General features: G+C 42.3%; 4 protein-coding genes across 9 annotated transcripts in view; 2 read left to right on the top strand and 2 right to left on the bottom strand.

Moving 5' to 3' along the window:
• Positions 1-13303, top strand: part of gphnb (gephyrin b) — a 412308-nt gene extending 399005 nt beyond the window's left edge. For both annotated transcript variants that reach the window (XM_060916134.1, XM_060916133.1), the window contains 6 exons: positions 2284-2371; positions 4672-4745; positions 4829-4893; positions 6635-6738; positions 7479-7575; positions 12997-13303. In XM_060916134.1, the coding sequence (XP_060772117.1) occupies positions 2284-2371; positions 4672-4745; positions 4829-4893; positions 6635-6738; positions 7479-7575; positions 12997-13130 (562 nt within the window). In that variant the 3' untranslated portion in view covers positions 13131-13303. The remainder of the gene's footprint in view (positions 1-2283; positions 2372-4671; positions 4746-4828; positions 4894-6634; positions 6739-7478; positions 7576-12996) is intronic.
• An 8336-nt stretch (positions 13304-21639) lies between these two features.
• Positions 21640-40240, bottom strand: atp6v1d (ATPase H+ transporting V1 subunit D). 2 transcript variants are annotated; one of them, XM_060917861.1, is made up of 9 exons: positions 40017-40240; positions 36306-36423; positions 36015-36094; positions 35864-35931; positions 34265-34309; positions 34059-34162; positions 29460-29526; positions 29163-29241; positions 21640-22443 (listed from the first exon to the last, which is right to left on the bottom strand). In XM_060917861.1, exons 2-9 carry the CDS (start codon positions 36408-36410, stop codon positions 22299-22301), a joined length of 693 nt encoding a protein of 230 aa, XP_060773844.1. In that variant the 5' UTR covers positions 36411-36423; positions 40017-40240; the 3' UTR covers positions 21640-22298. The 2 variants fall into 2 exon arrangements, with proteins under 2 accessions (XP_060773844.1, XP_060773843.1); XM_060917860.1 differs by having other exon boundaries at positions 40034-40240.
• Positions 40241-49729: 9489 nt separating this feature from the next.
• eif2s1b (eukaryotic translation initiation factor 2, subunit 1 alpha b) lies at positions 49730-88038 on the top strand. The gene is made up of 8 exons (XM_060917859.1): positions 49730-49848; positions 57475-57717; positions 65079-65158; positions 75106-75257; positions 81245-81351; positions 81549-81646; positions 87499-87642; positions 87745-88038. The coding sequence occupies exons 2-8, from the start codon at positions 57477-57479 to the stop codon at positions 87868-87870; spliced, it is 948 nt and encodes a 315-aa protein (XP_060773842.1). The 5' UTR covers positions 49730-49848; positions 57475-57476; the 3' UTR covers positions 87871-88038.
• Positions 88039-88175: 137 nt separating this feature from the next.
• On the bottom strand, positions 88176-124942 carry rbm25b (RNA binding motif protein 25b). 4 transcript variants are annotated; one of them, XR_009654399.1, is made up of 20 exons: positions 124839-124942; positions 123983-124106; positions 121716-121765; positions 121340-121510; positions 118610-118667; positions 118322-118482; positions 115375-115560; positions 112220-112303; positions 105813-106075; positions 105316-105342; positions 103035-103161; positions 102849-102938; positions 102633-102706; positions 101519-101669; positions 100590-100983; positions 93011-93312; positions 92604-92702; positions 91561-91614; positions 88958-89005; positions 88847-88872 (listed from the first exon to the last, which is right to left on the bottom strand). XR_009654399.1 is itself a non-coding variant. In XM_060917856.1 (19 exons), exons 2-19 carry the CDS (start codon positions 124086-124088, stop codon positions 88780-88782), a joined length of 2484 nt encoding a protein of 827 aa, XP_060773839.1. In that variant the 5' UTR covers positions 124089-124106; positions 124839-124942; the 3' UTR covers positions 88176-88779. The 4 variants fall into 4 exon arrangements, 3 of the variants coding, with proteins under 3 accessions (XP_060773839.1, XP_060773840.1, XP_060773841.1); XM_060917856.1 differs by lacking the exon at positions 91561-91614 and having other exon boundaries at positions 88176-88872; XM_060917857.1 differs by lacking the exon at positions 91561-91614 and having other exon boundaries at positions 88176-88872; positions 93011-93303.
• Between the last annotated feature and the right edge of the window lie 19237 nt (positions 124943-144179).

Below are 144179 nucleotides of genomic sequence, written 5' to 3'. Positions count from 1 at the left end.
CCATGAATGACACACACCTGCACAGGATTAAGGCACAATCATGATGATGATGATGCCCTTTATTGCCACTAGTCACATGTACCAGCGAAATTAGCCGTCAACCTGTCCGTACATATACAACATACAATTGACATGGGTAGACAGGACAGGAAGACAGGGATAAAGATAAAAAGGAAACACAACATGAGGAGAGATAAGGGAACCCCCCCCCACTATGCTCCTGTCAGGAGTACAGTGTGGGAACATTTAAAAACCTTTTGCACATAAGCACACAACAACACAAGTACACTTTAAACACGGGACTTGAGGGGGGAATCGGGGTAAGGGGGGGAGGGGAGGAGGTAATCCAGCGCAAGCAAGCAGCCGTCCGCTTCTGCAGCCATGACGGCGCTGGTCACGCACCCGCTTGTCACACTGGGGGTAAAAATGGCGACCGCGGAGAGTTAGAGAAGGAATGCGAGGGCGAGAGCGTCTCCCGGCAATGACCTTCAGGGGGAAATGTTGCCTCAGCAACGGCCTAAACCAAGGTCGGTGCTGTCTCAGGGCGCCGAATGTCGATAAGATATGAATTGTTTGGTCTTTCCAGACGCAGTCTTTGCACGTCCACACTGCTCGTCCATATCTGTCCATTCCGTCCATTCTATTCAAATTGATCTCCGAAAAACGTATTCCTTGCAAAGCTGAAAGCTGCTCCGAGATAACGACCATTTTGTGGTTAAAGTTCTGAATGTCCACAGTCTGAGTGCCAACAGCTTTGCCCACCACTCCAATCATATCAGGCAGCTTTGTGGGGCTTTGAACAGCTGTCACCGTTGTCTGATTTCCTCGATATACCAGGGCAATGCCTAATCCAATCAGCAAAAGTCCTGTAATCATGGTTCCGAATAGGTAGATATCTTCAATGTCCTCCACAGAAAGAATTGCCAGGCACACAACCCGCCACCGCTCCCACGCGTCCATCATGTAACCAGCCGCAAACGTTCCGGCAGGACAGCACACCTATATAAGGACTCAGAATGCAGACTTACTTTGCGAAGTATTGCATTGTTGTGACACCGAGCCTTGCTTCCTGACTAATTTCCTGGTTTCTGATTCCTGTCTCCATGTTCTTTGTTTTTGACCCTGCTTCTGTCTACGATATTCTGCTTGCACCTCGCTTGACCTTTTGCCTGTTTTACCATTGACGATATATTCTTGCTGATTTGGACTGTTTGCCTGTTTACACTTTTTTAGGACTGCAGTTGACTTGCTGACTTTGGGACTGCGGTTGTCGTGAACGGTTTTGCACTCGGGTTTCCGTTGGTGGGGGGGTTTATATCATCAACGAAACTGACTTTGTTAGGACTGTTCATGTTATAGTCATGTTGTCTGTTGTTGCCCGGATGGGAATGGGTTCCCTTTTGAGTCTGGTTCCTCTCGAGGTTTCTTCCTCGTGTCGTCTGAGGGAGTTTTTCCTTGCCACCGTCGCCACAGGCGTGCTCATTGGGGATAGATTGGGGATAAAATTAGCTCATATTTTAAGTCGTTCAAATTCTGTAAAGCTGCTTTGCGACAATGTTTATTGTTAAAAGCGCTATACAAATAAACTTGAAACTTGACTTTTCTTGATAATAAAGATCTTCTGCACTTACATCCGTCTCCAATCATCCCTGACGGAATACTCCACCCCGCTAACACTAGTATAGCATGCACTTGTACATCTCCGCTGTGCTCATGGAAAATGACATCACGCATGATGGAGTTATGGTGGCCTCCCTGATAAAAAATAGTCCCGTCAATTTTCATCACTTTAGTGGTTATATCGTGAAGAACAAATTCAACATGCAGCTTTTTTTATAAAGGCCAGACATCAAGACCGACTTTTAGCTCAATTTGTTTATTTGCGAGATATTTTCTTTCAAGTTCTATGTCTATCCTATGATCAAAATGTGATGCAATTTCAAGAATTATTTTATTTGGCATGACCCACATCAGCTGTTGATTTCATTTTGGCTTTTACTCATACAAATTTTACACATGCCATGCCATCACCTAAAAGTTTTACATGGTTCCTGACCTATTTTTTGACCACTTAGAGACCCTTAACAATGATTTTTCAACACAGATTACTGTATATTAGTAGCATATTAATGCAGATTTTGGACTTTCTTTTAACAGCAGCCTACGCTGAGCTCGGCAGAAACTTCACACATATCTGAGAACACACTGTGATTTACTGTGTAGTTGGTTTGGTGTTTTACTCTCATGGTAACAGTTGCTGTGGTTTCTTGTCTCTTCCCACAGCCCAGATGATCTCTTGAATGCCCTGAACGAGGGCATCAGCCGTGCCGATGTCATCATCACCTCAGGGGGCGTGTCCATGGGCGAGAAGGTGAGGACTTGCTTTAGGACGTTTTAAATTGATTTATATTGATTAATAAACTATGTTTCTTCCTGCGGTAAAATGATGTCGGGTGCACACTTTAGCAGGGTCAACCCTGGGTTGTGTTCTAATAGTGACATGGTCTCTGGTCTGGTTGTAGTGCGCCCTTACCAATACGAGCAATAAAGAGCAATATGGTTGGTAGTGGTTCTCAATCCTAATCCTGGGGAGTTCAAATGTTTTTGATCTTCCTTTCTTAAACACACCTTACTCAGCTCAAGAAGGGATTAATATTTGGCTGACAAGGTGAAGCAGGTGTGCTGGAGCTGGGAAAAACAAAAATGCACAAAGAGCATGGTATGAATGGAGGAAAGGAAGAACAACCATATATAAAAGGGACACCTTGAAGCAAGTAGGGTTTAGATTTAATGCTCCAGTCAGGAAGTTGCCAAACAGACCTATATCTGAGCCACTATTTCTTCACTATTTCTCTTTGCCTAAATCCCCATCCCAATCTTAACACTTTATCAGCTCATAGGAAGATTATTAGATGAACCTGTTGAGGCATGATGAGAGAGGAAACAAATGGGAGCACGACATGATAATTATTTGAAAACTCTAGAATTTGAATTGAGGCGGCATGGTGGTGTAGTGGTTAGCGCTGTCGCCTCACAGCAAGAAGGTCCGGGTTCGAGCCCCGTGGCCAGCGAGGGCCTTTCTGTGCGGAGTTTGTATGTTCTCCCCGTGTCCGCGTGGGTTGTGTTCCGGTTTCCCCCACAATCCAAAGACATGCAGGTTAGGTTAACTGGTGACTCTAAATTGAGTGTGAATGGTTGTGTGTCTATGGCCAAGTTTACATTAGACCGTATCTGTCTCGTTTTCTTCGCGGATGCACTGTCCGTTTACATTAAACCGCCTGGAAACGCCGGGAAACGGGAATCCGCCAGGGTCCACGTATTCAATCCAGATCGTGTCAGCTCCGGTGCTGTGTAAACATTGAGATACGCAGATACGCTGTGCTGAGCTCTAGCTGGCGTCGTCATTGGACAACGTCACTGTGACATCCACCTTCCTGATTCACTGGCGTTGGTCATGTGACGCGACTGCTGAAAAACGGCGCGGACTTCCGCCTTGTATCACCTTTCATTAAAGAGTATAAAAGTATGAAAATACTGCAAATACTGATGCAAATACTGCCCATTGTGTAGTTATGATTGTCTTTAGGCTTGCCATCCTTCCACTTGCAAGTGGTAAGTGATATGCGCTGGGATCACACACACAGCGGCTCAGTCCCGAATCACTGGTTGTGCGCTTCACTCGCGCGCTCTGTGAGCTGCGCAGGGCCGGAGTGCGCACCCTCCAGAGGGCACTCGCTGTTCAGGGCGGAGTGATTTGGAGCGCAGGATGCCTGCGGAGCCGAGCGTATCCGTGTATTGGTGTTGCTGTGTGCATGCTAATCGTTTTAAAAACGTTAATCTGATGATCCGCTGATACGGTCTAATGTAAACATGGGCTATGTGTCAGCCCTGTGATGACCTGGCGACTTGTCCAGGGTGTACCCTGCCTTTCGCCCATAGTCAGCTGGGATAGGCTCCAGCTTGCCTACTCGTTTTAAAAACGTTAATCCCTGTAGAACAGGATAAAGCGGCTAGAGATAATGAGATGAGATGAGAATTTGAATTGCTTCTTCATATCAAGTGTTAATTTTTTTATTGTTTATCTCCGGACCAGATAGTCCACGTATACTTGACAACTTCTGGTTAGTTAGCAAGTTGGCTATTTAGACTATCAGCTAATCAGCATGCTAGCAATTGTAAGGAAATAGACCATATAAATTAAGGCCATATAAATTAAGAAAATCACTTCAGCTACTTTGTTCTCGAAAATTCTCTCAGCTCTTGTTTCTTTGTATGCTTCGTTTTATCTATATCCTTTTATTTTTGCATCTTTTATGCTTTTATCCATGTTACTAAAAGACACCTTTGCATATGTAGTGCGTATACAAAGAAACTTCTACTTCAATAAAGTCTTAATGCATTGTTATGTCATGAGGGGAAGTTGACAAGGGCGTGGTGAAAACGCTATTGGAACACAGGGCGGGGATAAATTACACTCTAAGTGTTGATACGGCTCCATGCTGACATCTCGTGGCACCTTTTAAACGCAGGCGGATCTTTCCACAGCAGTGAGAGATGGTGATAAATAATGTATGACTTTCCTCCCCTGCCATCTGGGGCTGTCTGGGGTTTTATGAGAATGTGTGTTTCGATCATCATGAATGTGGACCTTTAATTGGCCTGTTTCGACAGGACTACCTGAAGCAGGTGTTGGATATTGACCTTCACGCTCAGATTCACTTTGGGCGTGTCTTTATGAAACCCGGGTGAGTGGATGACTGAGTAGCCAATGTTTGGAAAAGCAGTTTTAAGCAGCAGTCTTATTATTTGTGTTTGTTCTTCTGTATAGTCTCCCTACAACATTTGCCACTTTGGACATGGACGGTACACGAAAGCTAATTTTTGCTCTACCAGGTAGGGATGGTGAGAGAGTTTGTTGGTATGTATTTATTAGCTTTAAAACAAATGTTTTAGTTTGTGTCCTGATTAATTTTCTGTTTTATTTTCTGTCTCATGTTTTGTCATTTTCTTGTTTCGCAAGCTGATTAATTTTTGCATGTTTTATTTTTTTTCTCTTTTGTCTGTGTGCTTAATCAGTTTTATTTATTTGATTGGCTGACTGGATAATTGCATGAAAAATTAGGTGTTTTATTTATATATATATATATATATATATATATATATATATATATATATATATATATATATATACACACACACACTGTCTGGCAAAAAAAAAGTCGCCATTTGGATTTAAGTAAGTAAATACTTAAGAGCATTTGATTAGATAATAAGCCTACTGCAGTGATTAATATTTCATCTGGCAACAAATCTTTTAACCCTAACTGATGCAGTGAGTAGCTTCTCGTTTCTTAAATAATCATGTCGGAAGACGTATCCCATGGTCGTGGAAAGGACGTTTCCATGTTTCAGAAGGGTCAAATTATTGGCCTACATCAAGCAAAGAAAACAACTAAGGAGATTTTTTAAACTGGAATTGGGTTAAGAACGTTCCAATGCATTATTAAAACCTGGAAGGATAGTGGTGAACCATCAACTTCACAGAAGAAATGTGGTCGGAAAAGAATCTTGACTGACTATGATCAGAGATCACTTAAACACTCGGTGAAGTCAAATCATAAAAAAGCAACAGTAAAACTCACAGTTATGTTTAATGGTTTTAATAGAAAAGTGACAATAAAATGAAGTCAGCTGATGACCTGAATGTACTGGATGACCAGGTTATCCCATCAATGATTTTTTTTTCTTTCCTGATGACGTGGGTATAGAATTAGGGCTCAAATTGTGGGAAGCATGAGGAATCATTTTCACATGTGAACTAGCCACCACAGAGTCCTGACCTTCACCCTATTGAAAGTCTTTGGGATGTGCTGGAGAAGACTTTACAGAGTGGTTGAACTCTCCAATCATCAATACAAGATCTCAAGAAAAAATGAATGCAGCTCTGGATGGAAATAGGCAGCACGGTGGTGTAGTGGTTAGCACTGTCACCTCACAGCAAGAAGGTTCTGGGTTTGAGCCCAGTGGCTGACGGGGGTCTTTCTGTGTGGAGTTTGCATGTTGTCTGCATGTCCAAAGACATGCAGGTTTGGTTAACTGGTGGCTCTAAATTGACCGTAGGTGTGAATGTGAGTGTGAATGGTTGTTTGTCTCTATGTGTCAGTTCTGTGATGACCTGGTGACTTGTCCAGGGTGTACCCTGCCTCTCGCCCATAGTCAGCTGGGATAGACTCCAGTTTGCCTGCGACCCTGTACAGGATAAGCGGTTACGGATAAGGGATGGATGGAAATAAATGTTGTGATGTTGCATAAGGTTGTTGAAACAATGGCATGGTGACTGCAAAGCTAATATTAGAGTAGTCAATGTAGTATTAGGGTATGCGACTCTTTTTGCCAGATAGCGTATATTTTATATATATAATATGTCAGTAATTCACACCGTTGAATAGGTAAACACTTCTATTTCAATAAAACCAAATCAAAGAAGCTTTTAAGAAGGCAATGTCTTCTTGATTTTTCACTGACGGTGCAGTTTGCTTTTTCTTTTTTCTTTTCTTTTTTTTTTTGTGAATATGGCCCTGATTAGCTGTCTCAGCTCTGAACAGATGAATAAGATAATATTTTGTTTTTGCAGGGAATCCCGTGTCAGCTGTGGTCACGTGTAATCTCTTCGTCATACCCGCCTTGAGGAAGATGCAGGGAATCCTGGACCCACGACCCACCATCATCAAAGCTAGAGTAAGAGTCACAGTTATGTTCTGGTGTACAATCCTGATGTTTAACAAGGTCTAAATTCTTCCTTTACTTTATTAATTTTGCAAAATCTAATCCGATTCTCTCAAACGAGACTCTTTCATGTCCCACTAATATGAGTCCAATACACTCTGAAGTTAAAATATCTTGAATAGAGTCGGATTGATGTGTGTTTCCTATTATAAGATTACATGAAATCAAATATAAGATTTTTAAAAACCTATTTCTCGACAATGTTCTGAGTACATTCAAGCTTGAAATAGTCTTGCTCTGTTGGCAGAACAATGTTAAGCATTGAGTTCGAGAAAAAGCAAAGTTATCCACCAATAGACTAAGAAAATTTGAAGCTAGGGTTAGCTGGGGGGGAAAAAAGTCCAGAAATGGATTTAATAATCTAATATTTTATTTTTTTATAATCTTGTAATAGGATAAATGTGAATATATTCAAGATATTTTTAGTTGCTAGGATATCGTTTTTTGCAGTAAGACCAGTAGGGACTTACATGCTAGAATTTGTGACTATTTCCATTTTACATAATGTGTTCTTGATGAGTTTTAAATGCTCTAATTATTGTTTAAGGTTTGGTAACGATATAAAAACTGTACTTTGTTGTCGACTCCAATATTTAAACTTGACTGAAAACTGGGTTAGTGTTTAAGTGTAATTTATTACAAATTTCCAGGTTAAGCTAGTGGATGAAATGTCTCTTGCTGTGTGTCTGCAGTTGTCCTGTGATGTAAAGTTGGACCCACGTCCTGAGTATCACCGCTGTATTTTAACATGGCACCATCAGGAGCCGCTGCCATGGGCTCAGAGCACAGGTGAGCACACATAGTATGATTGTTTTCTGCAAATGTTAATGCAGTTACTTTATATTTGATTAAAATGTAAAAAAAATAAATAAAAATAAAAAAATTAGTGTGGCATGTGCAAAAGTTTGGACACCCTTCCAGTTGTAAAAACTGAGAACTTGGCTAACTCGTTAGGTTTTAATTGACTCAGTAGGCAAGTTAAAGGATATGGGACATGGATTTTTTTCTGGTTATAATTATGTATAAAGGACATAAGAAATGCCATCTAAATCACTGCAGGGCGTCAAAAATGTGAAAATCATCACATTATTCAACTTTTTTATACATCAGCGTAAAACAACGATTCGTTAATTAGCTAAGCGGTCACGTGACCCGTGACGTCACAAAAACTTTTCAAGGAGCCAGCGCTTGGGTATCTAATGTAAACAGGTTACCGAAATGGACACCATCGACAGTGACATTCCCGATGTTTCACAGAGATGTGAAGTTAGACCCTATCAATTCGAACCGATAGCTGGAAATTCACATGAATGTAGATCTTGTCTTTATTCTGACGGGTCAGATGATTCTGAGAGTGAGGGTTCATTCAGTCCCCATGAAACTGAAAGCGGTCGGCTCAATAACACTTCCTGGTAAGTTAAAAACAATTCTGCTCAAAGGCTAATGATCTGTTGAAAGAAGTATTATTTTTGTATCATACATTGAAAGTTCATCATAGATCTAGCTAAAGTCCGTTGCAAGCTAGGTTTTTTTTGCTGATATTTTTCGAGATTGATTGAGATACAATGCTTCCAGAGTCCGAGATGAAAACATTCAAAATGACGAAACGAGTCAGAATTATGATAATCAATAATTGATGCACCCAAAATTATAATACTAATCCTTACCGCATGAGGCCCATGGTAAAACCACACATCCAGGAGGGGCTGCCGTCTTCCTCCCAAGCCGGCCGAGAGCGCTCCTCGTCGGGCACGGCCAGGCGGGCGAATGCCCTGGTCCGTCCGCCCTGTCTAAAAAATAATGGTACAACTCCGAGTGAAGGTATCAATGCGCTGTCGAAGCGCGCAGAAGGTGTTAGTACGCCTGTCATTATAGTGCGGACTTTCCATAGCATAGAAAATCACCACGTTTCAATTTGTGTAACTGAACTTTGTTTCATGTCACTGGTCATATAAACCTATGTAAACAGGAAAAACGTGGAAGAGTTTGGTCGCATCTAACTACAGCCCCAAAAAATACCGTTGGCCATGCTGAGCCTAGCTACATTGCTAACAGGAGTAACAGCGCGTCTGACTGACTGAGAGGTCGCAATACACCATGATGTTCAATGTACGTTAAACACTCTAAAGACGAAACAATTTTCTTGTCATCCAAGACACAAAAACTATTTTGTCGCATTCGTCATCATCATGATTCACACTTCTCCATATTCATCTACCCGCTTGTGCTGTACCCGAAAGTTTTTGTGACGTATGATCACGTGACAGCGGCTCTTCCGGTTGTAAAATATGCATATCGGAGCTCGAGCAGAAATGCCATATAATCATCACGAGTATAACGATTTTGCTGAATTTAATAGATAATTTTGTATTTGTTGATGCAATTATTTCATATTTTTAATGGAAAGAAACTGATATAGCGTGCATTTATGTTTCATGTCCCATGTCCTTTAAGAATTAGGCATAACAGTTTTGAGAGTGTAATAAATTCTATGATCCTCATATGACAGCATGGACTTACAAGAAAGTTTAGCTGACACAGAAATGGTGGTGCAACATTTTATTGTGCAGAGTTGCTTGCACAGATATGATCTGCATGGAAGAGTCATCAGAACAAAGAAAACAAAGGGGTGTTCCTAAGTATTAAGTAAGGTGTCCAAATCTTTGCACATGCCACAATGACTATTAATTTTTTTCTATCTTTTAAGTTAATCAAATATAAAGTAAGTCCATTAATGAATTAATTGTAGACAATAAGAACAACAACAACAATAGAATGATTACGTACAATAAATGTAAAAAGAGAGAGCAAAACCCCATCATCCCCCAGCAGTGTTGGTGCCAAAATAAAAAGATTTTGTTCTGTCTTTCTTGTTTTTCTTTTTTTGTCTTCCTTGTCAGCCTTGAGTTTTTACCTCCGCCAAGGAGGTTATGTTTTCGGTAGCATTGGTTTGTTTGTTTGTTTGTTGGTTTGTCTGTTAGCAACATTATGGAAAAAGTAATGAACAGATTGCTCTGAAATTTTTTCCAGAGGTGTGACTGGGCACAAGTAACAATCCATTAAATTTTGGCGGTGATCCGGATCACCGTCTGGACCCCGGAATTTTTTAAAGGATTCTTGGCGGAGGTCTGCGCTCTCCGAGTGCTTTTCTAGTTCTTTCTACTGTCTTTCTGTTGTCCTTCTGGGTTTTTTGGGTTTTTTTTATAGCTTGCATATTTTTATGTGTATTTTTGTCTTGTCTTTCTTTCTGTAACCTCAAAGCAATTAAAAAAAAGAATTAATTAATTGCAGAAAAGCATTTTTAATATGTTGCTGCAGAGGTTCTTTTCACTCCAAAAATCAACCAAATATGCAATTTGCCCAGGAGTACCCAAACATTTGCATACATCTGTATTCACCTTGTCCTCTCAACAAGTTAAAAGAATTGTGCTTTATCTGTCCTGCCCTTTCTGTGAGCTGAAGAGCACTAATTTAACTCCTCATTGTCATGACCGAAAATAACCCCATTTTATTTGCCTCAGTGATGGCTGCTCATGATATAAGATGGAAGTGAGACTCTAATATCTATCAACAGCTTGACTATAAAACATTTATGGTTGATGTACAGGGTCCTGCAAAAGTATTCATCCCCTTTGGTGTTTGTCCTGTTTTGTCGCATTACAAGCTGGAATTAAAATGGATTTTTTAGAGGGTTAGCACCATTTGATTTATACAACATGCCTACCACTTTAAAGGTGAAAATTGTTGTTTTATTGTGACACAAACAATAATTAAGATGAAAAAACAGAAATCTGGAGTGTGCATAGATATTCACCCCCCAAAGTCAATACTTTGTAGAGCCACCTTTTGCTGCAATTACAGCTGCGAGTCTCTTGGGGTATGTCTCTATTAACTTAGCACATCTAGCCACTGGGATTTTTGCCCATTCCTCAAGGCAAAACTGCTCCAACTCCTTCAAGCTAGATGAGTTGCGTTGGTGTACAGCAATCTTCAAGTTATGCCACAGATTCTCAATTGGATTGAGGTCTGGGCTTTGATTAGGCCATTCCAAGACATTTAAATGTTTTAAACCACTCCAGTGTAGCTTTAGCAGTATGTATAGGGTCATTGCCCTGCTGGAATGTGAACCTTAGTCCCAGTCTCAAATCTCTGGCCGACTTAAACAGGTTTTCCTCCAGAATTGCCCTGTATTTAGTGCCATCCAGCTCTCCTGTCCCTGCAGATGAAAAATATCCCCACAACATGATGCTGCCACCACCATGCTTCCCTGAAGGAATGGTGTTCTCAGGGTGTTAGGTTTGCACCACACATGGCGTTTCCCACAATGACCAAAAAGATCAATTTTAGTCTCATCTGACCAGAGAATCTTCTTCCATGTGTTTGGGGAGTCTGCCACATGCTGTTGGGCAAACTCTAAATGTGTTTCCTTAAGCAACGTTTTTTTTTTTCTGGCCACTCTTCCATAAAACCCCACAGCTTAAAGTGGTCCTATGGACAGATACTCCCATCTCCACTGTGGATCTTTGCAGCTCCTTCAGTGTTATCTTTGGTGTCTTTGTTGCATCTCTGCTTAATGCCCTCCTTGCCCGGTCTGTGAGTTTTGGTGGGCGGCCTTCTCTTGTCAGGTTTGTAGTGGTGCCATATTCTTTCCATTTTGCTATAATGGATTTAATGGTGCTCCCTGGGATATTCAAAGTTTGGGATATTTTTTATAACCCAACCCTGATCTATACTTCTCCACAACTCCGTCTCTGACCTGTTTCAAGGCTCCTTGGTTTTCATGTTGCTTGCTTAGTAGTGTTGCAGAGTCAGGGTCCTTCCAGAACAGGTTGATTTATACAGACATCATGTGACAGATCATGTGACACTTTGATTGCACACAGGTGGATCTTAATCAACTAATTATGTGACTTATGAAGTGAATTGGTTGGAGCAGCTCTTATTTAGGGGTTTCATACGAAAGGTGATGAATACTTATGCACACTCCAGATTTCTGTTTTTTCATCTTAATTATTGTTTGTGTCACAATAAAACAATCTGCACCTTTAAAGTTGTAGGCACGTGGTGTAAATCAAATGGTGCTCACCCTCCAAAAATCCATTTTAATTCCAGCTTGCAATGCGACAAAACAGGACAAACACCAAGGGGGATGAATACTTTTGCAAGACACTGTAGCACAAACATAATTGATGGCATAATCATGTGGGACACACACACTTTACATACACACTTCAAACAGATTTGCAACAGCATCCCATCTCATCTCATTATCTCTAGCCGCTTTATCCTGTTCTACAGGGTCGCAGGCAAGCTGGAGCCTATCCCAGCTGACTACGGGCGAAAGGCGGGGTACACCCTGGACAAGTCGCCAGGTCATCACAGGGCTGACACATAGACACAGACAACCATTCACACTCACATTCACACCTACGGTCAATTTAGAGTCACCAGTCAGCCTAACCTGCATGTCTTTGGACTGTGGGGGAAACCGGAGCACCCGGAGGAAACCCACGCGGACACGGGGAGAACATGCAAACTCCGCACAGAAAGGCCCTCGCCGACCCCGGGGCTCGAACCCAGGACCTTCTTGCTGTGAGGCGACAGCGCTAACCACTACACCACCATGCCGCCGCAACAGCATCCGTGATTTCTAATTTTCGTGCTTTTTATTGGTTTATGGTTTTCTTCAAATATCAAACATGGTCAACAGAAAAGCAGTAACCAGTTCATTCACACACAACCCCCCTCCCCCCCCACAAAACAACCCAGAGTAATTTTGGTGAAAGAAAAGAGTAAATCATTCACTTCATTCATGTTCTTCATGATGTCTATGACTGTATTTCCTGTGATCCTTATTGGTAACTGCTAATGACATGATGTTATGTGGATGTGTCAGCAAAGAGGGCTGGAAAGTATCTCCATGAATGGAGATCACATCTGATAGGCGACAAGAATCTACAATCTAGGCTAGAAAGAATCTTTTCTTTTCACTGCTGGTGGTGCTGTTACACTTATTTCCTCAAAAATCCAAACTAATACTCTTTCAGACATTTGTTAACAGCAAAAAAAAAAAAATCTTTGATACTATCCACCCTTGTTTATCCTTACTGTGAACTAAAAAACTGTTTTATTCTATTCATCCCTGCCCTCTCTTGTGCGCTTTAAGAGCCATGATTTAACTCTCTCATCCTCATTTCATTTCCTACACAGGGAACCAGGTGAACAGTCGGCTGATGAGCATGCGCAGCGCCAACGGCCTCCTCATGCTACCTCCCAAAACAGAGCAATACGTGGAGCTGCACAAAGGCGAGGTGGTGGACGTCATGGTCATAGGGCGGCTATGATGTCGTCAGTGAGGGACAGAGGGATGGAGGGAGCATAGAGCTGCGAGCGAGCGGTGGTTCACGGTGCATGCCCACATATCATCGACTATCTCTGTAATATGCAATGGCACAGCTAGTTTTTATTGATTTGGATAACGTTGAAGTATAGTCGACATCTTGATCACAAAAAACTACTAGATATGTATTTAAAAAAAAAAGATTTAAAAAATATCCTAGTATTTAAAACCTTAAAAAAATAACTTTTAAGTAAAAAAGAGATTTATTCTGTAATATATTATTATAATTATTACTCTTATTATTATTGATTATGATCATTATTCTTCTCATGATTATTATATTAAGACAGCTCTGTTCTTTTCATTGCGATTGCTTTGTGTGTTCGATGCTAGACCTTATCGATATAGCTGTAGCATTTTAATAGAAAGCAGTAGGTGCCTGCCAGGAAAAAAATATATATACATCATTTCCTCATCTTAAAGTGATAGTTTGGCTAAAAATTCATTTTTACACAACTTCCTCTCGACCCCAAAATCTAATTAATCAGCCAAGATATGTTTGGTGTCTGAAATGTGCTTCTTTATGTATTTACTGGAGCTACAGGGCAAATGTAGCTACCAAGTAATGGAGACTTACAGCCCTCAGTTTAGCATTGTGCAAAATGCATTGGGGTAAGTGGCGGGGCCTTGTGTAAATTTCATTTTTTGGCTAAACAACACACTGATCTGATAGTTCAAACACGAGTATCATGTGAGGAGAGTGGAGAGTGGCACTTCCTGCGACACTCTGTTTTTTTCCTCATCCGTACGCACCATTACGGCTTCACCGAGAGCTTTGCTTGTTGTTTCTCTTGTGAGTCTTGTTTATGTACGCAGTGGGGGTTTTGTGTGGGGGAACACGAAACCGCCCGCCCGATCCCTGAAGCTTCCTTATTAGTCACCTGACCTGGTGAAGCTCCTCCCCTAACCCCCAGGGGGTGGAGTCACTGGATAATCTTTTATTTGAAATACATACATATATATATATATATATATATATATATATATATATATATATATATATATATATAACATGCTGAGTAAAACAGCTTATTTAAGTGCTGAGAGCCTTTTTAACCTACTACACAAACCTGTACAGTAAAAAACACAAACCGTGTTGTACAGATCTACGTGACCAGCACTGCGGAGAAAACTTACCGAGCAAAGAGGAGACATTGCTGAACAAACTCTGTACAATAACATTTTCTGTAATGATATGAAACTGATGAGAGACACTATGATAATAAAATCCTTGATCATTATATAAAAAAATGATTTGTACAGAGGTTTTTTTCGACAAACGTTCTTCATGAAATGTGCCATTATAATATTTCGCATGAAAAATGTCTTGTATCGTGTGCCAAACCCAGAAAACTATGTTGTCGGAGTAATACTGACGCAAGCGATTTAAACAGGTAGGCCATAGCATCATTTATGTGATGGTTATATTATCTTTGTAAACACACATGGACAAATTTAAGGAAATATCACTGGTCACTAGAGGTGAAAGGAAAAAATAAATTCTGAGATTCATCTTGTTGATAAAAACAGTCATGAAAACAAAATTTTCTTTTTGGCTAAAATATATTTATTGCCACCGATTGTAAAGGTAAATATACATTTACAAATGTAAATATGAAAACTAGCAATTGCACTATGTGTACATTAGATACTAATGAAGCTTTCTAGCAGATTTGAAAATGGACAAACTCAGTCCTGAGCTATTTGTTGTGGATTTTATTAACTGGACAAAAGGTGTGATGTGTTAGCAAGTGACAACAAGGCAAAGTATTCCAGGAATACAACAAAAACATTCAATAAACAGTCCTTCAATAAATGTTTAAAATTTGCTCTCCAGTATCTGTCTGAGATAATAATGAGGAGGCGTGTAACGATATATTGTGCAACAATAAATCACGATACAAATTTACGATGAATTGATTCAATGAAATAAAAATAGGTACCCTATGGGTACGTGTGGCGACTGCTTATAAATAAAATTGTTTTCTGATCCCATGTTCATACAGTAAATATAGCATATATAGCACATGTTATCAATTACACTCGCCTCATTTCTTGCAAGCATCACCAAGCTGTGAGCAGCATCATGGCTTGTAATATTTTGTTGACTGTGTTTTGTTCAAAATACAGTGCTGTGAACTAGATCTATTTTCAAAATAGTAAGAAAATACGTGTTCATGAATTGTCTTAGAAGCATTATTTAGTACTAATGAGCACATTTTGTTTCACAAGTATAGTGTCAAGACTCTAAAATTAAAAATTAAATTCAAAAATTAAAGCGAATAGAAGTTTGATACTGGCTTCTCAATATATCTGCCAAAAAGCTCAAAAAAACTTACAAAACCTTTCATTTGACCTTTCAGAAGGACCGAACAAAAGCTGTGATAATCAAAAGGTAAATTTACTTCAAATAAACACCACTTACTTGATCTCGAATCAGTAGCCTTGGCGAACCACGAGGTGAATTTTGTTTATCTTTTTATCTGCCGATTATCTTCCGATACTACGAAGTTATAACGAGGTTTCTCTTATTTCGTTTCTGGTTCTGACTGGTTCTGAAGTTTATCAAGAAGTAGGATGGGCAATCAAACTTGATCAGGATAAGTGCTGATTGGTTACGAAGTTTCGCTATTGTTACACTCGTTCTTACATTCATATAACACGATGACATAGTAGCTACTGCCTCGCTTTGCCTCTATGAGGCAGTAGCCACAAAAAATTAATCACGATTATTATTATTATCAGGCTGCGTAATCTCTTCGTTTTTCCTAACTGTGCTTACATTGTTTAGAGATCAGAGGGCATGTGACTTCACCCTAGGTGGAAGTAACACAGCTCTAATGCCATGAAAATATACAAAAAATGCCGGAAAATGAGAAAGAGCTGTTGAGTTATTGACTCCACAAATAGATTTAACAAGAAATCACATGCTCTTTTTATAGACTGCCAAACGTGAAAGAAAAGAGAAGAAAAATGGGGGTAATGGTCATAAAGCTTTAGTATAAATATGCAGGTGATTATAGAAAATCGTACGCAGTGATTGGTCATGAGCTTCAGACTATTTCTCGATCATCACCTCGAGCAAGTTGGCAAAATGGCTGCCAATCGCTTTGTCACCATAAATGAGGAAGAATTACAAATTATGAAAGAAAATGCTGTTCCAAAAAGCAGTAAAGATGCTACGAAGTTTATTCTAAAACTATTCAAAGGTAAGGTGGAATTGTGATTTATTTTATCGATTTCAAAACAAAGTATTTTATGTGAGTCGGCGTAGATAAGTCTCACAAGTCTGCACATATTATATTTGCATGCTGATTTTGAAGATTGAAATTAATGATTTTTTTAATATGATTTTTTAAAATAATCACCTGTGTATTTATACTAAAACAATTATCTGCCTCAGGCTCAGTGAATATCGGTGAATAATAACGTTGACTTTGTCTCGGTCATTATTCACCGATATTCACCTCACCTTCGGCGAATAATTGTTTAGGCCCATCGCTATCCCAATTATTAAGAAAACACCTATTTGTTAACTTTTTTCATTTTTCATAAAATGAATATTTTAGTGAATATGCTATTATATTTTAATCCAACCTTTACAAATGTGGCTTAATAATTGTTGCTGCTTATTAAGAAAATTAAAGAAAAGGCTTTTTTATTTATCAAAGGAATAATTAATTTGATAAAGAATAGGAAAATAAATGTTGAATTTTTTTGGTAATAAAATTGTCTTCATTTAGTTTTTTTTTTTTTTAAATATAATGGGGAAATTGAATCATGAACCCAGTATTCTCAATGGAATTGTAAATTGGGTGAATCGTTACAGGCTTGGTAACAACAGAATTTATGAAAGAACTTTTTTGGGGAGAAAAGTAGAGCGGCAGCTACAATTATTGACAGTCCATAATTATCAACACCTTTTCAGATTTACCAATAAAAAACAATTTTACAAAGGTGAATTTCAGTTACAACAGTTATTATTGGTTAATTAATCAACCGGAAGACCCGCCTCACCCTTTGATCTTGTCGTCTGATGACAAAGTTCGTTACCTGAGATGGAATTTTTTTTAGCACCATCAGCAATTTGAGGAAAACCTGGGCGTTATCATCGCAGGTAAGCATGGTGGAAAGATCATGGACATGTTTTTACTGATCAAATTCACCCATATTTCATGATCTCCTTGTTGAAACCTACTTTGTTTCTTACTCTTTCATTTGACAGCCGCCATTTTGTATCTAAACGCGCGTTTGAGAAGTCACGTGTGTGAGGTGTCGATAATAGTGATCACTTTCACCAGTGTCCACCATTATCGACACCCTGTGGAATTAAGTGACATTTACAACTGTTATGGATCGATCTTTGTGTAACATTGTTGAAGTAGATGAAAGACTTTAAAAAAAATTCAAGTGCCATGATTTTTATAATATTTTTTTTTCTGATTCATAACAGAATGGAATGTTTATAGAGTATTTGGAATCCTACTGCAATAAATAGAATTAAACCAGAATTAAATTCCTAGCATGCTTGAAATATTCAGGTTTTTTTTTATTCCATTCAGATTTTTTTTCTTTTTTTTTTGCAGTTTGTTGTAAATATCTACCCCGTATTACAATATCAGTAGACATTTTATATTTTTAGATGTAAAAATATAAAGTTTTGGTTCGAGAAATGAAATGCGACCTTTGACCTGGATTTTCATGTGGTTACAGTGTCAATTCCCTGTTGACATTTATTGGTAAACAACAAAACTAGAAATTACTACAAAACATCAAATGATTAGCAAAATGTGATCTACGAATATACTTAGAAAGTGGGGAGAAAGTGGAACAAAACGATTTTCTGACGCAGGTTAAACATTATCAGTTCATCTGTTTATAAACATTAGAATTACTTCCTCGTTTACATAAACACCAACATCGATATATTTATATAAAATATATTTTGTACTAAATATAAGTCTGTGTAAAACATATTTTAAATAAAAACTATGTTTTGTTAGCTTAATACCACATACCGATTATTTCTTTTTTTTATAAATAATCATCTGGGTGGCGGCACGGTGGTGTAGTGGTTAGCGCTGTCGCCTCACAGCAAGAAGGTCCGGGTTCAAGCCCCGGGGCCGGCGAGGGCCTTTCTGTGTGGAGTTTGCATGCTCTCCCCGTGTCCGTGTGGGTTTCCTCCGGGTGCTCCGGTTTCCCCCACAGTCCAAAGACATGCAGGTTAGGTTAACTGGTGACTCTAAATTGACCGTAGGTGTGAATGTGAGTGTGAATGGTTGTCTGTGTCTATGTGTCAGCCCTGTGATGACCTGGCGACTTGTCCAGGGTGTACCCCGCCTTTCGCCCGTAGTCAGCTGGGATAGGCTCCAGCTTGCCTGCGACCCTGTAGAAGGATAAAGCGGCTAGAGATAATGAGATGAGATGAGATCATCTGGGTGTCGATAACTGTGGAACGGTGTCACGTGATCTGATACGCTAAGTAATGAGGAATCAACTCATTTTTTTCCAGTGGAAGTTTGAGTAATTATTCATGCACAATTTACGTATTGAAAGTCTTTCCTCCTTTTACAACAGTCATAAGATTGTTCAGGTGTCGATAATTGTAGCCGCCGCGCTGGTTCCATTCCTAAAAGGAGCAGATTTAGGAGCTCGTGTTTAATGTGTTTCACACAAATATTTGTTGACAAAATTCTGCAGCTGCGCTTATATTTTCATGATATGAAAGCTTGTCAATTAATTCTTGCTTGCTTGACCATTTTTCAGTTTTCAGTATATGTCAAAACAATTGTTCATGTTAATCACAAAACCTACAGGTGCAGTAGACAGAGATTAGATTGTAAAATGCCAGAATATTCCTTTAACATGCAATCACTGCTGGTCAAATAAAGTAAGCGCTATGAAGTTCCTGTAGAATTGATTAAATCAGTTTTGCCAAAACACTACAACATGTGGAAAAGTTAAACTTGGGTGGTGGGGAATCATCTTCTTCTTTTGGCTGCTCCCGATTGGGTCGCCACAGCAGATCTTTCGTCTCCATTGCTCCCTGTCTTCAGCATCCTTCTCTACCACACCTGCCACTTTCATGTCCTCTCTCACCACATCCATGTATCTCCTCTTTGGCCTTCCTCATTTTCGTTTGCCTGGCAGCTCCATCCTCAACATTCTCCTTCCAACATGCTCTGCATCTCTTCTCAGGATGTGCCCATACCATCCCAGTCTCATCTCGCTTAGCTTAATTCCCAAGCTCTCTACATGTGCTGTCCCTCTGATGTGCTCTGTCCTTATCCTGTCCAACCTCCCATCGCAAACCTTAACATCCTCAACTCCGCCACCTCCAACTTTGCCTCCTGTCTCTTTGTTAAGGGTACGGTCTCCAACCCATACATCACAGCTGGTCTCACTACTGTCTTATACATCTTACCTTTCACTTTTGCTGGGAATTTCCTATCACAAATGACTCCCGAAATCCTTCTCCACCTGCCTGCACTTTTTCTCACCTCACTACCCCAGCCCCCATTTTCCTGCACAGTTGACCCCAGGTACTTGAATTCACCAACTTTCTTTACGTCTACTCCTTGCATCTTCACTACACTCTCATCCCCATTCTCATTGATGCACATGTATTGTTTTGCTACTGCTCACCTTCATTCTTCTTTGTTCCAGTGCATATCTCCATCTCTCCAAACCCAACTCAACCTCCTTTCTACTTTCACCACATATCACTAACATTAATGCAAAATACTGTACCAATAGACGTTGCAGATTAATAGCTGGAGTGAAGTTTAGCGAAAATGAATGAACAGATGTACAGTGTTACAGTGGTGCTTGAAAGTTTGTGAACCCTTTAGAATTTTCTATATTTCTGCATAAATATGACCTAAAACTTCATCAGATTTTCACACAAGTCCTAAAAGTAGATAAGAACACAGTTAAACAAATGAGACAAAAATATTATTCTTGGTCATTTATTTATTGAGGAAAATGATCCAATGTTACATATCTGTAAGTGGCAAAAGTATGTGAACCTCTAGGATTAGCAGTTAATTTGAAGGTGAAATTTGAAAACACCTGACTCTATCAGTGGAATGGCAATCAGGTGTGAGTGGGCACCCTGTTTTATTTAAAGAACAGGGATCTATCAAAGTCTGATCTTCACGACACATGTTTGTGGAAGTGTATCATGGCATGAACAAAGGAGATTTCTGAGGACCTCAGAAAAAGCGTTGTTGATGCTCATCAGGCTGGAAAAGGTTACAAAACCATCTCTAAAGAGTTTGGACTCCACCAATCCACAGTCAGACAGATTGTGTACAAATGGAGGAAATTCAACACCATTATTACCCTCCCCAGGAGTGGTCGACCAACAAAGATCACTCCAAGAGCAAGATGTGTAATAGTCGGTGAGGTCACAAAGGACCCCAGGGTAACTTCTAAGCAACTGAACGCCTCTCTCACATTGGCTAATGTTAATGTTCATGAGTCCACCATCAGGAGAACACTGAGCAACAATGGTGTGCATGGCAGGGTTCCAAGGAGAAAGCCACTGCTCTCCAAAAAGAACATTGCTGCTCGTCTGCAGTTTGCTAAAGATCATGGGGACAAGCCGGAAGGCTATTGGAAAAATGTTTTGTGGACGGATGAAACCAAAATAGAACTTTTTGGTTTAAATGAGAAGCGTTATGTTTGGAGAAAGGAAAACACTGCATTCCAGCATAAGAACCTTATCCCATCTGTGAAACGTGGTGGTGGTAGTATCATGGTTTGGGCCTGTTTTGCTGCATCTGGGCCAGGACGGCTTGCCATCATTGATGGAACAATGAATTCTGAATTATACCAGCGAATTCTAAAGGAAAATATCAGGACATCTGTCCAGGAACTGACTCTCAAGAGAAAGTGGGTCATGCAGCAAGACAACGACCCTAAGCACACAAGTCGTTCTACCAAAGAATGGTTAAAGAAGAATAAAGTTAATGTTTTGGATTGGCCAAGTCAAAGTCCTGACCTTAGTCCAATCGAAATGTTGTGGAAGGACCTGAAGCGAGCAGTTCATGTGAGGAAACCCACCAACATCCCAGAGTTGAAGCTGTTCTGTACGGAGGAATGGGCTAAAATTCCTCCAGGCCGGTGTGCAGGACTGATCAACAGTTACCGGAAACGTTTAGTTGCAGTTATTGCTGCACAAGGGGGTCACACCAGATACTGAAAGTAAAGGTTTATATACTTTTGCCACTCACAGATATGTAATATTGGATCATTTTCATTCAATAAATAAATGACCAAGTATAATATTTTTGTCTCATTTGTTTAACTGGGTTCTCTTTATCTACTTTTAGGACTTGTGTGAAAATCTGATGTTGTTTTAGGTCATATTTATGCAGAAATATAGAAAATTCTAAAGGGTTCACAAACTTTCAAGCACCACTGTAAGTAGCCAAACTTACCACGAAAAGTTCAATCAGAAGAAGAACATCTACAATTTTTATTCCAAATGAATTTCACAGACAAGATTACTTGGGATTATACAAGTATTTCAGCACAACAGGGGTCACTGGAATTAGACTCGGATGTGTCTATCAGAGGATTAATAACGAGATGACACTGTGTTACAGTGAGCTGGACGAATAACTATACACAAAGATGGTACAGGTTTCCACCATGATCAGTGGTCTGGAACTTGACACTTTATTGTACCAACCATATCGGCTTTCTAAATTGCACGACAGTATTTATTACACATAAAACAAACATGATGAAATTATTATTATTATTATTATTATTATATCCGTCTAAGAACTTGGAATGGTATTTCAAATAATCCCATACAGTCATCGATGATAAATCACTCGCACAGACTCAGACAGTAAACCTTACACAGAACAGTCAATACTAACAGTGTAAACCAACAATGTACATATGTATATTTCATTTATAGCTACTATAATGCAAACATGCTTTGTTCCAAAAAGGCAAAACCGAAAACAAAATAAGCACCAACATATACACAAAACAATGGTGATTTCTTTCCTTTCACAAAATACATCGTGCTTGGCCTGATGGGCACGCAGAATAAATAGTGTGTGTGTGCTGGGAGCTGAAGCTTGAACTAGGCTCATTCGAAAAGCAGGTCCTCGTCTTTCTCCATGTCCACCATGTTGGATGGTTCGGCGATGGGGCCGAGCTCAGCCAGGCGCTGCGCCATCTCCCGCTCCGTCTTCTCCCGCAGCTGCTTCTTCTTTTCCTGGATCTTCTTCAACCTGGTAGATGTGAGGAGAGACAGATGCACATGGATCACTTCTGTAACTATCTTTGTGAAGCAGACATTATAAATTATATGTACTGTCTGGATGATAACTCGCATGACAAGAAGTGTTTTTATGAGCACATTAATAACCTGGTAGTAATTTAAGTCAGCAGTTAGCAGGTTATTATGTGTTATATCGAAACTGTTAAACACCATTGGGTGCAATTTATAACCACAAAAATATCTAGTCATAAATATTCACAGATTAAAAAAAAAAGTTGTGGTTGGAGAACAACTCTACAAGTTTGAAGTAATTTATCTAGAAATCTAAATATTGACTGATTTGCACTGGTAGATATTTTTCCCCCCCAATAATAACATTAAATGATAAATCATTACTCGAGGGCTATTTTTTTCTGTTCCATTATTATCTCATCTCATCTCATTATCTCTAGCCGCTTTATCCTTCTACAGGGTCGCAGGCAAGCTGGAGCCTATCCCAGCTGACTACGGGCGAAAGGCGGGGTACACCCTGGACAAGTCGCCAGGTCATCACAGGGCTGACACATAGACACAGACAACCATTCACACTCACATTCACACCTACGGTCAATTTAGAGTCACCAGTTAACCTAACCTGCATGTCTTTGGACTGTGGGGGAAACCGGAGCACCCGGAGGAAACCCACGCGGACACGGGGAGAAAATGCAAACTCCACACAGAAAGGCCCTCGCCGGCCACGGGGCTCGAACCCGGACCTTCTTGCTGTGAGGCGACAGCGCTAACCACTACACCACCGTGCCGCCCTGTTCCATTATTATTGTCCATATAAATGTACTCACTATGCAGACTTAAATCAGTCATATCTAACTCAAGGTCATTTTAATCACAATTGTACCAGGGTTAATGTAGTTAACAAAAACTAAGACTAAAACTAGCAGTTAAAAAAAAAAAAAAAAAAAAAAAGTGGTAACTGGAAGGGGACCCCCCACACAACAGCTTCAAAACCCCAAAAAATAAAAAACTACAAATGAACAACACAAACTAAAATGAAAGAGTTCCAGGTAAAAATCTGCTTCGTTTTCCCTCTCCAGTTTCAATTAGTTGAGCAAATGCACTTTTTTTTTCCTCCCATGTTTTCTATAAATAGATGAAAAACATGCTCGCTGCCACTCCTGTTTGACATGTTCAAGTGATCAGAAACCTTTAGTCACATGTTTTCATTATTGCTAAGCATCAGAGGTGGACAGTAACGAAGTTTATTTTTTTCGCGGTCCAAATCCTGTGCTCTGATTGGCTGGCGAGCAGGTCCGTATCCTACGGTACAGACCCCAGTTACGGACCCCGGTTACGGACCTCTGGCGACTCGCTCGTTCACAACAACAAACATAGTAGCATTTTTTGTCAACATTTATCTTTTTTTTTTAATATAAGATTTATTTATAAGATTATCAAAAATCTTACAATTTTTTGCCAGCATTTTTCAGGAGAATAGCATTAATTTTACAGCATGGATAGCAATAACGACAGTGTTCACAGCGAAAGCGAGTTTTACTACCCTGAGGAAGCAGAAATAAAATAAAACAAAACATTTCAGGAGAAACCTAAAAACCTCTAACTTGCTAACGCCGAGCAAAAACATGGCTGAATCCTGAATGACTCAATTTTGTATAAATAGGGGACTACATAGGCGGCAAAATGTAGTTTTTTTCCTGCCATAGAAGTGCACTTGAAGAAGGAGGAAGCAATCTGCATTACAGACGTGGATGAGGATTCAAAATGGCAGCTTGGCTCGGTTTTCCTTTTCGGGCGCTCTCGTTTTCTGTTAGAATTTGGTAAAGAAAAAAATTAATATATTACCGTATTTTTCGGACTATAAGTCGCACTTTTTTTCATGGTTCGGCTGGCCATGCGACTTATACTCCGGTGCGACGTATATATGTTTTTTGGGAGCAGTGGATGATTGATGGGGAACACAGCTTCACGGCAACTGGGAGGATGCGCCATGCAACTTTCCATGATGTCATCGGGTGGATTGACAAAGCATGGGCTTCAGTGACAACGGAAACCATCCTGTCGGGGTTTCGAAAGGCTGGAATAACTGGAGCTGATGCCGAGTCTGACGACAGCCACGCAGAAGAGGAAACGGCGATTCGTCTGCCGCTGGAGTTGGCAGAGTTGTTCAGAAGCGACACCGAGGATGAGGAATTCAATGGATTTGCTGATTTGAAGTGAAATCATCAGCTTGATAAACTTGATTGACCTGTGTTTTATTATTAATGATAGGCCTATAGTTATTTAAATAAGTTATGTAATGATTTTAGGCCTATAGGCTATTGAATAACTTGATGTTATGGTACATATTCAGCCAGTTTTTCTCTGGGCTATTATAAATGATTTTGTTTTGCATTTTTAAAAATAACTCTCCTTCCAAGATGAACTTTATTCTTCGTCTCTGATGTTATGGTGTTAATGGTCTGAATAACGTTTAATGTTTTTATCTGATATGACGTTAACTGGCAGGCACACTTTCTGCCTGTTTTTTTCTCTGAGCGGTTGTTGTTGTTTTTTTTTCACTAGACGGTTGTTTTTACTACCGTACCTGTCTTTGGAGATGATATACCTATAGCCTACTTGGCCTCTGATTTGATGAAATAAAATTTGACAAAAATAAAGAATGACACTCCTCGATGATGACTACAGCTTTAATAACAAAGATGAAAGAGCCATGGGGCGATAATAAGCCCTACCGGTAAAAATATTCTAAAAGCAAACTGATTAATGCATCAGTAATAGGCTACTAATATTAGTTATAATAATAATATAGGCTATTAGTAATAACGATAGTGATAGTATTAAAGATAGTAGTAGATATTTAAAATAATCAGACTAGGCTACTTACATGGCAAAGGGCGCGTTATCACTGCTCAGCTGTTCGTTTATTAAATAAACAATGCAGTCGCGCAGTAACCACGCGCCGCTTATCAGATAGAATCACAGATTCTATGGATAGAATAACCCTTCAAAAAAGTGCGACTTGTAGTCCGGTGCGACGTATATATGTTTTTTTCGTCTTCATAATGCATTTTTTGGCTGATGCGACTTAAACTCCAGAGCGACGTATAGTCCGGAAAATACGGTATTTACCAGCTTAAGGTCGGTCCGTATGGCGAAATACTGTGACCTCGGCCTTGAATTCTGACCTTGGCCCAGAGGGCCTCAGTCAGTACTTTCAAGACCTCGGTCACGGTATTTCACGATACGGACCTCCCAGCTGGTAAATAACATATATATTTTTACTGTACTTAAGTAAACTTTGAGTATCTGTACTTTACTTGAGCATATTTTTTTTGGAAACTTATGACTTTAACTTCTCTACATTTGAAAGACAAATATCATACATTTCACTCCACTACATTTCTATCAAGTTCCTCGTTACTATGAAGCAGCTTTGAAAGTGGATGGTTTGGGGTTTTTTCCCTTTTCTAAAACGTGATTGTTTTTTTCGCAGGTGACACTGAGACAGCCTGTCAGTAATCACTAGGCTCACGTCAGGTCCATAGACTGTATAAAATCAAGTTCAGTGATTTCTCCGCAGCGTTATTTGAACACGAGGAGTTGATGGCAGAATGGAAGGAGGCGGTTCTTCTGGGGAATGCACATGGCCCATGTTTCAGTTTTCTGAAAGGATTAAAGATTTGTTTCATTTTAAATGTTTGCTTTGTTTGCCAAAAACGAACCACATCACGGCCTACAAAAACTCGCCGTCCAACCTGCGGGAGCATACTGAAGTATGTAAACGTTTTATTCCAAAAGAAAACTTGCAATAAAGTTGTCTGTGCTTTTAGAGCTAGCGATAATGTTGAAATAGCTATGCAGTCTGGTTAGTCAAATGACTTTCTATGGATTTGCCCGTCAAGTTGCCATCGCCTTGTCCGCGGCTAACGTTAACACATAGCTAGTTAGTATGTAAAAATGGAGTTACGCTAACATGAATAACATTAACTTATCTGAAGTCCTGTCAGAAATATGTTTTAGCATAATCTTGCCAAATAAACAGAATGTAGAAATCTGTGTTTAAAATTGTTTATTCTACAGGTTCTACAAGTTAGTCAGTAAATCCCGTAGGTTGCTTCAGAGGCATTAGGTTTTCTAAGCGTTGTGGCAATAATACAACAATGCGTTGACAGAAAATGTACTTTTAATACTTAAGTATTTTTAAAAGCAAGTACTTCAGTACTTTAACTTAAGTAAAAATTTGACTGGAGAACTTTCACTTGTATCGCAGTAACATTTGACCAGCGGGATCTGTACTTTGACTTAAGTAGTGAAGGTACTTTGTCCACCTCTGCTAAGCATCATTTCGGTTTTAAGACATTTTCATTCATATATAGCAATCTACAAAAGAATCAGCAAACCAACAAGGCGTCTAACTGTGCCAGAAGTAAACAGCTTGTGTCCTCTGTAGTTATTAGCTCATCCGGCCGACAGGTGATGAGTTTATCCCATCATTGGGCGGCACGGTGGTGTCGTGGTTAGCACGGTCGCCTCACAGCAAGAAGGTTCCGGGTTCGAACCCAGCAGCTGGCGAGAGTCTTTCTGTGTGGAGTTTGCATGTTCTCCCCGTGTCTGCGTGGGTTTCCTCCGGGTGCTCCGGTTTCCCCCACAGTCCAAAGACATGCAGTTAGGTTGACATGGGGCGGCCTTGGGCTGAGGTGCCCTTGAGCAAGGTGCCGAACCCCTGACTGCTCCCCGGGCGCTTTGGTGTGGCTGCCCACTGCTCTGAGTGTGTGTGTTCACTGCTTCAGATGGGTTAAATGCAGAGGATGAATTTCACTGTGCTTGAAGTGTGCATGTGACAAATAAAGGTTTCTTCTTAAAAACAAATAAAAAGGTTTCTTCAGGTGTTGTCCACATTCCACGAAAATCGCTTCTTTGATCTCAATTCTTCACCGATTTTGATTCTTTTTGGCAGGAAGGTAGGTCAGCCTGGGGTGCATATGGCTTCTATCCAAATTTGCATAATTGCAATTAATAATGAAGATATGGACTAATTAAGCCCTAACGAGCAGTTTCCACACAAATCGCTTCTTCTCCTTCAATTCTTCACCGATTTTGATTCTTTCTGGCATTAAGGTAGGGTTACCTAGGGTGCATATAACTTCTACCCAGATTTGCTTAATTATAATTATTAAATGAAGTTATGGTCTAATTAAGCTTTAATGAGTTGTTCAACAAAAATCGCTTCTCGGTCAATTCCTCGCCGTTTTGGATTCTTTCTGCCAAATAGGTCGGTATTCCTAGGGTGTATATAGCTTCTATATAGTGTATATAGCTTGCTACATTTATTGTGCAAGGTGGCCCACTTTAGATCGTTCCTTCTGGACTAGATGGGGCCGGAGTGAGCTACGCTGTCATTGACAGTCTCGTTATGGGATATCTATGGCTGTGTTATACCTGAAAAACTAACACTAAAACTTAATACCTCAAAATATAAATAAATAAATGATTAGCTCAAAATATCTCTAGATTAGCTCAAAATATCTCTGATCCGGTAACAAATGATGATTGTATTGATAATATTATAAAGAGGAATTCTTGTTCTATGTTTCTTACACCAGTAGATGAGAGGGAAATTATTGATATAGTTAATAAATGTAGGAATAAAATGTCCACAGATTGTAATGATATTGATATGAAACTAGTTAAAACTATTATTGGGGGGGGGGATTTCTAAACATTAACATACATCTGCAACTTGTCATTTCAAACCGGTACATTTCCAAGCAATATGAAAATAGCAAAAGTAATTCCATTGTATAAATCTGGGGACAAACACAACTTCACAAATTACAGACCTGTTTCTTTACTTCCTCAATTCTTCAAAATTCTTGAAAAACTATTCAATAACAGATTAGATAAATTCATTCAAAAATACAAACTACTCAGTGATGGTCAGTATGGATTTAGAGCAAATAGATCAACAGAGCTGGCACTAATGGAATCAGTTGAAGAAATCAGTAACTCTATAGATGATAAAAAATGTCGCTGGGATATTTATTGATCTCCAAAAAGCTTTTGATACTATTAATCATGATATATTAATTAATAAGATGGAACAGTATGGGATCAGGGGAGCTGTATTAAATTGGATAAGAAGTTATTTGCAGGGGTGATAGCGTTTCCGGCGCGCCGTGGCTGGGGAAAAAAAATAAAATAAATCTAGTTCGCCCATTGTCCTGTGTCATTCTGAGATGCGCAGATAGACAGTAAAGGGAATTCGGAATTCCCTTTACTGTCTATCTGCGCATCTCAGAATGACACAGGACAATGGGCGAACTAGATTTTTTTTTTTTTTCCCAGGGTGTACCCCGCCTTTCGCCCGTAGTCAGCTGGGATAGGCTCCAGCTTGCCTGCGACCCTGTAGAACAGGATAAAGCGGCTACAGATAATGAGATGAGAATGAGATGAGAATAGTTATGAAGCCGGTACAGTGACGCTTTGTCCTATATATAATTAAAGTGCCACCCCTGAGTGTGCTCTTGCCCCCCTGATGCCCACCCAAACTGATTAAGCTTTAGACTCTAACGGTCAACTTTTCTAGTTCAACATAGTAAACGCACGATAAGGAATCAAACACAAAAACTAAACCTCGTCTAACATGACTAGTCTCTTATCATAACCAATGTAGTGTTTTTATTGCAAATGTGTATCAAAACTCTTGTGACTCACCTATAGAACTCTTCTCTTTCCCTTTCATCCAGTTCAGTGATGATGTACGTGAGGGTTCGTTCGATCCTCGGGATAATCACTGAGGAAAAGAGGGAGAACTCAAACAATAAAGCTTTTAACTCCTGTCGTGTTTACTATTTAGCAGTGTTTCATTCTGCATTAAGACAGAGACAGAGCGAGTGTTGTGCTGGACGAATCAGGTTTTTAAATCACTTTAAACTGGCTCGTTTTGTCCTGAGCTGATCAGAAAGCGTCAAAACACACACCGAGAACGGGACAGACTTGTCTCTGACTCACCGTGCTCGATAGCGTTCACACGACGGTTGGTGATCTTGATGGCTTCATCCAAGGTGACGAAGGAGGTCTGGAAATTTAGTGACCCAAAAACAAAAGTGAAATCATCAGAAACGTTTTTTGTTCTGCTTTTGGATTACTGTAATAGTTATCCTTTTAAGAATTACTCTGATCAATCACTACTTCACTCTCTCCTGTATCGATCGTTAGTTTTAAAATGGCTCCCTTCTCAATATCGGTATGCTGAAAAATCAGGAGTATTACACAGAACAACAAGAAAACATAACCTCAATGAGGCTGGAGCTCATACCGGTCCCTGTTGTTGTGTGCGAGTTTGAAACATGATCAATTCTGTAGGAGGAGTAGCGATTTTTGTGAAATTGCATATGACCCCTGTGTAGCTGCATCCATGCCATGAACAACTCTTGCTGGAATTTGTCTTTAGAGTCTTCTGGGTGAGTTTCAGTGAAAACATCCTAGCAGTTTATAAAGAGTAGCGTTTAATGTGACGAGTCAGCCAAAATTTTCAAACGCTCAAAAACGTTCAATATGACAAGTGGCACCACCGCCTTGACAACTTTTATACATACCAACCTAGGGAACATTCCGTACACGTTTGATCAAAATCTGATCACTTCTGTAGGAGGAGTAGCGATTTTTATGAAATTGCACATAACCCCCATTTAGCCTCATCCATGTTAGGTGGCGCCACCTGGTGAACAATTCTTGTTGGAATATGTCTTGAGAGTCTTCTGGGTGAGTTTCAGTGAAAAGGTCCCAGCAGTTTAGGAAGAGTAGCATTTAATGTGACGAGTCACCCAAAAATTTCAGATGCCCATAAAATCGTAAATATGACAGGTGGTGCCACCGTCTTGACAACTTTTATGCACACCAACCTGGGGAATATTGTATGCGAGTTTGATCGAAATCCAAATCAATCCTGTAGGAGAAGTAGCGATTTTTGTGACTACTGCCTCATAGAGGCGAAGCCACTATGTCATCGTGTTGTAAGAATGAGTGTAACAATAGTGCACTGCGCATGTGCGTATGCATTATAATCACCAGAACGGTGCATCGTGATCTCGCGATACGAACAGCTGATCTCGCGTTATCAAAGGTACACAAGAACGAGTATAAGAATGAGTGTAACAATAGCGAAACTTCATAACCAATCAGCACTTATCCTGATCAAGTTCGATTACCCGTTCTACTTCTTGATAAGCTTCGGAACCAATCAGAACCAGAAACGAAATCAGAGAAATCTCGTTATAACTTCATAGTATCGGAAGATAATCAGCGGATAAAAAGATAAACAAAATTCACCTCGTGGTCCGCCAAGGCTATGGATTCGAGATCAAGTAAGTGGTGTTTATTTGAAGAAAATTTACCTTTTGATTATCACAGCTTTTGTTTGGTCCTTCTGAAAGGTCAAATGAAAGGTTTAGTATGTTTTTTTGAGCTTTTTGGCAGATATTTACGCCAAGAATACCAGCCATTCAACAAAAACTCGAGAAGGCAGCGAAGACAACATTGGAATCTTTCGAGCGATCTGCTTGGTTTGCAATTATGTACAAAAGTCCCTGCGGCAGCGGGGGCGTGGCCGAGCATCAGTCTGTGAATGGAGGGTGGAGTCAGGGAAGGTGAGTGGTCATGTCACGAAACCTGTTGTCAATTAACGTGCGTTTGTGTGTCTCCTCCAGTGACCGCGCCCTATAAAAGGAGAGGGAGAAGGGGAGGTCGGCGCCGAGGGCTTGCTAGTAGCCTGTGTGTGTGAGAAAGAGTGTGAGTTGTGTGCTGAAAAGCAAGAATAAAGGAAGTGATTAAGACGCAAACAACCACCTGCTGTGCTTCTGTGCTCCACCCACATCAGGGTCTCGCTACAGTCCCATGTGGGAATAAATCAGCTCCTTCGGGTGATAATTGAGCCCTTTCGAGGGATTATTTATTTTAAAGTCTTGGCACTACACTTGCGAAACAAAATGTGCTCATTAGTACTAAATAATGCTTCGAAGACAATTCATGAACAAGTGCTTCCTTACTATTTTGAAAACAGACCTAGTTCACAGCACTGTATTTTGAACAAAGCCCTGATGCTGCTCACAGCTTGGTGATGCTTGCAAGAGATGAGGCGAGTATAATTGACAACATGTATATATGCTATATTTACTGTATCAGGGTCCTCCACTTTTCAAAAATAAAAGGTGGCAGAGGGGGCGGAGCCCCGTTGGGGGGTCAGCTGACGGACTTTGGGCTTTTTCTGACAGTGAAACTGGCCAATAAAATGGATAGGAAATGCTAAATCACTGTAAAGGTCATTTTACAAAAAATTAAAACACATTCTTACTGTACGTATCATCTTTACTGTCAATGTGAGACTCATTTGACATTTCAGTTGAGACTCGTGCGCCTGTTGTGCATCTCTGAATTAATTATATTTTTTTCTACGTGTGAAAAATAAATGAACTTCCATGCATAAACAAAATACCCAATTACAATAAATGCATAGATTTTTTTACAATACACATAATTGGGAGTTTGCATGTTCTTCCCGTGTCCGCGTGGGTTTCCTCCGGGTGCTCCGGTTTCCCCCACAGTCCAAAGACATGCAGGTTAGGTTAACTGGTGACTCTAAATTGACCGTAGGTGTGAATGTGAGTGTGAATGGTTGTCTGTGTCTGTGTCAGCCCTGTGATGACCTGGCGACTTGTCCAGGGTGTACCCCGCCTTTCACCCGTAGTCAGCTGGGATAGGCTCCAGCTCGCCTGCGACCCTGTAGAAGGATAAAGCGGCTAGAGATAATGAGATGAGATGAGATCATTTTAATTGGGTGAAACCATTTGAGCTGGTGCACGTGCCCGAAACTGGCACTACAAAGTCACCCCGGCCTCTGTAGTTCGGGTCCTTTGACCCAGGAACCCGGAAGTCCTGCAGTAAACAACCACAGTGAAGCAGCAGGAAAAATGCAGCTCACGCCTACACAATCACAGATACGTAAAATAAAAGACCTGAACTTAACGAGTGGGCGGCACGGTGGTGTAGTGGTTAGCGCTGTCGCCTCACAGCAAGAAGGTCCTGGGTTCGAGCCCCGGGGCCGGCGAGGGCCTTTCTGTGCGGAGTTTGCATGTTCTCCCCGTGTCCGTGTGGGTTTCCTCCGGGTGCTCCGGTTTCCCCCACAGTCCAAAGACATGCAGGTTAGGTTAACTGGTGACTCTAAATTGAGCGTCGGTGTGAATGTGAGTGTGAATGGTTGTCTGTGTCTATGTGTCAGCCCTGTGATGACCTGGCGACTTGTCCAGGGTGTACCCCGCCTTTCGCCCGTAGTCAGCTGGGATAGACTCCAGCTTGCCTGCGACCCTGTAGAAGGATAAAGCGGCTAGAGATAATGAGATGAGATGAGAACTTAACGAGTGTGTGTGCACTGTTATATGATTACTGTAACTGTTTGGTCAGAAAAGATGATAGATAAGCGTAACCGTTGCACAATAACGCTACAAACACCCGCAAAGTTATTTAGCTGCTGGCTAGTTATTTTGGCCACTTCAGGTAGCCCCGTGTGCATTCGTTTAATGGTCTTCTGCATGTTAAATAGTTACAAAATTATAATAAAGTGAATACTTTATGATTTATTTGGTGTATATTGATGAAGTTATGTATTTATTTATTTAGGCCAAGGAAAAGGTGGTGGGCCAGAATTATAACATGGCGGTGCACCACTTTAAAAGCTCCCGTGGAGAACACGGTGTATGGACATGGGATCAGAAAGCAATTTTATTTATAAACAGCAGCCACAGGTACCCATAGGGTACCTATTTTTGTAAATTGTGGACAAACGACGACGACGGACGGATGATCGCTTAAGCTCATCCGGCCTGGCCTGCAGCCAGATGAGTGAAAAACTCATCTCATTATCTGTAGCCGCTTTATCCTGTTCTACAGGGTCGCAGGCAAGCTGGAGCCTATCCCAGCTGACTACGGGCGAAAGGCGGGGTATACCCTGGACAAGTCGCCAGGTCATCACAGGGCTGACACATAGACACAGACAACCATTCACACTCACATTCACACCTACGGTCAATTTAGAGTCACCAGTTAACCTAACCTGCATGTCTTTGGACTGTGGGGGAAACCGGAGCACCCGGAGGAAACCCACGCGGACACGGGGAGAACATGCAAACTCCGCACAGAAAGGCCCTCGCCGGCCACAGGGCTCGAACCCAGGACCTTCTTGCTGTGAGGCGACAGCAGTAACCACTAGACCACCGTGCCACCCTGAGTGAAAAACTATTTTGTACAATTCATTACTAGGATTTGCTCATCATGCTGCTTAACCTGAGAGCGTTCACTATCGAGGACTTTGGTTCCAAATAAAGTTGAGGCATTTCTGTCCTTATTTTCAGAGAGTTCTGCCTGATCAATTGCCCCTTTATTAGACTTTCAGTAATGACACATATTCCTATATCATAGGGCACCATACACACACATTCTCGCACACTCCTACACACCCAGAGGCAATTTGGAGACGCCAATCCACCTACCAGCATGGTTTGCGCCTTGCCGATTTGCCCCATGACAGACATGAATGTATGTCTGAGTGCCCCCTACCTGCAGAGAGGCTAACTCCACCAGCAGCTCCACAGCTTTAGCATAGTTCCTCTTCAGCCTGGACAACTGCTCTCCACCTCTCGCTAAACCCGTCAGCTCATAGCCTTCACACACAAAACAATCATTCTGTTATTTACTGATATCTGGAAAGCATTCTCCAAATAAGTTTTAATGCCAACCGGCTTCTAGTCAAAAGCATGACTTACTGTCTCCTCCTTCCTGATAGTGCTCGAACACAGGCAGAGTCACACCTGCAGTCAAACGGTGCAAGCAAGGAAACGTTACAGACAATCAAACAATCAAATCTGCTGCACCGGTTTTAATGGGTACCTCGGTGTGTGTGTGTGGGGCCATTTTTAACATTTGCCGCTAAAGTGGGAATCACACTGACCAGAGGTAGTGTTCAGTAGCAGAACGGTTGACACAGCTAGCGTTACACTAGTGACGTAGGAGCACGGCGTTGGTTCAAGTCCAACTTGTTTCAAATTTCTGACCGTAAGGCAACGCTCATCAGTGTCAGGTTAGTGTATCCTAGGAACGTTTCAGGTGTTTTGACCAATCAAAGCGGTAACATTCTTAAAGGGGCGGGACCTCTGAAATGACGAGAGGAGTTTTTCCATGAAAGCAGTCCCTGTGTCCGAAATCACTCACTCACTCATTCATTCACTACTCCCTACTCACTATATAGGGAATTACTATACAGTGAGCATCAGCAAAATGAAAAAACACTTTTAGACACTACTCCGTCATGCCGTTATTTACTGTCACACAATTAAAACGTGCCAGATCAGTCGGCTGGTGGGTTTTCAAAAGAATAAACGCATGCATGTATTTTTGTGATACATATATTATACTGAGCGTATTTCCCACATTAATCAATACAAAAGTACTTTGTGTCTGCTGCATTTTTCAGTTCTTTTAAATCAAGGCTGAATACTTACTTTCTTCTTTGCTGCTGCCTTTTATTAAATCAAATTTGAAGCTTGTGATTAATTCCTCACTCTGCACTGTAACTTTTATTCTTGTATTTTATCTGTCTTAGTCTATTTTAGCTTATTTTCTATTCTTTTACAATTTTTAACTGTACTTGAATATCCATTTATAATGTTTCTTCCTCCGTCCATTCACCCCAACATTCCCCCCAGAGCGACTGCAATGCATGATGGTATAATATTGCTTTGGTTAGTGCCCATCGGTTGTACACTACTTTTCATGATGCATCGTAGGATACTTTGAGTCCACTATATAGGGTGCAATAATTCTCACTATACGTTCCGACAGCGCTACAAAATGGCGACCGCACTATATATAGTCCACTATATGGTGAGTAGTGAGTGATTTCTGACACAAGGAGTGTCTCATGGGTGTCCAAACTGAACGAACCCCTTCCTTCCTTCCTTTCTCTCGCTCTCTCTTATCCCAAAGCTCCTAACTCTATTACTGATATCGGTTTATCCAAGGCTTTTTTTTCATTGTTGTATGAAACATTCATTCATACTTCGCATCACTCAGGAAAGAGACAGAACTTGGTTTGAGTCATAGAATTATTACAGTCGGAGTCTCGTGTTATGTTCTGCTGCTGCCACTTTGTTCTTTTCAATGTGATCCCACCTTAAAGAGCCAAAAATGGTTACCGAGGTTAATATTAGGGTTAGATTTAAGTGTAGACATGTACTATGGTATCTATCAACTCCAGTAATCATTATGTTAATTCAACGGTCCTCACGAAGACAGGAAAGCGTGTCTGAGTTTTTTCTAATGCCATATTTAAAAAAAAAAAAAACTTTACACTATGTTAAGCAGACCTGCGACATTATCCTTCTTCGCCCTGACCTTCACCTGGGCCTTGTTCACATTCTGGATGACTGTAGTGCTAAACAAACAACACAGACACAGAGTGAGATCAAGAGACACAGTAACTCTCACGCAATTAACGTTCACGTTCGCTGTTCATACCTAAAGTCACCAGCAGCAAATTTGGCTTCGGCTAAGGAAAAAGCTGCTTCCCTCATCACCTCCCCCATCAGTGTCTTAGTCTGGGAATAAACAGAAAACCTTGGTTAACGCTGTAAATAACCAACCCACGGCTTTACAAGATCACTGCACAGAACGCCATGCTATCAGCTGCGCGAATAATACACATCTAAATAAATATGTAAGCAGATTTCAAAATCCATTATGTAGAAATGAGAAAAAAAAAAAAACATAATACGAGGACAAGATTGACAAAGCTGCTCGCTGTCCAACCTCAATGATTTTCCTCAGAATCTGCCGGAAGCGCATGGACAGAGCGTCTGCTTTCTTCTTCAGCAGGTTGCGTCCAGTCTGAGCTCCTTTCAGACGCGCCTTCATGATGGTTTGAGCCCTGAAAGGAAAATCCTGTTCAAACCTCAGTTCCTGTTATCATCACTTAAGTTATTGTTGCTATAAACCATCATTCCATCACTGGATTTGTTTTTTTCCCCCCTGAGATTTAAAAAAAATAAAAAAATTTTTTAAAAATGCAGCTTGTCATGTTACTGAGAAACAGCAAACAAGAAACCCCTCTGTTCTGAAGACTTTCCCACAGCAGAACACTTACTTACGCCAGAGACGCTTCCTTACAGAACACTTCCCCATATCAGTGATTAGAAGTCTCTTAAAGCTAGACGGCCTTTCGATTTCATAAAATCAGTGAAATTTAGTTCCCTCTAAAATTTGGTCATTGTGATATGTTTATTTCTGTAATATATCTCACTAATATCAGGTCATTCTGTGGCTGAGAATTTTTTTAATTTGAGGGGATTAAAGCAAATAATGTGCATGAAATCACTTGCTTCACGCAGTCAAGCAGACAGAGGAAGTCCGTGTGCGTATGCGCAGGTTTACCTTTGACCCTGCACTGACAGTTCCATCATTGTGTCGCTAAACGAACAGCTGATCACACCGAGGTGCTCGCTGACCGCTGATATTTATTAGTTTGGTCCTGCGTTTCCTTTCCGTCACATATAACATAACGTCTTTTCTTCTCGCTTTCCGTTACTGTAGTCGGTCTTTCACGTTTCATTCGCACACTCACGTCCTCAATTTTTCTCTCCTGTCTCAAATTTGTATCCCACAATGCCTTGTGCGAACGGAGAAAGCCCACCACGTCATGCATGACATAGTATCTTGAATTGGGTCACGGTGAAGCAGGAAAAAATAGCGGAGAGAAATTCATGAATTTTTTTTTTTTTTTATAATAAAATTGGAAGTCTGTGATTCGAATTCAGTAGCTTTTGGTCGACTAAACAAAAATAATTGAATGTCAGGGAAAATTCTTTTCATGATCTACACTTGAAAAATCTGAAAGGCCGTCTACCTTTGAATAAGTCATTTTTAAACTTGTTTTATTTCTTAATTAACGTGTTATTCAATTACATTTTCAGTTTTAGTAACCTTACATCGTGACTTGTATTGGCAACTAATTGCAATTAAACATTATACTTATCGGCCTGTTTGGTTTTTAGCCGTGTTGAATTTAGTTCATTTGTTCCATGGCAGGCGTCGCTTATCCGCACGATCTTCACGAGACTTGTGCGAGACTTCGAAACATGAAGTGTCAGCCAGGTGTCAGTGCCGCCATTTTGAAAACTGTTTTCCAAATGAAATATTGCACAAAAACGAGTTTAAATGACGATTACTGCCTACTTTTTTCAAACTTTCCTGGTTGCTATAAAAACAAACAAAACTTCCGGCTTGATTACATCAGCATTCGAAAGACGGCACGCGCGTCTTTTGACAATGTTGACAGACGTCGGTCGCTTTGATTTCCGCTGAACGTTTTACTTCCGTCCTACGATGTCTCGCACAGGTCTCAACGCATCTCATTTACAGCCATTGCTTTGATATACGGACTGATATATTACATAGCATATTTCAAACACTTGCTATAGCAGCGACAAAATAGCGATCAAAAATGCATTCCTATATTTAATAAAATGAGGTAAATAGGATTTTGATTAAAAAAAACTGCCTTCAGTTCTCCTTTAAGATAGAATTTATCAAAGACAAAAGTTGCTATATACATAGAATTTTGAGCTTTAGATGACTTGGAGCATCCATTTTATCAGTCCAACTATATTTGAGATTCCGTGTTGCACAGATCAGGCTAAACTGACTTATTTACATGCTACTCCTGAGAGTTCGGTGATCCTGACTGCTTCTGCTCTCCAGATCTGCTTGATCCATCCTGATGCCCTACTTCTGGTTGGAGTTCTCATTGCTTGGAAACCACTCACTCCTGCTGACAATGGCTCCATTCATCCCTTTCACATATCCCACAATCCACTGCGCGGTTGGGAACTTCCGGTGGCCGGACCCAGGCTGCTGATAACGGTACAAAAACCAATATTGGGCTATGTAATCAGTTTCAATGTTCAAATATTATTACAGGTTTACATGGTCTCACAGATTCCCCCCCTCCCCCAAGATTAATCCTGCTTGAAATGATTGCACATTTATAATTTGTCATCAGCGTAAATGTACTCTGTTAATGTTGTTGGCCAGAGTTATAGTGCTGAGGAGTTGGAACATGTATTTGGTGTAAACAACGCAGAGAGTGAAAGTGAAAAGACTGTATGGGTGATAATATACGGATGACCGATTAAAAGCTTCTGTGCTGATGAAAAATACCAACTAAAAGCAATCTAATAACATCAAATTTCAGCTTGCAGCCGATATTTGAACATCGAAACTGATGACAAATTGTAAACGTGCAATCATTTCAAGCAGGATTAATATTGGGAGTGAGGGGGGGGAATCTGTGAGACCATGTAAATCTGTAATAATATTTGAACATCGAAACTGATTATATAGTAGCCCAATACTGGTTTTTGTACCGTTATCAGCAGCCTGGGCCCGGCCACTGGAAGTTCCCAACTGCGCAGAGATTGTGGGATATGTGAAGAAACCAGGAAGATGGCTTTAGACTGCAGTTGCCACGCACAGTTTTACACTCAAGTCTCCATCAGTAAACAGTTGATAACTTCATCTTCAAATTAATGAATTTCCTGGTTACACAATTGCACTTTCTGATCACGTGGCACAGTTACAGAAGTGAATTATTTCTAATCACGCAATCCAGGGTCACCCAGATGACCATGGATTCTCTTTTGAGTCTGGTTCCTCTCAATATTTCCTCTTCACGTTGTCTCAGGGAGTTTTTTTTTTCTTGCCACCATCGCCTCGGGCTTCCTCATTAGGGATCAAATTAAATAATTTTAAAAAATGTACATCATGGAGTTTATACATTTCTGTAAAGCTGCTTTATGGCAACGCCCATGTCTAAAGGATGGATACTTCAGATTAGACTCCAGCAGCTGGTTAAGTTTTTCCTCTCAGACTGCTGCAGGAAACTCGGATCACGAGACTGAATCAGACTTCTGCTTTTAGTAGACTCACTGGGAAGATCAGTTTCAAATCTCCACATCTATCCAAAACTAAACTATCTACTATAAATGATATGCTCAAAATGCACAATACTGGGAATTGAGTGGAAATTTAAGACATTTTAAACTGAAAAGCTTCACACTTCACCCACAGTATGATTGTTTTAAACCACTGACTTATACACCACAGGATGAATATAAATCAGATATTAAACTGATCATCTTATCTAATAAATCTTGCAAAGCATGGTGTCTAAACTCTAAAATAAACAAAAATGTCTACAGCATTAAATAGCTGATTACAGTAATTTCAGTGAACTAAATTTCGTTGTACATCTGTGCAGTGACAATAAAGGTAGTCTAGTCTATTCTAATCCAAGTTCTAGCTTTGAAATAGACTAGATTACAGTTCAAATTTTCTTGCACTGAAAGCAGGTCAAACAGTCTGAAAAGCTTCCAAACTGTCGTAAAAAATTACCGTTATATTATACTGACGTGACATTTCATTTCTTTTTGTGCTAAGCTAGCTAACCTCCAGGTACACTCTCACCTAGCTTAGCTACTCACATTCTCGAAGGGAAAATGTCGATTCGATCTTTTCCAGACATCTTTGCCTTTTGTTGAGGACTTTTTTTAAACTATATATATATAAATTCCTCTAATATAAGGCGTTGCACAGTCGAATTTTTATGCTGTTATTGACATAAAGATTACTGAACTAACACTGACAGGCTTCACTGACGCTCCGTGTCCGGGAGCTCTAAATACGCCTCATGTAGATATACAGTGCACTACGAAGGGTGGACAAACACGGCTATTTCTCACCCTAGGAAGTGCACCTGTGTAGGGAGTCAGTAGCTATTTGGGATTCATTCCGTTAAAAAAATAGTAGCGCAGAGCAAAGGCAGCTGACTGGATATAGTCATGTGATTCCGTAACACGACAGGAAAATGCCGCCGCCTGGTGGCTTGGAGGATATCTGTGCTAAAAATGCTGTGCAAAATCTAGGCATTAAATTAAAATAAATTTATTTTAAACAATGGCGGTTTTATGTAAATGTTCGGAATTTTTATTCTATTTTATATAAAGTAATAAAACGTAATTAGAACTCCCGGATAGGCTTCACACTGATGCTCCGTGTCCGGGAGCTCTAAATACGCCTCATATAGATATACAGTGCACTACGAAGGGTGGACAAACACGGCTATTTCTCACCCTACGAAGTGCACCTGTGTAGGGAGTCAGTAGCTATTTGGGATTCATTCCGTTAAAAAAAAATAGTAGCGCAGAGCAAAGGCAGCTGACTGGGTATAACACGACAGGAAAATGCCGCCGCCTGGTGGCTTGGAGGATATCTGTGCTAAAAATGCTGTGCAAAATCTAGGCATTAAATTAAATTTATTTTTAATAATGGCGGTTTTATGTAAATGTTCGGAATTTTTATTCTATTTTATATAAAGTAATAAAACGTAATTAGAACTCCCGGATAGGCTTCATACTGATGCTCCGTGTCCGGGAGCTCTAAATACGCCTCATGTAGATATACAGTGCACTACGAAGGGTGGACAAACACGGCTATTTCTCACCCTACGAAGTGTACCTGTGTAGGGAGTCAGTAGCTATTTGGGATTCATTCCGTTAAAAAAAAATAGCGCAGAGCAAAGGCAGCTGACTGGGTATAACACGACAGGAAAATGCCGCCGCCTGGTGGCTTGGAGGATATCTGTGCTAAAAATGCTGTGCAAAATCTAGGCATTAAATTAAATTTATTTTTAATAATGGCGGTTTTATGTAAATGTTCGGAATTTTTATTCTATTTTATATAAAGTAATAAAACGTAATTAGAACTCCCGGACAGGCTTCACACTGATGCTCCGTGTCCGGGAGTTCTAAATACGCCTCATGTAGATATACAGTGCACTACGAAGGGTGGACAAACACGGCTATTTCTCACCCTACGAAGTGCACCTGTGTAGGGAGTCAGTAACTATTTGGGATTCATTCCATTTAAAAAAAATAGTAGCGCCGCCTGGTGGCTTGGAGGATATCTGTGCTAAAAATGCTGTGCAAAATCTAGGCATTAAATTAAATTAATTTTTAACAATGGCGGGTTTTTTTGTAAATGTTCGGAATTTTTTATTCTATTTTATATAAAACATTATTATTATCAGTAGTAGTAGTAATAGTATCCTTATTTACTTTTGCATTGGAAATGTCTTATAATACACACAGGATAGTCTCTTTTAAACGACTCAAACACTCATAGTACTAATAATGCCCATACGCCTTCCATTACATTAGTTATATTCGCGTTGTTGTTGCTCGCCTATAAAACTAATAAAGCCCAAAATATGACAATTAAACGTGTCCGAGCCACTGAGCTCTATATAAAATCTGAAGATCTGAGAGCCTAGTCTCCTGCTGTAGAGACAGTGAAGCCATCTGGCCGCCATCTTACCACTCACATCGCGTGGATTTGGCTTATGTGTTAAACCACTGTATCTGATCAAACTTGCCCCAAGAAAAGTATCTCATGACTCCCCACCACCATCACCTTCATTACCTCCTCTTATTTTCTCAACTTTACCCAGACTTGATAACATTCCAGCAAAATTTGTACAAGATTCTGCAGAAATGATTGCTGCTCATATGATAAATTCATCTATATTACAAGGTGTTGGGGCAGCATGGTGGTGTAGTGATTAACACTGTCGCCTCACAGCAAGAAGGTTCTGGGTTCGAACCCAGCGGCCGACGAGGGCCTTTCTGTGTGGAGTTTGCATGTCTTTGCAGTCTGCGTGGGTTTCCTCCCAGTCCAAAGATATGCAGGTTAGGTTAATTGGTGGTTGTTTGTGTCTCTATGTGTGTGTGTCAGCCCTGCAATGAGCTGGCTACTTGTCCAGGGTGTAGCCCATGTTCAGTTGGGATAGGCTCCAGCTCGCCCGCCGCGGCCCTGCACGGGATAAGTGGTTACAGATAAAACAAACATGGTGTTGTCCCAGATGATCTCAAATATGCTAGAGTTGTTCCATTGTATAAAAAGAATAGTAAAACCAGTGAAGGTAATTATCATCCTGTGTCTATTCTTAATGTGATATCTAAAATATTTGAAAGAGTGATACATAACCAACTGTATGTCTATTTGCATGAGTCAAATTTGTTATATGATTTTCAGTCTGGATTTCGAAAATCTTATTCTACTGATACATGTTTATTGCATTTAACTGATTATATTAGGCTAGAAATGGACAAAGGTAACTATGTAGGAATGGTGCTGCTTGATTTATAGAAAGCTTTCGACACGGTTAATCATGAGATTTTACTTGGTAAATTGAGGTGTATGGGTTTGTCTGACTCTGCTGTAAATTGGTTCAAGTCATATTTATTAAATCGTAAACAACTTGTTGATCTTTCAGGCGTTAAATCTCATCTCATCTCATCTCATTATCTCTAGCCGCTTTATCCTTCTACAGGGTCGCAGGCAAGCTGGAGCCTATCCCAGCTGACTATGGGCGAAAGGCGGGGTACACCCTGGACAAGTCGCCAGGTCATCACAGGGCTGACATATAGACACAGACAACCATTCACACTCACATTCACACCTACGGTCAATTTAGAGTCACCAGTTAACCTAACCTGCATGTCTTTGGACTGTGGGGGAAACCGGAGCACCCGGAGGAAACCCACGCGGACACGGGGAGAACATGCAAACTCCGCACAGAAAGGCCCTCGCCGGCCCCGGGGCTCGAACCCAGGACCTTCTTGCTGTGAGGCGACAGCGCTAACCACTACACCACCGTGCCGCCCCTGGCGTTAAATCTAATCTTGAAAATATCACATGTGGAGTACCGCAAGGATCAATCCTTGGGCCCTTTGTGTTTTTGATGTATGTTAACAATATGGAAATGGCTGTGAAATGTAAGTTATTGTTGTATGCCGATGATTCTGCATTGTTAATACCTGGTCAGAATTTAGTCACTTTACAAAATCAACTTAGTGAAGAATTATCATGTTAGTGATTGGCTAGTGGATAACAGGTTATCTTTACATCTTGGAAAAACTGAATCTATACTATTTGGCTCTAAAAGTAACTTGGAGAAAAATTTGAATTTGGACATTGTATTCAAAAGTATTGAAATCAAATATTACTCAAAAGTTAAATATTTAGGTACAGAGTTGGGCCAATCCTTAGATGGGGAGGCAATGGCCAAAAAGGTACTGAGTAAGGTATATGCCAGATTAAAATTTTTGTATCGAAAATCAAAACTTTTAGACTTAAGAACCAAGAAACTGTTAGCATCAGCACTGGGACAATGTCACTGCAATTATGCCTGCTCTTTTTAGTACTCAAGTTTGACTAAGGAAACAAAAACAAAATTGCAGATTTCTCAGAATAAATTGGTTCATTTTACTCTAAATTTACAGCCAAGAACATCATTATTTACTGAACACTTCAAAATCTTAGGGTGGCTCCCTATCCAATATAGAGTAGAGCAATTAAAACTAAATCATATGTACTGAGTGCTTGATGGGATGTCTCCTAAGTACCTTTCTGACTAATTCCTTTCCATCTCAAGAAAACATTATAATACTCATTCTAGTCAATATTCGCTTGTCATTCCTCATTTTGGTGCTTTTATTAAGTTTTCATTTTTTATCACTGGTGCTTGGTTATGGAATAATCTTCCTTCTACTTTAGTCAATTCTAGTCAATCTTTGTTAAATTTTAAGAAAAATGTTAAGTCTTATATGCATAATGTTATGACTTCAATTGAGAATAATTATTTTATTTTTTATTAATTTTTGTATATTTTTATTCGTGTTAGGTTTATATCTCTCTTTTAGGTCACATCTTGTATTATGGGGACCACAATGGAAATAAGCTTTTAACTTTTTTGTGTTATCCCCGGCAACATCTACAGTATTATGTATTTTACGTATTTTTTTATAATTATGTTTATTTTGGATCATCTTTTTGGATACATTTATCATTTTTATATACGGTATTATTGCCAAATAAATCAAATCAAATAAAAAATCTGCATTCCTTACATATCTTTATAGCACTCCCCTTCACTATTATTGTTTTTTTTCCTTTTCCAGTTCAGTCTCTGGTAATTTTTTTTTGAATGGCTCTTTTACTACTATAATTATTCCAACTGAGATTAGTTCAGTTTTTCTCTTATACAGTGTATTGTTCTCTTTCATATATTCTTCCTATCTATCTATCTATCTATCTATCTATCTATCTATCTATCTATTTAAATTATTACACCAACACAAAGGCTGTACAATACTTCCTTTCTGTTCAGGACAGTTGTTGAAACAGGATTATTTTCTTATGTTATTTGCCATTTTCACTTCATTCTCACAGTCATGTCTTAACAGTATTTACTGGTCATATTGCTCTCAAGCTGCATGAATATTGTGATGGTGAATTACGTGACCAATAAATACTGGTAAGACCTGACTGAGAATGAAGTGAAAATGGCAAATAACATGAGAAAATAATCCTGTCTCAACAACTGTCCTAAATAAGGAAGTATTGTACAGCCTTTGTGTTGATAAAAAAAAATCTCCTTCTCACCCCCGGCGGGGGGGTGGTATCCATGTCATCCTCAAGCTCGGGTCCTCTACCAGAGGCCTGGGAGTTTGAGGGTTCTGCGCAGTATCTTCGATGTTCCTAGTACTGCGCTCTTCTGGACTGAGGCTTCAGATGTTGTTCCTGGGATTTGCTGGAGCCACTCTCCCAGTTTGGGGGTTACTGCCCCAAGTGCCCCCACTACCACGGGGACCACGCAACCCTTGACCTTCCACATCCGTTCCAGCTGCTCTTTCAACCCTTGATACTTCTCAAGTTTCTCATGTTCCTTCTTCCTGATGTTGGCGTCAGCTGGGATCGCCACATCTATCACCACCACCCTCTTCTGCTCTTTGTCCACCACCACTATGTCCGGTTGGTTAGCCAGGATCTGTTTGTCAGTCTGAAAGCTGAAGTCCCACAGAACCTTGGCCCTGTTGTTCTCAGCCACCTTCTGTGGTATGGCCCATTGGGACTTGGGTACTTCTATTCCATACTGGTTGCAGATGTTCCTGTATACTATCCCAGCCACTTGGTTGTGCCTCTCCATGTACGCTGATCCAGCTAGCATCTTACACCCTGCTACTATGTGCTGGACTGTTTCAGGGGCTTCTTTGCACAGTCTGCATCTTGGGTCTGATCTACTCTGGTAGATCCTGGCCTCTATGGCTCTTGTGCTTATGGCCTGTTCTTGTGCTGCCATGATTAGTGCCTCTGTGCTGTCTGTCAGTCCTGCATTATCCAGCCACTGGTAGGATTTCTTGATATCAGCCACTTCCTCTATCTGACGGTGGTACATGCCATGTAGGGGTTTGTCCCTCCAGGTTGTCTGTTCCTCCTCCTCCTCTGCGCTCTCATCAGGGTTCTGCTGCCTGAGACATTCACTTAGCAGTTCATCCTTTGGGGCCATCTTTCTGATGTATTCCCGGATTTTCGATGTTTCATCCTGGACCGTGGTCTTGACGCTCACTAGCCCTCGGCCTCCCTCTTTCCGCTTAGTGTATAGTCTCTGGGTGCTGGACTTGGGGTGGAACCCTCCATGCATGGTGAGGAGCTTTCTAGTCTTGATATCTGTGGCTTCTATCTCCTCCTTTGGCCAGTTTATGATACCAGCGGGGTATCTGATGACTGGTAGTGCGTACATGTTGATGGCTCGGACCTTGTTCTTACCATTCAGCTGACTTTTCAGGACCTGCCTTACTCTCTGGAGGTATTTGGCTGTGGTTGACTTCCTTGTGGCCTCTTCATGGTTTCCATTAGCCTGTGGGATGCCAAGATACTTGTAGCTGTCTTGGATATCACCTATGTTGCCCTCTGGTAGGTCAATCCCCTCAGTCCGGATCATCTTGCCTCTCTTTGAGACCATCCGGCCACACTTGTCCAATCCGAATGACATCCCTATGTCATCGCTGTAGATCCGGGTGGTGTGGATCAGCGAGTCTATTTCTCGCTCGTTCCTGGCATACAGCTTGATGTCATCCATGTAGAGCAGGTGGCTGATTGTTGCCCCACTACGGAATCGGTACCCGTAGCCGCTCTTCGTGATGATCCGACTGAGGGGGTTCAGGCCTATGCAGAACAGCAGTGGTGATAGCGCATCTCCTTGGTATATGCCACACTTGATGTTGACTTGGGCAATGGGTTTTGAGTTGGCCTCTAGGGTTGTCTTCCACATTTCCATTGAGTTCTGGATGTAGGTCCTTAGGTTCCTGTTGATCTTATACAGTTCCAGACATTCCAGTATCCATGTGTGTGGCATTGAGTCGTAGGCTTTCTTGTAGTCAATCCAGGCAGTGCACAGGTTGGTCTGTCTCTTCTTACAGTCTCGGGCGACTGTTCTATCGACCAGTAGCTGGTGCTTGGCTCCTCTGGTGTTACTGCCAATCCCTTTCTGTGCCTTGCTCATGTATTGAGCCACATGCTTACTCATTTTTGCCGCAATGATGCCTGACAGGGCCTTCCATGTTGTGCAGAGACAGGTAATTGGCCGGTAGTTGGATGGGATGGGTCCCTTCTGGGGGTCCTTCATAATTAGGACTGTCCTGCCTTGGGTTAGCCATTCTGGGTGGGTCTCATCCCTCAGCAGCTGGTTCATCTGTGCTGCTAGGCGTTCATGGAGTGCAGTTAGCTTCTTCAGCCAGTACGTATGGATCATATCGGGGCCTGGTGCTGTCCAGCTCTTCATCTTTGACACTCTTTCTTGGACGTCTGCCATTGAGATGGTTACTGGTTCTTGTTCTGGGAGGTTGCTGTGGTCAGCTCTTAGGTCCACTAACCATTGGGCATCGGTGTTGTGTGATGCCTTTCTTTCCCATATGTCTTTCCAGTATTTTTCCACCTCAGCTCTTGGTGGGTCTGACCAGTTGTTTTTCCCCTGCCACTGAGAGTACACCTTGGCTGGTTCAGTGGAGAACAGCTTGTTTATTCTCCTGGCCTCTCCCTCCTTGGTGTATCTCTTCAACCGGGTGGCCAGAGCTGTTAGTCGCTGTTTGGCAGTTTTGAGTGCCTCTGGTATGGAGAGTGAGTTGTACTTCCTGGGTGCCCCTTTATTCACCATGTTCCCTTTCTGTAGTTCAGCTAGCTGGCTAACTTCTCTCCGTGCTGCCTTTATCTTGGCCTCTAATCGTCTCTTCCATGGTGGATACTGTTTGTTATGTCCCGAGCCCACCTTGTGTCCAAGCATCTCCATGATTACTGTTGCTGTACTGTGTATCAGCTTGTTGGTCTCAGTGATGGTTCTTGGGGAGATTGTCTTCAGAGCAGCATTCACATCTACTAGTAGATCTTCTGAAGGTACTTGGCAACTCAGCTTCGGTATTTGTCGGGGGCTCCAGGTTTCCAGTTGGGTCACGATCTTCCTTCTCAGGTCAGCAGCTCTTGTGTTGAGGCTGTTAGCTGTTAGGACTTGGTACCCAATCTCTGGTTGTGGGGATGATGATGACATCTCCCCGCTGACCTGTCTTCCTGGCTCCCCCTTGCCGTAGCATCGTTGTTGTATTTCATTAATCTCTAGTTGTGATAGTAGATTTCGATTACGGATGTTGGAACACTGGGCTAATAGCTGTTTCTTTGTTAGCCTTGATTGTGGGTTTCGAAGTATCCAATGGTCCCACATTCACTGCATGTATCCCCTCTCTCTGGGATTGCTTGTATAGTAGCATTCCAGCAAATCCGTATTTTCTGTCCTCGTCCATCGATGTCTTGTTCCAGTAGCCCATTTCTCATCAGTTTGCCCTGGTTCCCTAGCAACTGATGCAGACCTTGTTGACCCGGGCGACGTCTGAGCCGGTATGACTCTATCAGTTATGTCTTCACTCATTCCTGAGGTAGGCTGATATATCATGAGGGGTCTTGCCTAAGGACCCTTACTGGATGATGTTTTGCCCCGACCGGGACATGGGGATGATTTTATATATATATATATATATATATATATATATATATATATATATATATATATATAAAACAAATAACATGAGTAGTATAAATAAATATAAATAAGTATGTTAATAATATAAATATAAAAAGATAATACTGTACAAAAGTACTTAGTGCAAAATACGAGTAAACAAATACCTGTATCAAAATTAACAGGACAAAGACAATATAATAACAGAGGACTAGTATGATATAATAAAAGGGTTGAATTCTTATCGTGGGTAAAGTTGAGAAAATAAAAGGAGGGAAAAAATCAGGAGATACTTTTCTTGGAGCAAGTTTGATTGGATACGACAGTTTAACACACAAGCCAAATACACGCGATGTGAGTGGTAAGATGGCGGCCAGATGGCTTCACTCTAACGAGCCTATGCGTTCTCTAGATTTTATATAGCGTTCAAAATGGCGCCTCCTAGTGGCTCGGAAAATATCTGCGCTAAAAATGCTGTGCAAAATCTAGGTATTAAATGTCATTTAATTTAATTTAGTCAGTTATTTTTAACAATGGCCTTTTTATTTGTAAATGTTAGGAGTTATTTACATTTTATATAAAATAATAAAAAAGTACTAATTAAATTACCATTAGTCGTAGGAGTAGGAATAGTACACTGATTTGTATCCTTATTTAATCCCCATACGCTTTCAATTACATTTGTTATAATCGCGTTGTTGTTGCTCGCCTGTAAAACTAATAAAGTGCAAAATATGACAGTATATATATATACTGGACAATGTACAATATAATGTGCAATACCTCTCCTGCTGGGCTTTTTCATATTTTATTTTTTATATCTGTATATGTTATACTTAATTTATCTAGAAGTTTTCTCTATTTTCTATTCTCTGTTTATCCTGTAATGAGGCTGCTGGAATTTTAATTTCCCTGAAGGAAACCCCCCCAAAGGGATCAATAAAGTTCTATCTATCTATCTATCTATCTATCTATCTATCTATCTATCTATCTATCTATCTATCTCTTATTATCTATCTTTTAAGAAAAATGTTAAGTCTTATATGCATAATGTTATGACTTCAATTGAGAATAATTATTTTATTTTTTATTAATTTTTGTATATTTTTATTAGTATTAGGTTTATATCTCTCTTTTAGGTCACATCTTGTATTATGGGGACCACAATGGAAATAAGTTTTTAACTTTTTTTGTTTTATATATTATGCGCAAAAAAGAAGTCTTTTATTGTGAAGTGTCGCTTCGCTGTCGGCCATTTTGAAACACTTGTTGTTTCTGCTTTCCCGGCTTCCTTGCTAACTCATGACTGCGGAGCTACTCTTTATCAGAAGGGAGATTTTACAGAGTGATTCTTTATTTAAAGAATAATTTGTTTGTAACATCACCGTTCAGGTAATGATGCATTTTATTGTTATTCTGTTAAGCTGTGTTTTATTTGCCGTGTTCAGTGGAGCGGGTTATTCGGTATTAGGTGGCTAACTCGAGTCGAGGCGCTTTCTTTCTGCATGTGGCGGCGTGGAGCAGCTCAGTGGAGCAGCGGTTCAGGGCTCCTTTATTATCTACAAACTGCAGTGGCTCTGACTCAAACATATCTGATTCAGCTCCTCAGGTGGTTAATGCACCCTTTCCAGGGGCCATGTGGCTGTGTTGGAGTCTGGTAGCCCGGGTTAGTGTGAGCTCGGCTGTGTTAGAGCCTTTATGTAGAGTGTTCTAGAGATCACTGTTGGGTTCACTGTACTTTACAGGTCAGTGTATTTTATTTTTCTACTTTTTGGCGCATGAACACGTCTTACAGGGGTTTAATATAGTTGTTAGGGTGTGATACAGGAGGGAAACTATAAAAAATATCAACTGCAGACGCTCTAAAGGACCAGGGCTATGAAACTCTGAGCTAACTTTACTCTCACACCTAGTATAACTTCGTTCACTATCAGGGTGTAGGGATGTGTCGTTCGCAGTCGAGTCGATTCTTTTGATCCGGTTCTTTTTAGTTGAACATTAGGAGTCGACTCGGATATCTGAATCGTAGTTTTTGTTTCCTAAAAATAATTTGGAATGGGGGGGGGGGAACTATTGTAGTGTGTTTTTTTTTTTTTTTTTTTTTTTTAAATACAGTGAGACTAAAATCCATCCAGTGAATCTTGCCAACATCTGAGTTGCTTGGTCCCAAAGAATTTTATTGATTTTTTATTTATTATTATTATTATTATTATTATTATTTTAATCTCGACAGACCATGGTAAAATGTTATGTTGTTATTGAGAACTTTCAGACATTATTGAACTGTTCATGCGGCATATCAACGAAATGAAGCCGTTTGAGATCCGAAAGAGTCGGTTCTTCTTGGTGAGCCGAACCGAATGAACCGACTCACTGAAGAGCAATCATGAGAAGGCTGTTCATGAGCTGATCAGAATCAGATTCAAGTTTATTACCGAATCTTTTCTCACATACATACATACATACATACATACATACAAGGAGTTTGCTTTGGTGCTTGAACAGTTAAAATAGAATAATAATTAAAAAAAAGAATCTGAAATGTACAAAATTTGAAAAGTGGGCAAATTCAAGGGGTGCATGCATGAGTTGTTGAAGTCCAAGCTGTATTACAGTATGTCCTGGAATGTGCAAAAAAAAAAAATGGGTCACATGATGAAGTCATGTTATGACTGTGTGAGAGGAAGAGAATACATGCAATAGGTTCAATAAATAAATAGGCTGATTCGGCAGGAATTTGTGGGATACAAATTTGAAACAGGAGAGAAAAACGGAGCACGTGAGCGTGCGAATGAAATGTGAAAGACTGCCTGATCCATCCTGATGCCCTGTGTCTGGCTGGAGTCTCATCACTTTGCTCCTGGAGAGGACGGCCCTATTGCATGTATTCTCTTTCTCTCACACATTCATAACATGACTTCATCATGTGACCCTTTTTTTTTTGCACATTCCAGGACATACTGTACAGCTTGGACTCCAACAACTCATGCATGCAGGAAAAGAAAGAAAGCACAACTTTATTCATCACACACTTGTGAAATTTCCTTTCTGCATTTAACCCATCTGAAGCAGTGAACACACATGTGAGCAATGAGCGCACACACATACCCAGAGCAGTGGGCAGCCATGCTAACAGCGCCCGGGGAGCAATCAGGAGTTAGGTGCCTCGCTCAAGGGCACCTCAGCCCGAGGCTGTCCCGTATTAACCTAACCGCATGTCTTTGGACTGTGGGGGAAACCGGAGCACCCGGAGGAAACCCACGCAGACATGGTGAGAACATGCCCTTGCCGGCCACTGGGTTCAAACCTAGAACCTTCTTGCTGTGAGGCGACCAGGCTAACCACTACACCAACGTGCTGCCTGTGCACCCCTTGAATTTACCCACTTTTCAAATTTTGTGCATTTCAGATTCTTTTTTTTTTTATAATTATTATTCTATCTTAACTGTTCAAGCACCAAAGCTAACTCCTTGTATGTGAGAAAAGATTCGGTAATAAACTTGATTCTGATTCTCATCAGCTCATGAACAGCCTTCTCATGATGGCCCTTCAGTGAGTCAGTTCATTCGGTTCGGCTCACCAAGAAGAACTGACTCTTTCGGATCTCAAACGGCTTCATTTCTTTGATATGCCGCATGAACAGTTCAGTAATGTCTAACAGACTTAAATGGCTGATGACACGAACATGACTCTATGCAATTTCTTAAATAAACTATACAACATGGCAAACATGTTAGATTTCTGTTATAATTACGTGAAAAGAAGCTGTTGTTACGCGAATATCCAACTTTTAATTGCACAGCGCAAGAAAACTGGGTCCGTGGCTCGCGGCCATGTTGTGACGTCAGCGGGAGAACACGCTGCGGTTCACTGGCTGTTCTACTCTGGTTCTACTCAATGGAAATGGCGCATGAAAACGCCGGTGAACTCTCTAGTGCTAGCTCTTCCTCTTCTGGGAGTCTAGAATTGTGTTGATCTCTTCCAAATAGAATCTATGATAGCCTACCCTCTTTACCCTTTGCCTCTCGTTGCTAGGCGGCAGTTACATGAAAGCCGCAAGCTTTCACAAAAATACATGACTGATATCACGCCGACTTTATGATTACATTTATGATTATCATGTAGAATCTATAGCTCTACGTACCTTTATCTTATGTCGTTTCACAACACATGTTCTGACAGGAGGACTGTCTTTGGATCCGGCATAGCTACTAGTAGACCCCCTCCGGAATACTGGCAGTGTTGCCAGATTGGGAGGTTTCCCGCCCAGTTCGGCGGTTTCAAGTGCATTTTGGTGGGTTTTGAACATATTTTGGGCTGGAAAACTTCAACAGTATCTGGCAACAGATACTGCTGACGTTTTCCAGCCCAAAATATGTTCAAAACCCACCAAAATCCACTTGAAACCGCCCAACTGGGCGGGAAACCTCCCAATCTGGCAACACTGTGTAGGCACTGCTGATGGTAGTAACACACGTTTGTGCTGAACTGAACACCCAAGAGATTCTTTTAAGCTGGGAAGGGTGTCAAAACAATCCAAATCGAAGTGTTCAGAGCACAGGACGGATGTTGGTGAGGGCTCCCACTTGTCACGAGTGCGCCTGACTTGCTTCACCCACTTCGCATGCAGCTCGGGATCTCTGGGAAACTTGAATAAACTTACCCCATCCTTGTGGGTTTTGGAGCAAAAGCCGGCAACACAACGCGAAGGCATTATTTTTATATATATATATATATATATAGTGTGTGTGTGTGTGTGTGTGTATATATATATATATATATATATGTGTGTATGTATGTATAATAATGTATAATAAAAATACTAATAATGATAAACTGAACACCTGTCACATCAACAACAAACTGGTAAGTTAGGAGGAAGGTTCTTTCGCTGACGTCATATAGCTCCTCCTCCTCTTTCGTCTCCTGGGTGCTGCAGCCCCGTCAAATTTGCCAAAATAGCCGCGTTTATCATCATAACTTGTAAAATAGGCGCCTTCGTGAATTAATATATGGATCATCGGGAATTACTTATGTTATAAAACATCGCCAAAGATGTCAAAAACGTGTCATCAGCACTTTAAGAACTCCTTTGTCCCTCACGCCATCAGACTGTACAACTCCTCTCTGGGGGGGAGGAGGGGTAACAGGAGGACAGAGGACGGGAAGGAGCAGTAGCCTAGCCTGATGACAAACGCAATACTTGACAATGTGCAATAGCTGTCCTGCTGGACTTTTTTCATATCTTTTTAATATATTTGTATATGTAAATACTTAATTTATTTAACTAGAAGTTTTCTAAAGACTTAGTTTATCTAGAAGTTCTCTTTTTTCTATTCTATTCTCTGTTTATCCTATAATGATGCTACTGGAATCAGGGTATTAGGCAGAAAAAGAAAATTACCAGTCAAAAATAATATTTTACATAATCCTGATGCGCCGCAGGCGCGAAGACGAGCGCCGCAGGCGCGAAGTCCCTCTAGGGGGGTCTGGGGGCATGCCCCCCCCCGAAAATTTTTGAAATTTAGACTTCATTTCCTGCATTCTAGGACATTTTCAGGGTGAAATGGCGTGTAATTTTTGATCAGAAATATTGCATATTTTTACTTTGTATTTTTTTCAGTTTCACTCCTGAATGTATCAGATGTATGTATGGTGTTTGATTTGGTAACAAAAGTGAAAAGAAAATAAACAACAATGAATTGTATATAATCTTTTGATCTAGTTACAGTATTGAATAAAAAAAACCCAACAGTATTCTATTTTACGTGGCACAAATTAAATCGCAGAATGTCTGTCACTGACTGTCATCCATAATATTTTGACCAAACTACTCAAAAATTAAAATTAACTTTGAGAGAACGGGAACTGAGTTTCTTTGGTTTACACAAAGATTACAGACGTCTAGGGGCCTGCAAGAATCGGTCTGCTGCTGCATCAAAGTCAAATTCCTGACGATCTAACTTTTCGTAGCTCTGTCTGATAAGCTGCTCCAGCCTAACTATACTTAATTTTGTTCTCAACTTGGTTTTGATCCTGTTCTGAACAGAAAAGACTTGCTCAGCCTCTGCATTGCCAACAAGCACACATATTGCCATTGACATGAGGTGAAACATGCTTGGATAGAGCCGCTGATTTGGCATGTTTGGACCTCCAAATATCTTCATCATGAGCTGAGTTGGTCTTGCAAAATGACCCTCTTCCTGCCATTCATCATCACCATCTGTTGAGAACCTGTTATGGTATACTAGTCGCTTGAAGACAAGAAATTCTCCTCTTGCCTGTCTGAGGGTCACTATCCCAATCGATCGGACGGCGACCACCCCCCGGCTGGAGGCTCGCAGGCGCCCGCTAGGCGCCTCCGTCCTCCTAAACCCAGATGCGCCTCGCGCCTCTCAAGGCTCTCTCCCCCGACCTCCCGACACGCGCCTCCCGCGTCACGCCGTGCGAACACCTCGGCCCACCCCCCGCGGACGCGCGCGGCTGCCGGTGGATCCTTCCACTCTGGCTGCCCGCGCGCGCCCCAGACCGGGACGAGACGGGGTCGCGGCCACGGGCGCGAGAGGCTCAGGCTGAGGCCGGGGGTCGGAACGACGAGAGGCGAGGGGCCGCCTGAAGGGGAGGGCCCCCTCTCCCTTTTTCGAAAACCCCATCCGAACGCGACCTCAGATCAGACGAGACGACCCGCTGAATTTAAGCATATTACTAAGCGGAGGAAAAGAAACTAACCAGGATTCCCTCAGTAGCGGCGAGCGAAGAGGGAAGCGATGAAATATTCTGATTTTTCATTTCAAGTTTTCAGTATTTTTCGTATTAAACTGTGTTTCTTACGATTTGTAAATGATGGCGGAACATAACTGGATTTATCGGATGACGTGGGAGTATTCATGTGCGAAAATTTTCGGCATTATCGTCCGTTTCAGTATCCGTCTGTGTGTATACTTGCCCGTTGAAATCGGCAATCGCCCGTCAAATTTACGGGTGGACGGGTCTCTGCCTAATACCTTAACTGGAATTTTAATTTCCCTGAGGGAACCCTCCCAAAGGGATCAGTAAAGTTCTATCTAATCTAATCATATGGACAGTCGCACTCGGAAGACGCTCTGGACACTTGGAGTAATGCTTTTATGGCTGACAACTACAGTCGACTTGGTAACTTTTTAGGACTGCAGTTATCATGAATAGTTTTGCACTCAAGTTTCCACCAATGAAGAGTTATAACCTCAACAAAACTGACTTCATGTTAAAACTGTTAATGTTATAGTTGCTGTCTGTTGTTGCCCAAATGAGGATGGGTTCCCTTTTGAGTCTGGTTCCTCTCGAGGTTTCTTCCTCCTGTCGTCTGAGGGAGTTTTTCCTTGCCACCGTCGCCATAGGCTTGCTCATTGGGGATAGATTAGGGATAAAATTAGCTCATGTTTAAAGTCATTCAAATTCTGTAAAGCTGCTTTGCGACAATGTTTATTGTTAAAAGCGCTATACAAATAAACTTGACTACAGTAACGGAAAGCGAGAAGAAAAGACGTTATGTTATATGCAAAGGAAAGGAAACGCAGGACCAAACTAATAAATATCGGCGGTCAGCGAGCACCTCGGTGTGATCAGCTGTTTGTTTAGCGACAGAATGATGGAACGGTCAGTGCACGGCCAACGGTAAACCTGCGCACGCACACACACGGACTTCCTCTGTCTGCTTGGCTGCGCGAAGCGAGCGATTTCATGCACATTATTTGCTTTAATCCCCTCAAATTAAATAACTTCCCAGCCACAGACTGGCCTGATATTTTGTGAGATATCACAGAAATAAGTATCACAATGACCAAATTTCAGACACAAATTTCACCAATTTTATGAAATCGAAAAGCTGTCTAGCTTTAATAATAACCAGACAAATGATCTATTACAGAGATGTCAGTGTGCTTGACATGCGCAACTGTTTCATTTTGAATTCTGCGTATGGAAAAGTATTTTAACTGCAGTGCTTTTAAAAGAACTTTGTATTAACGGAAGGCATTTACTAGAAACATGGAAAAAATATGAAATGTGTGACTCCTGTTAATTGTTTGAGTTTGGAATTAAGCTCAATGATTTTTGATGCCGAAGACAAAATTAAATTCTTACAAAGGCTCCTTCCATTGATCAGTAGTTGGAGAGTTTGGGGTTGGTATTTAAAAAAAAATAAGATAAAATATTACTCTACAAGGGAAGAGGTCATCAAATTCTGTCCTTTTTCTGTCTGCAAAAGATTTGATGTGCGCGAGTGTTTCTAAAGCTGCTTTTACACAGGAACTTGTGCCGGAATAAGTTGCTCCGGCACAACTGCTTGTCTAAACATGATTTGTTCCAGAACAGTTTGACACCTGTGGGTGTAAGTTGTTCCCGTTTACCATCTAAATACAATCAGTGGTAAATAGGAGGGCTTACACGTGTGTAGTTGCGTTCATCGGGTTCGTTTATCATCCGGACAAGGCCGCTTTTAGTTCTTCTCGAATGCTTTTCCTTGTCAAACTTCTCCGCCTTTAAACAATGGAGTCAAGCGATTCCTCCCCCCAAGCCGATCAGTGATAACGAGACTAAAGAAAAAGTTCTCACCCTCATCCAGTCGTGTGGAGATACAGATACTCAGTTGGGTTTGGAGAAATCGGGCCGTAATGAGCCGATTTACCGCCGGATCGCTGATCGTTTAAACAGAAACGAACAGCGAGAAGACAGTAAAGCAAATTAAAAACAAGCTTCTGATCACTGATTTGCGCATATGCACACTGTTTACCTGTTGAACCTCCGGTTTGCCACCAGTAATGTGTGTGTGTGTGTGAATGCAAAGGAAAGTGGGTGCAACTTGTTCCTGCTGCCCATGTAAAAGCAGCTTAAGTGCTGTGGATGTCGCGAACGTGCTCTTCAGTGTAACACTTGTGGAGACTGGCATGTTCATAGCAGTACAGAGATGTGTGTATCTACAGTGAGTAAATCTAAACTTATCAGTATGTGAATCTAAATTTGGTGGCTGTGTCGTTGCAGTGATGCCGGGACTCAGTTGTAGGTTTTACCAGCACCGTTTCCCGGAGGTGGAGGATGTGGTGATGGTGAACGTGCGTTCCATCGCCGAGATGGGCGCTTACGTCAGCCTGCTGGAGTACAACAACATCGAGGGAATGATCCTGCTGAGTGAGCTCTCGCGCCGTCGCATCCGTTCCATCAACAAACTCATCCGAATCGGGCGCAACGAGTGTGTCGTGGTCATCCGAGTGGACAAAGAGAAAGGTGGGCTGTTTATCCTTATGGTTCTGGCAAGAGGAAAAGACTTTCCTACACAAACATCCATCTGTGCAATTATGCATGAACCGCTGCAGGAGCGAACAGCAGACCTGGTTGTCTTATTTGGTTGCTGTTTGATGGGTATTTCTGGTTTTGTGTAAATCCTTATGAACTCATTTGCCTCAAGACATGGCGCCTCCTCTGTCAATCTTTTAAAGTGTTTTTTTAGGCCAAAACAGAAGTAAAAATTTCCCTCCAGATTTACAGAAACTCCAGATTTTCTTCACACTCATGTGTACATATTGGTAAACGCCAGTCACCCAGAAATAACCAAACATGTTCCTGGCACAGCCGATATACATTTGCCAGGAAAAAAAAAGCCAAAGCTCAGAGTTGAACATGACTAAGCAATGAAAGAGGGGCCTCCTATGTGTGATGTGTTCTAAACTTTCTCGTAATGCAGTTCAGCCATCGCATCGCCTCGGCTATTATAAACGCACGCGCTCTTGTCTTTATTTTATAGGGGTGCCATTACTTTTGTCCGAATTGAATGCCTTGTCTTTCTTTTGGATTGCTTTCTTCCATGTAATTCATATGAAACAACGATATTTTTATTAAATTTGTATGTAATTAAAATGTTTGCTATTTAACTCTTTACCCCTTAATGATGACCCCGTGTATATCCCATAATGACCCATGAAGTCCTCTCAATAACTGCCAGCAACTGGCAATTTTGCCGCCAACAAACGCTCCATCGCCGGCTACTCACAGTGGTTTTTCAAAGAATTGAAATTCATAAGTTTTTAACTTCATAATTTATACTTCATAAAAATAAAATTTTGCATTCAGGATCACTCAGAATTCACCATTTAACATCTACATTTTCAAAATTTTCCGGGGGAGGACCCCCCTCTTTTTTTTTTTTTTTTTTATTATACATCGTGGCGGTGGCTAACGCAGCCTCCGCTCAGCTTACGCTTAACATGGATCCCAGACGTCCACTATTTAGCGGAATTCCGCTATTTTTCTAGCCAAAGTGGTTTTTTTTAATCTCTTGTATATCCGTTAAAAATATGTTTAAGTAAAATGACCAGCAAAATACATTCTGATTTGGTTTGCTTGTTTAGCGATGTTTTCGTCGGCTTCGTTTGTTCTCGTTGACATTCAGGAACACTCGGAAGTTAAATTGATGTAAATACCGTGAGACTGTATGCGATAGAATGAGAAAACAACGTGGCTGCGCCGATTTGCTAGAAAATGTTTTAACTCCGTTCATGCGTTTGTTTCTAATGCGTTGAATTTAATTCAATATGTCGTGGAAAGCGTAGTTGCGCTTAGCCAGAGAGGAAGTTGAATCCAAGAAGAGATTAATGAATGTGGTGAATACAGAACTTGAAACAAAAGCTCATGCGAACAGAGTAGCCAAGAAACTATCGGAAAGAGCACTGCAGGAGCATCAGAAAAAGCAGAAGCAGAGAAAACTGGAGGAAATATCACAGAATGCACCCCAGAAAAGAGCATTAAATTCCTCTGCAGTGAAACCTTTCCAAAACAGAGAGGTTTAAATCAAATATCTCCAATATTTGCTGTACATATGTATTTATCTAATATTACTGAATCATTGATTTCTGCTCATATTCATGAGTTTTGAAAAATGAATGTGGCTTATATTGGACTAGAATTGACATTAACTTGAAACAAAAAAATAAACAAATGAGATGAACTATCAATACTATTGTTATATTATAACAAAATCAGTGGAATATTTAGGCAAGTATATTCTTCAAAGCTACATTTTCGTCTAATTTTTATAAATAACAATTTTTTTGCCACTTATGTCATAGATTACAAAATATGGCATGAAATAGATACACATTATTGTTAAATTCTGTTGCTTTTCTATGTTACAGTAAATCTATGTAAAAAATGTGTTCTATAGCATCGTTTAAATGTTAAAATTTCAACCGCTTCAGGGAGCTCCCAGCAGGGGCACTGCCCCTGCACCCCGCAAAGGGCTTGCAGCCCCCCTTGACCCATGCTGATAGTTTCTTACATTCCTCTATTTTTTTCAGTTACTGCTGGGATCCCTGGTTTAACCTCTGCCTACTACTCTTTCTTACTTGCCCCTTTCTCAGAAATATATTGAGAGGGCTGCATATGACGCCTTGTCCAAAACCTTGTCTTTAGGCTTTTTTTCTTGTAAATATGTTCTAAGGGTGAACAGTATATACATATACAAGGGTGGCTGTAGCAACTGCTTTAAGGGGTAAAGAGTTAAACGTAACAGTACAACGTCAATAAAATTGCAGTAATGGCTATAAATCGAGTTTCGTATTAATCCTTCTTGTATTAGGAATATCAGGTGAAAATTCAATCCAAATCGCTTGAATCCGGTCTCCTTGAATTCAGAATTGAATGCAGAACAACGTACTTTTTACAGAATTAAAATACGTTTATCCGTTCTTGAGATGTTACAAATCCGAGATTGAAGAAACGGCTTAATTTTTAGAAAACTGCCGTAATGTTCTGTATTACCCCTTTTCCACCAAATCAGTTCCAGGGCTGGTTCGGGGCCGGTGCTGGTTCACAACTTGTTCAACTTGCGAGCCAGCTGAGAACCAGTTTGCTTTTCCATAGCTCGCGGTGCTAAAGGAAGCCACGTCAGTTACGTCGCTGTATACGTCATTACGTCGCTGTATGCGTCAGTTACGTCGCTACGTTTGCATAAACCTTGGCACGAATATCGAAGCAAAAACAACACTGAAGAAGCAGCAGCAACAACAACAACAATAATAATAATAATGGATGACTTCGCGTTTGTACAGCTGCTGCTTCTCGTCACTTAAAAATGGCGATCTTTCGCGGTCTTGTTATTGTTGTTGGTCTTAACAACTCCACCCCCCCCCGCTGACGTAAGCGGTTCTTTCCTCTGGCCCAGCAGAGAGTTGGTGCTAGCCTGGAACCGAATTTTCTGGCCCCAGAGCCAGTTCTTTGTCAGTGGAAACAGAAAACCCGGTTCCAAACTAAGCACTGGCCCCGAACCAGCCCTGGAACTGCTTTGGTGGAAAAGGGGCATTTGAGGATCAAATGGTCCAAAGTGGGCCTCATTACCCAATGAGATCAAATGTTGTTGTTTTTTTTTTTTTCTCAACTTTTTTTTCCAAGATATTTACATGTAAATTGGCAGGCATGTCTGTATCTATGTGTCAGCCCTGTGATGACCTGGCGACTTGTCCAGGGTGTACCCCGCCTTTCACCCGTAGTCAGCTGGGATAGGCTCCAGCTTGCCTGCGACCCTGTAGAAGGATAAAGCGGCTAGAGATAATGAGATGAGATGAGATTGGCAGGCATATAGATGGTTGTATACTGAATCTCATCTCATCTCATTATCTCTAGCCGCTTTATCCTTCTACAGGGTCGCAGGCAAGCTGGAGCCTATCCCAGCTGACTACGGGTGAAAGGCGGGGTACACCCTGGACAAGTCGCCAGGTCATCACAGGGCTGACATATAGACACAGACAACCATTCACACTCACATTCACACCTACGGTCAATTTATGGCCCTTTTCCACTACCCTTTTTCAGCTCGCTTCAGCTCACTTCAGCCCGACACGGCTCGCGTTTCGACTACCAAAAACCAGCACGACTCAGCTCGTTTCAGCCCTGCTTAGCCCCTAAAACTCGCACCGTTTTGGAGTGGGGCTGAAGCGAGCCAAGCCGTGCCGAGTGAGGTTGGGGGCGTGAGCAGACACTCCCCTGTGCACTGATTGGTGAGGAGGAGTGTCCTCACATGCCCACACACGCCCTGCGAGCGCGCTGGGATCTGTAAACACCGCAAACCTGGAAGGAGAAGAATTACGAATTACGAGAATTTCTGAAGCCTTATGCACCTCGCCTCATCTATATGCTCTTGCCAGTATCTGTTGGCGTTGTAGGTGACAACAAGCCACAGCACCAAGACCAGCAACACTAACGACTCCATGTCCTCCATGTTTATTGTTTACTATTCGGGTCGTGAGACTACCGCTTAAAAGCTCATTGAATCAGTGACATACAGAGCATCGTGGACGAGTTCGCGGAGCGCAAGGCTCGCCGTATGCCCTTCAAATAATGCGCGCAGTAGGCTATTGATGTTTTATTATGAGCCATGTACAGTATGTCGCCTAATGTTTTTTTGTTTCTGAGTTACATGTTCGTTTGAAGGACTTAATGTACAAAATAACATAGTTGCACCCCGTAGTGTTGAAATTGGTAAACACAGTGCATTCAGTGAGGTTTGCACCGCCCTCCTTTTATTTCTGACTCTTCCTGTCACCGTTGCAACCTCTGAGCGCTCACTCGTATGCCCTTCAAATAATGTGCGCAGTATAGGCTATTGATGTTTTATTATGAGCCATGTACAGTATCCTAATGTTTTTTGTTTCTGAGTTACATGTTCGTTTGAAGGACTTGATGTACTAAATAACATATAGTTGCACCCGGTAGTGTTGAAATTGGTAAACACCGCAGTTGCGGACATTTTGTAGCCTAAAATGATGTTATGATAAGCTTTAATAAAGGGCCCGGTCATTTGCCCCGCCCCCGGCCCGGCTCTGACTTGTTCCGCCACTGTCACTGATGTCACTGTTTGCGCTGCTTAACGACATCACCTGACGTCCACCCACTTTCGCTAACTCCACCCAATGTGTCCACCCACTTCCAGCCAGCACGGTTCAGCGCGGTTGTAGTCGAAATGCAACTCCAACAGCCCCGCTCAGCTCGACTCGGCACGGCACGGCTCAGCCGCGTTTGTAGTGGAAAAGCGGCATTAGAGTCACCGGTCAACCTAACCTGCATGTCTTTGGACTGTGGGGGAAACCAGAGCACCCGGAGGAAACCCACGCGGACACGGGGAGAACATGCAAACTCCACACAGAAAGGCCCTCGCCGGCCTCGGGGCTCGAACCCAGGACCTTCTTGCTGTGAGGCGACAGCGCTAACCACTACACCACCGTGCCGCCCTTGTATACTGAATACAAAGTTTAAAAAAATTTGTAAAAGCCAATTATGAGATGAGTATTTAATTAGTGTAGAATATGCTAATTATGTGAAAACCGTGAAGTCGGTACGCTCTCTTCTTCAAAGTTTCACCAAATGGCTTTATTTGTGCAACATAACTGATCTTAACTCTCATTTATACATCACAGAGAAGAAGAAATCAATGTTAATTATAAAAAATGGATACATCCCACTCAGGAATGTCATTCACATCTACCATTCTCAAAAAAAAAAAAAGATTTCCAATACCCTCTTTGTGTTCTGTAGGCCTTTGTATTTCTCAAAAGTATGATCTACTAGTGTTTATATTAAAGAATATAATTTCCAGTTAATATTCACAGCTTTCAAGGTGAACCTTGAAAAACTGTGAGATCCACATCCAATAAACAATTCACATTAACCGAATTGAAATTGACACTTTTGTGTTTCTGACTTCCCTTTTTTTTTTTTTATCATTCTGACCACTAAAATCTCTATTTTTCATCAAAACAACTGCAGTTATACTTTTAAAATAGTTATTTACATGAAGCAGTTTGATTTGGAATATTAAAAAAAATAAGTAGGTAAAGCTATGAAAACTCACTCCAAAGTCTCCCGTGAATCATAACATCAAAACTAGCTGACGGAAAATTTTGCTGAATACTTCATCAGAAGCAGTGAGAGTGAGAGGACATCCCTATAAAAGTTATCTGATTGATATTCACGAATAATCCAGTCAGAAACCGATCAGGAGAGAGAGAGAGAGAGCGCCTGACTGCTTTCCTGTGACTCAGAAATCACTGGCAGTTTCCCGACATCCCGTGAGCAGAGTGTACTTTGTTGTACCAACTTCAACCTGCCGTTACTCCCAAAGTACTGAACAAATCTTAATGAGGGAGAACTTTCTGCTTTCCAAAGAAATGTAAGCTTTTTATCCCCTGCTGGCTGAAAGGCCCGAAGGGGAATTATGTCGTAGCGATGTCCGTCCGTCCCGGGAAGCGTGCTCACCTTCTGAAATCAGCTCCTCTCACAATTTTTGGAGGAATTTCACGAAACTTGGCAGGAATCTTTGTTATATGTTGGTAATACACATATTTTAATTTCATTAAATTGGGTCGCATTTTACCAGAGTTACAGCCCTTGATTAACAAAATTATAATTTGACAATTTCATGAGTGTTCTTTCCTTCTGAAATCAACTCCTCTCACAATTTGTGGAGGAATTTCGCCAAACTTGCCAAAAGGCATTGTTGTATGCCGGTAGTACACATATTTATTTTGTTCAATTCGGTTGCATTTTACCAGAGTTGCAGCCCTTGATTAACAACCTTGTACTTTCACAATTTCCTGAAGGTGTGCTCGCCTTCTGACATCAACTCCTCTCACAATTTTTGGACAAATTTCTCGAATCTTGGCAAAAGGCCTTGTTATATGACGGTAATACTCATACTGCGATTTAATTTCATTTGTGAAAATTTTCCCAGTTTTGACTCTTGATTAAATCACTTGTACTTTGACAATTTCATGAGAGTGTACGTTCTTTTGAAATCAACTCCTCTCACAAGTTGTGGAGGAATTTTACCAAACTTGGCAAAAGGCTTTGTTATATGATAGTTGTACGCAAACTGAAATTTGGTTCAATTTGGGCAAATTTTTACCAGAGTTATGCCCTTGATTATTAACTAACTTGTACTTTGGCAATTTCATCAAGGTGTGCTTGCTGTCTGAAATCAATTTCCCTCGCAATTTTTATCCCCCGCTGGCCGAAAGGCTCGAAAGGGGATTATGTCGTGGCGACGTCCGTCCATCCGTCCTGGGACGGGTACTCACCTTCTGAAATTAACTCCTCTCACGATTTTTGGAGGAATTTCACAAAACTTGACTGGATTCTTTATGTCGGTAATATGCATACTGCAATTTCATTCAATTCAGTCACATTTTACCAGAGTTACATATGGCATAGTAGCCAGCGGGAGAGTGTGTGCTCTTGGAGCACTCTTGTTCACAAAAATATTCGAGAGTTAAGCAATGACCGATTTGGAAACTTGGATGAGCGTCTACGTGCACAATTTTCACACCACAGCCAGCGAGCATCTGATATGCTTACTAATATCCAAATAGAAGCTGTCATGATGCAAATGTGTTTGTTGTTTTTTTTTCACAAAATGGATTTTTATTAGTACTGTGTTTTCTTGTCTGCATTCTCCTGGAAATGATTTATAAAATCAATTTGTTTATCGATTGTAATAATCGTCTCTGCATTAAAGGAGCCAAACTGTGTATATTGAGCCGAGTGAGTTAGTGCCGTGTTGTTTTCCACTCTGATTGAAATGGTTTTGCTTCTCTCTACAGGATATATCGACTTGTCAAAGAGAAGAGTCTCTCCAGAGGAGGCCATTAAATGTGAAGACAAGTTTACCAAATCCAAAACTGTAAGTGCCAGACGGAGAGCAAATTCCCACCTGCCATTCAGCAGCATAGTGTCAAGTTTTATTACAGCTCTTTAAACCAGTTCCTATCAGTGTTGGACCATGATTCAGTTATAGTTGCAGTCAGAAGGTTATATACACAGACATGTATGTTATGGAGATACTGGGCTTTCATTGATTTCTTTAAAGGGGAACTGAAGTCATTTTTAAACTTGCTTTATTTCTTAATTCACGTGTTATTCAATTAAGTTTTTGGTTTTATTAACCTTCTGTCGTGACTAGTATTGGAAGGTTATATTACACTTGTCAGCCTTTTCGGTTTTTAGCCATGTTGAATGTACCGTATTTTCCGGACTATACGTCGCTCCGGAGTTTAAGTCGCATCAGCCAAAAAATGCATTATGAAGACGAAAAAACATATATACGTCGCACCGGACTATAAGTCGCACTTTTTTGAAGGGTTATTCTATCCATAGAATCTGTGATTCTATCTGATAAGCGGCGCGTGGTTACTGCGCGACTGCATCGTTTATTTAATAAACGAACAGCTGAGCAGTGATAACGCGCCCTTTGCCCTGTAAGTAGCCTAGTCTGATTATTTTAAATATCTACTACTATCTTTAATACTATCACTATCGTTATTACTAATAGCCTATATTATTATTATTATTATTATAACTAATATTAGTAGCCTATTACTGATGCACACACAATAAGCGCATGTGCGTAAAGTTATAGTAAACCATCCCCCGCCTTTTTTTTTTTTTTTTCTTTCATCAGTTTGCTTTTAGAATATTTTTACCGGTAGGGCTTATTATCGCCCCATGGCTCTTTCATCTGTGTTATTAAAGCTGTAGTCATCATCGAGGAGTGTCATTCTTCATTTTTGTCGAATTTTATTTCATCAAATCAGAGGTCAAGTAGGCTATAGGTATATCATCTCCAAAGACAGGTACGGTAGTAAAAACAACCGTCTAGTGAAAAAAAAAACAAACAACAACCGCTTTTAAATCCCCTACTTAAATCCTTAAAATGAGTCATTTAACTCATGTCTTGTGTGATCTGATCTCCAATGGTGAAATAAACCGGTTGTGATGAGTACAGTCTGTTATTTTAGAAGATAAATGTAATATATAATTTAATATATAGACTAATAAAAATTAATATTTTATAATATATCACGACATATTACTGTCTGTAACTGTTTGTCACTAAAGCGTTTTCTAAGATCATAATGTCTTATTATTATTATTATTATTATTATTTTACACACACAATAAGTGCATGTGCGTAAAGTTATAGTAAACCATCCCCCGCCTTTTTTTTTTTTTTTTTTTTTGAGTCGCCGGACCCACCCACCTCCTGCGTTCTGGGACCTCCCACTTCACAAATTAAGCACTGCCTAAAATCACTACATAACTTATTTAAATAACTATAGGCCTATCATTAATAATAAAACACAGGTCAATCAAGTTTATCAAGCTGATGATTTCACTCCAAATCAGCAAATCCATTGAATTCCTCATCCTCGGTGTCGCTTCTGAACAACTCTGCCTCCAGCGGCAGATGAAGCGCCGTTTCCTCTTCTTCTGCGTGGCTGTCGTCAGACTCGGCATCAGCTCCAGTTATTCCGCGGTGAAAAAAAAAACATATATACGTCGCACCGGAGTATAAGTCGCATGGCCAGCCAAACCATGAAAAAAAGTGCGACTTATAGTCTGAAAAATACGGTAGTTCGTTTGGTCCACGGCAGGCGTCGCTTATCCACGCGATCTTCACGAGACTTGTGCGAGACTTCAAATGTGAAGTGTCGGCGCCGCCATTTTGAAAACTTTACACAGCGGCCAGCTCGCCATATCATTCCAATTTAGATTAATTTCGAGATTTGCCAGCTTCATCAGTGATGGAGTGTCAGTCCTGCGCACTGTGGCGCGTGCACCTGAAGGCGCCGAGTGGACTCCAGCACGCGCGCCGTGAACAAGGCGCACCTGAGCTCAGTTAAGGAACTGTGTGTTTGCCTCTTTAAGAACTGCGCTGATGCATTTGCATCACAAAGTATTACGATACGCATGTACGCGTTACCGAGCCTTTCTGCCTGTTTTGATTTCCTGTTTCATGATCCTTGTGCCTGTTTCTCGTTCTTAACTGTATACTTCTGCACATACAGCCGCCTCCTTCGCGTACATGACATGGAGATTATTCCATACGACTTTGAACTAAAGCAGAGTAGAGTAGAGAAGAGTTGGAAAGACAACAAGATAAGGACTAGCCCATCGCGCTGGTATTTGCGTCATTTACTGTCACACAGTTAAAACGTGCCAGATCAGGCGGTTGGTGGGTTTTCAGAATAATAAATACATGCATGTATTTTTGTGATAAATATGTATTATACTGGGCGCATTTCCCATATAATCCTCACTAAGGTTTCGGACAGCACTATAAAATTGGCGTCCCCACTATATAGTGCCCTATATGGTGAGTAGGGAGTGATTTCGGACACGGGAAACTTCCGGCTTGATTACATCAGCATTTGAAAGAGGGCACACTTGTCTTTTGACAACATTGGCAGATATTGGTCACTTTGATTTTCCGCTGTACGTTTTACTTCCGTCCTACGATGTCTCGCACAGGTCTCAGCGAATCTTGTCTACGGCCGTTGCTTTGACATATGGACTGATATATTCCATAGCATATTTCAAACGCTTATAACTCGCTATAGCAGTGACAAAATAGCTGTCAGAAATGCATTTCTCATCTCATTATCTCTAGCCGCTTTATCCTGTTCTACAGGGTCACAGGCAAGCTGGAGCCTATCCCAGCTGACTACGGGCGAAAGGCGGGGTACGCCCTGGACAAGTCGCCAGGTCATCACAGGGCTGACACATAGAGACAAACAACCATTCACACTCACATTCACACCTACGGTCAATTTAGAGTCACCAGTTAACCTAACCTGCATGTCTTTGGACTGTGGGGGAAACCGGAGCACCCGGAGGAAACCCACGCGGACACGGGGAGAACATGCAAACTCCGCACAGAAAGGCCCTCGCCGGCCATGGGGTTCGAACCCGGACCTTCTTGCTGTGAGGCGACAGCGCGAACCACTACACCACCGTGCCGCCCGAAATGCATTCCTACATCTTATAAAATGAGAAATATAATTTTGATGATTAAAATTTGCCTTCAATTCCCCCTTAAAACTCAAGAATTTTGTGCACAATTTTTCAGTTATTTTCGGTTTTCTGAAATCAACACAGGATTAAAATTGTACATGCAGGGTCAAAAATGTACATATGCCTCCGTAGATTATTAATTCAGTGGTGCTGAAACCCCCAGAATGTCTTTTAACTTGCCAAGGATTTGTTTAACAGCATGCAGTACAAGTCCAAGGAGCTCAGTGCAGATCTAAGAATGCAGATCATAGATATGCACAAGTCAGGAATGTCTCTTGGAGACATTTCTAAACAACTGCAGATTCCAAGATAATCGGTTCAAATAATTGTACATACATACAAGTTACTGGAAGGTGTAGACACTTTGCCAAGGCAATTTGCTGTAAGAAGACCTAAACTGTCACCCTCAGCGGAGAGGAAGTTGGTTTGGATGGTCAGGAATCACCAAGACACGGCCCTGTCATGGACCGGAAGCTGCTGGAACACTGTCTCCAGTCAAGTGAGTTTTACATCATCATGGACTGAGAGGCCAATAAAGAAGCCCCTGCTCCAAAACGGACACCTTCAAGTTTGACTCAACTTTGCAGCTGACCACATGGACAAAGAAAAAGTCCGGTGGAGGAGAGTTTTATGGTCAAACGAGATAGTAGTGTGGCCACAGTGACCAGAGGAACACTGTACCAGCTGTGAAGCATGGTGGTGATGGAATCATATTCTGGAGCTGTTTTGCTGCCAGTGGAACTGGTTCATTGCACAAAGTGGATGGAATCATGAAGACAGAGGAGGAGTACCTCAGAATTCTTCAGCATAACCTCAAACCATCAGTTAGATGGTTATAGCCTGAACAACTGCGTGTTCCGGATGGCCAGTGACCCCCAAATACACATCAAAGTTTGTTGTGGAATGGATAAAGCAGGCTAACATTAAGCTTAAAACAAACCCTGGCCTCAGGACTATAGAAAATATTTGGACTGTGCTTAAAAGTCGGGTGCGTGTCAGTAAACACACGTTTTATTGAACTCTACTAATTCTGCCAAGAAGAGTGGTTAAATCTCCATCCAGAATTCTGCCAAAAACTTGAAGATTGCTACTAAAAGTGTCTGGTCAAGGTGAAACTTGCTATGGGACGTTTTATCCAAATATTAGGTGTACTGTATGTAAAGTTTCAACCCTGTGTATATCTAATTTTGACCCTCTGTTGATTTTTCAGAGAACTTGGGCACCAAATTCCTCCCCCTATGTTTGTTGTACAATTATTCTGGCACAGTCATTGAAAGGTCAATATTGCCATGACATTCATGTGTATGTAAACTTCTGACTGCAAATGTAGAGCAGCCTGGACAAGTCATTTTTATATTATTAAAAATGCAACGAATGCTTAGAACATCGTTTATCTTCTCGTGTTGAAAAAGTCGCATTTTTCATCTGAAATGCATTGTGGAGCTGAGTGGCATATTCAAATAATATTGGCTGGCATTGAGTGGTATATCGGATATATTCCATTCAGCTAGCATGATATTGAACGAGTCGAAGAAGAGTTCAATATCGTGCTAGCTAAATGGAATATATCTGATATACCACGAAAAAACAGCCATTATTATTATACATGCATACAGTGCCTTGAAAAAGTATTCATACCCCTTGAACTTTTTCACATTTTTCCACCTTACAACCACGAACTTAAGTTTTTTATTGAGATTTTATGTGATAGACCAACACAGAGTAGCACATAATTGTGAAGTGAAACGAAAATGATAAATGGTCTTCAAAATTTTAAACAAATAAAAATCTGAAAAATGTGGTGTGCATTAGTATTCAGCCCCCTGTACTCTGATACCTCTAAATACAATCCAGTGCAATCAATTGCCTTCAGAAGTCATCTAATGAGTTAAGAGTCCTACTGTGTGTGATTTACTCTCAGCATAAATACACCTGTTCTGTGAAGGCCTCTGTGGTTTGTTAGAGAACACTGAAGAACGAACATCATCATGAAGACCAAAGAACTCACCAGACAGGTCAGGGATAAAGTTCTGGAGAAGTTTAAAGCAGGGTTAGGTTATAAAAAAATTATCCCAAGCTCTGAACATCTCAAGAAGCACTGTTCAATCCATCATTCAAAAATGGAAAAAGTATGGCACAACTGCAAACCTACCAAGACATGGCCGTCCACCCAAACTGACAGAGCGAGCAAGGAGAACACTGGTCAGAGAAGCAGCCAAGAGGCCCATGATCACTCTGGAGGAGCTGCAGAAATCCACAGCTCAGGTGGGAGAATCTGTGCACAGGACAACTATAAGTCGTACACTCCACAAATCTGGCCTTTTTGGAAGAGTGGCAAGAAGAAAGCCATTGTTGAAAGACAGGCATAAGAAGCCATGTAGGGGACACAGCAAACATGTGGAAGAAGGTGCTTTGGTCAGATGAGACCAAAGTTGAACTTTTTGGCCTAAATGCAAAGCGCTATGTGTGGCGGAAAACTAACACTGCTCATCACCCTGCACACACCATCCCCACTGTGAAACATGGTGGTGGCAGCATCATGCTATGGGGATGCTTTTCTTCAGCAGGGACAGGGAAGCTGGTCAGAGTTGATGGGAAGATGGATGGAGCTAAATACAGGGCAATCCTGGAAGAAAACCTGTTGGAGGCTGCAAAAGACTTGAGACTGGGAAGGAGATTCACCTTCCAGCAAGACAATGACCCTAAACATACAGCCAGAGCTACAATCAGTGCGTTTACATGCACATAGAGAAAATCGAATTTCTGCCGTAGCTCGACTGAAATCGAAGTTCTAAATGCCATGGAAACACCTTAGCTCAGCTGAAATCGAACCGAACTGGATTTCTCGTAATCGAGCTATGCGACCTAGATTATGCGATTGTAGCCAAGCTACTTAGTGTATGTAAACCCTGTCGAGCTACTTACTTCAGCACTGCCCCTTCCGGAAGTGACGAGTGACGAGACCACAAGCGGGAAACACAACAGCCTCGGTCAGCATGACAACAGTAGTAGTAGCGAGCAGCAGAAGAGGTCGGGAGGTACAAGGAGAACGAACGAACGAAGAAGAGAAAATGGCGAGCAGAAATGTGCACTTCTGGAGCAATGAGGAGACAGAGTTCATGCTCATTCAGCTTAAGGAGTTGAATATATTAAAATGCATGAACATGGAACTGATCACTTTGTTTATACTCTTGAATAGCTCTTCATGACGACAACCGGAAGTGTACCAACACGATGGGGCGTGTAGCGCCACCTGTGGCTCGGGTGCACAATGTACCTCACACAATAGCTTGATTTCCTTGTGTGCATGTAGGATTGGATTTCTCTGGCACCCCTGCTGGGACCCTTAGCTTGATTACAGACAGTAGCTCGATTTGGATGTGCATGTAAACGCACTGAGTGGAATGGTTTAGATCAAAGAATATTCATGTGTTAGAACGGCCCAGTCAAAGTCCAGACCTAAATCCCATTGAGCATCTGTGGCAAGACTTGAAAATTGCTGTTCACAGACGCTCTCCATCCGATCTGGCTGAGCTTGAGCTATTTTGCAAAGAAGAATGGGCAAAAAATTCAGTGTCTAGATGTGCAAAGCTGGTAGAGACATACCACAAAAGACTTGCAGCTGTAATTGCAGCAAAAGGTGGCTCTACAAAGTATTGACGCGGGGGGGCTGAATACTAATGCACACCATATTTTTCAGATTTTTATTTGTTTAAAATTTTGAAGACCATTTATCATTTTCGTTTCACTTCACAATTATGTGCTACTCTGTGTTGGTCTATCACATAAAATCTCAATAAAAAACTTAAGTTCGTGGTTGTAAGGTGGAAAAATGTGAAAAAGTTCAAGGGGTATGAATACTTTTTCAAGGCACTGTACATACACACTTTTTTCATATCAGCATTCTCATGGGTTTCCCCAAAGTGTTTTAGCGTATCGGGCCTGATACGCTTGCTCTGCCTGCCGATACGCTTAGTCGCTCTAGTTAAAATCCGATACGCTTAGATTTATACCCATATGTTAAAATTTCCTACCCACAAGTAACTAGGGTTACTAGGGTTACATAGGAGAGCAAGTAACAGATCCATTTACATACTGATTGATATTTGTGTTAAACAAGCGGTCTTTTTTTCCAATGTTTGTGTTGATTCTGTCAAAGTAATATGTCTGCGTGGTATGATGTAAACAAACTGTAATGTTAGCTACGTCAAGATCACGTGTTCAAACCGTCCAATAAAAATATCGAAAGAAAACGTCAGACATCCCGGAAGTTTCCGATTCGTTATAAGCAATCTCATTGGCTGCCGATGTTGTCCCCAACCAGACGGACAAAGTGAGACTGACTTTTTAATAAGCTAGGAGAAGACTCGCTGGATAATTTGATCCACATCAGCATGGATGACAGCGAGATGGACTATGAGAGCGTTGCCCAACATTGGGCCAAGTAAAAGCCAAGGAGAATTAATCTGCTTTAAAGGAGTAGAAAACTTCATTCATTAGTTTGGGTTTGCAGAAAGATTATGTACTTAACACTCTCACGAAGTGAAGTTGTCCAAATGTGTCAAATATAGCATGATTTCAAATCATCATAAGCATTTTTGGCAGCGTGATGTCACTGGGATCCATTTAACAAAAGGCGGCTACGGATTATTCTTTCGTTAAAGGCTCGCAGTGACCTCACACTGCCAAATACACTTATCATTATTATTCGAAATTATGCTACATTTGACACTTATTAACACAATCTCTTCATGAATGTTTATAAGTACATAATCTTTCTGCAAACTTAAATGTATGAATTAAGTTTTCTTTTCCTTTAAATATGTTTTAATCTTAATCAAGTCCATTTAATAAAGTGCCAAAATTTAAACTTTATAATATGCAGTTGCCTTACTTTTCTTTTCAGTGCATCTTAGTTCTACATATATTACGGTAATTGCATCAGAAACATTCTAAACCATTACAGTTCTAGTAATACAGCAACTTATTTTAAGGTGGCAGGTCTTGGGTTCAGATCCCTTTGTGATCAACAGGAGGTCATGATGATCGATTCTCTTCATTGGATTGCGTAAGATGGAGCAAACCCACTGTTCATATTTTCATGCGCGTTTTTGTTACAATACTACTTGATAGATAATTAAGTGCAAGAGATCCCCATAGGTTTTCGAATCTATCGTATACCTCAGTAATCTATAACAAAACAGTTTAACTTGCATGTTGAACTTTAAGGTGAAATTTCAAATATGTACACATTTAATACTATTTAGGCCAGAAATCATTGAAGCACTGTTAAAATCTATCCTATAATCATGTATCTAAAACCTCTCGGAGACCCTGAAAATGCATCTGAGAGCATCTATTTTCAAAAAATTTTCCGAGGGGGCATGCCCCCGGACCCCCCTAGTTTCACTTCGCGCCGTTGGCGCTCAATTGTCTGTGTTTTATCATGCCAGAATTTAGGGCTTTAATTTTTTGGGGGGGAAAACACCGATTCTGGAAGGCCAACATTAGCTTTCCCGCAAGTTAGCATGGGAGTGAACTCACCTTCCAGCCGATGTAGGGTTCATCAACGCAGCACTGAAATGACCTACAGCCGCTGTAGCATTCATCAGTAGCACAGGCTAACGACCGAGAAACTAAGATTTCTGTCCCAAGACTTTTCTTCCACGAACTCGCCACTGTATTTTTCACTCAGACTTAAGTATTGTTTTCCTGATGTAATTTACTCAGTTACTTTTAAAATCAACGTTGATGACAGCACACAACGAAGCGACCTGGCAGCCAAAATTCTCTCAAAATCTTCCGCTTTTAACGAAACAAACCTGGTGGCCATGTTTGTAAACAAACTGTCACTCACTAGCGTGGAAGTTTTACATCTCTGACGTATCTCTCTTCCAGTTTTTTTTTTTTTTTTTTAATGCCCGTTGGTATGTTTTTCTCTTGTAAATATGTGTGAAGAATATATAATGAAGTTTTAGTCGCCTTTCAGGTGTTCAGCACGTCTTTAGTTTCAGTTTATTTATTTAGTGCTTAAACCTAGTACTGGATTAGCCTCGTCTTCTCTCTTTCCCAGCGGACAAAGAAACGATTGTACACATTTGCAGTAGAAAAGTTTTGCCATTGGATCTTCACGAGTGCAGATGTGTGACGCTGTGTTGTCTTGTCTTGACAGCGTGCAATATTATAACAATATTGCACGCTCATTCTCCTTTGGGGAGAGCAGCGTAATACATGGAGGATAAACGGTACGAGAACAATATTGCATGCCATCAGTGAACCTGCTAGAAGGGACTAGAATACAAGTTTTTATTCCGTGGAAAAAGTGGTCCGTATGGATAATTTCTGATATTTCGCTTCGATGACATCACTCCCGATGTTTTCCCACTGATGCAGATTGTCAAAATGGTGAACCGGATCAGAATTAAGATTCTTTTGATTAACTTGTGGATGTGTCCATATAATATAAATAACATTACACGTCGGTGTGAAGATATGAATATTATCTTCTCGTGTTGAAAATATTTTCACTCGTTAGCTTCGCTCACTTGTGAATATATTCACCACTCAAAGACAAACATATCTTCGTGCAACCGTGTAATGTCCTCTATGTATTTTCATAATAACAATGTATACTTATCGTAAGAATGGTAAGAGTATCGGAAATACTCACTCAAGTAAAAGACAGTTTCTACCATTTGAAAAGTGTCACTTTTTTTTTTTTTTTTTTTTTTTTTAAGAACGTGTTTCCCTAAAATGTGCTTTTGAACCCTGCTTTAGGTGTACAGTATTCTGAGGCATGTGGCGGAGGTGTTGGAGTACACCAAGGACGAGCAGTTGGAGAGTCTGTACCAGCGCACTGCCTGGGTCTTCGACGAGAAATACAAAAAACCGGGATATGGTGCTTATGATGTGTTTAAACAAGCTGTGTCGTAAGTACTGGAGCTTTATAACAAATGCATGCTTAAAGTGCTGATGACACGTTTTTGACATCTTTGGCGATGTTTTATAACATAAAAAGTAATTCCCGATGATCCATATATTAATTCACGAAGGCGCCTATTTTACAAGTTATGATAAACGCGGCTATTTGGGCAAATTTGACGGGGCTGCAGCACCCAGGAGACGAAAGAGGAGGAGGAGCTATATGACATCAGCGAAAGAACCTTCCTCCTAACTTACCAGTTTGTTGATGCGACAGGTGTTCAGTTTATCATTATTATACATTTTATATATATATATATATATATATATATATATATATATATAAATAAAGTTATTATGCCTTCGCATTGTGTTGCTGGCTTTTGCTCCAAAACCCACAAGGATGGGGTAAGTTTATTCAAGTTTCCCAGAGATCCCAAGCTGCATGCGAAGTGGGTGAAGCAAGTCAGGCGCACTCGTGACAAGTGGGAGCCCTCACCAACGTCCGTCCTGTGCTCTGAACACTTCGATTTGGATTGTTTTGACACCCTTCCCAGCTTTAAAGAATCTCTTGGGTGTTCAGTTCAGCACAAACGTGTGCTGCTACCATCAGCAGTGCCTACACAGTGTTGCCAGATTGGGAGGTTTCCTGCCCAGTTGGGCGGTTTCAAGTGCATTTTGGTGGGTTTTGAACATATTTCGGGCTGGAAAACGTCAGCAGTATCTGGCAACAGATACTGCTGACGTTTTCCAGCCCGAAATATGTTCAAAACCCACCAAAATGCACTTGAAACCGCCCAACTGGGAGGGAAATCTCCCAATCTGGCAACACTGCCAGTATTCCGGAGGGGGTCTACTAGTAGCTATGCCGGATCCAAAGACAGTCCTCCTGTCAGAACATGTGTTGTGAAATGACATAAGATAAAGGTACGTAGAGCTATAGATTCTACATGATAATCATAAATGTAATCATAAAGTCGGCGTGATATCAGTCATGTATTTGCTTGTGAAAGCTTGCAGCTTTCATGTAACTGCCGCCTAGCAACGAGAGGCAAAGGGTAAAGAGGGTAGGCTATCATAGATTCTATTCGGAAGAGATCAACACAATTCTAGACTCCCAGAAGAGGAAGAGCTAGCACTAGAGAGTTCACCGGCGTTTTCATGCGCCATTTCCATTGAGTAGAACCAGAGTAGAACAGCCAGTGAACCGCAGCGTGTTCTTCCGCTGACGTCACAACATGGCCGCGAGCCACGGACCCAGTTTTCTTGCGCTGTGCAATTAAAAGTTGGGTATTCGCGTAACAACAGCTTCTTTTCACGTAATTATAACAGAAATCTAACATGTTTGCCATGTTGTATAGTTTAAGAAATTGCATAGAGTCATGTTCGTGTCATCAGCCCTTTAAAGTGTATGTAATGTTGTATTGCAGTGCTTTAAAATGAAAATACATCATTAGTAACAACCAAAATTAATTAATAAAGCGGAGGGAAGATAATATAAATGATTTATCAAACACAAAACTATCGATAAATCGCGGCATCCGGATCCTGGAAAAAGGCAGCCTTGCCTTAGGGCTAATCTCACATGACGTCACGTATGGAACCCTGGCAATCTGGGTCATTTCAGTTTATCTGACTCTGTGCTTGCTTACTCGCTGAAATTGGATATTGTTGTGGAATCTTAGAAAAATAACGATGGTGCTGCGTTGTGTCTGGATGTAGGGGTCTGCGCGGGACAGAATTTGCAGTCCCGCTCCCGCAAAGAATTATGATTTTCAGTCCCGCCCGCGCCTGCCATATTTTGTCCCGCTCCCGCCCGCAAATCCCGCATGATGCAGATGTTCGCGTTATTTCTCACGAAAGTTCTTGTCATTGGCTTGGGGAATTAAACATGCTGAGCTTAGCTGAGCTCTCCACTGACCGATCCTTCACCTAGCGCACGTAGCGAGGGTGCACGTTGCCAGGCGGCATGCGCAGCTGAGGCTTTACAGAGATACCCAACACACCTAACAAAATCTACAGTGGATATTAAGAATATTGTACATTGCACATACTAGCTTATGTCACTCCTCACATTTACATTCTAGGAAATACAAGTAGGCCTATAAGAAATTAATATAATTTAAAGACACAGCGTGATGGTGCCCCGCCCCCTACTTTGAGTGGATTTGAGCATAAATATCTTCTCTATCTCCTGCTCTTCTGCCATGATCGGAGATCTCAAACACGGAAGAGCGGAAAGGAATCGGAAATGTACACGAGATTAGACCACATCCGCAAATTTAGGCATCTTAAAATGTTATTAATGCCAAATAAAATATCTAGCACAAATTATATATGATAGACATAAATTATTAATTTATAAATTTTATTTTAAACACGTTTTTAGTTAGCGGGACTGCAGCTTATCACCTCTCCCGCCCGCTCGTGCCCGCAATGAGCTTTCAAAATTTGTCCCGCGCCGCACTGCTTTGCGCGGGTCCTGCGGGAGTGCAGGGCTCTATTTGGATGTTCAAATCCATATACAGCAGGACATTTCAGTTCACGAATTTCCAAGAAATGACACTAATCTAAAGCGACAGCGAGTGAGGTTTGCGCAAACGAAGCAGGCCGATTTCGTGTCGCCGACTAATAATAAATCTGATTCTTCAAGTGTTTACCACCACCAGAACGACCGCATGGGAATTATTGGAGCAAAAAAACCCCATTTGATCTGATATTCGGACAGTTCGTCGAGTCCCCCATTATCTCTCTCTCTCTCTCTCTCTCTCTCTCACACAGACAGTACACCAGACGCAGGATTATGAGCAACATTTACACGCTCATGACATCCGATCTTATCATATCTGATGCGCTTTAACAGGAAGAAAAATGCACGTATGCAGTCATTATCATTAATTATTAACTGAAACGTGTTAAATGCTCTCAGATTGCAATATTGCAAAACTCGATTTGTTTTCAGTTTTGTTCAGGAAAACATGATGAAAGGTAACCACCACGTTCTGCACATCCATCCATCCATCCATCTTGTGCGTGCTACAGAGGAAGACTGTTGTGAACTGGTATCCGTTTCTCGTCTTGGGGGCTCGAAAAGAGAACCATTTATATCCTTGACAATCATCTGCCCCTTCATCTGACGTATAAGAATCCCAATCACTATCAGAATTCTCTCCAAAACGTGATTCCATATCAAGACTGGTCTAACCACTGCTGCGCACATGAACTAAATTGATACGTGGATTGTTACACGTGACGTCACGCACCCCTTCGGGATCTTCCGATGAGTCTCGGCAGATTCCGTGAAAATCGGCTGATCTTATTGATTTTTCCATCAATTTATAGCCTTTGGGATCAGCGGTGGTTCAAAAACACATGGCCAATCAACATGATTGTTGCTTTGTACAGGGGGAAAAAAAGTGTGGCTTAGGGGCATTACATTCGCTTTAATTCTAGGCAGAGTTTTAGTTTAGATTGGATGGTTTTGAATGCGAGTTGCTCACCTCGTACCTGGTTCACACATCGTGGCTCTTTACCAGTGATTACGAGCTGGTGCTTAATCTCAGACCATTCCACTGCGAAATCAGCTATGTTCCGACAGCATGCTGGTGTTTGTGATTTCATGATGCCAACAGCTTGAGCAGCAGTAATATAAATAACTAAACCCCCGTACGTACAGATAACACCATCCCTGTTTTCAAAAGGGAGGTGGTAATTCTGTTTCCAGAGCACATTTCTTACTCTAACTTTTGAAAGGCAAAAATAAAATCAAAACGCACAAAGACTTGAGGGTCATCCATAGTTTTCATCATTATCACAAGCGTACAAACCGTACGCGGGGGGGAGGGGGTTCATGACCAGGCGTACACTTTTTTTTTTTTTAAATGAAAAAATGATCCGTCAATGTGCGAACCGGCGGCCGTCATGTTAAAAATTTTGCGCCACATTGGTGTTGTCAGCTAGCTCTACACGCTTTCTTTCTTCAATACAACAACGATGGCTGACCCAGATTTTGACCGCATTTACAAATTTGTGAATAGCAGAAATACCGCTATTCACAAGACTCCTTCAAACGAGTACGAGCAGTTTTTAAACGTTTATTGTTTCCTGCATTCATCTGAGAAGCGGCAGGAGGCAGTTAGGGCAGGACAGGCTGCTTGGAAAGAATCAAAAACGAACGTTTCAAAGCAAGCTGAGCTGTGCCGGCAAGCGATCGTCCGGATGGGGAAAAAAATCAAGTCGACTTTTACAATTCGGGATTATTTCTGTCGTAAAACGGTACGTAGGATATCATATGGGTATTTTGTACTTGCGTCAGTTGAATTTTATACAGTCAGTCTTCTCATCTCATTATCTCTAGCCGCTTTATCCTGTTCTTCAGGGTCGCAGGCAAGCTGGAGCCTATCCCAGCTGACTACGGGCGAAAGGCGGGGTACACCCTGGACAAGTCGCCAGGTCATCACAGGGCTGACATATATGGCCCTTTTCCACTACCCTTTTTCAGCTCACTTCAGCTCACTTCAGCCCGACATGGCTCGCGTTTCGACTATCTAAGAACAGCACGACTCAGCTCGCTTCAGCCTTGCTTAGCACCCAAAACTCGCACGGTTTTGGAGTGGGGCTGAAGCGAGCCAAACCGAGCCGAGTGGGGCTAGGGGCGTGAGGAGACACTCCCCTGTGCACTGATTGGTGAGGAGGAGTGTCCTCACATGCCCACACGTGCCCTGCGAGCACGCTGTGATCTGTAAACACTGTAAACCCGGGAGAATTACGAGAATTTCTGAAGCCTTATGCGCCTCGCCTCATCTATACGCTCTTGCCAGTATCTGTTGGCGTTGTCGGTGACAAAAAGCCACAGCACCAAGACCAGCAACACTAACGACTCAATGTCCTCCATGTTTATTGTTTACTATCCGGGTCGTGAAACTACCGCTTAAAAGCTCACTGATGTCACTGTTTGTGCCGCCTAATGACATCACGTGACGTCCACCCACTTTCGCTAACTCCACCCAATGTGTCCACCCACTTCCAGCCAGCACGGTTCAGCGCGGTTGTAGTCGAAATGCAACTCCAACAGCCCCGCTCAGCTCGACTCCGCCCAACTCAGCACGGCACGGCTCAGCCCAACTCAGCCGTGTTGGTAGTGGAAAAGCGGCAATAGACAACCATTCACATTCACACCTACGGTCAATTTAGAGTCACCAGTTAACCTAACCTGCATGTCTTTGGACTGTGGGGGAAACCGGAGCACCCGGAGGAAACCCACGCGGACACGGGGAGAACATGCAAACTCCACACAGAAAGGCCCTCGCCGGCCCCGGGGCTCGAACCTGGACCTTCTTGCTGTGAGGCGACAGCGCTAACCACTACACCACCGTGCCGCCCCCCAGTCAGTCTTCTTTTCTTCCATTTCAGAATGCAAGTCCTGCACGATCAGCCCCAGCTCCAAAATGCGTTTTATTCTTTATTTTCAACATTTAATCTGGAGGCAAAAACAGTGACTCTCTTTTAAGGGAAGCTGTTTCCTTTGGGCTCCTCATGAACAATGGATTTCCTCTTGTTCATGAGGAGTCAAAAGGCAACAGCTCCCCTTAAAAAGACAGTCCCTAATTTTCAAAAATGAATCGCCTGCTTTCTATGAAAACTTCTGGACCCGTCTTGTGTCTTCTTTTCTTCTCTTGTGAATTTTTGTATTGTCCTGTCATTGTCCTGATTTTAATAAAAAGTAATACAAGACATGGTTTTATTTTGAATTCCTATTCCATCATTTTTTTTTTTTTTGTCTGCTAATGTACACTTTTGGGGGGGGTTTGCTCAAAAGTTTACTCTTTGTAGACTCATGATAATGATAAATTATGGATGACCCCTTATCAAGTTGGTGTTCAAATGTAAATTGGCTCATTTAACCGCATGTAGCCATCGGAGTTTGTTGTGTGTTTTGGAGATGCGTTTAACCACATGTACACATCTGCATTTTTTTTTTTTTGCTTCTCGTCAGTGATCCTTCCATCCTGGACGGGTTGGATCTGACGGAAGAGGAGAGGAACGTACTCATCGACAACATCAACAGGCGGCTCACGCCACAGGCCGTCAAAATCAGAGCAGGTACCGAAAGCATCTCTGTATGTAAACTTGCACTTAGCAGTGATCAGTTATAACCCTAACAGCATTTATTTTTGGAGAGTTTTTCATGATCATTTTGCTCATTCATTGAGCATTTCTTTTTAACCTTTCGCTGAACAGTTGTCGTCTAGTGTGACCACTCTGAATAAACCCCCGTTCTCACTTTGTGGCCTGATCAGATATCGAGGTGGCGTGTTACGGATACGAGGGCATTGACGCTGTTAAAGACGCGCTGAGGGCTGGACTGAACTGCTCCACAGACTCCATGCCAATCAAGGTAACGTGACTTGACTTTCCGGAGCCTTGACTAGCTGAATGGGATGAGTGAGTGAGTGTAAATCTGAAGTAGAGAGGTGTATTGGTTTACATTCGGAAACCTGTGTATTTCTCCTTAGTGCTACACATCTTGGCCAAATGTCAAACAAATATAGCGCAGGTCTGAATTACTTCACCTCATGCGATTAACTGTCCTGCAGCTTCTCTAATATAGAGATGTAGTCACTGCCTAAAAGCAGAGCTCCTGATGAGTGTATGAGCAAAATAGGGCACAAATCAAGGGCACAAAATCAACCTGAATAGAATGTATTCTTATAGCACATGAATCATCGAGTAGTGTTGTGTATTTCATGCTGCATTGTCCTGTGACCGTGACACCAATAACAAGATACGCATCGCAGTTACAGAAACACATCCTTTCTGTGACACCACGACATTTATTATGGTGCGACTCTGGTGGACAGCAGTGAACCAGCGCTTTCACTTTACATTTTTACTCTCTAGTTACCATCGAATATCAGATAGTTGTCTGGTTATGTCCACGTGCGTTGGCGCTCGCTCGTACAGTGTGGGAAATAAGGCCAGACATTTACCGGTAAATTTTTTTTTGCATTTGTCCATGTGTATTTTCAAAAGCATCAAACAGAATGGTCTACGAAAAAATTGTAAAGAGATATCAGGGTATCTGCACATTTCTGATAACCAAAAATAATACTTTTTAAGGACATTTTAAGACCTGTGAGAATTAAAAATAAGACCACTACTGCGGGGAAAAAATATTTTTAAAAAATCAGACTCTAGGCTATTATGGTCAAAGCATATTTATATTTTAATCAGTGCATCTCCAGTTTACGAACAGAATCTTGTCTTTCCCACAAGTAAACGATTTTGCATATTCAGAATCAGGGAACATTGCCCTGAAGATGGTGCCCATGTCTTCGTTCGAATTGTAGGAGTGTTGTCGGTCAATCGTTTGCAGAACCCACAGTATTTCAGCCTTAAGTGTAGCGGTCGAGGCAAAAGCACCGAAGGCACTTGTGCTGGGAGAAGTAGGCACCGAAGGGAAAGTGGGCTTTGCGCTAACGTTTGCAACCGGTGCTGCAAACATCTGCATGGGAACTGTTGTTACCTGACTGGCGGCAAAGCGTTTATGCTTTTCCCCTTTCATGTGAGCGTCAAGGGCAGTAGAGCCCATTGTTCCCAACTTTGTCTTTCTTGCAGAGTTTACACCGAGCTTCATTTTCGGACGTTGCTTTTGACAACCAACCGCTATATTTCTGGTCCTCAAGCCACTTGTCCCTAAACTTGCACTTCCCCATCCTACATGTCTGCCACGCTAAAGAAACCACTTCTTTGTCTCTTCCCACAACACTATAAGGAAAATACTGCCCCCTAAGTGTTGTGTGACGCCTGTACTTTTAGGTACAGAGCAGTCTTTTTGCCATCTTGTTACACATTGACGTGCGCTGTTTGAACAACGTTAGCACAGAAAAAAATGTACAAACATATATATTTTTGTGCCCCGATGAAATTTAATGCCACCCATATGAAAATTAATGCCACACTTTGAAATATTAGCAAAATATAAGGCTATTTAAGGCCTTAAACGCCATATACTGTATATCAGACTTTTTAAGGATCCGCGGACACCCTGGATATGGGTCTAATGTACTTCCAATTTTCACACTGGGTGAATACGTTGTAACACGGCCTGTGAACCAGGGGCCCTTGCGGGCACGACTTCAAAATTCATAGCTCAGCCACCAATGGTCCTAGCCCCACCAAAATTTACAGGCACAAATCGGGATCTGACCTCAGGAGCAAACACCGATCGCGGAAAGCTTTAGCATGAGCCCTAGCTCCAGCGCGCAGGGATTTAAAAATTTGTAACTTGGCCACCAAAGGTCCTAGCTCTGCCAAAATTTACAGGCACCTCCATCTCCCCAAGTGGCACAATAAATAAGGCAATAATACTACACTCAATAGTCCCTTTTTTTTTTCTTGCACAATGCAGTCAAACTAGTGTTTTAGGGTTGACCGTATCTGATTGAGTTCAATATTGTGTTAAGTGCCAATCAGTGGTTATGTGCAACTTTTTTTTTTTTCTCTCTCCAATTCATAAGTTAGAGATGAAAGTGGAGCAAAGAAAAAAACCCTGAACTTTTGAAAGTCAAACTAAGATGGGGGGGCAACGTCCCCCGAAAATATTTTAATACGACACGCAAAACCCGCATTCTAGTACTTATTTTCACTAAAACAAGTTGTAACTTTTAAGCCTTTTTCTTTCATGTACATTAATGATTAACATGTCAAAAATATCAAATTTAATTCCCCTAGTTAATGAGTAACTTTCAGGAGTGCATTTAGAAAACGCGGTGATTTTCCTGCCTACACAGTTCAGTACTTTGGAAAAAAAATCAGACAGTTGAAGGTAAACTCCGCAAAATCCCAAACCAGTCCTGTTAAAAAGTAAAGGTCTGTTAGAGTTTCTAAAGCTTTCAGGTTTCAATGTTGGGGACACTGAGCCTCATTTATCAATCTTTTAGTAGAGTTGTGCGTTTGCAGAAGCTAAAGTGAACTAAACATTTCCAATTCAGATTTATGCGAGTTGAAGCCAATTGTTTACATTAGTTCGTATTGTCTGTAAATTTAAACACACCAATGAATACCAAATTTCTCATATAAATCAGGGGCGTAGCTAGGATTTTTCAGGGTGTGTGTGTCTCACACTGACTGGCAGCCTGAGTGCATTATGTAACAAAAAATAAATTACCATTGCTAGTTTTAGGCAGCTTAGAAACCGGCTCTTCCATTATTGCTGTTTCTTCCACGTTTTCTTGATGTGTTCTAGAAACGGCACTAAAACTTAGCTTCGAAGCCACAAAATACAACTTTGATGGAAAAATACATATATTGTTCACCTCTTCACGTCGAAAGAAGGAGGAAAGTTTTGCTTGTTTTGACATGGCGAATTAACAGCACGAGGAAATGCTTGTAATTCACAACTAAAAAGACTGCAGCTACACTGGCAGCTTGAACATGCTTTCTAGTGCGATTGTGTTGCGCTTGCACAGAATGGTGTCAGTCCTGCACGCCGTTAACAAAACACCTGTCTTTTAATCAATGAACTATGTTTGGGCTATTTAAGGACTGCGCCCATGCAAGGATGATGCGAAGTATTACGCCATATCTAGGAACGTGAAAAATCTGAAATTTCTCCATTCGGAAAACCAGAGATTTAAAGGAACGGTCCACCGTATTTCCATAATGAAATATGCTCTTACCTGAATTGAGACGAGCTGCTCCGTACCTATCCGAACTTTGCGCGACCTCCCAGTTAGTCAGGCGCTGTCACTCCTGTTAGCAATGTAGCTAGGCTCAGTATGGCCAATGGTATTTTTTGGGGCTGTAGTTAGATGTGACCAAACTCTTCCGCGTTTTTCCTGTTTACATAGGTTTATATGACCAGTGATATGAAAAAAGTTCAGTTAAAAAAATTGAAACGTAGCGATTTTCTATGCTATGGAAAGTCCGCACTATAATGACAGGCGTACTAACACCTTCTGCGCGCTTCGGCAGCGCATTGATATCTGAGCTCCGTATCAATGCGCTGCCGAAGCGCGCAGAAGGTGTTAGTACGCCTGTCATTATAGTGCGGACTTTCCATAGCATAGAAAATCGCTACGTTTCAATTTGTGTAACTGAACTTTTTTCATATCACTGGTCATATAAACCTATGTAAACAGGAAAAACGCGGAAGAGTTTGGTCACATCTAACTACAGCCCCAAAAAATACCATTGGCCATACTGAGCCTAGCTACATTGCTAACAGGAGTGACAGTGCGTCGGACTGCGTCTGACTAACTGGGAGGTCGCGCAAAGCTCGGATAGGTACGGAGCAGCTCGTCTCAATTCAGGTAAGAGCATATTTCATTATGGAAATACGGTGGACTGTTCCTTTAAGAGTTTTGTCAAATATCTGGATTTCCGGAAGACTTTCATCCCTGATAAGTATACGACTCTGACACTCATTCTTTGGAGGGTGCAGATTTTAGCAACCCAGGGGTCATTTTTGTGAATCGTCTAAATCCGAGGAGAAAATATTTAGGGGGGCTTAGGTATGTGTTGACCCGGTCAACCATCGGGAACAAGGCTCTGTTTACATCGGCAGTTCAGAACGTACACTGTATTTGATTGGCCGTTGAGAGAGAAATATCACGATTTGACCAATGGTAAACGAGTATAGATAGGAAAGGCCAAAATGTCACATGTAAGCTTCGTTCTGATTGGTTCTTCGCATTTCGCTTTCTTACTCATTCAACATGGCGCTCCACGAGGCCGGAGATTGAGGATGTAACAGCGAATAAGAGCTTCAAAATGGTGAAAATTATCACAAAAGAAAACGAATCGCTTATTCAGGTATATCAACCTCAGATAGATTGGCTCACAAGTAGTCAGAAAAGAGAGAGGCTGCTGAAAGGCTCATCAGATTAGCTGCTAAAAGGAAAAAAACATCTCTGCAATGAAGCATTCCTAGAAAAAGAACAAGTACTTTGTAAATATGTTGAAAACTTAGTGTTGCTAGTTATATGTGATTGTGACTTTGGGAGCTGAGAGAACTGTTCAACAGGGAAATTGTGTTTCTGTTGAGACAAGTTCACTGCAAAAGAGGTAACTGCATTCTTTAATAAAGTAACAAACATTTACAGGATTGTCAAATATTCTGTCTTTGTGTTTAATTTATATTCATCATTCCTTTCATTCTAGCATGAAGTTAAAAATTCTTTTTAGTTGAGCATTATTGAGACTATTTTTGTTTGTGTCCAAAGCTCAAGCTTCTTTGATCTGAAAATATTATTCAACTGAGCAATCTGAGACCATTTCTAGTGGTCTAAAATGTATAAAACTCATGAGCTTCCGGGGGCCTTTGGCCCCCTGGACCCCCGTCCAGGCTCCGCCCTGGACCTGGCTGGGGGCCGATGGCCCCCAGACCCCTGATTAAATTTTCAGCTGAAAATACAATTTCTCATTCCTGTTTGTCTGAATGCCAAATGATATGACCGTGTCTAGTTTTGAGTTGTTTTGTTAAAGTTACTTGGAATCTCGTACTCAATTTTAACTCTTATGCAAGAAGAGTTGTAGTGTTAATGACTGAATTTCTTAGAGACTTCTAAACATAGTCACCAATGACTGTTTCGTGTTATTTTAGTATCTATATCCGAGTACCAGCAAGTTGTAAACAACTGGAACATTTTTTTTTTTCCTTAGAAATGGAACTGACCTGTACGCTACTGTTTTCTTGAATCTTCTTGTAAATTATTTAATTTATAGTGTAATTTGGTCTTTGAATATCACAAAAACGTGCTTGGAAATAGCTGAGAAGCCATCTCTAAAGCCCTTCAGTTTCTGGGGCCCTAAGGCAGGTCCCGGCCGTGTTGTTCCAGGTCTTTAGCCTGTCGTTTGGACAGACAGCTTAAAATTCCTTGTTTCCCACACTGCATATATGTATAAGGAGTTTTGGTGTAACAGACCTTGAACCTGTTTTGTGGACTGAGAGTATTATATTCTCTCTATCCTATCCGTGCCTCATTTGCCCACTGACTTGTTTTGGATCTGCTTGCTAGCATGCTTTTAATAAAACTCTGCCTGCACTTACATCTATCTACCCCTTACATGACAGAAAATGTCAATTGTCCAACAAGCTATTGAAAGAACACTTCCATACTTATCTATTGTGGTAAAAAAAAAAAATGGTCTGGTGGTGAATTGTTTGACATGCATTGCCTTGCACTTGTGGTAGTTGACACCGAGTTAATTTGTCATCATGAATTAAATCGGCATCTTTCTTTTTAGATAAACTTAATTGCTCCCCCACGGTATGTGATGACCACCACCACTCTGGAAAGGACCGAGGGTCTCTCCATGCTTAACCAGGCCATGGCTGTCATTAAAGAGAAGATTGAGGAGAAACGAGGCGTCTTCAACGTCCAGATGGAGGTCTGCCTCATCACTATAGTTGACATTAACCTGAACACATGTGCAGTTGTAGTGTGAGGAATCAGAGCTGCTCATTTCATCACTGTCTGCATATGCTTTCAGCCCAAAGTGGTAACTGACACGGACGAGACAGAGCTACAGCGACAGCTGGAACGTCTGGAGAGAGAGAACGCTGAGGTGGATGGAGATGATGATGCTGAGGAAATGGAGGCCAAAACTGAAGATTAACAAGCTCTGGGTGGGAGGAGATGAAGCTCTAGCAGGCAGACCCTCATAGAGGGGATACAGAGATATTCAGAGTATGAACTGTTTTTGTATCCTAATGTTATGGAGTGGTTAAATAACAGATGTAAAAGGAAAAAAAATGTAAAAATTAAAATTTATACACAAACTAAATCTTGAGTTGAGTTGACAGCTATGCAGAAAGCTAATCCATGTTAAAGCTGATGGGACTTGTGGGTTTTTGGTTCGTACTTTCTCAAAAAACTGCACTTACATCAATGCTAAAATGACATTACCCACTTAAGACTAAATTCATTTTACTAAAAAAAAAAAATTTACCTTTATTGAAAACATCCATGACTACATACAAAAACAGAGACCACTGTTTCCATCATTGCACAAGATCAATTTAAGCCAGACACTTCCCGAAACGCAGGGTCCAAATTATTTCATCTCACCATGGTAGTAAAACATCACCGAGACATTTGTGGAGATAAACTCTTTGGTACAACTCAACTGTTACCAACAAAATGAAAAATTAAACTGGAACCTAGATGGCGGTGGTAGCTTACAATAAGATACTGCTTTCATAGACAAAATCAATTATACTTCAAGCAGCCATGATGAAGAAATGCTGAAACCCATCAGACAAGCCCTGAGGAAATAGTCACCTCACCTGAATCTCTAGCAGTGAATGAGAGTAGCTGGGAAGGGGGTTTCAGGTCCAGTGCTTACTAATGAACAGTCACAGGTGGATGGAGAAGGAAGGGGGGGGAAACCAATATTTATATATGGAAATAATCAGTTTGCTGGATCAGACATTTTACTGAGTTGCCCCGAATGTTTCTCTCTTCACATGCCAAAATGATTGAACAGGAAAGTCAGGCGCAGCTTTGATCCTCGTTCAGTGCTTGTTCATTTGCCGAGTCCGATCTTCTTGGCCTCTGTTTCATAGATCAATAACCTCCACATTTTCACAATGAACACCTCTGCTTCTTCGTCCAATACCTGGGGGGGAGGGGGAGTTGCACAAATGCTTAACAGGCAGGTGAACTAGAAATGGGGAGTCATGTGTGGTGCAAGATTTACTCACCATAGCAACATCATCTAAGATACCTTGCGGTGTACTGTGAGCCATCACCTGTTGTGAGAAATATGAAATCCATCAACATCTAGTTGTATTTATTTAAAAAAACCAAAACACCCCACTATGAAAGTTTGCAGTAGCCTGACTAGGGCTACGTTTACATTAGACCGTATCTGTCTCGTTTTCTTCGCGGATGCACTGTCCGTTTACATTAAACCGCCGGGAAACAGGAATCCGCCAGCATCCACGTATTCAATCTAGATCGTATCTGGTCCGGTGCTGTGTAAACATTGAGATACGCGAATACGCTGTGCTGAGCTCTAGCTGGCGTCGTCATTGGACAACAACGTCACTGTGACATCCACCTTCCTGATTCGCTGGCGTTGGTCATGTGACGCGACTGCTGAAAAACGGCGCGGACTTCCGCCTTGTATCACCTTTCATTAAAGAGTATAAAAGTATGAAAATACTGCCCAATTTGTAGTTATGATTGTCTTTAGGCTTGCCATCCTTCCACTTGCAAGTGGTAAGTGATATGCGCTGGGATCACACACACAGCGGCTCAGTCCCGAATCGTGGCTTGTGCACTTCACTCGCGCGCTATGTGAGCTGCGCAGGGCCGGAGTGCGCACCCTCCAGAGGGCACTCGCTGTTCAGGGCGGAGTGATTTGGAGCGCAGGATGCCTGCGGAGCCGAGCGTATCCGTGTATTGGTGTTGCTGTGTGCACGGCTAACGGTTTTAGTGTAAACGCGAATCGTTTTAAGAACGTTAATCTGATGATCCGCTGATTCGACGTAATGTAAATGTAAAAAACGTAGCCTAGGACTTGCCCCCGAGTATCAGCATCAACAAATGCATTTACTCAAATTACAAGGTGGTTGATTAGTAGGCATGTAACCACGCTTGTAATACTCGAGTCCCTCTTTTTGTAACATGGCATATTTGTGGCAGATCACAGAATCCAGGGACACATGTTGGCCAAAACGAATCCGAGATAATCGCAAAAGAAGCTTTTTTTTTTTTTAATTTGTGATTTTTGTTTTTTTCCATCATGTGCAAGTTGAGATCTTGAAGAATGCAATCAGTATTTCAGATAATAGATTGTTTTGTTGGAAAAGCATACATTTTTTGTTGCAAATTGTCTCGTTTTTGTCAGGACCGTAGCCTGCTGGGGGGTGTGGCTAAATTACCATATGGGCCATTCACATGAAGATTTAAGTCATTTGTTGTTTTTTTCCGCGAATCAGCTGTATGATCCGAGTTGAGCGCATGGCTACTTAACCTGCATACAGGCGTGTGATTTCACTATGGAATGAGTTACTAAACAGAGCGCAGAGGAGCCGACACACCGCGAAGCAAACAGACACACGGTATTTACATTGGAGCTCACCATTTCTAGCAAAAAAAAAAACCACAACCTCGTTTTCCAGATTGAATGGAATACTTGAATGATCGGATGATACACGGACCGTTCTAGGATTACATTCCATCGGAGGCATTGGTGTGTGCAAGGCGCCGTTTCTCTTTCTGATGGGGTAAGTTTATTAATCTAAGGCTGTGTGGTTATTTTTGCATGTAACAGAGTGTGTTGTGGTTTGGTTAAGCCTAGGTCACAACCGGACGTACGATTTTTTGGCCGTGTGATTTTTGGCGTTTCCCCAAATCGCTGCGGTTTTTCTTTTGTTCATGGAGAAAGACACGCGTTGGCCGTAAGTTTGTCTTGCAACCTGAAAAAAAAAAAACGTAAGCGCCCGTAGAGTTTGTTTGACATGACAACGAACCTCTGCGGCCGGTCTGCGACTCGAAAATCAGCACATCACATGCGCCCTCTCGTGCGTTTCATGCGCGCTCTCCATGCGTTTTTTGCATGTAGACCGGCCGTAGGAGCGCGTACTGTACGCCGGTTGTGACCGAGGCTTTACATGAAACTAGTGTTGTGTTAGTTGTGTCATCATCGTGCTATCTTTCTTTCTTACGGTGTGAGTAATTTTTCAACCACAAAACGTTAAAGTATACTTTAGGACTTATTTTTGTACTTCATAATTGTGTTGGGCATACTTTGCATGGAAGGAAAATTGACGTGGTGATCTTTGTTTACATGAAAGTAGTATCGTGCTAGCTCGTAGGGGGTAGAGCTTTCCTTAATATCACGCAAATGAGCACCATTATGTGCCCGCCCTACACCCAGAGATGGAAAACTTTGAGGGCGATTTTCTCCCTTTTCTGTTTTAAGAAGTATACACTTTCAAAAGGCCACACATTCTTCAAATATTGTCAGAGCTCCACATGGAAGGCATCATTGGAAAGCTTAGAAACTGTACTTTCTGAATCTGTCAATAACTCAAAATGCCCCCGGGCCGACATGTGTCCCTGGATTCTGTGATCTGCCACATTTATATCTACATTAATTTTGTACTAATCTCGTGCGAGACTCGGGTGGACTCTTGCGCACGCACGCCAATATGAAAACGCGCTTATTTTACGAAGTATTGACTTGCGTTGCTGACACATTACCAAGCCTTATTTCCTTGTTTGGTTTCCTGTTTTATGATTTTGCCTGCTGTTCTGGATTGTTTACATGTCTTCACTTGTATTAATAAAAACACACCTTTTGCATTTACATCCGTCTCCCAACCGTCTCTGACAGAATACTTCACGCTCCCTGACAAAGAAAATGCACATTCACCTGTTCATATGTCGTGTTCAGGAACAAACTAATGTTAATGGCACTAAAACAGCCACCATCAAACAGTGTGGTTGGAGTCTTGGACTTGACTCGACTACAACACTGCATGTAACAATATCGTGCAACAAATTTATGACATTTGAATCAATGAAATAAAAATAAATCGCAATCATCAGGCTGTGCAAGTTTTTCCTAGCTGTAATTTGTAGGTTTAGACAGCGCAGTAACAAAAAAAAAAAAAAACGGGAATACATGCGACTTCATTGTAGGCAGTAGTATCACAGCTCTAATGCCACGAAAGCACAAACGTCTAAATTGGAAAGAGCTGCTGCGCAACTGTACAAATACATTTAGCAGTAAATCAGAGCTCTCTTTTTACCGATTGCCGAAAGGAAAGATGAGCGTAAATGTTTAAGAAAAGGTCTAGTTGTTACTTTTTAATAAAAGGAATAGTATAATTAATAGGCTATTACATTTTACTCCAACCTTTGCAAAATGTAGGCAAATAATTTTTGGTTATTAAGAAGATGAAATAAAATTATTTTAATTTAACAAAAGGAATATTCAAGTTAATAAAGATAGGAAAAGGTTGCATTTTATGGTGAGGAAATTTTCATATTTATTTTAAAAAAAAAATGGGAAAATCGAATTGGGCGAATCATTATACACCCATGTTAAATTGGAACATACTTTTTGTGTGTGTTTGATTTTTACCTGAGCACTAAATACTGATACAACATACTACAAAAGCATCCTCAAATATCACAGACATTCTTCCACATTGCCAACCCACAAGCTTAACTGTTCTGCATATTTGTTACTATTTTGTGTGTAGGTTATGGGAGACTACGCTATTGTGAGCTTAAGAACATTAGAAATCAGCAATCTGATAAAAGATCCATGAATGCAGCTTAAATCAACAAATCCTCCCAACACCCATTGTCATGACAGATGTTGATCTTTACCTTTGAGCAAACAAAGTCAACTAGAGTGGCTTCCTCCTCTCCGATGTACTCCACGATCTTCTTATTGATCCACGGCCGAATGCGCTTCTCCATTAGAGTCTGAGAGAGACGGATCAAGATCAACTGAGTTTATACCGAAAGGGTTACAATGCAGGTGGTCATTAAATGACTCCTCGCTACATCACTGGGGCAACCTGCGTCATAATTGGACTGTAATCATTTTTACAACATGATTAAAAGTGCAGGCATACATTTAAAAAAAAAAAAGTTTACTAATGCTTTTTTTGTGTCGTCATGACTGATCATTGCCTTCACTTGCTCATCCCTCAGGACAATCATGGACATAAAACGCCCATAAAACTAAACCCCTACATCTGTTTATTACATTCACAGGAGCTTATGCTTACCGAGTCCACGACAGACCAGTCAAGTGGGTAGTTGAAAAGCTCAGGTTTCGCGGTCGGGATTTTCTCGATTAGAGTCTTAATGTGTTTGCGTTTCTCCTCTGTATTGGCCCCTTTGCCCCCTGCTGTTCCAGCACCCTCGACTCCACTGCTGCCTTTGTCTTCATCCTCATAATCTAAAGGGACTAGCTTCCTCTTCCGAGGTGCCTCATCCACTTCGTCATCATCGAAGCGATTGAAGACGCTGTCCACAGCCAGCTTCTTGCGTTTGCCCACACTTGGCTGGCTAGGGCTGCCTGTGGCACCTTGCAGAGGGAAAAGAAGAAGAGAAAAAAAAAAAAAACTTAAGGAAGGCTATGCATACACACATTGCGAACATACAGTCCTATCCTTGACTTGCAAGTGACGTCAAAGCAAAATAGAAACCCGGATGTCGGCCATGTTGGTGGATATACAAACGCAGGGTCAAGCGACACTCCATACAAAACAGTCACAGGTGCGTGACGCTGTTTATCCACTGCTTTAAGCATTCTTTTAGCTATACCACATCTTTGTGCTGTATACTCGTGACCGTGGCACGTTCTGATTTTTTAGAATTCCGTCCGTGATTCGGAAAGAGGGCGAGGAATCTCCGAGGCTTAGTACGGAGAGGAGAGGAGACGAGCATGGTTGAACAACATCGGCAGGGCTGATCTAACAGAGGCTAAAACCAAAATAGCTCGCGTTTGCAGCAATCATTTTATCTCCGGTGAGATTCAAAAGCTTTCTCGATATCATCATGGAAGAATTTTATTTCGTGTTGCTAGAATTTTGCTATAAAATGAGCGTTCTCTCTTGTCGTGGTTCACTCGGTCGTTGTTATAATTTCAACACGTGTATTACCATTTCGCTTCTAGGAGCGCCAGCAAAATTATGCGATAGAAACGATCCAGACTGGGCACCCACTCAGAACACGGGCTACGTTTCGTCCAAGGTTGGACTTGATTCTTCGGCAGCCAAACCAGATAGAACGCGATATCAGGGTATTCGATGGTCGGTAGACGCGTCTTATCTTCAGAAAAATCTGACTTTTTTAAATAATATGGGTCAAAACCCACACATATCTATCTTCTCTTTATATCGAACCTTCGCTCGACCGTTCAAATAGTGGTAATAGTGAGAAAATTCAGCATTGTTTACAGACTCGCTTTCAGCAGCCGCCGTCCTAGTTGCTTTGTATATCCACCATCATGGCAGACGCTCATGACGTAGCACATTTTGATCACATGGTTGCAAGTCATCTATAACAGTGGTATTAATTTAAGAGAGAGAAATACTGATTCACCTATAATATTTAAAAAAAAAAAATCATTGACATTAATGAAAATCAAAATGAGCAAAAATTGTGCCTTGAACAGACTGTCAAAACGTCCCCAGAAAACGAGGGTTATGTATATAACCGCGGTTCTATGAGTTTCGGATGACCGCCAGAGGCGGTGCTTTCAGCACATGGATATCCATCACACGAACGTGCAGGTCGAGTAATAGTAACAACAAAGTCACGTGTGACCTGGGTGACGTCACCCTGTGACCCCGGCATAAAAGACCGGTAAACCCAGGAAGTGACCTCTTGGCAAATCTTCTCGTGTACACTCCGAGTGACTGCCAAGCTCTGGCGGTCATCCGAAACTCATAGAACCGCGGTTATATACATAACCCTCGTTCTATTTCGTTTCTCCTGACCGCCAGAGGCGGTGCTTTCAGCACATGGATGACTAATACCAACCAGGTCATGAGGAGTGCCTACCCGTACTCAGTGCTGCTGCGACGGGCCTGGAATGACAGCCGTCGCCACAGGATTATGTGGGACGACATTAAGACGGTAAAACCTGGTGAAGGTGCAGCTGGAAGCCCAGGAGGCTGCGCTGCATATGTCTGAAAGGGGCACACCCTTCAGTGATGCCCATGAGGCCACCACGCCCCGTGCAGAGTGCGCCCTGACAGCCGGAGGAATCGGGAAGCCACTGTGCCTGTAGGCATGTAATATGGCCTCGACTATCCACTTGGATAGCCTCTGCTTAGAGAGCGCCAGACCCTTCGTCGGTCCTGTGTGGCACAAAAACAGGGCGTCACTCCTACGGAAGCCCTCTGTACGCGACATGTACACCCTGAGGGCGCGAACTGGGCACAAAAGTTCCGACCTCTCACCATGGCCCGCCTCGAACGCCGCAAGGCTAAGGGGCTGGTTGACGAAGGTAGCAGGGAGGGTCTTCGGGAGGAAAGAGGGGTTAGGCCACAGGGTGACCCCACTGTCGCCGGAGTGCCACTGCAGGCACTCCCCACTGACTGACAGCGCGTGCAATTCCCCGACGCGCCTCGTCGATGTAATGGCCAGAAGAAAAGCAGTCTTCAGGGAGAGCCATGAAATGTCTGCTGTGGGCAGGGGCTCAAACGGTGCGTCGCAGAGAGCCTGCAGCACCAAGTGAAGATCCCATGTGGGTACCCGGCTCCGTCGGGGGGGTCTCAACCGGAGAGCACCCTTCAAAAAACGTGCCACCAAGGGGTGGGACCCCACGGTCCTTCCCCCAACTCTGGCATGCTGAGCAGAGATGGCAGCTGCATAGACCTTGATGGTGGCAGGAGTAAGACCCTTATCAAACAGAGACTGGAGGAACAGTAGAATGGTCGGCAGGGGGCAGCATGTAGGCTCCTCCCCCCGAGTTAAGCACCAGTTGGAGAAAAGCCTCCATCTGTTGGCGTAGAGGGCATTGGTGGAGGGTGCCCGAGAGCTTGCAATGGTGTTGACCACTGCCGGCTCGCAAAGACCTAGCAGGGGGTCCGGCCCTTCAGCGGCCACACCCAGAGCTGCAGACGGGCTGGATCCGGGTGCCAGATCTGCCCTCCCAGCTGTGATAGCAGGTCCGTCCTCACTGGCAGGCACCAGGGGTCGCCGTTCAGAAGTTGCAGCAACTTGGGAAACCACACTCGGCCCGGCCACCGAGGGGCGACAAGCAGCAGCCCGTGGTGGTCCATCGCAACCCTGTGTAGGGTTGGCACAATCAGCGGCAGAGGGGGGAAGGCATACAGCAGTTGCCTCGGCCAAGCATGCGCCAGCGCATCCTGGCCCAGGGAGCTGGGGCCGTGGAGGCTGAACCACAGAGGGCAGTGTGTCGACTCCTGGCAGGCAAAGAGGTCCACCTCTGCCCTGCCAAAACGTTCCCAGATGGCGAGAACCACCGCTGGGTTGAGTCTCCATTCCCCGGGATCGGGGTCCTGGCGGGACAGCAGATCCGCCGCCCTGTTGGCGGTGCCTGGCAAGTACATGGCACGCAGGCTCAGGAGATGTCGATGGGCCCACCGCAGAAGTTGGCCGGCCACTTCCAAGCACTGAAGGGACTTGGTGCCTCCCTGGTGGTTGATGTAGTACACTACCGTAGTGTTGTCCGTCCGCACCAGAACGTGTCTGCCGGCCAGGCCTGGGAGGAAGTGCTGTAGGCCGAGGAACACAGCCCGTAGCTCCAGCACGTTGATGTGCTGCTGTCGCTGCCCTAGACTCCAGTGGCCTCTGACGGTCCGGCATTGCCAGACTGCACCCCAGCCTCCCAGGGAAGCATCCGTGGTGATGACCTCCCTCCGGGAGGGGATAGCCGCCAGCGGAATACCCCGCAGAAGGTAAGCCCTCCTCCTCCATGGACGGAGGAGCCTGACAAAAGTATCCGTCGCCTTCACGAGCCTGTGCCCGTGCAGCACCGGGTGGAGGTGGAGATCGTTGAGCCACCTCTGAAGCGGGCGTAAGTCCAGGAGTCCCAGCGGGACCAGAGAGGAGGCTGCCGTAAGCATGCCCAGCAGGCGCTGAAAGGTCTTCAGGGCGAGTGACCTGCCCCGTCCGAAGTGGCCAAGCAGCAGGCAGATGTTGTGGATCCTGGTCTGGGAGGGGGTTGCCATCAACGACCTCGAGTCCAGGTGCATGCCCAAGAAAGTCGTCTCCTGGCTGGGCACCAGCGAGCTCTTCTTGTAATTCACCCTGAGCCCCAGCTCTGCGACATGTGAGAGCACAGTCGCGATGTCGGTGCGGGCCTGAGCTGCTGACCGTGAACAGACGAGCCAGTCGTCCAGGTAAGGCAGGACACGCAAACCCCTTGCCTGAAGTGGTGCCAATGCCGCTGCCACACACCTGGTGAACACACGGGGTGCCAGCGATATCCCAAAGGGCAGAACATTGAACTCGAAAGCCTGGCCCTCGAAGGCAAACCGCAGGAACTGCCTGTGGTGTGGCGCAATGGGAACATGGAAGTAGGCGTCTCTCAGGTCGACGGTGGCAAACCAGTCGCCCGCCTGAATGTGGTGTAAGACATCCACTGTACGCAGCATGCGGAATCTCATGGTCTTTAAGTGGGAGTTGAGGGACCTCAGGTCGAGGATCGGGCGGATACCGCCGTCCTTCTTCGGAACCAGAAAATACCTGGAGTAGAACCCACCTTGCTGTCTCTGCCTGTCGACGGGAGAGATTGCTCCTTTCTCCAGGAGGGTGGAGATTTCCTGCCGGAGGACGAGGGACTTCCCCGGATGGCTCACGGTGGTGTGTTTGACCCCATGAAAACGCGGCGGTCGGCGGCAGAACTGGATGCGGTAACCCTCGGTGAGGGTCACCAGCACCCAGGGGTCTGGGGTCAATGCTTTCCAGCTTTGGAGCTGTTCGCTGGAGAAGCGGCCGACCGCTGGCGCGCTGATGTCAGCGCCGTCCAGAGCGCCCCCGTCGGTCACCATGGGGGCGACGAGGAGCGGACTGGGTGTAGGGGGCGGCACCGCGGGTCCGGGAGGTGGTGGGGCGACGAAAGTCATCAACCCGTCTGGTCCCCTGGCGGGTGCGTGGCCGAGACAGAGTCGGTGTGGGCCCCCTGGAGGACTGGGCAGTATTGCCATGGCGGTGGACCTGGCGGAGGCCAGCGAACTGCCGCCGCGCCTGGACGACCTGGGCACTCCGGTCCAGGGCTTGCTGAGCGGCCTCGCCAAACAGCTCCCCGGGGACAACAGGGAGAGAGCGCAGCACACGGCGGTCGGGCTCGGCCAGAGGGGACTGTGCCAGCCATATCTGCCGGCGGGCGAGGGTGAGATACGACATCAGCCGGCCCAGTTCCCGCGACGAGTAGGCAAAGGCCTGGAGAGCCGCGTCGCACAGCTCCCGTGATGCCGCGCTTGTCCCCTCCAGCGTCTGGGCGAGGGCCAGCAGCAGATGGGACATGGAATTGTCAATACGACCCATTCGTGCCGCCGTGTCGTATCCCCGCACGATGAGGTCGTCGGTCGCACGGCATTGGGTGCGGGGGCATCGGGCGTCAGGCCGCAGAGCCTCGTTGGGCGAAAGGACGAGGGCAGCCACGGAGGGCTAGATGTTGGGCATCTGCTGGAGGCCGTAGGTAGGGGCGTCCTGCATTGCTGCCAGGGCCCTGCAGTCACCAGGGAGGTGGGAAAGGCGTCTGGGGTCCGCCCAACACCTCTGTAACTCCTCGATGTATGGGGCCGAGGGCGGAACAGACAACGAGGAAGGCTGTGTGGAACCTCTGAAGAAAGCGCTCTGATGCTGGGCCACCGGGGGCGTGTCCAACCCCAGACGGGCCAATGCAGCCCTCAACGTTGGCTGGATGGATGAGCGTCCGCCTTCCGACGCTGACACGGTGCCACGGCTGGTGGCCTGGGAACCGGCCAGAGAGGTGGGGTCGTGACCAACAGACCCACCGCAGTCAAAGCTCTCCGACGCCCGGATCGACAGTTCATCCAGGCCGCGTGCATCAACGGCCGGTGACAGAAGCGGTGGTGATGGTGAATGGTCGGGCTGCCAGGCAGAAGGGGTGGCTGCGGGAACACTGCTGCCCTGTGGCGGAGGCTGGAGATTCACCAGCAGGGCCTTCATCTCCTCCAGCTCGGTGGACATCGCTTCCACCTTCCGAGCCAAATCGTCCGAGCGCTTCTTTTTCGCCTTAGAAGCGGAGACGCGTGGGGGAGCCCCACGGCGCTTGCTGGGCCCCACTGCTGCAGCCGGCACCATGTCCTGTCCCCCCGAGGCCCGGGGGATGTCAGACGGAGGATCCAACCGAGCCAGCCTGGCGGTCCGCGCAGCCACACTCAGGCACATGCAGTCTGCGCAGGCCATGTCCGTCAGCCCCTGCCGCAGGTGATCAATACCCAGGCACGAGGGGCACTCGCGGTGGCCGTCCTCCGGCTCGAGGGGGGCCCGGCAGTTGGCGCAGCGAGAGAATAGGTCCATGACACCTGGCTGGCAGAAGGGAACTTAAGAAATAGGGCGAGAACACCCCAAGCAAGTATCCCAAAATAAATAATCAGGCGGCAATGAAAAACGACCGGGCGAACACACCCGTGGTCGGGAATATTAACAAGGATAGGTGCCGTGCGCCACAGCGGCGAGAAACACCGCTTTAATTTAAATGAATGAAAACCGCTTACCTAAGCGGCAGCAAGCTGGCCTCCCGCGGCGAGAGCACCGCCTCGGAGGGCTAGTCAGCTAATTCCACCGAGCGAGAACACTCAGCTTAACGGAGTAACAGCAATATAAATACAACACACAAGACAGCCGGCCCGTGAGCAGGCCGGAGACAAGGCTACACAAAATAAGGCGGTCGATATTATTAACAAGGATAGGCGCCGAGCGCCACAGAACTGATAAGAGCGGCGAGAAACACCGCTTTAATTTAAATGAATGAAAACCGCTTACCTGAACGAAGCAAGCTGGCCTCCAGCGGCGAGGACACGCCCCGGAGGGCTAATCAGCTAGCTCCACCGAGCGAGAGTGCTCAGCTTAACGGAGTAACAGCAATACAAGTACAACACAAGACAGCCGGCCCGTGAGCAGGCCGGAGACAAGACTACACAAAACAAAGCGGTTGATAGTATTAACAAGGATAGGCGCCGTGCGCCACAGAACTGATAACAGCGGCGAGAAGCACCGCTTTAATTTAAATGAATGAAAACCGCTTACCTGAACGAAAGCAAGCCGGCCTTCAGCGGCGAGGACACGCCTCGGAGAGCTAATCAGCTAGCTCCACCGAGCGAGAGCGCTCAGCTTAACGGAGTAACAGCAATACAAGTACAACACAAGACAGCCGGCCCGTGAGCAGGCCGGAGACAAGACTACACAAAACAAAGCGGTTGATATGTTAACAAGGATAGGCGCCGTGCGCCACAGAACTGATAACAGCGGCGAGAAACGCCGCTTTAGTTTAAATGAATGAAAACCAATGAATATAGTCAACAAGAGAAAAGAATTGGTGGACTTAACGCAGTTTCTTGGAGGATGCGTAAGCACAGCCCCAACCCTACGGGTAACGAAACTAACACGCGTTTGTCCAATTTCCAACTCGCAACCTGCAAACGCGAGAAGATGCAAGAGGTCACTTCCTGGGTTTACCGGTCTTTTATGCCGGGGTCACAGGGTGACGTCACCCAGGTCACACGTGACTTTGTTGTTACTATTACTCGACCTGCACGTTCGTGTGATGGATATCCATGTGCTGAAAGCACCGCCTCTGGCGGTCAGGAGAAACGAAATAGAACCTCCTTTTCCTCTTTTCTCCTCCTGCCGACTCACCGAGTTTGAGGCTGAGGCCTATTTTGGGCCGGTGCTCTTCCTGTGGCTGGGTTTCTGGAGGTGAATTTTCATGGGGAATGATAATGCCGCAGGGCGACTCTTCCCTTGGTGTGTTGGGTGAGGCGTTACCGCTGGCTGAGGACACGGACGGGGCGGCCATGATGGGCCTCATCGTGGGCTTGAGACACGGCTTAGCGTCTTCCTCGTCTTCCACTTCTTCTCCGTCCTCTACATCGTCATCTGACTGCAACTGGGCATTCGGCCGGCGTCTGTCTCGTTCCCGCTCACGCTCTCTTCCCCGCTCTCGCTCCTCACGAGAAGGCTTGCTCTCACGCTCTTCCTCAGGCTCTGACTTCACTGGGGGTTGCCGCAAACGCTCTGCCTCCTCCTCCATCTGGAATTTAAAAAAAAAAAAAAAAAAAGTTACATGTTGAGAAAGAGGGAATTTTGTGAACCTTCGTGAAATGAATTTAAACCGAGCAATTTCAAAATCGTGTCACATTTTAAATGAAGGGTGGTGATGTACTGCGATTCAGAGAAAAGGGTGAAAAAAAAAATTTAATTTCAACATTATTTTCATAAAATCAGAAATGATCAATCCTCGTCAACTTCCTTTAAAAATATATTCCATGTACGGGTTATTACAGAATGATTTGACAAATGAAAGACAGTAATTAACCAAGACACGTTTGGAAAACAAGTAAAGAATGCTAATAGACTCCAGTTTAGCATGACATGTGTTAAAATGATATTGTACTCCTTGAATTTTAAAAAGGCACTGTATATCTAAAAGCAATGTCCCATACTGACAGATAAAACGCAGCAAATTTAAAATGAATATTGCCACTGCTTTAATACAAAAAAAAAAAAAAAAAACCCACACTTGAGAAAATGTCACTGCAACTGCATGTCGAAGACGATGGACATACCCTGCGTAGCTCTGCATCTGGATCAGGATGTCCTTCAGCCAACAGTCTCTGCCTGATCTCCTCCAGCTCCTCCTTCTCCCGTTTCCTGTCTCTTTCGTCTAGCTCCATCTCCTTCTCTCGATCACGCAAGCGTTTCTGCAGTGCGCTTCCCCTACAGGCCAAACAAAGAAACAGCACATAGTTTAAAAAATAAAAAATCTATAGAAGATACAGAGATGCCAGTTTATCAGTTACTGTGGCTCATCTGTAACCTCAACCTCAGCCAATCCAAAGGGACCACCACTATGATTGATATTATTTGAGTAGCGTACTAATTGTTTGTTATATTTTCAGAAAAGATTTGGCTAGCAGACTAATCAATACAGCAGTGGCTATTAAATGTTTAACAAAGAGTGCTCTGAGAGTTATGGCAACTACACCATAACCGGTAAAATGCAACTGAACTGAACTGAACGAGACTGCAATATATGCATTATTGCAATTATACTGCAGTTGATGTCAGAAGGCGAGCACACCTTCATAAAATTGTGAAAGTACGAGGTTGTTAATCAAGGGCTGTAACTCTGGTAAAATGTGACCGAATTGAACAAAATAACAATATACGTAGTACCGACATACAACAATGCTTTTTACCAGGTTTCATGAAATTCCTCCAAAAATTGTGAGAGGAGTTCATTTCAGAAGGAAAAAACACACTCGCGAAATTGTCAAAGTCTAATAATTTTGTTAATCAAGGGCTATAACTCTGGTAAAATGTGACCAAATTGAACAAAATTACAATATGCATATTACCGACATAACACAAAGAATCCTGCCAAGTTCCATGAAATTCCTCCAAAAATTGTGAGAGAGGAGTTCATTTCAGAAGGTGAGCACCCTTCCTGGGACGGACAGACAGACATTGCCAGGACATAATTCTCCCTTCAGGCCTTTCGGCCCGCGGGGGATAAAAACCATGAGCGAACGAGTCACGTTGCTGTATCAGTGTCACTGCTTTACAATGGCTGCTTTCCACTTCCAGAGGAAGTAACTGTATACATACAAACTGAGCTACAGGGTTGGAGGACATGACAAACTCACTAATGAGTCATTTAGATATAAACATGCAAATTACTTGTAGTATTTAGGGTCATCCCGGTCATCGTCATAATCCTCCAAGAACTCCTTTAATCGTTTGCCTTCTTTCGTCTAATCGAGAGAAATGAGAATGAGGTGTGTTATTGTCCACAGTCAATGTATCAAGGGCAAATTACAGACTTGTTTCAGAAGGATGTTATAAGGATTTGTTTTATGTTTGACTACACAGAAGCAATAAGAAAATCTCCCTTACCGTCTCCCGTCGGCGCTCATCATCTCTCTCTGATTCCTTGGCGTAGTCTCTGGCTTTCTTCCTCTCTCTTAGTTCCCAGTTTTTCAGCCTCTGCCCAGCACATAAAACAGCATTAAATTAATTGTGGGCTGGAATCTGGATACAGAACACATTACAGTGAAAGAGCAAAGCCTGAGGTCTGCCAACCTCCTGATAGGCAGCCTCCTTCTCCCGGAGCTTCCGCTCCAGCTTGCGCCGCTCATAAGCTTCCTCCTCGTCTTCCTCACGATCACGCTTCTTATCCTTTTCTCTGTCTCGATCACGGCTTTGCTCTCTGAAACATCATGATGATTGAGAATTCACTGAGAACAGCTGAAGTGTCAGCTCAGCAAGCAACAAGAGGAAAAAAAGGTGTTATACAGTCATGTTGTCCGAGCTACATAAAGTGCAGGCCAGAATGGAACGCAATACGATGTCAGTACTACACTGGCATCAGCAGAATTGCTTAAAACCATAAGCTCTGCAAAGACGCAGTGTCTTGTAAAAGTATTCATCCCCTTTCGTGTTTGTCCTATTTAGTCGTATTACAAGCTGGAATTAAAATGGATTTTTGGAGGGTGAGCACCATTTGATTTACACAACATGCCCAAAACATTAAAGGTGAAAATTGTTTTATTGTGACACAAACAATAATTAAGATGAAAAAAAAAAAACAGAAATCTGGAGTGTGCACAGGTATTCACCCCCTTTCGTATGAAACCCCTAAATAAGAGCTGCTCCAACCAATTCACTTCATAAGTCACATCATTAGATGACTAAAGGTCCACCTGTGTGCAATCAAAGTATCACATGATGTCTGTATAAATCAACCTGTTCTGGAAGGACCCTGACTCTGCAACACTACTAAGCAAGCAACATGAAAACCAAGGAGCCAAACAGGTCAGAGACAAAGTTGTGGAGAAGTATAGATCAGGGTTGGGTTATAAGAAATATCCCCCAACTTTGAATATCCCAGGGAGCACCATTAAATCCATTATAGCAAAATGGAAAGAATATGGCACCACTACAAACCTGACAAGAGAAGACCGCCCACCAAAACTCACAGACCGGGCAAGGAGGGCATTAATCAGAGATGCAACAAAGACACCAAAGATAACACTGAAGGAGCTGCAAAGATCCACAGCAGAGATGGGAGTATCTGTTCACAGGATCACTTTAAGCCGTACACTCCACAGAGCGGGGCTTTATGGAAGAGCGGCCAGAAAAAAAAATAATAATAATTGCTTAAGAAAACATGTTTGGAGTTTGCCCAACAGCATGTGGCAGACCCCCCCAAACACATGGAAGAAGATTCTCTGGTCAGATGAGACTAAAATTGATCTTTTTGGTCATCATGGGAAATACCATGTGTGGCACAAATACCCTGAGAACACCATTCCTACAGTGAAGCATGGTGGTGGCAGCATCATGCTGTGGGGATGTTTTTCATCTGCAGGGACAAGAAAGCTGGTCAGGACTGAAGGAAAGATGGATGGCACTAAATACAGGGCAATTCTGGAGGAAAACCTGTTTGATTCGCCCAGAGGTTTGAGACTGGGACGAAGGTTCACGTTCCAGCAGGACAATGACCCTAAACATACTGCTAAAGCTACACTGGAGTGGTTTAAAGGGAAACGTTTAAATGTCTTGGAATGGCCTAATCAAAGCCCAGACCTCAATCCAATTGAGAATCTGTGGCATGACTTGAAGATCGCTGTCCACCAACGCAACCCATCTGACTTGGAGTTGGAGCAGTTTTTCCTCGAGGAATGGGCAAAAATCCCAGTGGCTAAATGTGCTAAGCTAATAGACATACCCCAAGAGACTTGCAGCTGGAATTGCAGCAAAAGGTGGCTCTACAAAGTATTGACTTTGGGGGGTGAATACCTATGCACACTCCAGATTTCTGTTTTTTCATCTTAATTGTCTGTGTCACAATAAAACAACTTTCACCTTTAAAGTAGTAGACATGTGTAAATCAAATGGTACTAACCCCCCAAAAATCAATTTTAATTCCAGCTTGTAATGTGACAAATCAGGACAAACACCAAGGGGGATGAATACCTTTGCAAGACACTGTACATCTATTCCCTCTGAAATGTGAAGATGTAAGCCAATACTATAGCATAGGCATGTAACAATTCACCTAATTTCACCTTTCAATTTGATTCATGATATTGGGTTCATAATTTGATTTTCCCACGATATTTTTGAAAAATAATTTTATTACAAAAAAAATATATATATTTTCCTATTCTTTATCAACATTAATATTCCTTGTGTTTCATTTTCCTATTAACCAACAATAAATTTACCCACATTTAAAGGTTGGAGAAAAATATAACAGCCTATTAAATAAATTATTCCTTTAAATAAATAAATAAATAAATAAATAATTAAACAACAAATAGACCTTTTCCTAATAAACTTTTATGAACATTTATACTACCTCCATTTTTCTTCAGCTTTCAGCAGTCTGTAAAAAGAGAGCCCAGATTTCTTGTTAAATCTATTTGTAGTCAATCACAGAACAGCTCTTTCCCAGTTTCGATCTGCTTTTCTGTGTGCATTTTCGAGGCATTAGAGCTGTGCTACTTCCGCCACGGGTGAAGTCACATGCATTCCCACTATTTGGCATTACGGTACCCTTTGCTTTCAAAACAACACAATTACAGCTTGGAAAATCTACGATTACACAGCCTGATGATGAAAAATGAACTGAGTTCATCATTTTGAATCATCATAAATTTGTATCACAATTTATCATCGCACAGCATATTACATGCCTACTATGGCATAATGTGAATGGATATTATATTGTGCATATTATGTGTAAAATTGTGACTATAATATAGCAAATGCATAATTTCCACTCCTAATATAAAAGTTTGCCAAGTAATTGATTTTAAATAACTGTGTCCCAGAATGGAGGAGCGTGGTACTCACCTGGATCTGCTGCGAGCTTCACTGTGGTCTCTGCTTCTGTCCCATTCCCTCTCTCGCTCACGCTCCCTTTCTCTCTCTCGCTCCCGCTCCCTGTCCCTCTCTCGCTCACGCTCGCGCTCTCTCTCCCTTTCCCGCTCTCGGTCCTTCTCCCTTTCACGCTCCCTCCTCTCACGCTCCCTCTCTCGCTCCTTGTCCCTCTCTCTGCGCTCGCGCTCCAGCTCCTGCCGCTCCTTCTCCCGCTTTCCTTTCTCCTCCTCGAGTTTCTGCAGAGAGGGACAGAGACAGAGACTGAGCGTTCATACAGTTAACAGATGGACAGCACAGTATGATTCTAGTCTAGACTGCAGAGATGAAGTGGTTTACAGTTCCTCTCCACTATAAGGGCTACAAAAGAGAGAGTCCACCCACCACAATGTCAGTAAATTAGCGTATTTGTTTGAGGCAAGAAAGAAAGAAACTGCTCTAAAGTCTTTGTTTTGCACTGTAAACAATAACTCTTTCCCCATTTACATCTCAAAAGCTACATAAAAACCCTGGAAACCACTTTACTTTCAGCCCTGCTTCACACATTTCAAACAACAAGGAGCACAATCAGGTAATAGGACGCTGTACAGGGTTTCCACCTCATAATATCAGCAAGAGAAAGACTTCAATCCTTGTGAAACTAGTTGTTTTGGACTTACAGGTGTTGAGCTATGGATTCAGAGCTTCGCTGCCCCTACAAGCCTTTATGTTAGGCCTGGGAGGAAAAGCAGGTCAAAGGATTTGCAGGAGAAAATCAATTCAGAAAACGTTTCCGTTGCTTCTTACATGACAAACAACTTCCAAAACATTTTGTGAAAACGTGGTGAGAGCAGCATTGTATAAACGGTACTCTGTTGATTTCTGTGATTGGACAGAAAGGGCAACAAATGAATTTGTAGAGGCTGGCTTACCCCATCTGCTGGTGGCCTGGGTTCTCCGAGGGACTTAACTCAGCGAGTATGAAAAGACCCTTCAGCCAGCAAAAACACGCACGGTTTTACAACAGTCTGTATTCATGTCTATGTAAATGCCATTATTCATTATGAGTAAATCAGGACACTTTTTTTTTTTTGGACAAAGTACAGCTCAACAAGGGGTTTCGTTCCAAATTCAGATTTATACAGGAATAAATCCAGAAAACCGTGAGTGTGATGCATGATGCCAAGAGCGAAGATGAATAACACAAGCAGAGAAAGCAAGAGAAAGAGCAAGAGGATTGGTGAGTGATGCTAGAAGCAGCGGTGAAAAAGACAAGTGAAACTGGTCATTTGAGCTGGGTTAAATGGTGCTACAAATTGCCCTTCACAACTTTCAAAGAATGTTTGAAGACTGCAATTTTGAATAGACCTGAACAGTGTTGCAAAGACAGCCTCAGCTCTCGCCGTTTGCACACGTGTGCGTCTATGAAGCTGAGATGATCAATGGCCTATGCTCCTTTCGAGTTACTCATTCTTTATTATATAGTTATTAGGGTGTCTTACTAATATTTTCTAATAAATTTACGTTACATGTACTTTGAATAACTTATAACCAGTGTACAGCACTCCGGAATACTTACTCTCTCTCCAACGCGTATAAATAGTTCTCTGTGTTCTTCCTACATCTCATTCTTGAACTGGACAATGCACAATGATTTTTAACTGCCTTGGATGAAAGAATCTGCCAAGCATAAATCTAAACATAAAAATCTAGTTTATTAGACAATTCCTTTAGATAAGAGATGTGTGGCAGCCTACAAAAACCTTTCATGTGGTCAAATTTCGACAGTTCCTCCTTTATACAGTTATGAAACAACAAAACACAGTTACGGAACAACAAAGAACACTCAAAAGCGTTTGTAGAAGGAATGGTAGCAGGGGCGAGAAGCCGCGGTCGACCCCGACACAGATGGCGCGACAACATCTCCGCCTGGACCGGTATAAACAGCTGGAACTCAATAAATTCCTTGTGTAGAGCCAGAACTGCTTGGAAAGCATTATCATTTACTGGCGTGCAGCCTGCTGACATGCGGAAATTGCTAAATAATATTATTATTACAGTTTTGAAGTTCAAAGGTTCTCCTGAACTATTTTGTAGATGTGTCAACCACAACTTCTAGTATATTAAAGCGTGGTTTGTCCCATAAGTGAAAAAATTACATTTAAAAGATTCCTTTCACCACATTTATAACCTGACCTACTTATGGAAAAATGTTAAATTAAAAATAATTGTAAAATGAGTCGTCACTTGTATCATTTAAAGCATAAAATCATGGCACTTACACAAGCCTCATGTTGTCTTCACTCAACCAATCTGGTCATACTAACACTGGTGGGGAAATAATCACTAATTCAGTCAGTATTTTTATTATACAATTTAAACATTTAACATGCATCTAAAAACAGGTACCCTATGGGTACAGGTAGCTACTGCTTATAAATAAAATTGTTTTCTGATACCACGTCCATACAGTAAATATGGCATATATATTTACTAGTGCTGTCAAAAATGTCGCGTTATTAATGCGTTAACTTGACTCAATTTTAACGGCGATAATTTTTTTATCGCGAGATTAACGCTCTGTGACATGATGCCACGCCCCACACAGCCAGAGTCCTCTGCCCTCCCCCGAAGAGCCACGGTGCTCGGCTTAAGTTTCGTTTTCCCATCGGCAGCTCCAGCCCCACTTTGCAGTGGCTGTGACAAGACGTGTTATGCTCTGCAATAAAAAAAAAAAAAAAAAAAAAAAAAAAAAAAAACACATTGGTACAACCAGTGTTCGAACTATGCCGATATTTTCAGGGGGTCCCTTTTTTTTCCCTTGGGGGTGCTTGCGCTTGTCTCAGAGCGCGGATCTCCATCGCGCGCTCACTTCGGATATGCAAATGCTTCCCGTTACACACGATTGCTATGTCAATAAACATCATTTTGCCAATAGAGTGCTTCGAGATCAGCGAGAACCCGGCGGCGGCCATATTGGAAGTCAAACGTCGCTGTGTCAGTGCATTGTTGTTGCTCAGCGAAGCAAAATGCCGAATACGTGTGTCATTGTTGGCTGTAGTAGCCGGGGGTAAAAGGGTGGCAAAAGCTTCCACAGACTCCCTAAAGTCGTGACAAACCCGGGAACTGCAGCACAGGAGAAAAGCAAGCGGAGGAGACGACAGTGGCTGGCTGCCATTAACCGATCAAATTTAGGACAACTAGACTGTATCTGGATTTGTTCTGATCACTTTGTGACAGGTAGGTTAAATTGTCTTGAATTTCATAGTTACTAAAATAAATGTGATACAAACTTATCTTTTCTATGTACTTTCAGCAATGATTAATGGATATATTTGTCACATTAGGTAGCTTATGTCTACTGCAGTGCATTGTTGCATCAAATGGTATTTAAGATCTAGGCCTAGTAATGTTTATGTACACATGCTGTTAGTACAAGTTACATACTAGGCCTACATTTTATTCACTGACTAAAATAATTGATAATTATGCGGCAACAAGCTGGGGTCAGCTTTCCATTCCTTCTCACTAACAGTGTATGGATCTACATTCCCAATGAAACGTACCTTCACAGCATAACGCTCCCGTGCCTGCTTATCCAAACTTTCACAGTAGTGCTCCATCACTTCAGATGTCTAAATTCTTAAAAAAATCAAAGCTTCTAAGCCCTCTAACGCGGAAACGAATCGGTGAATGTTTACTCTATGATGTGTACTCTATACGCGCTCTGGAGCGAGTGACTTCCAAGATGGCCGCGCCGACCGCATGGTTACTATTTTTAGCATCGTCTCGGAGCACTCTATATTTTAGAGACCCCCCCAACATTTCCCGTAGTTCGAACGGTGAGCAAGCCCATTCACTTTTTATGCTGATAAGAGAATTACAATGGTTTTTCATGTGACAAAAATGTGCGATTAAATTGCGATTAATCGTGAGTTAACTATGACAGTCGCGACATTAATCGCGATTAAATATTTTAATCGCTTGACAGCACTAATATTTACTCTATGAGGCAGTAGCCACAAAAATGAAGCGTAATCAAAAAATGAACAATCACAGAAGTCAAATATACTGTACCAAGTGTCTGTACTTTATATTATTCTACCCTTACCTCTTACAGTTTTCGAAACTGAAACCTCCGAACTGAGGCTGACATACACACGCTGTCGCCATGACCCAAACTCTTATTTCCCGGAAAAGGCCCGGCGCTAGAGCTCAGTGATCTCTTTTCGACAACTTCCCGTAACAACTCGGAAGTGCGTCACATCTACATCGCACATGGGACCACTGGCCGAAGAAGGCGAGGAAAGGGGGACAACCCGGAGTATACTTTAAAATACGAACGCACTTTCCCTCGGTAATAAGCATAAACATGTCTGAAAGCGATTTCTTTAGTCTAGTCCATTTATTTCGAATGGTGAACCGAACTGTACACACTCACCGGCCATTTTAATCGGAACACCTGTATGCGCATGCGCGACTGTTAAACTCATTCTTATATCACGATGACATAGTGGCTACCGCCTCTATGTGAGGCAGTAGCCACAAAAACGCCTTCTGCTGATGACTACATTTTCACCAGACACTGATTACAAGCAGAATTGCTTTAGCTGTGCCTTCTAATAATACTCCAAAAAAGCTTTTGGATATCAGACTTTTTTTTTTTTAAACTGGTTCTTTAACTTGCATGGTTTTTGCAGGCAGGAAGCCAAGGCAATATATTTTGGTAAAATATTTCTGTTTCCAAAATATAAAATCACTGGCAAAATCTCTGTTGGGGGAAAAAAAAAAAAAAAAAAGGTTAAAACATGATTTTGCCATCTAATTCAGCTACGGCAACAGATAAGTACATAAGTACATTTGTATGGTATGTTGTAAAAGAAAGAAAGGTATACCAAAGTAAGAGACAACGACCAACAATGCATTCGTTCTTTTATCTTCTGTAAATGCTTTATCCTGGTTAGGGACAAGGTGGAGGCAAAAATCTCCATACTTCAGCAGGCAGTGCTTTGTTCCATGACAACTACTTACCAGCATTTGCATATATTTTGCTGACTTATAGCTGACTGATATGGCCCCAATGTTATTAGGCTACCATTATACAAATGTACGCTATGATTAAAGTAAAATATTTTTTATATATGAATGAATGTAATGTACACTACCGTTTTACCTCTAAATTTTAAAAACTTATTAAATTTTTTTCTGGATTCATGTTAGACAAAATGCAGTGAAATGCATACAGGAGAATGAGAAACTAGTATTTTATGTGAAAATGGAATAAACCGGTGGTGGTGGTGGGGGGAATCTAAAACTAGAACAGAAAATGAGAAGGGGAAGAAAAAGAAAAAAAAGTGTCAGGAAAGCAGAAAGAGGGAAACAAAGTTACCAAAGGCACGCATAAGCAAGTGGGAAAGAATGAAGTGCTCACACACAGGGCTAGCTCATACCTGCAAAGTCTTCAGAGTATCCTCGTGCTGTGGAGGGGCGCCCCCTACTGTCACATTGTGTGACACAACTGTGCCACAATTCAGTGGTTATTCAGTCAGCTGTAATCATTTATAGCATGAACATCATCTTAAATTGGGGGGGACCCACACAGGTTCACTGGCCTCTTGTGAATAGAAGAGATATTCAGAAGAATATCGAACACTGCAGGGAAGTCAACTATCTTGAATTGTTTGCAAACTACTGAAATTTGCACCTACAGTACACTAGATCCACATGTCAACGAATTTCCCCAAAGCCACAGAACAGTTGCTCCTGTGCGAGTCCTCCAGAAGGGGGCGCCCAGTATACGTAGAAAAGAATGAGAAGATCATACTTACATCCTATCCTTGCAACTTTTTCCAAAGCTGTGAGATTCATCTTGCTTTAGTCACCATATGATCTCTATCATAATGGTGGGGTTTAATGAACAGATTAGCTTGGAGGGAAGTTTACATTATGTGCATGCATTTTTATGTCTGACTAAAAGTTTGAGGAGCTTCTAAATTTCAGGCCCTTAAGATGGCGACCCTGTCTTTTTTTTTTTTTTTCTTTTTAAACGCAAGACACTAATCCAGGAAAGACAGGGATGTTTTCCAAGACACAAATTAAACCTAGTCTTGGACTAAAACAGTTTGGAGTGAATAAATCTTAGGGTTTTAGACCCTGTCTAGGTATCATCTGAGTCTATGCAACTCGATTTCATGGTCACAGAACTGAACTCCTCTGTGTCGAAGTTCAGGCACTCTAAGAAAGCAATCTGTAACCTGCTCAGTAAAGCCAATTTAACCTTAAGCCTCCAGAAGGCTCAGAATATCTATTCTATTCATGTTGTTCTGGTTGAGCTATCTGAACTACAGGTGTACAGGTTTTTGTTGCACTAGCTGGAAAGTGAAAGAAGGTTGTCAATGGGTTACCTTGTGAGTATCACGGAATTTGTTGATCTCCCTGGAGATCAAATCTCTCTTGTCCTCTTCCATTTCGATGGCATTGATGTCCTCCTAAACAGGGTACACAGACCATGTGACACCATTTTAAATGACATCATCTCAAAACATTAATGCTACCTGACTGAGGTTTCACAAATGATTAAACCTAATGCACCGTAATTCTATCCAAGATTACGTCCACCCCCTAGAAGCCAAAAAGTGTTTCATTAGTTTTGCAGAGGAGCTTCAATGCTAGTAAACAACATGTAATAAGTGTTTATCGCACACGCAAACACATGCCCAAGTCTCCATACATTTGCATGAAATATCTTTGGGTAATGGGTATTAAACTGTTTAATTTGTGAAATTATTGAATTGTCTATTACTTCGTCTTGTGTTTTAAATCTGTGCCATTCTCTTTATGATTTGTGAGCGCATTCTGTACCAGGGTGTTCTACCCTGACCTCGCACCATAATTAGCAATGCCGGCAGCGCTTGCCGTGCAGGAAGCGCCCATCCGTTTACATAGTAAATTGCAAATTTTCGATTGCTCTGTACCAACAAACAGGTTCAGCTTCACAAGAGTTGGGTATTTTATAGGGGGAAAAAAATGGAGTTTTCAGAATATGCACTCAGATTTGCACGATACTGATTACTTTTGGGGCGGCACGGTGGTGTAGTGGTTAGCGCTGTTGCCTCACAGCAAGAAGGTCCTGGGTTCGAGCCCCAGGGCCGGCGAGGGCCTTTCTGTGTGGAGTTTGCATGTTCTCCCCGTGTCCGCGTGGGTTTCCTCTGGGTGCTCCGGTTTCCCCCACAGTCCAAAGACATGCAGGTTAGGTTAACTGGTGACTCTAAATTGACCGTAGGTGTGAATGTGAATGGTTGTCTGTGTCTATGTGTCAGCCCTGTGATGACCTGGCGACTTGTCCAGGGTGTACCCCGCCTTTCGCCCGTAGTCAGCTGGGATAGGCTCCAGCTTGCCTGCGACCCTGTAGAAGGATAAAGCGGCTAGAGATAATGAGATGAGAATGAGATGATTACTTTTGACACGGCGGTCTTTTTTCTGAATCTTGACGGTGAAACTGCTGGGCACGGCCGTGTTCGATTTTGGTCGAAAGCCGATGACCCACTCTAGCGCTTTTTCTATTTCAGCCAGAGTCGGCCAATCAACAACAGAGGTCGGGAACAATCGTGACCCCGGTGGGCCTTTTCACGGTAATTTCAGTCAAACCGGAAGCCGGTCAGAGACAGCAGAATTTCTAGTCACAGTCAACAGATGTGTATCTTTCTATGGAGAACAATAAAAACATTGGATTCTGGAGGATGGAGGAAAAAAGAGAAGGTTCAGGGATATTAATCATATTGTTTTGAAGAAGTCACATTTGATTAGAAACGTAATACACAGCACTTTTGAGCGCCGCCCTCTGAAAAGTAACATGTGGAACTGTACTGCCACCCTTTGCCTTGTTGTGCCATCACATGCAATAAGGGGCGTTTTTATGCCAATGGAGCACTTGCATGTGACGTCACAGCCGATCCAGATTGTGACAGACGCCATCTTGTCGGTCAAACGCCATATTGCCGCCTTCTACTTCTGCTTCTACTTCTACCTTTTCTTCTGGAAAACCCTACTATATACAATTCTACTACAACGGCTGCAGCTACAAGCTCTCCCTACCTGTGCGCGTTTTTTATGTTTGTGTGTATTTTTGCGTGTTGTTCATCTGTACCGGACTTCAATATCCACTACAACCGTATGGACTTACTGGACATTGGTTTCCAGCAGAAAATGACGGTTTGTAGCGATTTCCATCGCATGCACAACATTCCGGACGAGAAAAAAAAAAAAACATTACGGACAAGATAGCGAGACCAGCGGGGTCTCCGTGGATTGTTATCGGAAGCAAAGCGAAGGAGGCGGCGCCAGGAGCGGAAGCAAAAGCGAGGCTGCAGAGCGGCCTGTTGACTAAGCTCAGAAAACAGCCACTCAAACCTCCACTGCTAAGCCTCTACCTCTCCAACGCCAGATCCATGGTAAACAAGACGGACGATTTGGAATTACAGCTGGAATTACCTTATTCTATGCTATAATCGGCTAGTCAGTGCTATACTCAATACTTAAGTGACTTACACATCCAATGAGGATTCTTGTTTACAAGATGCCACATCTGGGTCGCTGACAAATCCTGAATTTCTGTAAAGATAACTGTCCAGAGATTTATAAGCACGCAGTGCTTCACCACTGAACAGCGAGGGAAAGTTAATGAGGTAATTATACACATCTGGGTATTCCGCTGGCAGTTCAAAATCCGGTCGTGAAAACTCCGTCCGGTAAGCCATAAGGGTCACTAATCTGTAGATCGTTTATTTTAGACATATATCTAGTTATCTGTTCATTAGAAAAATGAGCCGTGTAGTCCGTCGGTTGAAATTGATCCATTCTGTACACGAGTGCAGCAGTATTCAGCTGTGTATTTTACCGACAAGATGGCGGCTGTGTACTTTCCGGTCACGTGACTGCAAGATCTCTATTAGGTGAGTTGTCGAGAAGAGAATACAGTCAGAGAGCACAGATTTAATACTTTAATAGGAATCTATGTAGATTGTTATCCTTAATGATAAGTCGTGCCATTGCTCAGTTGTTGAAAGTGATTTGAGCAGTTTACGCCATCTCACTATGCAAATAATGCAATTAAATTTCAAAATAAATTAAAAAAAAAAAAAATAAAAATAAAAAAAAAAAACCACACACTGGCGCAAAAGGTTATTTTAAAAATCTGAGCAATTGATAGATGTTTTGGGCACAAGAATTGCTCCTGAAGGTGCTTTACTTTACTTTCTCAAGATGGATGTATATTGCTGGAAGCAGCCAAATAAGGCTGAGGGGGGAAAAAAAATTAAATTTCTAAAAACTGAATTTCAAACAGCTGTAATTTCTGTTCTATTTAACCTAGGGGGACAATAAAACCAGCTTTGAATTCAGAACTTCATACCATTTCTTTTGATATGGCACACTCCTTGATCACTAGATTTAAAAATAGCCTGTCATTGTATCCACTTATGATAGCAATGTATGTAAGGAGAACGATAAGTGGTACGTCATGTAAAGACCCTTTTATCATAAGCTAAGCTCGGTAGCACACCTCTTCTTTTTTCTCCTTCTTCTTCTTCCGGCGGCTGGACTCGTCATCCTGAGAGGGAGCGTTGAGCTCGCTGGAATACTCCCGGATCAGGCCATCAATTGCTCCCTTCACTATCTGGTCCCGTTTCTGTGTTTCTTCATCCAAAACTTCCTCTTCATCCTCACCCGCCTCCCCAGCTTTCTCATTCTGACAAAAGGAAAGGACAAGCCTTGATGCAGTGTGTACAGAAAAGCACAAATAAATCAAATGTACAACAAAGTAGAAATAAAGAAAAAAACATTAATATATATTTAAAAAAAAAAAAGAACTTTTCATTGCAGACAGTATGAGCCCAAGATATTTCATGTTTTGTCTGGTCAACTTCATTTCATTTGTTAATATACACTCATTCCTTAAATAAAAATACTTTCATGAAAGAAAGTGTTATACTATAGTGATTTAGAGATTAAAATGGCATATGAAACATTTACAATTCTAATCAGAAAGTCATGGAGAGCTTATTTCTTTTATGTGTTTTCAGTCTTCTCCACTGCCTATCACTACTCTGATTTATGCTGACTGAAATACAGTAGTAGACCGACTGTGCTCATTTGGAATAAAAAAATAAGTCATTTTCTATGGCTAGCTAACTTGAAGATGTTTACATACTGATATTATATTCCAACACGATCTCACTATGAATATTCTTAACAGAACATCAGCTAAATTAATATAGTGTCCCCGATAGAGATGAAAGTGGAGCAAAGGAAAAAACCCTGAAATGGGGGGCAACGTCCCCCGAAAATATTTTAATAAACATGCAAAACCCGCATTCTAGTACTTATTTTCACTAAAACAAGTTATAACTTTTAAGCCTTTTTCTTTCATGTACATTAATGATTAACATGTCAAAAATATCAAATTTAATTCCCCTAGTTAACGATTAATTTTCAGGAGTGCATTTAGAAAACGCGGTGATTTTCCTGCCTACACAGTTCAGTACTTTGAAAAAAAAAAAAAAATCAGACAGTTGAAGGTAAACTCAGCAAAATCCCAAAACAGTACTGTTAAAAAGTAAAGGTCTGTTAGAGTTTCTAAAGCTTTCAGGTTTCAATGTTGGGGATATTGAGCCTCGTTTATCAATCTTTTAGTAGAGTTGTCCGTTTGCAGAAGCTAAAGTGAACTAAACATTTCCAATTCAGATTTATGCGAGTTGAAGCCAATTGTTTACATTAGTTCGTATTGTCTGTAAATTTAAACACACCAATGAATACCAAATTTCTCATATAAATCAGGGGCGTAGGGTGTGTGTGTCACACATTGACTGGCAGCCTGAGCGCATTATGTAACAAAAAATAAATTACTATTGCTAGTTTTAGGCAGCTTAGAAACCGGCTCTTCCATTATTGCTGTTTCTTCCATGTTTTCTTGATGTTGTGTTCTAGAAACGGCACTAAAACTTAGCTTTGAAGCCACAAAATGCAACTTTGATGGGGGAATATATATATATAAAAAATAAATTGCTTACCTCTCTTCACGTCGAAAGAAGGAGGAAAGTTTTGCTTGTTTTGACATGGCGAATTATTAACACAAGAGAAAATACTCGTAATTCGCAACTAAAAAAAGACTGCAGCTACACTGGCAGCTTGAACATGCTTTCTAGTGCGATTGTGTTGCGCAGAATGGTGTCAGTCCTGCGTGCCTTAGCACGTGCACCTGAAGGTGCGCCTAACGAGCTCCAGCACGCACGCCGTTATCAAAGAACACCTGTCTTTAATCAATGAACTGTGTTTGGGCTATTTAAGGACTGCGCCCATGCAAGGACGATGCGAAGTATTACGCCGCGTCTAGGAACGTGAAAAATCTGAAAAATAAATTTCTCCATTCGGAAAACCGGAGGTTTTCAAGAGTTTTGTCAAATATCCAGATTTCCGGGTCATTAGTGGAAAAAATCCGGTGGAAAATCTAAAAATCCAGAATTCCGGAACACTTTCATGACTAGTCCAAAGACATCAGTCTCACTTTTTCTTTTTTTGAAGGGGGAGGGGGAAAAAAAAAAAGCATGTCCTCCATCTTTTCCCGACATTGCTAACTACTGTTTGAATCGTTTTTGAGCACGCGAGAGGAGAGCGTCGCTTGAGTGGGGGCTGTTTCTGCATGGTCCTAGTGCCTGCACCCTCTCCTGTTTTTGAGCAGGCACACTTTCTGCATGGTCCTAGTACCTGCATGCCTGGATTTTTTCTTTTTTTTTTTCCTGGAACTTAGTGTGTTTGTGTGTGTGTGGGGGGGGCCTCTGCCACGCTATGCGACATCAGCGCCGTGCTGTCACTTGCATGCATGCGCGCGCGTGCACACACAAACCCCCCCCCCCCAACAAACCGAACAATGCAGAGTATTTTCCGCACCTAAATATCTTCTATTTCCCTCTGAAAATGAGTAATAACTATAGAAATAGGAAGATATTGTCCTATATAGGCCTAGACTAGCCTCATACTCAACCCAGAAGTGAAAATAAAGGGTTTCACTGCATGCACTGACTCATTCGCAACCACACAATAAAACCACGTTCTAGACACTAGATGGGGCTATTACGTGATTTGACCTCGATTCTGTTCCTGGCACCAGAAAATGAAGAGGCGTACTACGAAATGTTTTCATTTCAAATCTAATTTTGCCCTTTAAATTTTACCCCTTGCATTTTGACAAGGTAAAAAACAGCTAATTTAATAATGTTGAATTGTGCCTAAATCAGCCCGAGATGCCACCAGAACGCACCATTTGAAGTCTCCAATTTCAAAATTTTCCAGGGGAGCATGACCCCGGACCCCCCAGCAGCCTTCGGGGCCCTCCAGGCCGGCCCAGCCCTTATGGACTGGGCTCCGCATCAGTAGCGCGGCTCTGATATTGTTTTCTATGGAAAGCCCTGCTGTGTGTGAGAAAGGAGGGAGATTACAACTTGTGCACTCACCCCGTTGGAGCTCTTCTTTTTGGCCTTCCACTCATCCAGCTGGGCTTTAGTTTTGGCATCCACCTTCACCAACAGCTTCTTCTCTCCAACTTGCAGCTCATGCAGTAGCCGCAGAGCACGCAGAGTCGACTCTGGCTCCTTATACTCACAGAAACCAAACGCTGTGGAAACACCAACACGCATCCAAATTCAAGACAAGCAAAAACACCAAATGTGTGAGTTTAAGGTTACTGTGAGTAAATAGCATACAGAACATACATGATTTATGCAACAGTGTTTAGTTCTTACCTTGCAGTTTTCCTGAAGCTCCCTGTACTCGTTTCCAACTCAGGACCAGACCACATTTCTGGGAGAAAAACACAAACATTAACAGCAGGCAAATTTTTCTAAAAACATTTGCATGATGCAATTTTCCAGATCCTCTTTTGACATGAGGCAAGTGAATGAAACTTGATCACCCATGAAATCAGTTTCCTCTATGTAGCTAAAAAGGAGTCATGGAACTCTAGAATGAGAAACTATTATTCCTTTCCTCTTCTGGGTTACAAAATGCTAAAGGAACCAGTACTGTTACGGCAATTAACAAAAAGTGACTCAAACTGTTCAAGAGATAAGACATTTCAGTGAGATGCAAAATTATAGCAAGACTGAAAAACCTGGTCAAGTTTGAGAATGATGAGTCACTATGCGTTTGGTAAGTTTCTAATTCTCCACTTTAACATTCCACTGCATTTTATATAAAACAAGATACTACTCTTCAGCTAAAAGCACTTTTAAAAATGATGAGCAAGACAGAGATCATCACGCAAAGTAACATTCAATATCGTATTACGTCGACATTTAAACCTTTTTGATACAGCGAGGTCATTTTCAGCCATTTAAACATCTAACATGAGCAATGCTCATTCGCTTCTCACTGAACCCATACAAGAAATATGAAAAAGATATTTTTAAAATAAAACTAAAGATCAACCCTTTCATCTCTTATCTTGAAACCCAGTAAAGCCGGTGTAGCGCTTCAGGTCCTGCTTACTGTGTGATCATACAGCTAGTTTTATACCATACTACTCCAGAGGTCTCGAGTAGCCGGTCGGCGGCGGCAGCAGCAAATCAAAACCGTCTGGAGTAGGATTTGCCGCCGTCTATTTTTCACCGAGTAACAAAATATTGTGTGTTTACATATCTGGACAAAACTGAGCCGCATGCGATGTGAAACTAAGTTTTATCCAACTAAATAATGGCCAAATACTAACACAGCCATAGGAAACAGAGGCAGCCATTATGCTGCCGTGTGCTGTAACTAAGATGTAATCTGACTGGCTGACAAGGTGTTTCATGTACTGTAACTGAACCGTGCTACCACACGGCTAGAAATGGCGACTAAGAAGCAGAGCGGCACGTTAGGTGCCTGGTTTTCAAAAAAGGCCTCGAACCACAGGCAAGTCTGTAATTTTAGCCGTCACTATGATTACCGAGTGAAATACATCTGCGTATGGGTCCGTGTATAAATGCTGGTCAGCTAAGTAGTAAATTATAAATATTGATTGCTATCCCATTATTGTATACAGCATGTTTTGGGTCAAACCCGCCTGCTCGGCACGTTGACATTGTTTACATTTTGAATTGCGACGGAATGCAATGCATCCTTGTAGGGGAGGCACATATCAAGACTTGACATCTGTCATGCAGTTAATGTTAACGGTCATCGTTAAAATTATAAATATATACGAGTTTACATGCATTTGTTTTTGTACAGTTGCTGTTGCAAGAACTGTCACTCGTCAGAAGAATATATTCACTTATTGTAACTTGTATAGTGCAATGCCAAATGAAAATACTGATAAATTCTTTTTTTTTCAAAATATCTGAAAAATCTTTCGAACTCTGAACCTCATTAATATATCACATGCTTTTACATATACATATATCAGTGTTCTCCACTATCATTAATGACTCGGCGGCCCGCCAAGTCATAACGGCTAGAAGAGCTATTACCGCCGACTCATAAATGCGCCGCCGAGCCTTAATTTTTTGGCAAGTAAAAAAAACCCACACCAATACAAACACCAAATACAAACACCAAAGTAATTCTCTGATCACAGATCGCTGATGTGCTTTACTTTACAATAGATTCAACAGAGGCCTTTAATGCTTGCTCGCTCACTTGTCACTATGCATGTGTAGTGCAGCGACAGAAGAGTGCGTGTCAGTTAAGTGGCTCCAATTGCCTCAGACCTCCGAGAGGAGTACGGTGGAAAGAAAAGACACATACTGCACATCAAATGAAAGGTAATTTTGTGTAGAATTCAACTAAAAACAAAGATATTCTATTCAATAAACATTTCAGTAACGGAGTGAAAAAATAAATTTAAAGTCAGTTCCCAGTGTCAGAAGATTTTGCACAAAAGCAGCTACTTGCGAAATAAATAACATGCAACTTAGATGCCAGGAAATGGCATCTGAGGGGTTTCTTATTTCAAAATTTTCTGGTGCGAGGGGGGACACCCCCCTCGAGAACCCCCCGGTGACGGCCGCTCAATACTACCGCCAAGCTATAACTTCAGGTAGTGGAGAACACCGAGATATATATATATATATATATATATATATATATATATATATATATATATATATAAATTAATAAAAATCAAGCATGTGTGCATGTATGTATACATGTATTGGTTGCTAACAGCTTAACTGTTACTTTTTTTTTTAAACATCAAAAATATATAAAGTTTTGCATTGTCAAATTTCTTTTTGATTCATTACTGTATGGCAGTTCTATTAAAATTTTTAGTCTTGATTACCATCACTTCAGACTCTACTTTGCTGTTTACAATAAATTAGAAATTCTTCCCCAAATGCCTTAAAACTCTCTCAGATAACCCCAGTTTTCCATTTTTCTCGCCTATGGTTCACGGTGAAGGGCTTCAGCCTTTTTAATTGTACCCTCCTATTCTCTGCCTCGTACCCTTTTATTCCCCTAAACTTTGAGACCACTGCTACTCCACTACTTACTGAGAGCAGCTGTCTGATCAACATGTCTGACGCTTTCTCTGAGATGTTCCCTACAAATACTGTTGTTGTGGGGCCGCTGTTCTCTTCAGCTTCCTTCGCAGGTGCAGTTGGAGCTTCTTTCCTCGGGGCAGCTACTTTACTGACTACTGACATTGAGGTGGGCACAAGAACCTGGACAATCCAACAACATATGAATGTGCAGGAATTATTTGGATGAGAAATACAGTTTCTAAATAAAACAGTTTGATACAACAATCAGTCGATTTAAAAATTATTCCCAATAATGTTAAAGTAGCGGGTTTTGTATTATTGAAGTATTAAGATGTTATGAGCATTTAAAATAAGGTATTAATTTTCAGTAGGTAAGGAGGTTTACCGCAGGAGTTGGGGTCATGATGCCCATATGAACTGGAATCATTGGGGCTCCTGTAAAAGAAAAATAAATACGTATGCATGCATGTCAGGGAATCTCTGATTCCACTATCAAATGGATACATCAGTACACACACAGTTCAACCTCGTACAGCCTCAGAGCTCTACAACTGATGGACATTTTTTCCAAAACATCCTGCTTATTTGGCAACTCCGTGTACTACACATAACCTTTACTGTGTCTACTCTGTGCTAAAATACAGCTTACAATACAATTTTACATCAGACTAGTAAATATCTGTAGTGACTAAAACATTAGAATGAAACCTTGGCAAGATTTTGTTTTCTTGAAATATCTAACCCTGATCAACATTTCTGTACGTGCCTGTTAAGTGCCTACCAATATATTTCCAAGGAACAAGAACCAAAACGTACAGAACAAGAAGACATGGTCATCACTATCCTCCGCCACGAGCATTTTATGAAGACCTCAACATTTACGCCCTTATAAGCCTTATGATGTTGCAAGTGCTATGGCACCTTCATAAAACGTTAGCCAGCTTTATTCAGTAGTATGAGCACGCAAAGTTTCACTGATGTAGCTTATGTAGTTTCTGAGTAAACTTGTCCAGGTTGAGTCCACTTGTACAAAGTCCAATAACGAAAATCAAGGGCCATAACTCTGAAAATAATAATTAATCGTAAATGATTTTCGAACTCAACTTAGATCATGAATAGTAATATGAGCACACAAAGTTTCGTTGATGTGCCTCATGTAGTTTCTGAGAAAAGCTGAAACGGACGGATGGCAGGACTTCATTCCTATATCCCCCTGCGCACTTTGTGGCAGGGGATAATAAAAACAAACATTAACAAATTCACCCTGTTACTGCCAAAAAGCAAGGTTGTGTCTGTCACACTAAAGTTACATAATTTATCAAACATAAACTAAAATGTGTCTTCTACAAAGCCTTCTATTTCTCAAGCACAATCTTGAAATCTTTGTCCATGATCCACCCTCCCAACAATTTACTTTAACTTCACTGCTTAGATCATCTTTTGAAGATGCATATTATAAATGTTGCTGCCAACCGCTCCTCAAACTTCTCCATGATTTTCCTTTTGCACGAGTTTGATTTACCCTGATGCTACAGCATACACTTCCCTGTTCAACCAATCAGCATTTGCTTCAACGTGTCTAAGTTACACCGTCACAGTTTTGGAACTTTCTCTGTTTACACACAAGATCTCTGTTGCATCAGTCAACACTGCACATTTTCACGCTCTAAAATAAGTTGGGATCATATTGCAAATCCAATCCAGTATGTGACAGCCAGTAGCAGATGAGTGCATTGCTACACTCAGGAGAGGAGAGAAAAAAAAAAAAAAGAGAAAAAACCCAACCCTACTTAACTGTACCTTTCGTTCTCACTGGGGTGGTACTCTTTTACCTGGAAAAGTGTGCAAGTGTGCAGAGTATTGCTTTTAAAAGCTACTTAAAAGGAATCGGGGGTCCTCGAGGACCAATTATGCATCTTAAAATCACCTTTACATTACCATGCACAAAATATACACTAACGTTTCCAAACCCAATGACAATGAAAAATACAGTTTAGTACTTTTTTCAGAGTGCACCACAAAGCTCTTATCTGTTGGTTACATGGATACAGTTACAGGCACCTGTAACTATAGGAATTCAGCCTGATTTTGACACGGCTGACAAATTTCCAGCATCGGGACGGAATACGAACGACAAACAGGCCTTGCAGTGTGACATAACTGAACAGCAATATGGCATCTGGGACACCCTACAATACTCTGATGAAAAATCTAGTATGTCAGACATTTTTTGATTTTGACCACGCTGACAACGTGCTCTTCGATAGCCATGATCGACAATTTCTTGACCTTCCTCCCCGACGACACGCAAACACGATGACTGGTCAAGGTCAAACTAAAAAAAGTCTACAAACTAATCGCCAGTCTCCTGACCACGGCAAGAATTTATGACACTATGATTGCCTAATCTGGAAGGCCAAAGAGGAGATACATGGATGTGGTGAGAGAGGACATGAAAGTGGTAGAGAAGGATGCGGAAGACAGGGAGCAACAGAGACGAAAGATCCGCTGTGGCGACCCCTAATCAGGAGCAGCCAAAAGAAGAAGATGATTGCCTAATCTGACTTGGTGACCATCCTGAAAGACAAACATCATGTCGTCTAATCCCGGTATTAGTCTCAGGCTCGATATTTCTCTCTCGTCATACTGTACCTGGTGGCATTGAAGGAGGAAAGCCAGCAAACTGTGGTGGTGGGATCCCAGGGGGCATGGTAGGGATGCCCATTTGTGGCCGGTTAAGATGTGGAGGGAAGGACATCTTGGGCAGATCACCCACCTGAAGTAGAGAGATATGATATCTGGATAAATTTTAACTGCCTAAGATGAATCAGCAACAGCAAAAGAGCAACCATTAAACACCACAATGATCTCTTGGATGGCAGCCATGTTAATCGTCTCTACACTAAAGGAATGCCTACAGTATCAATACCTTTCTCTTCCAATGACAGAGAAATAATTCAGAATAATCCAGGCCCTTATTTCTACTAATAAATAATAATATCAAGACTAAACTGGTCAACACACCAAGACTAAAGAATCAACAGTTTGCTGCTAGCAGGCTTCATCATTTCCACGCTAACAAAATGTCAGCTCTTACAATATCGGCGATGTGACTGCTAGCACAGTCGGCTAGTAATAACATTAACAGGCAAGTACTGATTTAGTTTTTCACTATAAATATATTAAAATATCGTCAGAAATTTTGTTCCCTTTCTAATAAATTAACAGGTTTCCAAAATAGCCTTCTGAATACAACGCGCTTTTCTTTTCTTTTGCTTTTGACCCATTTGTCTGGGGCGAGGTGAGGCAAACTAGCTCGCTAATCACTACTCGCTAGCATTGTTAGCAAGCTAAGCTAAGCTAAGCTACATCAGGACGACTGAAGATGAAAGCGCCAACTCGTGCTCCTCGAAGACTTAAATTAATTTCCTCCATATTTGTGCAATAAACACAAGCCTGTATATCTCCGAAAAGGACAAAATGACTCGCTGATATAATTTTTGCTTACCCAGCTCGATTACAAGTCACCTTTTTTTTCTAACGGAAAATGAAATTGAAGCTAACCCGGACCCAAATCGGCGAAATCAACGATCAAACCTAACAATCGCACTTCCGGTCGAACTGCATTGTTGGAAAATTCTCGACACATTAAAAGACCCAGTGGCTCTGGAGATAAATTGCTAAGAGTTGGAGCGAGCCATTCAAATATCTACGCTATAGAAAATGGTACCCCACAGGGTAGCGTCTGCAGCCCAATTCTATTTAATATAATGATTAATGATGTTTTTAACAATATTGATTCAGGGGCGCAGATAGGATTTTTGAACTGGGGGGGACTGAGCTGGCAGCAAATGATTCCATTTTGTGTAAATGCATATATATATATATATATATATATATATATATATATATATATATATATAAAAATATGGGTGGCACGGTGGTGTAGTGGTTAGCGCTGTCGCCTCACAGCAAGAAGGTCCTGGGTTCGAGCCCCGGGGCCGGCGAGGGCCTTTCTGTGTGGAGTTTGCATGTCCGCGTGGGTTTCCTCCGGGTGCTCCGGTTTCCCCCACAGTCCAAAGACATGCAGGTTAGGTTAACTGGTGACTCTAAATTGACCGTAGGTGTGAATGGTTGTCTGTGTCTATGTGTCAGCCCTGTGATGACCTGGCGACTTGTCCAGGGTGTACCCCGCCTTTCGCCCATAGTCAGCTGGGATAGGCTCCAGCTTGCCTGCGACCCTGTAGAAGGATAAAGCGGCTAGAGATAATGAGATGAGATGAGATATATATATGTGTGTGTGTCAGCAAGAAGGTCCTGGGTTCGAGCCCCGGGGCCGGCGAGGGCCTTTCTGTGTGGAGTTTGCATGTTCTCCGCGTGGGTTTCCTCCGGGTGCTCCGGTTTCCCCCACAGTCCAAAGACTTGCAGGTTAGGTTAACTGGTGACTCTAAATTGACCGTAGGTGTGAATGTGAGTGTGAATGGTTGTCTGTGTCTATGTGTCAGCCCTGTGATGACCTGGCGACTTGTCCAGGGTGTACCCCGCCTTTCGCCCATAGTCAGCTGGGATAGGCTCCAGCTTGCCTGCGACCCTGTAGAAGGATAAAGCGGCTAGAGATAATGAGATGAGATATATATATATATATATGTGTGTGTGTGTGTGTGTGTACTGAAGCTTCAATATACATTCGAATTGTGAGTTTTCTAACTGAATGAACATTGGTAGACAAAGGCCTACCTGGTCAACATTGCTCGGTTTTTGAAAAAATGCTGTAGCTAATTGTTTTTTGTTTTTTCATTGTTGACCCCACCAGGGATTGCCTGCAGGCCAGGAGGACAATGTTAACATCTTGAATCTCATAATTTCAGTTAACACTTGCTGCTTACTAAAATAACATTATACATAAAAATAACAACATTAAAAGATATTCACCTACAGCCTAGAATGCTGTTATTTTACATTTAGCCTACTTCAGGTAAGTCCAAATTCCTTCTTATTATTATCAGACTAGCTACTCAACATTACAAAACAAGTATTTGTCACATCTGGGAAAGGCAACAGGCAGAGGATATTTACATCTTTTGGTTCTTGAAACAAACGCTGTGATTTTTTCCCCCCCTCTTCTCTGGCTTAATGTGGCAGAAAGATCACCAGCTCGGTCATTAGACAGTTGTTTATGATCACTATGGTTACCGCGACAGTCAAAGTCTCCAGCTTCCCCTTAGGACCCCGGGGTCGAGATGGTGCGTTACATTTACATTGGAAGTCGGAACTTGGAGCTCCGAGCAACATAACCTCAGAACTGAGCGCTTCCCAGTTTAAAAACTGGGACATCATGGAACATGGAATTCGAAAAAAATGGCCAGTTAATGAAATGAAACGAAAACCCCAACGTTTATGCTGGGAGATGCTGGATTTCAATGCTTTTCCGACTTCAAACTTCCAACTTACAAGTACAACTGAACGCACCATTAGTCGCAGCAGAAACACCGCTGCTATCAAATGGATGAGCTGTGCAGTGTTATTAACCGAGAATTACGTGGAAAATGAACACCTTGCTTTCCCAACTCTGCAAGGATCTGCTCCAGCCTACACCGATTCAAGAAGGGGAAAATGTGGATCGATCACTGACAAGGCTGCTGCTGCTGCCATTTCAACTTTGTGCTGCAGTGTAAGTTAGTCTAACTAACGGAACATTAATCCTCACTTTTTCTACCTATGTGTGGCGCCTTACGTAGGGACGGTGGGTGGGGGGGACAGATGGGGGTTCCTTAGACTATCAGAATTTCGGCCTCTCACCCACAGTGCCCATCATCTGCATAAAGTGCTCTTCTGATTCTGGAATCAATAATTGATTCCAGAATCAGTAGAGCACTTTATGCAGATGATGGGGTACTGTGGGTGAGAGGCCGAAATTCTGGTAGTCTCAGGAACAGAATGCAAATAGCTATAAACGAGGTTGAAAGATGGTCACATGAGTGGGGATTTCATTTATCTGTTGAAAAGACACAAGTTATATGTTTCTCAAAGAAAAGGGTTAACCCTACAGTGGACCTCAGGTTGTATGGGCAGCCACTCAAGCAAACGGATAATTTAAGATACCTTGGTGTATGGTTTGATATCAAACTTTCTTTTAAAAATCATATTCAAAAGGTTATAGACAAATGTAAAAAGGGAATTAATATTCTGAAATGCTTAGCAGGGAATGACTGGGGGGCATCAAGCACATCCTTGAAAAGAATTTATAGTGCCCTAATCCGACCAGTATTGGACTATGGATGTATAGCATATAATTCAGCAGCCAAGACTTCCTTGTTAGAGCTAAACAAGATACAAGCCAAAGCCCTCCGTATATGCTGTGGTGCCTTCAGGACCTCTCCAGTCCCAGCACTTCAGGTGGAAGCAGGGGAGATGCCACTGGACCTCAGGCGACTGAAATAATCAGTATCATACTGGCTAAACCTATAGGGTCATGAAGATAATCACCCAACCAAACAGGTACTAAGGGAATACTGGGAGTATGGTCGACCCGTACGCAGTTTTGGGTGGGATGGTAATCAGCAGGCAGATCAATTGGGGATCAGTGACATTCCTCTTTGCAAAACAATTACAAGGTCAATCATTACCCCTTGGTTATTTTATTTCCCTATCGTAAATTTGGAAACTAAGGAGATTGCAAAATCCAGAGGTTTTTACCAGAATGTACAGCAGTATTTAGAAGTAATGTATGATGACACGACACAGATATATACAGATGCTTCTAAAGACGAAACTGGTAAGACAGGAGCAGCAGTATTCATCCCCAGCTACAATATAAGTATTGGGAAAAGGACGTCAGATCACTTGTCAATTTTTTCAGCAGAAATGATGGCTATTATACTGGCCCTGCAGTGGGTGGAGGAGGTGAAGCCTAGTAAAGCAGTTATTTGTTCAGATTCTATGTCTTCCTTAAATAGTATCCAGAGTGGAAAATCTACATGCCGACAAGACCTCTTAGATGAAATTAACCACCTCATATTTAAGATAAATCAACATAAAACTTTTATTCAGTTCACATGGGTTCCAGCTCATAAGGGGGTTGAGGGTAATGAGAGAGTGGATAAAATGGCCAAAGAGGCCATCAAGGCAAATGAGGTTGAGTTAGAAGTCTCATTAAGCAAGGCAGAAATTAAAGTAATAATTAAAGACAACATCAACAAAATGTGGCAGGAGAGGAGAAATATGGAATACAGAGGAGAAAGGAAGGCATCTATATAATTTACAAAAGGAGGTGGTGTTTAGAAGGGGTGGTGAACTGAAACGACAGGAGGAGGTTTGGTTGACTAGGCTGAGGATAGGGCACACAAGTCTAAATAGTGGGTTGTATACAATAGGGAAACATCATTCTGGGGCCTGTGCACACTGTGGAGAAATGGAAAAGGTTGAGCATGTTCTTATACACTGTACACAGTATTCCAGTGAAAGAGAGAAGATGGGGAGGGCATTGAGAAAACCTGTAACTATAGATAACTTATTAAGTCAGCCATTCACACAATCAGCAGTAACAGCTCTAACACAGTATTTAAAGGACACTCAACTAGCAAACAGAATTTAGTTTTTTGTTTTTTGTTATAATCAGTCTGCAATTTAATATCTCTTGAGATCACACCTCAGCCCGGGAGATGGCAGTAATACACATTGATTGTTAACCGCCAATAAATCGACAGAAGAAGAAGAAGTATTGTTAGTCCATTACTGTTTGATATAATGATAGATCAAATATTTAAGAATGTACAGGAGCCTGATGGTGTAGCCTTGTTTGCTGATGATGGAGCTATGTGGAAGAAGGGGAGGAATTTGGGTTTCATTATAAATAAAATGCAGTGTGCAGTTAATGAAGTTCAGCAATGGGCGGTTCAGTGGGGATTTAGGATCTCAGTGGAGAAAACAAAAGTTATGATTTTCTCTGGGCGGCACGGTGGTGTAGTGGTTAGCGCTGTCGCCTCACAGCAAGAAGGTCCTGGGTTCGAGCCCCATGGCCGGCGAGGGCCTTTCTGTGCGGAGTTTGCATGTTCTCCCCGTGTCCACGTGGGTTTCCTCCGGGTGCTCTGGTTTCCCCCACGGTCCAAAGACATGCAGGTTAGGTTAACTGGTGACTCTAAATTGACCGTAGGTGTGAATGTGAGTGTGAATGGTTGTCTGTGTCTATGTGTCAGCCCTGTGATGACCTGGCGACTTGTCCAGGGTGTACCCCGCCTTTCGCCCGTAGTCAGCTGGGATAGGCTCCAGCTTGCCTGCGACCCTGTAGAAGGATAAAGCGGCTAGAGATAATGAGATGAGATGATTTTCTCTAGGGGAAGTATTAGTCCTGAGCTTAAAATTTACCTGGCAGGCAGAGAGCTGGAAAGAGTCGGGTTTTTTAAGTACTTGGGGGTATGGTTTGACAGGAAGTTGACGTGGGCGTTCCACATCCAGAAAATGGTGGATAGGTGTAAAAAAATTCTAAATGTAATGAGGTGCCTGTGTGGGGTTGAATGGGATGCATCCGGTGCAGCACTGAGATCAATCTATACTGGCCTCATGAGGTCAGTATTAGACTATGGGTGTATAGCCTATGGGTCGGCTTCCAAGTCATTGTTGCACAAACTAGATGTGATACACAACCAAGCCTTGAGAATCTGCTGCGGAGCAGTTAAAACATCACCAGTGGCAGCCATTCAAATTGAGGTTGGGGAAATGCCCTTATATTTAAGAAGACAGCAGCTTGCCCTGGTGTACTGGGCTAACCTCAGGGGTCACAATGATGGCCACATTACTCAGCCAGTCCTGAGATATTGCCAAGAGCGACTGTATGAGGGAGGGAAAAGCTTTGGGTGGACAGTCAGGGATTGGGTTATGAATATGGGATTAAGTGGCTTTAATATCTGCCCTACAGTATCATATTCTACAGTTCCCCCTTGGACCTTTGAGGAAGCTAAAGTAGACCTGGGGCTGCTTGAAGAAAGGCAGGAGTGTGAGGTGGACAAGTGGAGAGTTGATGGGTACAGTCATGAACATTACAGCAAGAGTATGTTCATATATACAGATGCCTCAAAGGGTCCTGACAAAAGGGTGGGAGTGGCGTATGTGGTACCCGAGCTGGGGTTGGCCATTAAAAAGAGAATAACTGATGACCTGGCTGTGTATACAGCAGAGCTGGTAGCCATATGGTTTGCCCTGCTCTGGATAGAGGGTAATGGGGATAGGCACAGGCAAGTGGTCATAGCATCTGACTCTAGCTCTGCTCTTGTGAGTATTCAGAACTCACATTCCACATCCAGGAACGACATTCTTCTTGACATTTTACAGTTGACAAGTGTGTTAATGAAGGCAGGTTTTAAACTTTCCTTTTTATGGGTTCCAGCTCATGTAGGGGTGGAGGGGAATGAGTTGGCTGACAAATATGCCAAAAGAGCGGCAAGTAGGGACAATATAGATACTAATATACAGTATAGTAAGGCTGAAGTCAAAAGCATCATTAAGGCCAGAGTACATGGGAGATGGCAGCACCTTTGGGAGAATGGGTCTTCTGGGAGGCATCTTTTTAACATTCAGCCTGAAATACATAGAGCTATTGGTTCACTTAATGCAAGACAGGAGGAAGTGGTATTGGCCAGGCTGAGAATTGGGCACTCCCATCTTAATAGTACTCTCTTTATTATGAGTAGGCATGCTGATGGTAACTGCGAGGATTGTGCATCACAAAGCCCAGAGACTGTAGAGCATGTTCTTATTCATTGTCAAAAATACAATCAAGAGAGACAGAATTTTATTGCTCAAGTCGAGGCCAATAATACACCCTTTAATGTCAGAAATATCTTACAAAGAAGTAATGGGAAAATTTTATCTTATTTGTTTACTTTTTTGAAAAACACAGGATTATTAAAACTTATTTAATTTCTAGATAAGAAGCAACTCCTGTTCCACACTCCAGTCCAGCGGTGGCGGTAATAAACCAAAACAGTTGTCAACCGCCATATAAATCAGAAGGAGAGAGAGAGGAGAGGGGGGATAAATTGCAATGTACACAACTGCCTCACTATTTCATCCCATGTAGTTGATCACCCAGGACATACTTTCATGTTCGAAGCTTATTTAATTTTGAAAAATGTTCAAATTTGTATATTTTAGATTCTTCTTATTTTATTCTTATGTTGGGCGGCACGGTCCTTAGACATGTATGAGAACAGTGAAACAGCAGTGAGGTGTGCAGTTGGAATGACTGAATGGTTCAAGGAGAAGATGGGACTCCATCAAGGATCTGCTTTGAGTCCTTTTTTGTTTGCCATCGTGATGGATAGCTTGACGGACGAAGTGAGGCAAGGGTCACCATGATGTTTGCGGATGATATTGTGATATGTGGTGAAAGTAGAAAGGAGGTTGAGTTGGGTTCGGAGAGATGGAGGTATGCATTGGAACGAAGAGAAATGATGGTGAGCAGGAGCAAAACAGAATGCATGTGCATGGGGATGAGAGTGTAGTGAAGATGCAAGGAGTAGATGTAAAGAAAGTTGGTACCTGGGGTCATCTCATCTCATTATCTCTAGCTGCTTTATCCTGTTCTACAGGGTCGCAGGCGAGCTGGAGCCTATCCCAGCTGACTACGGGCGAAAGGTGGGGTACACCCTGGACAAGTCGCCAGGTCATCACAGGGCTGACACATAAACACAGACAACCATTCACACTCACATTCACACCTATGGTCAATTTAGAGTCACCAGTTAACCTAACCTGCATGTCTTTGGACTGTGGGGGAAACCGGAGCACCCGGAGGAAACCCACGCGGACACGGGGAGAACATGCAAACTCCGCACAGAAAGGCCCTCGTCGGCCACGGGGCTCGAAGCCAGACCTTCTTGCTGTGAGGCGACAGCGCTAACCACTACACCACCATGCCGCCCACCTGGGGTCAACTGTGCAGGAAAATGGGGTCTGCGATAGTGAGGTGAGAAAGCGAGTGCAGGCAGGGTGGAGCAGTTGGAGAAGGATTTCGGGAGTCATTTGTGATAGGAAAGTCCCAGCAAAAGTGAAAGGTAAGATGTATAAGACAGTAGTGAGACCAGCTGTGATGTATGGATTGGAGACCGTACCCTTAACAAAGAGACATGAGGCAAAGTTGGAGGTGGCGGAGTTGAGGATGTTAAGGTTTGCGATGGGAGTGATAAGGTTGGACAGGATAAGGGACGAGCACATGTGGAGAGCTTGGGAATTAAGCTAAGAGAGATGAGACTGAGATGGTATGGGCACATCCTGAGAAGAGATGCAGAGCATGTTGGAAGGAGAATGTTGAGGATGGAGCTGCCAGGCAAACAAAAACGAGGAAGGCCAAAGAGGAGATACATGGATGTGGTGAGAGAGGACCTGAAAGTGGCAGGTGTGGTAGAGAAGGATGCAGAAGACAGGGAGCAATGGAGACGAAAGATCCGCTGAGGCAACAGTGCTAACCACTACACCACCGTGCCACCCTGGATCTCAGTTATTTGTATCATTATTTATAGACTTAAATTTTACATAATCATTTCTGTTACTCAAGATCTTTTGTATTCTCTTTGCACTTAGGTGCCTGCTGAATGTGTAAATGTAAATGGCAATCAGAGATCACTGGTGATGGTCAGGTTAATTGAACTGTGAGCTAAATAAAACCTTTTCCTACTTATACCCTTTCTTCATTGCTAATTTTGCGATACTTGCTTCTATCTGTGATTGTGGGACAGTACTACCCTGCCTTTGAATTTTTTTTTTTTTAAACCTTAATTCGTCACATGCATACTTCAAGCACAGTGAAATTCATCCTCTGCATTACACACGCACACACTCAGAGCAGTGGGCAGCCACACCAGAGCGCCCAGGGAGCAGTTAGGGGTCAGGTACCTTGCTCAAGGGCACCTCAGCCCAAGGCCGCCCCACGTCAACCTAACTGCATGTCTTTGGGTTGTGGGGGAAACTGGAGCACCCGGAGGAAACCCACGCAGACATGGGGAGAACATGCAAACTCCACAGAAAAATGCCCTCGCCGGCCGCTGGGCTCGTACCCGGAACCTTCTTGCTGTGAGGCGACCGTGCTAACCACTACACCACCATGCCGCCCATTCATCTCATCTCATCATCTCATCATCTCTAGCCGCTTTATCCTGTTCTACAGGGTCGCAGGCGAGCTGGAGCCTATCCCAGCTGACTACGGGCGAAAGGCGGGGTACACCCTGGACAAGTCGCCAGGTCATCACAGGGCTGACACATAGACACAGACACCATTCACACTCACATTCACACTAATGGTCAATTTAGAGTCACCAGTTAACCTAACCTGCATGTCTTTGGACTGTGGGGGAAACCGGAGCACTCGGAGGAAACCCACGCGGACACGGGGAGAACATGCAAACTCCACACAGAAAGGCCCTCGCCGGCCCCGGGGCTCGAACCCGGACCTTCTTGCTGTGAGGCGACAGCGCTAACCACTACACCACCGTGCCGCCCATTCATTGAACATTATTTCTAATTTTATTTATTTATTTTTACTTCTGTGGAGTAGGATGATTCAGATGTCCCAGTTTGGAGGGTGTAGCCATGATCACTGGAGAATGAAACACACAATGGTATTACCAATCAACCATCTGCTTTCATCCAAAAACTGACTTAAACCCTGGGGCGGGCATTTTTAACTTGAGGGACTTTTAACATGTGCCTGTAAGTGACATATAAACATAATTATACAAAAATGCATATCCTATTCTTATTACTGTATATCTTTTATGTTTTTACCTTGCCCGGGACAGAGTCCACCAGGGGGCGAGGTATTGTTTTTATTGGGGTTTGTTTGTTTTTTTGTTAACGATATTATGGGAAAACGGCTGGACCAATCTTCATGAAACTTTCAGGATAGATGGGGCTTGGTCTCAAATAGAACCTCCAACATTTTGAGGGTCATAAGGTCAAGGTCACCAAAAAGGTCAAAAGGGTTATGGTTAGATTCTGATTATATTTCTCTTTCTCACAAACACATGTGATTCTGGTACTGACTGTAATGATCTCTTTCACAAACATAAGATTCTGATTCAAAATCTAAATCTGGGTCTCTCTCTCTCTCTCTCTCTCTCTCTGTGTGTAATATCCAGGAATATATACAGCATATGAAAATAGGTTGTTGGTTTTTTTACTATAACCTGACAGCTGATGATTGAGAAATATTACCATTATCGCCATATAGGTATAAAATAAGTGCTGCCTGGCGAGGTTTGTTTTGCCTGGCAACACTTCTTTGTTGTTGTTGTTGTTGTTATAAGAGATAATATGAGAAATGAGCAAGTGTAAGGATCTGAGTGAATGTGAAAGGGCCATGGTGATGGCTAGACAATCGTGTCAGAGCATCTCCAAAATAGCAGGTCTTGTGGTTTGTTCCCAATATGTAGTATAAAATGGTTAGTACCTACCAAATGTGGTCCAAGGAAAGACAACCAGTGAACCAGCAACAAGGTCATGAGCTCCCAAGGCTCATTGATGCATGTGGGGATCGAAGAGTAGCCTGTCTGGTCTGATCCCACACAAGAGCTACTGTAGCACTTATAATTGCTGAAAAATGTAATGCTGGCTATGATAGAAAGGTGTCAGAACACACAGTGCATCATAGCTTGGTGCATATGGGGCTGCATAGCTGCAGACTGGTCAGAGTGCCCATGTTGACCTCTGTCCACTGCTGAAAGCACCTACAATGGGCACTTAAAGGAGATACGCAGAACCATGGCCTCACTTTTTGTTTATAAATGCCTTGAGACCTCAAGAATAGCATAGGAATAGTTTTAAGCATTAACAATAAATCTAATATCGTAATTTTTACAATTAAAATGATTCAGACAGATAGTGGTCTGAGTGAATGACCTTGACATCTGTGACCTCACAGCAGGAAGGCTATCGGTCTCATCATCGTTTCCACTATACTAAAACACAGAGCTAACTGCAACTTTGATCCTCCATTTTGAGCTAATTTATCGCCATGCCACGTAGATGTGTTGCTGGCCGGTGCAGCAACACGACAGAAGGTGGATTCATGTTGCATTCATGGCCCAAGAATGTTCAAACTGCAAAGATTTGGACGCGTTTTGCGAGAAATTCACGGATTGGGCACCTACGAAGTGGTCTCTCCTCTGCTCTGCACATTTTACTGAAGACTCATACAAAACCTCTGATCTGTTGAGGAGCGTTGGCTATAAGCCTGTATTGAAAGAGGGTGCAGTACCAACAATTAAAGGAAAAGAAAACTACAAGAAAAAGAAAGTAAGTTCAGTTGCACCAGTTCTCCCGGAGTGTGAGCCGAACAGTAATGGTAGAGTACTCAGTATGGAGAAAATGGAGAATGAGTGGACCATTCGTCAGATTTCTCCGCTGGATATGCTTTTTTTCCCGCTGGATATGCTTGCCTCAGCAGCAATACCTCACCCTTGCGTGGAAGAAGCGAATGAACAAAGAACTGAAAGTCAGATTGTTTCAAAACAATCGACCACAAGCTCGACCTTCAAGAAGCGAGAACACAAACGGGTAAGATGCGACTCTCATTTGGTTACATCACAACAACAACACTCATTGTTTACCTGCATTTAGCTTAATACATGTAACTTGTATTGTGTATTGAAGTTACCGATATAAGATTATTTATATTAGATTATTATAACGCTCTCCAAGTGCTTTTCTAGTTTGTTTGTTTGTTTGTTGGTTGGTTTGCCTGTTAGCAACATTACGGAAAAAGTAATGAACAGATTGCTCTGAAATTTTTTTCCAGCCATTTTCCGCCATTTTGAATTTTGTTCAAAGTGAAGGTAGAGTGACCCTGGCCGCATGTTTTCTCCGATCTTCACGAAACTTGGCACACATGATCTCCAGTCCATGCCTAATGAATGATATTCGTTTCGCTCTCATACGTTGAAGTGTTCGCCCATGGCAGCCAATCAAAATCGATGGCGACGCCACCAAACAGGAAGTGAGCTCATATCACGGAAACGCTTTGATGTATCAAGACCATATTTAGTGGCATGACTTTGGACACCATCCAAACTACCCTCATCAAATATGGTGTCATTTGGCAACTAGGGGGCGTCACAATTAGCAAAAACATATTTTGGCTCGTATCTCAGAAATACTTTGACATATCAAGACCACATTTGTTGAGCTGACTTTCGGCACCAGTTCATGTAACCTCATCAAATTTGGTGTCATTTGACCACTAGGGGGCGCCACAATGAGCAAAAACGTGTTTTGGGTCATATCTCTATACGGATTTAGAATTACATCTAAATTGTCATGTTAGTGATGCTCTGGGATGTCCCTGTAAAGAACCTTGCCAGCCTGTCATCTCCGTATGAGAATCCGCCTTGTGGCTTGGCCAAACTTTCGCGTGTTGACACAAAACTTGTCGTGTGGGCATGCAGTCGCCTCTCTTGCCGGGTTGCCATGGCGGCACACCTGAGCAAGCACACTTTCGCATTTTCTCCGGAAATGCATTCTAGTTGTTATTATTATTACCTCCGCCAAGGAGGTTATGTTTTCGGTAGCGTTGGTTTGTTTGTTTGTCTGTCTGTCTGTTAGCAACATTACGGAAAAAGTAATGAACGGATTGCTCTGAAATTTTTTCCAGAGGTGTGACTGGGCACAAGTAACAATCTATTAAATTTTGGCGGTGATCGGGATCACCTTCTGGATCCCGGATTTTTTTAAAGGATTCTTGGCGGAGGTCTGCGCTGTCCGAGTGCTTTTCTAGTTACCTCCGCCAAGGAGGTTATGTTTTCAGTAGCATTTGTTTGTTTGTTTGTTTGTTTGTTTGTTTGTTAGCAACATTACAGAAAAAGTAATGAACGGATTGCTCTGAAATTTTTTCCAGAGATGTGACTGGGCACAAGTAACAATCCATTAAATTTTGGCAGTGATCCGGATCACCTTCTGGATCCCGGATTTTTTTTTAAAGGATTTTTCATGTTAGTGATTTCATGTTCTAAATTTTTATGTTAGTGATGCTCTGGGATGTCCCTGTAAAGAACCTTGCCAGCCTGTCATCGCCGTATGAGAATCCGCCTTGTGTCTTGGCCAAACTTTCGCGTGTTGACACAAAACTTGTCGTGTGGGCATGCAGTCGCCTCTCTTGCCGGGTTGCCATGGCGGCACACCTGAGCAAGCACACTTTCGCATTTTCTCCAGAAATGCATTCTAGTTATTATTATTACCTCCGCCAAGGAGGTTATGTTTTCGGTAGCATTGGTTTGTTTGTTTGTTTGTTTGTTTGTTTGTCTGTCTGTCTGTTAGCAACATTATGGAAAAAGTCATGAACGGATTGCTCTGAAATTTTTTCCAGAGGTGTGACTGGGCACAAGTAACAATCTAATAAATTTTGGCGGTGATCGGGATCACCTTCTGGATCCCGGATTTTTTTAAAGGATTCTTGGCAGAGGTGTGCGCTCTCCGAGTGCTTTTCTAGTTACCTCCGCCAAGGAGGTTATGTTTTTGGTAGCCTTTGTTTGTTTGTTTGTTTGTTTGTTTGTTTGTTAGCAACATTACAGAAAAAGTAATGAACGGATTGGTCTGAAATTTTTTCCAGAGGTGTGACTGGGCACAAGTAACAATCCATTAAATTTTGGCAGTGATCTGGATCACCTTCTGGATCCCGGATTTTTTTTTAAGGATTTTTCATGTTAGTGATTTCATGTTCTAAATTGTCATGTTAGTGATGCCCTGGGATGTCCCTGTAAAGAACCTTGCCAGCCTGTCATCGCCGTATGAGAATCCGCCTTGTGTCTTGGCCAAACTTTCGCGTGTTGACACAAAACTTGTTGTGTGGGCATGCAGTCGCCTCTCTTGCCGGGTCGCCATGGCAGCGCACCTGAGCAAGCACACTTTCGCATTTTCTCCGGAAATGCATTCTAGTTATTATTATTACCTCCGCCAAGGAGGTTATGTTTTTGGTAGCGTTGATTTGTTTGTTGGTTGGTTGGTTTGTTGGTTGGTTGGTTGGTTGGTTGGTTGGTTGGTTGGTGTGTTAGCTACATTACGGAAAAAGTAATGAACGGATTGCTCTGAAATTTTTTCCAGAGGTGTGACTGGGCACAAGTAACAATCCATTACATTTTGGCGGTGATCGGGATCACCTTCTGGATCCCTTTTTTTTTTTTTTAAAGGATTCTTGGCGGTGGTCTGCGCTCTCCGAGTGCTTTTTTCTCCTCTGCTGTCTGCGCTTCCACCTCTGGCCATTAGAGGGCGCGTCATCCGGAAACTGCTTCAGTATTGAAAGGAACAATGGATGTGCTGGTCTTTTTTTACCTCTGCCAAGGAGGTTATGTTTTTGGTAGCATTGGTTTCTTTGTTGGTTTGTCTGTTAGCAACATTACGGAAAAAGTTATGAACGGATTGCCTTGGCGGAGGTCTGCGCTCTCCGAGTGCTTTTCTAGTTTAATTTGCTTCAGAATGTGATTGTCTCAGTTCATCTGATTATTTAATTAGGCTTTTACGTTATATCAGTGAAAATGCATGCATGTACATGTACATTGCATAAGTTATAACACCTATCCTGTTTTAATGAGAGTCACATGAGACTGTCAGTTCAATTCCATTCAGTTCTCTCGATGGCTTTGTTCTCTGGCTTTATTTCGTAAGGTGGGGCCCTCCGTGGCCGACGTGTTACTATCGAATTCACTTTCCGATGGTTCGAACTGATACGGTTCTACGTGTATAGCAGTAGCATGTACACACACTCCAATTTCAGGACTATCACAGTCAGATGTATTACTATCTGAGGAATCTGAAGAATCTCCAGTAAATCCGAACGAAGAAGCCATTGCAACCACTCTTGCCTACCAAGTCTGGCTTTGGTCTATAGCACTGGTTTCCACTGTGACGTCACGCACTCAGGGCTGGCTGGCTCAGTAGGGCAGCTCGATTGATAACTTTGCAGTCGATTTTAACTCTCAAAAATATATTTTTTTAATTCCCAGTTATGCAGCATACAAGAGTCAAGGATGGAGATACTATCCACTCAGAAATGTAGTTAAAAATAAAGGTTCTGCGTATCTCCTTTAAGGATCAGAACTGGACCATGGAGCAATGGAAGAAGGTGGCTTGGTCTGATGAATCACTTTTTCTTTGACACCATGTGGACAGCTCTGTGTGTGTGTTGCTCACGTGGGGAAGAGATGGCACCAGGATGCACTATGGGAAGAAAGCAAGCTGGCAGAAGCAGTGTGATGCTCTGGACAATGTTCTGCTGAGAAACCTTGGGTCCTGGCATTCATATGGATGTTAATTTGACACATACCACCCACCTAAACATTGTTGCAGACCAAGTACACTCCTTCATGGCAACGGTATTCCCTCACGGCAGTGGCCTCTTTCAGCAGGATAATGCTCCCTGCCACACTCCAAAAATAGGTACCCTATGGGTATGTGTGGCTGCTGCTTATAAATAAAATTGTTTTCTGATCCCATGTCCATACAGTAAATATAGCATATATGCATGTTATCAGTTATACTCACCTCATCTCTTGCAAGCATCACCAAGCTGTTAGCAGCATCAGGGCTTGTAATATTTTGTTGACTGTGTTTTGTTCAAAATACAGTGCTGTGAACTAGATCTATTTTCAAAATAGTAAGAAAACACTTGTTCGTGAATTGTCTTAGAAGCATTAGTTAGTACTAATGAGCACATTTTGTTTCATAAGTGTAGTGTAAACACTCTAAAGTAAATAAAAATATCTCATCTCATCTCATTATCTCTAGCCGCTTTATCCTTCTACAGGGTCGCAGGCAAGCTGGAGCCTATCCCAGCTGACTACGGGCGAAAGGCGGGGTACACCCTGGACAAGTCGCCAGGTCATCACAGGGCTGACACATAGACACAGACAACCATTCACACTCACATTCACACCTACGGTCAATTTAGAGTCACCAGTTAACCTAACCTGCATGTCTTTGGACTGTGGGGGAAACCGGAGCACCCGGAGGAAGCCCACACGGACACGGGGAGAACATGCAAACTCCGCACAGAAAGGCCCTCGCCGGCCACGGGGCTCAAACCCGGACCTTCTTGCTGTGAGGCGGCAGTGCTAACCACTACACCACTGTGCCGCCCCAATAAAAATATCCAATTAAAAAATTAAAGCAAATAGCAGAAGTTTGACTGGTTATACTTTTAACTTTTACTCTTAGTTTTCACAAAGGAGCTGATTTATTCCCACATGGGACTTTTGTACGTAATTGCAAACCAAGCGGATCACTCAAAAGATTCCAATGTTGTCTTCGCTGCCTTCTCGAGTTTTTGTTGAATGGCTGGAATTCTTGGTGTAAATATCTGCCAAAAAGCTCAAAAACAGTTACAAAACCTTTCATTTGACCTTTCAGAAGGACCAAACAAAAGCTGTGATAATCAAAAGGTAAATTTTCTTCAAATAAACACCACTTACTTGATATCGAATCAGTAGCCTTGGCGAACCACGAGGTGAATTTCGTTTATCTTTTTATCTGCCGATAATCTTCCGATACTACGGAGTTATAACAAGGTTTCTCTGATTTCGTTTCTGGTTCTGATTGGTTCCGAAGTTTATCAAGAAGTAGAACGGGTAATCAAACTTAATCAGGATAAGTGCTGATTGGTTACGAAGTTTTGCTATTGTTACACTCATTCTTACATTCTTACAACATGATGACAGTGGCTTCACCACTCATTCTTGTGTGCCTTTGATAACGCGAGATCAACTATTCGTATCACGAGATCACGATTCGCCGTTCTGGTGATTGTAATGTTTATGCGCATGCATAATTCTTACATTCTTACAGCACGATGACATAGTGGCTACTGCCTCACTTTGCCTCTATGAAGCAGTAGCCATAAAAATTGTTCAGGAATTGTTTGAGGAACATGACAAAGGGTTCAAGTTGTTGACTTGGCCTCCAAATTCCCCAGATCTCAATCAAGCATTTGTGGGATATGCTGGACAAACAAGTCTGATCCATGGAGGCCTCAATTCACAACTTACAGGGCACATCTTGGGTAAATTCAGGAGCAAGATCAATGTAATTCTCCTATTTTATATTAAACTTTGGTCAAATATCTGTCACATTTTGCATTTTGTGCAATTTTTTTACCTTGCGCAATACCAGAAAAATTCAGTCGAAATCAAGCCATTTGAGGCGAATTGGTCCGCCTCTGAAAAAACTTGTCATTTGGATTTCCCGGCAAACATTGATTTTCGTGACGTCGCGTGTGGGACGCCTCCCTCTGAATCCTACGTCGGCGCTGGTTTGTTTATGAGAAAACGACCTGGTGGTTTTCTGCAAATTTCTTCAACATTATCACGTAATTATTAAAATGGTTAACAGATGTATCGTAGGAGGGTGTAGCAACACCAATCATGGCGGGATTAGCACTCGTTGTTTTCCAAAAGACCGGACAATGAGAGAGAAATGGGAGCACTTCCTCTACACAGGCTGTGCACTGAGACTGCGCAAAGCTTGCGCAGCCTGCGCCTGCTCTCTCAGCCTGCTGGCGGTTCCGCAGGTGACGTCATGAATCTGGCTCCAGACTCCCTTGGGATTTTTCCAAACGTGTTTTGTCATTTTATTTTTTTCTGCTGTAGACAGATGGCCTTGTGCAAAATAACCCTTCTGGATGAGTGTGTAAAGGGACATACTATCATATAAAAAAAACGAAATTGGTCCAGGATATGCACTTTAAAGGATCTGCTATAACAACTTGCTGTATATACACTGATCAGCCATAACATTAAAACTACCTTCCTAATATTGTGTAGGTCTCACTGTGCAGCCACACAGCTCTGACCTGTCCAGGCATGGACTCCACAAGACGTCTGACGGGAAGGTGTGTTGTGATATCGCTTCTGTGATAGAAGCAGATCGTGTGCTCACCACCCTATTGTTTAAGAAGAAGAAAAAGAAGAGGAAGAAGAAGAAGAACAACAACAACAACTTTATTTATCACATGTACACTTAAGCACAGTGAAATTCCTCTCTGGATTTAACCCATCTGAAGCAGTGAACACACACATGCACATACACATGAGCAATGAGCACACCCAGAGCAGAGGGCGGCTATGCTACAGCACCCAGGGAGCAGTTGGAGATTAGATGCCTTGCTCAAGAGCACTTCAGCCCAAGGCCGCCCCCATGTTAACCTAACCGCATGTCTTATCATTTGCTCATCAATTCAGTTTACATTCAGGTTTATTGTTTTTATGCACAACCCAACAGCAGGTAACAGACAGACAAGGCCACAGCGTATTTGCTGTTTTCATCCCACAGAGGTCGCTAAAACACATCATCTAGAAGTAAATGGTGCCTGGTGTGAGCTGAGGTGCAGTCTAAGGGTAGTATCTCACTGGGCTGCGACAGCCCGTGACTAGTTGGAGACACAACAATTGCGATAAAATATGCGAATTAGTGGCAATTTTCACTTGGAATCACACTGAATTGATATTCGCATATTTTATCGCAATTGTTGTGTCTCCAACTAGTCGCAGGCTGTCGCAGCCCAGTGAAATACACTCACACTTCCTGTCTCACAGAAACTGACTTGAGAAGGGTTCGTGACGGCTTTGTGACACCAGTGACGCATTTGCGGCTATTTTGAGAGAAATTCTGTCGCACAAATTTTTTGAACATGTTCAAAATTTCAGCGACAAAGGAGCGACACTTTGCGACTCATGCGAGGAAATTGAGAAGCCCCATGAATGTTTCAAGACACTTTTGAAGCTCTCTCGTGAATGATGTTCGCAATTTGTCGCAAGCTGTCGCAGCCCAGTGAGATACTGGCTTAATGGCTCTGTTCCTTAAAGGTAGACTGCCTTTCAGATTTTTCAAGTTTAGGTCATAAAAAGAATTTTCCCTGACACCCAATTATTTTTGTTTAGTGGACCGAAAGCTACTGAATTCGAATCACAGACTTCAAATTTTATTAGTTTTTTAAAATAGAACAATTAATGAATTTATCTCCACATGGCCTGAAATTCTCCGCTATTATTGCCTGCTTCACCATGACCCAATTCAAGATACTACGTCAGGCATCACATGGCGGGCTTTCCCCGTTTGTGCAAGGCATTGTGGGATACAAATTTGAAACAGGAAAGGGAAATGGAAAATGTGAGTGTGCGAATGAAACATGAAAAACCGACTACAGTAACAGAAAGCAAGAAGAAAAGACGTTATGTTATATGCGACGGAAAGGAAACGCAGGACCAAACTAATAAATATCGGCGGTCAGCGAGCACCTTGGTGTGATCAGCTGTTCGTTTGGTGACAGAATGATGGAACTGTCAGTGCAGGGTCAAAGGTAAACCTGCGCATGCTCACACACACACACACACACACACACACGGACTTGCTCTGTCTGCTTGACTGCACGAAGCGAGCGATTTCATGCACATTATTTGCTTTAATCCCCTTAAATTAAATAACTTCCCAGCCACAGAATGACCTGATATTTTGTGAGATATTACAGAAATAAACATATATCACAATGACCACATTTCAGAGGGAACTAAATTTCACCAATTTTATGAAATCGAAAGGCCGTTGAGCTTTAAGAGCCACACTGAGAAAAGCATTCACTTCTCATTTCTGCTACTCTGGGAGTTTATTTACACTAATCATTCTTTGATTATAATCACTATTTCTCTTTCTTGGTCCTCTCATAGTCAATACTGTAATGTCACAGGATATGGTGGATAAAGGCCGAGAGGACACTATGCTGTGATTCCTGACACACAGCATCTTCAGCTGAAGGTGAGTAATGATGAAGATGCTGCTCACTTTCTTCTTGTTCCTGTGAGATTTGCTTTACACTGTACTT

The sequence above is a fragment of the Neoarius graeffei genome, chromosome 3, assembly GCF_027579695.1.
Source record: "Neoarius graeffei isolate fNeoGra1 chromosome 3, fNeoGra1.pri, whole genome shotgun sequence".
Lineage (NCBI taxonomy): Eukaryota > Metazoa > Chordata > Actinopteri > Siluriformes > Ariidae > Neoarius > Neoarius graeffei.
The sequence above is the reverse complement of the archived record's forward strand: the minus strand, read 5'-3'. Positions and strand labels throughout refer to the sequence as shown.

What these genes read in the sequence shown, in the direction of transcription:
- atp6v1d (XM_060917860.1), bottom strand. Translation starts at nt 40,074, where the DNA reads ATGTCTGGAAAAGATCGAATCGACATTTTCCCTTCGAGAAT. An exon ending in TTTGCTGCTGGTGACTTTAG is followed by an intron (nt 35,932 to 36,014) that starts GTATGAACAGCG and finishes TTGTTTGTTTAG; the next exon opens with CACTACAGTCATCCAGAATG. An exon ending in GAAGAAGGATAATGTCGCAG is followed by an intron (nt 34,310 to 35,863) that starts GTCTGCTTAACA and finishes GTTTGACTGCAG; the next exon opens with GTGTGACTCTGCCTGTGTTC.
- eif2s1b (XM_060917859.1), top strand. Translation starts at nt 57,477, where the DNA reads ATGCCGGGACTCAGTTGTAGGTTTTACCAGCACCGTTTCCCGGAGGTG. An exon ending in AGTTTACCAAATCCAAAACT is followed by an intron (nt 65,159 to 75,105) that starts GTAAGTGCCAGA and finishes ACCCTGCTTTAG; the next exon opens with GTGTACAGTATTCTGAGGCA. An exon ending in CAGACTCCATGCCAATCAAG is followed by an intron (nt 81,647 to 87,498) that starts GTAACGTGACTT and finishes CTTTCTTTTTAG; the next exon opens with ATAAACTTAATTGCTCCCCC.
- rbm25b (XM_060917856.1), bottom strand. Translation starts at nt 124,088, where the DNA reads ATGTCCTTCCCTCCACATCTTAACCGGCCACAAATGGGCATCCCTACC. An exon ending in AGGAGGCTGCCTATCAGGAG is followed by an intron (nt 102,939 to 103,034) that starts GTTGGCAGACCT and finishes TGTGCTGGGCAG; the next exon opens with AGGCTGAAAAACTGGGAACT. An exon ending in AGGCCTCAGCCTCAAACTCG is followed by an intron (nt 93,313 to 100,589) that starts GTGAGTCGGCAG and finishes TCCCTCTGCAAG; the next exon opens with GTGCCACAGGCAGCCCTAGC.